This window comes from Ictalurus punctatus, chromosome 26 (genome assembly GCF_001660625.3).
Source record: "Ictalurus punctatus breed USDA103 chromosome 26, Coco_2.0, whole genome shotgun sequence".
Classification (NCBI taxonomy): Eukaryota; Metazoa; Chordata; class Actinopteri; order Siluriformes; family Ictaluridae; genus Ictalurus; species Ictalurus punctatus.
Window position 1 is genome coordinate 19051466 of NC_030441.2, and position 143409 is coordinate 19194874.

The 143409-nt window shown below is 38.8% G+C and overlaps 9 protein-coding genes across 17 annotated transcripts in view; 2 read left to right on the forward strand and 7 right to left on the reverse strand.

Moving 5' to 3' along the window:
• b3gntl1 (UDP-GlcNAc:betaGal beta-1,3-N-acetylglucosaminyltransferase-like 1) overlaps window positions 1–7470 on the forward strand; it is a 19291-nt gene extending 11821 nt beyond the window's left edge. For 2 of the 5 annotated variants that reach the window (XM_047151418.2, XM_017457562.3), the window contains 6 exons: window positions 906–1001; window positions 1787–1911; window positions 4792–4927; window positions 5552–5620; window positions 5844–5918; window positions 6425–7470. In XM_047151418.2, the coding sequence (XP_047007374.1) occupies window positions 906–1001; window positions 1787–1911; window positions 4792–4927; window positions 5552–5620; window positions 5844–5918; window positions 6425–6505 (582 nt within the window). In that variant the 3' untranslated portion in view covers window positions 6506–7470. The remainder of the gene's footprint in view (window positions 1–905; window positions 1002–1786; window positions 1912–4791; window positions 4928–5551; window positions 5621–5843; window positions 5919–6424) is intronic. The other 3 variants (XM_017457563.3, XM_053676055.1, XM_053676056.1) reach the window with 3 other exon arrangements.
• Window positions 7471–9078: 1608 nt separating this feature from the next.
• On the forward strand, window positions 9079–19738 carry metrnlb (meteorin like, glial cell differentiation regulator b). The gene is made up of 4 exons (XM_017457564.3): window positions 9079–9374; window positions 12802–13202; window positions 17200–17259; window positions 17791–19738. Exons 1-4 carry the CDS (start codon window positions 9271–9273, stop codon window positions 18141–18143), a joined length of 918 nt encoding a protein of 305 aa, XP_017313053.1. The 5' UTR covers window positions 9079–9270; the 3' UTR covers window positions 18144–19738.
• A 16503-nt stretch (window positions 19739–36241) lies between these two features.
• Window positions 36242–56253, reverse strand: LOC108258758 (uncharacterized). The gene is made up of 28 exons (XM_053676354.1): window positions 56063–56253; window positions 55270–55320; window positions 54495–54526; window positions 54181–54255; window positions 53891–54074; window positions 53620–53733; window positions 52308–52489; window positions 52043–52195; window positions 50945–51028; window positions 50681–50846; window positions 50375–50485; window positions 47973–48148; window positions 47736–47894; window positions 45629–45706; window positions 45367–45535; window positions 45085–45174; window positions 43458–43642; window positions 43215–43373; window positions 41236–41304; window positions 40936–41116; window positions 40520–40636; window positions 38504–38667; window positions 38237–38395; window positions 37860–38087; window positions 37540–37772; window positions 37326–37386; window positions 36773–37045; window positions 36242–36535 (listed from the first exon to the last, which is right to left on the reverse strand). Exons 1-28 carry the CDS (start codon window positions 56079–56081, stop codon window positions 36437–36439), a joined length of 3771 nt encoding a protein of 1256 aa, XP_053532329.1. The 5' UTR covers window positions 56082–56253; the 3' UTR covers window positions 36242–36436.
• Window positions 56254–57116: 863 nt separating this feature from the next.
• On the reverse strand, window positions 57117–61379 carry LOC128629172 (uncharacterized). The gene is made up of 3 exons (XM_053675949.1): window positions 61343–61379; window positions 60364–60969; window positions 57117–59504 (listed from the first exon to the last, which is right to left on the reverse strand). Exons 1-3 carry the CDS (start codon window positions 61377–61379, stop codon window positions 59428–59430), a joined length of 720 nt encoding a protein of 239 aa, XP_053531924.1. The 3' UTR covers window positions 57117–59427.
• A 457-nt stretch (window positions 61380–61836) lies between these two features.
• LOC124626338 (B-cell receptor CD22-like) lies at window positions 61837–65937 on the reverse strand. The gene is made up of 4 exons (XM_053675950.1): window positions 65847–65937; window positions 62887–63271; window positions 62419–62750; window positions 61837–62326 (listed from the first exon to the last, which is right to left on the reverse strand). Exons 1-4 carry the CDS (start codon window positions 65902–65904, stop codon window positions 62052–62054), a joined length of 1050 nt encoding a protein of 349 aa, XP_053531925.1. The 5' UTR covers window positions 65905–65937; the 3' UTR covers window positions 61837–62051.
• Window positions 65938–74973: 9036 nt separating this feature from the next.
• On the reverse strand, window positions 74974–93573 carry LOC108258733 (adhesion G-protein coupled receptor G2). Of its 4 annotated transcripts, none has more exons than XM_017457590.3 (23): window positions 93473–93573; window positions 92328–92381; window positions 89548–89591; window positions 89313–89390; window positions 89014–89191; window positions 88772–88879; window positions 87824–88014; window positions 87581–87733; window positions 87324–87401; window positions 87023–87194; window positions 86742–86855; window positions 84317–84495; window positions 83265–83423; window positions 82051–82128; window positions 81749–81932; window positions 81517–81633; window positions 80804–80985; window positions 80547–80705; window positions 79139–79339; window positions 77583–77815; window positions 76631–76697; window positions 76229–76504; window positions 74974–75912 (listed from the first exon to the last, which is right to left on the reverse strand). In XM_017457590.3, the coding sequence occupies exons 1-23, from the start codon at window positions 93489–93491 to the stop codon at window positions 75805–75807; spliced, it is 3132 nt and encodes a 1043-aa protein (XP_017313079.1). In that variant the 5' UTR covers window positions 93492–93573; the 3' UTR covers window positions 74974–75804. The 4 variants fall into 4 exon arrangements, 3 of the variants coding, with proteins under 3 accessions (XP_017313079.1, XP_017313081.1, XP_017313077.1); XM_017457592.3 differs by having other exon boundaries at window positions 77583–77716; window positions 87824–88020; XM_017457588.3 differs by having other exon boundaries at window positions 87824–88020.
• A 2503-nt stretch (window positions 93574–96076) lies between these two features.
• On the reverse strand, window positions 96077–130325 carry LOC108258732 (uncharacterized). Its single transcript, XM_053675954.1, has 29 exons — window positions 130208–130325; window positions 117676–117822; window positions 116885–116935; window positions 116154–116185; window positions 115842–115916; window positions 115552–115735; window positions 115281–115394; window positions 113999–114180; window positions 113743–113895; window positions 112144–112227; window positions 111874–112045; window positions 111597–111689; window positions 108480–108655; window positions 108245–108403; window positions 105728–105805; window positions 105466–105634; window positions 105184–105273; window positions 103555–103739; window positions 103312–103470; window positions 101306–101374; window positions 101006–101186; window positions 100584–100700; window positions 98340–98503; window positions 98074–98232; window positions 97697–97924; window positions 97376–97608; window positions 97163–97223; window positions 96610–96882; window positions 96077–96372 (listed from the first exon to the last, which is right to left on the reverse strand). The coding sequence occupies exons 2-29, from the start codon at window positions 117692–117694 to the stop codon at window positions 96274–96276; spliced, it is 3759 nt and encodes a 1252-aa protein (XP_053531929.1). The 5' UTR covers window positions 117695–117822; window positions 130208–130325; the 3' UTR covers window positions 96077–96273.
• On the reverse strand, window positions 118999–129872 carry LOC108258770 (B-cell receptor CD22). 2 transcript variants are annotated; one of them, XM_017457668.3, is made up of 10 exons: window positions 129263–129872; window positions 123481–123551; window positions 122362–122706; window positions 121803–122051; window positions 121025–121273; window positions 120854–120938; window positions 120709–120756; window positions 120513–120599; window positions 120250–120303; window positions 118999–119995 (listed from the first exon to the last, which is right to left on the reverse strand). In XM_017457668.3, the coding sequence occupies exons 1-10, from the start codon at window positions 129280–129282 to the stop codon at window positions 119953–119955; spliced, it is 1251 nt and encodes a 416-aa protein (XP_017313157.1). In that variant the 5' UTR covers window positions 129283–129872; the 3' UTR covers window positions 118999–119952. The 2 variants fall into 2 exon arrangements, with proteins under 2 accessions (XP_017313157.1, XP_017313159.1); XM_017457670.3 differs by having other exon boundaries at window positions 120709–120751; window positions 129263–129871.
• A 2277-nt stretch (window positions 130326–132602) lies between the features above and the next one.
• The window catches only part of LOC108258743 (titin), a 32588-nt gene continuing 21781 nt past the window's right edge, over window positions 132603–143409 (reverse strand). Inside the window, exons 15-31 of the mRNA XM_017457613.3 lie at window positions 143132–143380; window positions 142929–143010; window positions 142802–142844; window positions 142606–142692; window positions 138349–138473; window positions 137500–137570; window positions 136582–136926; window positions 136023–136271; window positions 135259–135516; window positions 134905–135162; window positions 134557–134814; window positions 134224–134472; window positions 134053–134137; window positions 133908–133950; window positions 133712–133798; window positions 133447–133500; window positions 132603–133192 (exon numbers count right to left, since the gene is read on the reverse strand). Of these exons, the coding sequence (XP_017313102.2) occupies window positions 133178–133192; window positions 133447–133500; window positions 133712–133798; window positions 133908–133950; window positions 134053–134137; window positions 134224–134472; window positions 134557–134814; window positions 134905–135162; window positions 135259–135516; window positions 136023–136271; window positions 136582–136926; window positions 137500–137570; window positions 138349–138473; window positions 142606–142692; window positions 142802–142844; window positions 142929–143010; window positions 143132–143380 (2558 nt within the window). The 3' untranslated portion in view covers window positions 132603–133177. The remainder of the gene's footprint in view (window positions 133193–133446; window positions 133501–133711; window positions 133799–133907; window positions 133951–134052; window positions 134138–134223; window positions 134473–134556; window positions 134815–134904; window positions 135163–135258; window positions 135517–136022; window positions 136272–136581; window positions 136927–137499; window positions 137571–138348; window positions 138474–142605; window positions 142693–142801; window positions 142845–142928; window positions 143011–143131; window positions 143381–143409) is intronic.

Below are 143409 nucleotides of genomic sequence, written 5' to 3' on the forward strand. Positions count from 1 at the left end.
AAACCCAAACCATCTCTGGATATTGTCCAGGTGTCTGGTTTCCTCCAGATGTATGCTTTAGCATTCGTTCCAGAGAGTTCAGTTTTGGTTTCCACAGACCATTAAATCTGAGGAATTAGCCACTCTGACTCTTTCGGCAGGTTCTCCGTCTCCGTCGTAGTCACGTTCCTGATGAAATCCCCTGTCCCGTGCTCAGCTCGGCTGGACTCCAGCTCTATGCAGCATCTCAGAGGGTCTCAGATGGACATGGATATATTTATGTTTGTCCGGTGACAGCATTTGAACTCTGTCTCTTTCTGATTGAAAACAGGGCCGGATTTCAATAGGCCGTGTTTGCACATTCCACCAAACACACACACACGCAGGGCTTACAGAGGTCACCAGCTTTCACCCATCAGCAGTTTCAAAACTGTTCTACGTTAATAAAACCACAACCGCAGCCACCACATTCTTTCGACTTTCCCATTTTTTTCAGAGCTCCACTTCGACTCCTTCAATAACACGACGCTGAAACTTCTGGTGCACCTCTGTGTCGTACTGCGCTGGAAACATCACGCACATCTGCATGTTTTATTAAAGTTTATTTTATTTCTTCTTAAATTAAATCCTGGGGAAATAGGGAAATTTGGTTTTAGCCAAAAAAAAAAGGGCTAAAACCTGCACACACACACACACACACACACACACACAGAGGAAGAAATATGATACACCATATGCCTATAATAAGCCGAATTGCACAGTGGTCAGCGTTCATCTGCAAAATATTAGCTATGGATATTTTATGACTTGGAGTTTTAGTCATCGGCCTGTACCTTACACAAGCTGCGTGTATCTGAAGGGGATTTCACTTTGTGTGTGTATGTGTATAATTATATGACTATATGCAGGGTCGTGTCACATTTCAGGTCTACACCTCTCACGGGCCAACGGTCGTCATGCCAACGTGGTTCTGCTCGCGCTGCTGGTTCCACAAAGTCGGCCCTTTTGACGAAGGAGGCAAGGTGAGTCTGATTCGACCTAATCCTCGAGTTCTGACCCATCGCTTCTGGATTTGTTGAGATTGGGCCTTAACGTTGCACACCGAAGCACGCCATCCAGACAGCAAAAACACTACATGCAAACGATGTAGGCCTTCACGAGACGCGCCAGTTTCTGGCACCGTGATGGCGAGCTCGATGCGAGTAACAGCCGAACTAGAAGCAACTTGCATCCCTACCTCAGTGGGGTCAATGCAGCGCAGACAATCGTGAGAGCAAAACAGAATTCCAGTTATGACCGGGTGGTGGCCGGTCACTCTGTCGAACAGGCGTTTTGGTGGCTTTTACCCATTGTAAAGTGGAGAAATGACAAGTTTGAACCTGGTCTCGAGCGCAGAATTGGCGTGTTTTTAACCTGCGTTTCACCAGCACTGAAAACTCGCCTGACATCCACTTCACTCTGGATAAATACACCTTCCCATACAGCAGCCTGGTGAAGGAACGTGTTTTACTTCATTTAACTTCAATATAAATCATGTTACGCGATGCTCCAGACCCCCCCTCGCCGCCTGCCCCACCACAAGCAACTAATCACTTTCATCCACAGTGCAGTCATGCCTGAGATCAGTGAAAGCAAAAACCGCAGACTGTTGATTTTCACGATCGGCCTTGAGTCCAGAAACAGCTTCACCCTTGACCAACCGTATCGAAGTCTTCACGCAAATGCCCTCAAGAGCGACACCGTGTCAACCAATCGGAGCTTATTTTCCTTGCTCAAGCACCTCCCACTTTCTCTGTCATTCCCTCAGGGGGTTCCGGAGGACTTGTTGTGGTTCTACCAGAGTCTTCGCCGGGGAGGGGGAGTGATCCGAGTGGACGAGTGTATTCTGATTTATCGCTACCATGAGCATGCAGCAACACACTCTGTGCTAGAGTAAGTGCACACACACACACACACACACACACACACACACACACACACACACACACACACACACACACACACACACACACACACGGAGCTAAATGCAGCTTGACACCAAGACTAAATGCCATCACAAGGAGACATTTAAACCCTTAACCATGACCTCGACTGAAAAAAGGTTCATGGTCAAGAGGTTTCTATTTTTCTGTCCTCCTCGGGGAATGTCTGACACTCGCCAGCTGGAAGGTTGTGAATTCAAGTCCCAGGACAGCCAGGCAGCCGTAGTGTGCCCCTCAGGCAAGGCCTAAAACCCTCCACTGCTTGGCTCTGTGCTACAATTGCGTTGTGAATGTAAGTAGTCCATTTAACAACGCTGTTTTCAATTAAAGCACATCACCTGAACTTTCCAACCCCTGACTTGGAAACACAAAAGTTCCTTGGACTTCCTCCTCGGAACGATCCCCTCAACCGCGAGTTTAGATTATGACGTCATATCGGCGGTAAATACAACACCACTTCTCTATTTTTTACATGAGCTTGTAGGAGTATTTCATGTAGAGCAGGTTGTGTAAGCCTTTACCACTTAACACAACGTTATCACTCATATCACTAACACTAGCACTTACAGCTTTACCCCTGACTGTTAGAAAGCACTGACACTGGAGACTCCTTCCAGAAACATAACATAAACATGGAACGTTAAATATCCTTATAGATGATCGTCTCTGAAACGGAGCATCGACCATCTGCCATTTCCATTCGTTTGTTTTATAGCATCGCATTACTCCTCTTCTCGTCTTCTGCATGAGTACTCTATCTCTCACTTTCTTTAACTGCCAGCCCCTCTTTCTTTCTCTCTTTCTCTCTCTCTCTCTCTCTCTGTCTCACTTTCTCTCTGTCTCTCTCTCGCTCTCTCTCTGTCTGTCTGTCCATATCTCTCTCTCTCTCTCTCTCTCTCTCTCTCTCTCTCTCTCTCTCTCTCTCTCTTTCTTTCTGTCTCTCTGTCTCTCTCTGTCTCACTCTATCTCTGACTCTGTCTGTCACACTCTGTCTCTCTCTCGCTCTCTCTGTCTGTCTCTCTGTCTCGCTCTCTCTGTCTCTCTACCTCTCTCACTGTATCTCTGTCTCTTTCTCTCTCGCTCTCTGTCTTTCTCTCTCTCTGTCTCTTTCTCTCTCTCCCTTTCTGTCTCCCTCTCTCTGTCTCTCTCCCTGTCTCTCTCTCTCTCGTGTTGGGAAAACGCTGATTATCAGTTAGCCACAGTAAATCTGACCTACGGAATTTGAAACACTATCCCTGTACCCGTGTGTGTGTGTGTGTGTGTGTAAGAGAGAGACTGACCGAAGGGAAAGTATACCTCTGGTTCTCTGTGATGACTCACTGATGCTGGACAGAAATGAACACTTTCACAGTCAGTTATATTATTCTCTCTCTCTCTCTCTCTCTCTCTCTCTCTCTCTGTGTGTGTGTGTGTGTGTGTGTGTGTGGTGCCAAATAGAGTATGAATCATCTGTATCTCTGCAGATGATTAGCTCCAACTGATACCATATACTTACTTTCATGTTCTTGCAGCAAACTAATTAAAAATAAGTTAGTAAGAATATAATAATAATAATAATAATAATAATAATAATAATAATAATAATAATAATGATAAAACACGAGGAAACCAGTGATCAGGCTTCGGTTCAGCTTGTGTGTAGAGATTGTCCTTGGTTCCTTTTTGGTGTCACATTCCAGCTCAAATGGACCAAGTGTCCAGGATCCATGATCCAATCGTAGTACACGCTCCAGCTGAATAACTTCTTACTCACATTTTAATAAATAATAATAAAATATCAGGATTGTACAGAAGTGGATGATTGAAAAATTTTAGTGGTCCAAATTCTGATTTCCGCTTTAAAAAAAAAAAAAAATATATATATATATATATTCTTCTTTGTCTATCATAAAAAATTAGCTAAAAAAAAAATCCAGATTTAAAATGATCATTTCAGTTGTCAATATTCAATATTTTCCGCCAGCAGCTACATTTAGCCATTTGCAACCAAACGTTTTGCTAACTAAACATTCTAAAGCTCTTTGCTCATTTTCTTCACCTCTACCTACAAACGGCAACAAAAAAAACCTCTCTGTGCTCAAAGTTGTTTTGACATGCTAACTTTCCTAACGCGCCTCAGAAGTAACTATCTAGATTAGATAGGTTGGTGGATAGATAGATAGATAGATAGATAGATAGATGGATAGGTTGATTGATGGATGTATAGATAGATAGGTTGATTGATAGATGGATAGATAGGTAGATAGGGTCCATTGCAGGGCACTGTCGCACACACACTTGCCCACTATGGACAGTTTAGAGATGTCAGACAGCCCACAGCGCATGTCCTTGGACTGGGGGAGGAAACCGGAGGACCCGGAGAAAAGCCCAGAAGCACGGTTGGAACATGCAAACTCCACGCACACAGGGCAGGGTGGAGGTGGGATTCAAACCCCCAACCCCAGAGGCAAGAACGTGCGAACCACTACTCCACCGTGTCACCTAGTGAGGAATCTGAACAACGTTAATCCTTTCGGAATACCAGGAATCTCCTCGGCATGACTGGCATCTTCACTCCTGCATGCTGAATCTCTGGCATTTGGAGGTCAGGTATTAAAAATGTCCTCCCATAACGTGTGTGTGTGGTCTTTCTGCACTCTGTTCCAAGGTCGAAAGACTTGCATAAAGGAAGTTTCTTTAAATATCCCGAAAGAGTGGTCCTCCTCTTCCTCCTCTCCTTCATTTCCTTTTCTCCTCCTTCCTCAAAACAAATTTAATTGCTCATTCAAACTGTAAGGAAGAGTTAGCTATGTGTAAGAGGACTCTGAGTCTAGCTCTGGTGGATGTGCAGGGAAACCATCTGGAAACTCCGAGTGGACTTCCTGGAGGAGAGAGTGCTGGGACAATGGGATTCATTCACCGTGTGGAATGCTGGGAAACAGGGACGGAAACTGTACCGCAGCCTGGCATCCACCAATCAGAAGAAGGTACGAGTCAGTAGCTGTGAAAGAGCGCAGCTGTGAATCACAGGTTTATTATTTTTTTTATTATGAATTGTTTCAATGCGTTATCATTGTTTCTACAGTAACGGCTCGTTCACAGGGACGTGTACGTAAACGGATTAAAAAAAGAAAACGTGTGTTATGATTGAAGTGGTGAAGTTTTCTGTAAGGAAGTGTTGAATTAACGTTGATGGAAGGAGTTTCCAGTGTCGGTGCTTTGTGACAGTCAGAGGTCAAGCTCTAACTTACATTTGTCCAACATCTTCAGGACGGGGTTTATAAATTCTGTTATTTTGCAATATGAAAGTTGCAGGGTTTTTAAAAATTTGCGTGTTCTTCCCGTGCTTCGGGGGTTTCCTCCGGATACGCCAGTTTCCTCCCCAAGGCCAAAGACATGCGCTGTAGGCTGATGGGCATGTCCAAATAGTTCATAGTGTCTGTGTGTGTGTTTGTGTGTGTGAGAGTTTGTGAGGTCCTTATATTTATTGAAATACCTGAGGGGTGTGTGTGTATGTGAGTTTTAATTTGTGGTGTCCTTATTAGTAAACCTGACAAGTGTGTGTGTGTGTGTGTGTGTGTGTGTGTGTGTGTGCGCGCGCACGCACGCAGGTGAAAGCATTCTGCGATGTAGATGAGAACAAAATTAAAAAGGGCTTCTACACATACGAGGACTCAAAGGTAACATCACACACCCACGTAATTCTATACGTTCTGTGTATTGTTATTGTATTACTGTAGCTTACAACCCAAAAGGAAATGAAAACAAACTATGTCTGTATAAAAAAAAAAAAGAAAAAATGTCCCTTTATATGTTTCTTCATCTTCCTGACGTTATGGGGACTTCATTATTTGGTCTTCAGAAGAGCCTTACAACATGTCCGTGTTTTTCTTTTTCTTACAGGAACGTCCGAAACCCAGAATCCCTGTGCTGCACTACAGAGACTCATCACCTCCATTTATAGTGTGTGTTAAACTGGTGAGTACTCTGTGTGTGTGTGTGTGTGTGTGTGTGTGTGTGTGTGTGTGTGTGTGTGTGTGTGTCTGTCTGTCTGTCTGTCTGTCTGTGTGCACGCGAGCGTGTGTCACTTGTCAGGTGTTCTGATCATTGTGAGGACCTAACAGAACAATTTAAATATTCCTTCTCTCTCTAGCTCCCACACACATACACACGTAACATAATCTATTCATTATGAGGATTTTAGAAAATGATTGAAACACACACACACTTCTCAGGTAATCTATTAATTATGAGGACCGTACACACACAGTGTTGTTTCTGAGTTTCTGTAAATGATGCTTGTTTTTTTCCCTTATCCTAATGAGGCTCCTGTGTGACCAATTTCTAACCCACATACACACACACTCACTCACACACAGTCTCTCTCTCTCTCTCTCTCTTTCTCTCTCTCTCTCTGTCTCTCTCTCCCTCTGTCTGTCTCTCTCTCTCTCTCTCCCTCTCTTTGTCTCTCTTTCTCTCTGTAGGATATGACGGGCGGTGTGTTAGAGGAGACCCTGCTCTCTCTCGGTTTAAAGGAGGGAGTGGATTATTATCACTTCAACTGACTGATGAACAGATAATGGAGAGAAAGCATAATTCAAGGTGTGACTGATGAAGATTGAATGACTGACAAAAGGAAAAGAGATGGAGAGAAGGGAGAGGGATATGGGATGTGTGTGTGTGTGTGAGCTCAGTGTTACTGTATGTAGCTGATAAGTGCAGCGATTAGAGAGCAATTCTCTGTGCTTTTATTGTTTACTTTTCTCTAAACCTCAAAACACTCATTCATCCTATTGTGTGTGTGTGTGTGTGTGTGTGTGTGTGTGTGTGTGTTACAGAGTGTTGAAAGACAGGAGTGTGGCCTTCGTGGGTAGGACACAGACAGAGGAATGCGTATGTTGTGTTAAGACATTATCTGAGGTCAGCAGCCACGTTCCTCACTGTGTGTGTGTGTGTGTGTGTTCACCATGTGGAGAACTTAGGAAGCTGTTTGCTCTTTGCAGTGTTGATTCAACTGCAATATTATTAAATCAAATATTTATTGAATATTTATTGTGTGGTGTGTGAGCGCGTGTGGTGTGTGTGTGTGTTGTGTTTGCTCTTTGCAGCATTTCACTAAATTGTGTCATGTGGTGGAATGTGGTGACTCGGTTACGTCGCTGCTCCTTGCGCCATTTTCTCACGGGAAAAATTCAGCACCACCTGCTCCCGAGCTTTCGCACACATACACACACTCCGAGAGACAGAGTGCTCAGGCGAGTGTGTGTCGGGTTATCAAATTAAAACATGGAAACAGCCCAAATCCTCTCTCCAGTAGCTGTGATGATGTTTAGACCCAGAAGTGGTCCTCGAGTCCTGCTGAGTTTCAGCCTGATGTCTTTCATCACGTATACAACAACTTCTTCTTTCTCCACGTACACAAGTGTATTTATTTATTTACTTTTGCTGGTTTATGTTTATAAGGTACTTGTTAATTAAGTAATGTAAAGCTTGATCTTTTATAAGAGCCAATAAATATACAGTATTAACTGATTTACTCGTAATTCGTTATTATTTATTCATGATATTTCTATTCGTATTATTCATTGTTTACTTTGTAATATAGTAATAAATGCTATATTTTTAATAAACATACAGCAGGGGAAATAAGTATTGAACGTGTCAACATTTTTTGCAGTAAATATACTTCCAATGAAGCTATTCACATGACATTTTCACCGGACTTCAGTATTAACTCAAGAAATCGGGAAATATAAAGAATTCACAACATTAAAGTCCATAATTAAAGTTATGTGTAATAAAGTGGAATGATACTGGGAAAAAAGTATTGAACACGCTAAGAAAACGCAGTTCTCCAAGGCAAGGTAAGGCAAGGAACCAGCTGAAATCCGTAAGTAATTACACCCCCTATCTGTGCAAATTAATATCAGCTGGGTTAGTAAATTTATGGTCTATAAAAAAGGCTTTTCGTTACCAAGGTGTCACACAAGGAACATCTCATGATGGGTAAAAGCAAAGAGCTCTCCCAAAACCTTCACAACCTTATTTTTGTGAAACATATTGATGGAATCAGATACAGACTTATTTCAAAACTTCTGAATCCTACAGTAAGCAGCATTGGGGCCGTTATCCACAAGTGGAAGCAACATCACTCCGTCATCAACCGGCCACGCACAGGAGCTCCTCGCAAGATTACTGAACAGGGGGTCAGAAGAGTCGCCCTAGAGCCAAGGACCACTCGGAAAGAGCTCCAGAAACACTTGGAGGCAGCAGGTGCCATCGTCACAGAGAAAACTATAGGCAATGCAGAAGAAATGGCACTGCACATCAACCTAAAAACACTACACTAACAGTGAAGTCTAGAGGTGGAAGCATCATGGTGTGAGGCTGTTTTTCATCACATGGTACTGGCAGACTTCATATAACTGAAGGAACGATGAATGGAGCCCTTTACTGGGAGATTCTTGAGAAGAATCTGCTGCCATCCACCAGGATGATGCTGATGAGACGTGGGTGGAGCTTCCAGCAGGAAAACGATCCAAAGCATACAGCAAAGGAAACTCTCAATTGGTTTCAGAGAAATAAATCAAAGTGTTAGAATGGCCCAGCCAATCACCTGACTCGAATCCAACTGAACAAGATTTAAGGACAATATGTTTAGAAGAACGGAACAAAATCACACATGAATACTGCGGAACATTAATCTCTTCATACAGGAAGCGTCTTGAAGCTTCATTACAAACAGTTCAGTTGAATCTCTTCCTTTTAATACAGATATTTACACATGTTCAGAAATTTGCTGGAAATAAAAGCAGTCCAGTGTAAGAGGACGTTTCTTTTTTTGGCTGAGTTTATTTGTAGCCTACATTTTTAAAGGAGATTATGGAGCGTGTTATGTGATTATAGTGGTGTGTGTTATGTTTAACTCAAGTTAAATATGATACGCCTGTTCATGGAGTCGTATCACAGCTTCAGAACACACACACACACACACACACACAGCTGCGCTTTATTTTAGGGCACTAATGAGAGTAGAAAAGCTGTTTGGGACTGAAACCGAAGGGAGGCGTGGTGTGGGCGTGGTTTCACAGAAGGTGGGAGGTTATACACACACCCACACCCACCAACCCATCCATAAACACACACACACACACACACACTCAGTAGCGCGCTCGTGCAGTGTCCGGAGTGTAACGGTTCCTGGCTCGCGCGCGTTGGGAACGAGATGAACTTTTCCGAGAGTTTGGAGTTTTGGTCGCTGAGAGCGGAAGAGTAAAACTTTGATTTGATCTTAGTTCTTTTTACGGAGAGGTTTTAAACGTGCACCACGATGATGAGGATGAGGAAGAGGATGATTTGCGCGCTCCTGGTTGCGTGTTTATGCGCGAGCGCAGTTGCGCAGTACTCCAGTGACCAGTGCAGCTGGAGAGGGAGGTACTGTACCGTAAACAGCTGTTTTACTCACATCTCACCGCCATTCTGCACACAGGGACGATGCTGGTGCTCTGTTTATAATGTAACAATACACCTTGTAGTGTTTTACTGCCCAGCTGGGGTTAAACCTTTAGAACCTCTAGAAACTTCACATGTGTTTGATTTCTTTCCCTCTGGGAGAACCTGTGGCAACTCTATGTGCTGGGAGAGCTGCAAGCAGGAAAACCCCTTAACACTAAGTTATTATCATAATCCAGACAAAATTTATCCTTTTCATCATATCTTACTAAAAAAAATGCATGGATGGCATCATAGATTGAGGGCGGGGCTTATTTGATTGAGTAATTGTGAAAGACAACCACAAAAGTCACTTACTGTTTTAAGGAGAATGTAATGGTGGGATGTTTATTGGCATAAATAAGAAAATTTGATGCATTTGACAAGATGGGATCTTTTCAGATCCTGGCAGTGAAAGGAATTGTGGCTTCAAACGTAATTTGTTGCAGAACTGCTCAATATACAGCAGTGGGATTAAAAAAAATTGAAGTGTTGTTGTTGTTGTTGTTGTTTGGTTTTCAATGTTTTCCCACACACAAGTGTGATTTAAATGATATGGATCCGACTTTCTAAAGTCCTACACTCTCACGTCCTTGTTGGTGGTGTGTTACCCCAGGGGTACATCTACTAGACCTTTACTATGTTGTTTTTCACCTGGAAAACTTTTGTAAAAAATAATAATAATAATTTTAAGGTAGGCTATGTAAACAAACCTAAATAAGGTAAATGTACAGTTTTGGAAAGAGAACCCATCAGTTACAGGGTCCTGCATGTAACCCCAATTACTGGGTTCTGTGTATGACCTTTAAGGTCGCACACCACAGTGCCACATCATGACATCATATCTCACTCCTTTTATAAAATAAAGAAATACGAAGAGACCCGTCTAACTGGACCAGCTGCAAGTTTTCGTGCTTCCTGCTTTCTTCACACTTGGTTCCAGCCATCAGGTCATTAGCACATGTTTTATGAGGCTGTAAACGGTGTGAGTGTGTGAGGGTGTTGAAGCTTTGTTTCCTGCTCTTAACGCCTCACGTTTATCCTCCTGAAGAACTCGTCTGTGTTGTCATTTGAAGAGTAAAAAGACAGAATTTAAAAGAAAATCTTTGGCCAAAAACGACGAAACACAATGCTATGGCTATAGACTTCCATTACTGATCAATATTCACTTCCTAACTCCAGTGTAGAACTATAGAAGGTGCTAGAAATGTGTAATTACCGCCATTTGGTTTGAGAGGAAAATAGCTACTTTTTTATTTTTAGCTGAACTTCTTACTTTTGCTAGAAGTTCTTCCCGTCTCTCTCTCTCTCTCTCTCTCTCTCTCTCTCTCTCTCTCTCTGATCTTACCCCACCAATCTGGGCTCCATTAGGCCGCTCTGGAATCAATTGGTTTAATTGGGGCGAGAGAAATTATTTAATGAGCGTGATTAGAAGCGAAAGCAAAGCTCTAATGAGGAGATTCCGGACGCGGGTGCAAGCATGGGTATTCAATTACTTATACGTTTTTTTCCCTGATGGAAGATGGATTACAGCACAGAGGTAGACTGATAATCAGGTAAATTCCCATGCAGCATGCTTACGATAATATAACGGTGTTTAATATGAGTAATACTGTAATATCGGTTTTAATAGAGGTTTAATGTTTTGCCCAATTATAAAATAGGGACAAGTAAACCTGTAGAAAACGTACCAACGATAAATATAAAAAATACCAAAATAATATACCAATATCAGAATTTACAACACGAGGTTAAACATCAAGTTCTGAAATGGAAACTGAAAAAAAATGTACACCTCTAAAGTATAATGTTAAAAATATATATATATACTTTGATTTGGGTTCTGATTATATTTACATAGCTGGTATGCTTTTAATATTAAAACTGAAAAAACAGATTCGCTTTTAATTCATTTTTCAAAAATTGGCTTTTCTTCCAGAAACACTAAAACCAATTCTTTAAAAAATGTCATATACAGATAGTTCTAGATAGATAACGTATCTAGTGTATAATGGGATGGACGTGTGTGTGTGTGTGTGTGTGTGTGTGTGTGTGTGTGTGTGTGTGTTGGCATCAGAGGCGAGACTTTGAGCTTCCTGGTTAATATTTCATCTCTGATTTCCATAAATTCTGCGTGCCGACCCTCCTTCACCCCGGGCTCAATTACGCTGAAATATAAATCAGACCCGGCGCGCAGGCTTTGATCTCTGTTTTATGGCCCGGAAACAACAGAACAAAGAAACACTCGTGAGTCACGGAGGATTTGAAAGCCAGCTAATAAAACAACGTTATCTGAAAGATTAGTAGTGTATTTGACAGTTTTTAGGAAGGCCAGGATTTAACGTTCCAGAAATAACGTTCCTGCAACGTTTGAAAGCTTGGAAATGTTCTTAGTTTGGCAAAAGAAACTACATCGCTGTAACATCGTCACACGATTTATTCAGTTTACTTTCAAACGTTCGACAGCGAGGACATTTGCAGCGTTGAAGTTTCTACTGGGAACTGAACGTTGTTAGAACTATAAACGTTCTCCTGACCCAGCACACGACGTTCTGTTAGACCAAAACTAATGTTTTAATGAAATGTCCATCAGTGTTCCTACAACTAAAAAGGGGTTTAAGTACATTTCAACATTCATAAACTTTATTTAACAACTTTCTCAGCACCAAGAAAATTTGCCACATTGAAGTTTCTAGTAGGAACCTTTCTCTGTCTCTCTTATCTCTCTCATCTCTCTCTCTCTCTCTCTGTCTCTCTTGCTCTCTCATGTCTCTCTCTCGTGCTCACACTCTCTCACACTCTCTCATCTCTTTCTCACTCTTTATCAGGATCTCTCTCTCACACCCACTCTCTCATCTCTCTCTCTCTCTCGTTTTCAGTTCAGCTTATCACTTTTTTGTAATTAATGATTTATTTATCGGCTCGTCTGACTGCATTTGTAACACTTTAACAGAAGCCAAGGTCAGAGTAATGAGTGTTTCACATTCCTGATTAATGAAATGTGCTTCCTGGAAAACTGTGTTGTTTTTTTTTAGTGTGTGCGTGAGCACTTTAGTTACTGGATCGTGATTGGTCAGATGCTGTTGATTTAATTTTCTATGACAGCGGCTCCGACAGTAGCGCAGGGTTATGTTGTTCTAATACGTTGTTATAGTTTCTATAGCAAAAGCTGATTATCAGGGAGACGCTCCACATAAACATAAATGGGGGGGGGGTCTTTGATTATGGTGTAGTTTTCTGTAGTTTAACATTGTTTTGCCGAGAAACACGTTGTGTGTGCTGTTATCGGAAAATTGTGACTTCACACAGTTACACAACACTACACACAGCGTCTCATCCCTAAACACTCTGTTTCTGTCCGTCTCTGCAGTGGTCTGACTCATGAGGCTCACGCCCGGGATGTAGAGCAGGTGTACCTGCGTTGCTCGGAAGGTTCTCTCGAGTGGCTTTACCCCACCGGTGCCATCATCGTGAACCTCAGGCCCAACACGTTTCCCGAAGCGGGTGCTGAAACGCGACTGAGCGCCTGCGTGAAGCCCCGGGCCGATACTCGCGGAGCCAGCATGTACGTGGAGCGAGCGGGAGTGATGCGAATGCTGCTGAGCGAGGAAGAGCAGGCGGCCGGCCGAGTCCGCTGCTTTAGCCTCAACGAGGGCGCGCTGTTTGTTCAGGCTTCGACACACACAGACATCAGCAAGAGGGTCACCGCCTTTCAGTACGAACTGATCAGAGGAGAGCGAGCGACAGCAGGAGAGACGCTTTCAACTACAGGTACACTCTTTTTTTTTTAAAGTTATATTTTGTACATTTGGTTATTGTTATCGCTGGCTTATTATTAGTCTAGATCAGTGGACCTAAAACGGGGGGGGGGGGGGGGGGGGGGGGGTGTTACTAGACGGCGCAAGGAGGGGGGTTGCATAGAAATTCTAGAACATTAATTTTTTGAAAATAAATGTGACCTGTATGTAAGTCGGGATTGTCGACCTTTGAACTATGAAGTACATACAAATGAGAAATATTAATAAATCACTAAATTAATTAATTAAATCCGTTCTACACCACACAGTAAGACACACGGCAAATAGAGACATCCGATGATATGATAATTTAAAAATTGTTTAAAACCCAAGATTATTTCTAATGGAGAAGTTTTTAGATAGAGGACAGTTCATACAGAAGAGCCGAGCGTGAAACTTTGACGACTCTAGTGGGCCACAAAGGGATGCGCCCTACACAAGGGAGGATTCATCGTCAGTCGTCAAACCCGACAAGTCCTCTAGTCGGATAGGAATTTCTACTTGAGGGCGTGTTTTCTTTGGTTCTTCCCGGCTGGAGGTTGTGAATTTACAAGGGTTACAGCCTCACCAAATGCAGCATAAATATAAATACAAGGTTTGTTTTGTTATTTTTAAGGAGCTCGCAGACTTTCTGTCTTTGATGTGTGTTTGCGAGCTGATTGCTGTGCGTCTGTGTCCCTGTGTTTTGTCTCATGGCGAACGGCCTGATAACGACTCCGGTCACGCTGATTAACTCCACACCCAGCTGATGTGAGAGGTGAAAGATTTGGCGGGGGGGAGTGCTAGAAATGATCAAAGAGAGATGGGGGCGGGGTTGGAAAGAAAGAAGGAGCCGTGGACTAGACAGAGCACTGAAAAACGACCCCCACATACACACACCCCTCCCACTTTCATGTTCTTAGTGACATAAAAAAATAAACAGTGTAATCAGAAGGTCGAGCTCGGGTCAGGTCGGCCTCTCTCGCTGCCAATCACGGCGTCATGTTACACGTGAGCGCCCGCTTTGCTTTATTAAACGTGATTGGTTAAACGGCATGTCTGATTGCTTTTGATTGGTCGGCTTGTTACAGATGTAATGAAAGACAGCTTTGTATGGAGCCAGCGTGGTTAAAATGTCGTGTTTACTCCAAATCCGGAATTAAAACAGTGAGACAAAAGTGGTCTCTTGTGCTTTAAAAAAAAAAAACATGCTGTATAACCTGCGTCTGCTGTATAAGTCTGTTACTATAGAAACGATAACGTATTAGATCGAGTGTATTAATATAAACCTGTGATGTGCAGCTGCACTACTGTCAGATCCGCTGTTATTGTAAACTAATCAACACCTTCTGACCAATCACAATCCAGAATTCAGCAGCGCTGTGTAAGTCAAGTAAGTAAATTTGGTTAGAAAAGTTTATTTAGCTTGCTACCCTGAAATGTTTACACACACACACACACACACACAGGATGTGGGATTTATATATTAAATAAACTGAAGTATGGGGTTCCTCCTGGGGCTTCACCTATTAGCTTTACTCAGAGAGAGAGAGAGAGAGAGAGAGAGAGAGAGAGAGAGTGTGTGTGTGTGTGTGTGTGTGTGTGTGGACACAGAAGAGTATGTAAAATTGTAGGTATTTAAAATTCAAACTGAATCAGACCCTAATGCACTGTGTATTATGTGAAAGGTAACACACACACACACGCACACATGCACACACACTCTGAACCCTGTAACCAAGGGTTAGTAAAAGAAGTGGGGGTTGCAAAGGGGGAGTCTCTGAAGTGTAACTCTATCTGTGTGTGTTGTGTGTGTGTGTGTGTGTGTGTGTGTGTGTGTGTGTGTGTGTGTGTGTGTGTGCTGACTTGTATTAATCTTGGTACTTCACACCCTTCCAGAGTCCCTGTTCCCTATTCTGACTAAATGCTTAGACACACACGTACACACACACACAAACACACACACACACACACACACACAGAGGGAGTGAGAAAAACACTACTCTGTATGGGGTTAAAAAAGCAGTACACCCCTTTCCAAACCCGCTTCCTGTAAACACCCCAGGATTGGGATATCTCACACACACATGCACACACACACACACACACACACACACACGCACACACAAACAGCAGGGTTGGGGTAGGGTGTTGAAAACAGGGGGAAAGGAAGGATGGAGGGAGTAGAAGTGCAGGAAGAATGAGGGAGCAGTGTGGAATGAGGTGTGTGTGTGTGAAGGATGAATGAGTGGAAAGATCAGAAGTGAGACAGGAAACAGACTTTGCAGGAAATCACCGCCACGTGGCGTCTCCCAACTCATGCCAAAAAAGATCAAAAGCTAAATGTATAAGAGGAATATAAATGAAAATACACGTCTCGTCTTCAACCAGCCCAAGAGAACCCACGTCACACCCCTCTTCATCTCCCTCCACTGGCTTCCTGTAGCCGCCCGCATCAAATTCAAGGCCTTGATGCTCACCTACAAGACCTTGTCCGGAACAGCACTCTCCTACCTCAACTCTCTCCTGAAGGCTTATGTTCCCTCACGCAATCTGCGATCAATCAACGACCGACACTTAGTAGTAAATACTCAGCGTGGCTCAAGGTCCCTTTCCAGAACATTCTAATACTAACTGTCCCTCAGTGGTGGAATGAACTTCCAACCTCAATCCGGATCACAGAATCTCTCACCATCTTCAAAAAAAGCTAAAGACCCACCTCTTCTGCCAACACCTAACCAAAAAAAAAAATTACTCTGGCGCTTACACCTCTACTCTGCGCACTTTGCTTCTTCTGGAACTCAATTAATGGATCGTGTACGGTTGCACTACTTGTATTGTTCTCCGCTTGATATACCGCTTTGCTTGTATTTTCTCATTTGTAAGTCGCTTTGGATAAAAGCATCTGCTAAATGAATAAATGTAAATGTAAATGAAAAGGTTTTAAACAGATTAAATATAATAAAACCCAAATATACTTCCGTTCGGTTTCAGGTGATCGACGCCAGTTGTCAAAAAAAGTCTACAACTCTGTTCTTACAGCTAGTATCTTGCACAGCAGTGTAACGTTTATAATAATTGTTCCCGTGTAGTCGTGATAGGGTTTAAGGTCACGCAGAATACCCATCATCCCCCTGTGCCTAAACTCAGTCTGAGGAAATAGATGGAAGGCGGTCGAGTTGAAATCATTTATACTCTGAAGCTCATTTACACAGCAGTAAAACCCATTCCAAACCGAATCCGTCAATTACCACAAATAAAACTAGCCGTTCAATTTGGACAAAAAGTAATGGCACCCTATAAACGGCTGTGTCCCCCACAATACTGAAGATGCAACCAAACAAATCACGCCTTCGATATTGCAAGGTCAATATTATATTCTTAATTCTGAATTAAGAATGAATCGGAAATAGAACCTTATAAAGGCAAGGTTACGAAATCTATAACATGATAGCGAGAGATAGAGAGAGGGAGACAGAGGGAGAGAGAGAGAGAGAGATTGAGGTTAACATTAGCATGTGTAGAATATAGTGCTTATGTTAGCTGAACTATCATTAGCGGTCATGTGATCACTCCTGATTTTACATTAGAGTCTTGATGGTACTGTGTGTGGGCAGGTGGAGACCAAATGTCCTTAAATAGGACAAGAATATCGGAAAGTTTTGACCTTGTGGGCTCTGGTCCCCACTACGTAAACAGCCACTGTTATTTATGAACACTAAAAAGAGCCCAAAGGTTTCCTTTTGGTTTTCTTCGGCGTTTCCAAAAGTCTGCGTATTTGATGGTCGGAGTAGTGTTGACGACAGGCGTAACCATAGCAACAGTTATGCGTTTTAAAACGAAAACACACTAATGTAAACAGGGCCTGAGGTTAAGGTTAGGGTTCGTTAGATGTAGCACAGCATTAATTAGACGCATCTTTAAGTCAACAGAAAGTCCTCACAAGCATCTTAAGACAAACACGTGTGTGTGTGTGTGTGTGTGTGTTGCAGATCCGTGTACACCCTGCACTGACGATGAGATTCTCATGGCTGTCTGCACCAGTGACTTCGGTATGATATCGTTTCTTCACTCCCATCTATTTTCTCTCTTTTTTCCAGAGTTTCTCTCGTATGTAACGTATAGGGTTTTTCTTCTTCTTCTTTTGCTCAGTCAGGCCTCAGTGTTGACCTCTTGTGGTTCCTGACCTCATTGACACACAGATCAGTTTAATATTAAAGCTACAGCGTTGTTATGGCAGCAGGTGATGACTGTAGCCATTGTCAAAGAAAAAAAAGAAAAAAAAAGGATACTTTAGTTAATAACAGTTCGAAACAAAACAAAACTCTTAAGAGAATTACACTCACTATGCTTTTTGTTGTTGAAATGATAAGGATTTTGATTTTGTTGGCACTAAAACCATTGTGCTGGTATGTTACTGCTAGCCACACCCCCAAAACAACATCGGTTCATGTTGGTTCCACTCTGCATCAGATATTTAAAAACTGTCCAACTGGAACCTGCCAAGAGTGTATGGACGAGGGTCTTATGTGTACCTGCACATATAAACCCTAACTCTCTGTTGTTTTCTCTCTTTATCTCAGTGGTGAGAGGCAGCATTGAGTCAGTCGTGGAAGATGGTGATGACGAGCAGCAGGCCTCAGTGTTGGTGTCAGTGAGTCGGCTGTATCGGCAAAAGCGACGTGTTTTTGAGGGACGAGGGCGCAGCCGGTGGTCAGGACGCGTACGGGTCCCACGGCGTTGTGCGATCCAGGTGGAGCAGAGATCGGATTCAGGGGTGGGACAGTGGGCGGGACTGGAGGAGTTTCTGTTCACGGGAGCTGTGAGGTTTGGCGAGGCGCGTCTCGGCTGCGCTCTTCAATATCGAGACTTTTTACTTATGTACCAGGCTGCCGTGGAATCAGGACGCAACCCCTGCCATATGGACGTGAACTGAGAACACAGACGGGATCACGTGTACAATCAATTTTGTTGTCAATGAAAGACCCGCTCCAAATTTATGATCTTTGGTTCCTACAAAGATGAAGCTGGGGGGGGGGTTGTAATGAACGGCACGCTGTGTGTTGTTTCTGGCTGTTCAGAGACGATATGAAGGATCAAAAGACTCAAAACCTGAGACTGTGTGTGTATTATCAGAGCTTTTCCGCCGAACATTGCGTAACGTCACAGCTCGATACCATAAAAACATATATTGTATTGCAATATTCATTTTCAGTTTCTCATCAAGGTACAAAATATCCTCTGTTTTCACTAAAATTTAGGTATTGACCCCGGCTGTCATCATGATCAATACTTCAGCCTGTGAGGTGAAATGGACGATAGCGCGACAGAATTTTCAGAATGTTTCAAAAAGAATTAATTTATGAATTTTTATGCAGTATTAACTAATCATGTTGGCATTTATTCAAACATTATTCAAACATTTTTAGTGGCCCCTTTTTATTAACTGCAGCTCTAGTAGAGTCTGGATCAGCAAATATAACAACTTCCATCTTAACTTTATTCAAATGTAGGAAAGTCCGTCATTTAATAGCCCAGAGACAATCAAGGGGAAGTTGCAAAGAGAGATTTTCAGGAGTATGAAATAAGTCAAAATTCAACTGTATAGGACCCACAATGGAGCCCTGAGGTACACCGCTCTTTTTTTGGTTCCAAAACTTGTAAAATTTGCTTAGTAATTTACTAATCGTGCTAACCGTTAGTCATCACAACCAAGGCGTGATATGACATGGATAGTCCTCGGTTAGAGCCGTACCGTGCCACACTGTTCAGAGGAAAAGCGTGTGTGTGTGTGTGTGTTGGTGTGTGTGAGACCTCTTATACATGTGTATACCTGGGCTGTCATAACAACACATCCTGTACGATTCCAGCTAGGTCTGAGTGCGCTATGGAAAGGTTTTAATTAGATCAGTAATGAAAAATACATGCAATTCTGAAATGTTTCATTTCTTCCAGAAACAGTGTGCCCTTATTGGCCACGACTGCAAGATTGAATTGATCTCAGATTTAAACAATATATCCTAGACAAAGATCAATCTGAGAACCGATCGAGTAAACGGTTTCTGAGAGTCGGCTGAACCCGAGAGTCATGTATGACCTTGCGTTTAAGACCAGATGATGGGAAACAGTGCCGGTGGTTGAGGATGTTGTGTGTCTCACGGTGTCGTGTCGGTCCTGTTGTACAGTGAGAGGACTTCTGTTGCTGCTTTTGTTAGAAAGCTTTCTGTATAGTTCAGTCGATTCTTCTGACTGAGTTTTAAGTTCTTTATTGTTCGTGCATATAGGTGTTTGTGTGTGTGTGCGTGTGCGTGTGAGTGTTTGTACAGGTTTTTTTCCTCTCAGGCAGTATGAATAAAACACTTTCCGAAACTAAAAGTGTCAAATTCGTATCTGTGTGGAAGCTGTATTATTCTCTCTCTCGTGGGGCAAAACTGTTGGCACCCACAGAGAAAGTGCATTGTTTTGTATATATGCGTATTGGGACTGTAATGTTGCTGTCCGTATGGGGGTATTAAAGTACAGCTCATTGTGTGTGTGTGTGTGTGTATATGTGTGAGAGAGAGACAGAGTACACAAGTGAAATTCCCACACATTGACCTCAAAAGGAGTTTTTGTTTTTATCCATGCGCTAATGAGACCTGAACAAAAGGAAGCAGGAATGCGCATGTGAGTGAGTGAGTGAGTGAGTGACTCTGTGTGTGTGTGTGTGTGTGTGTGTGTGTGTGTGTGTGTGTGTGTGTGTGTGTGTGTGTGTGTGTGTGTGTGTGTGTGTGTGGATGTGTCTGTGTGGATGTGTTTTTTCAAAAGAATTCAATGTCATGCTTAGTCATGTGTTTTGTGTATTAAGGCTATCATTTAAGTTTAAACAGAGAGCCCCCAGAGTTTTCGCATGCTGGGATAGGTATAGGACGTTACACAACATACAGACACTAAACACAATTGACACACATCATAAACATCGTTACGATGTCTTTGATCCTTTTAGATGGCAGGGAAGAAGAAGACATAAGCCTCCGTAAGGACGGCTGTGTGCTAAACTTTTTATATTTTGGGGATTAGTGGTAGTCCTACTGACAAGCCTTATGTATTGTTGTTGTGTTGTTCATAGCATGAATGTGTAAAAATAACTGAAGGATATATTTTTTTAATTATTGGAAACTACTTCATACATGTATACCTACACGTATGTTTTTTTGTTTTTTTCTTCCCCTCAAAATTACATTCGTATCCTCATTCGTGACCACTCTCTCAGAACTAGCCTGCACTGACTGAATTTAAAATAAATTTACAATACTTTCTCTTGTGAGAAAGTCTTGGACATGCCAATTTTTAATAAATTATAATACTCTTGAAAGCTTTGCATTTCTAAATTAATGTCGAGTGAATGAAACATTTACTCATAGTATCTAAACACAATAATAAAAAAAGACACTCACTGACTCCACCTACTGGTGTAATGATGTAACTTACGGCAAGGGTCAGTGAACGAATCAGTGAATGAATCTTTTTGGCAGCATAAGAATGTTCAGTTCGGGACAGAACTGTATGCGTGTTTGAGGCTTTTTCTCAGCATCTGCCACGCCTAACAATTAATGCAGTTTTCACATTTAAACAGATGTTATAACAAACGCATACTGCTATTTTGATCATCACAAGAAGATTTTATTGAACAGTTAAACGACTGATAATGGGATAATCAACAACTTTGGTACTTTTGGAGGTAAAATGTCAAGGAGTCGTTTGGAATTCGAAAGAGTCGACTCTTGAGCCAAGTGATTTGACTCACTTAAAGAAAAAAGCCCATCGCTAATACAAACTAGAACAAATCAGAATCGTTTCACTGTTCAAGCTCGTGGGTGTGGGTGTGTGTGTCCTGCTTGGTCTCTAGTCTCAAGATGCCTTGTGAGTCGTTTGCGAGCCGAAAGAGTCGACTCTTATACGGTTTTGCGCCCTTACTTTTTATTCGATTAAAAATGTTGATACATGTATGACCACGAGTTTAACCGAGCATTATGGTTCATGTAATTTTATAAACATCACCTAAAACAAACAAACAAGCAAAATCCGCCTGAGAAAAGGAGAGTATAGTGAACCTGACTGGCTCTTATGCAAGTGGGATTTGATTCTGCACGTCTCGCGCGCAAACACACAACACGTGGTTTCGGCGCATGAACCAAAATGGCGGACCGGAAGTATAAACGTTTGCTTAAATTTGTGTGTACCCTTTTCCTTGACTTGTAATTAAAAAAATAATTATAATTTTTTAATGTGAATAAAAAAACTATATATTCAGTATCTTGCACTTTGATGCAAAATTAAGATAACTAGCTGCCAAATCGATAACTAGCTAGCTAGATAGCTAGTCTCTCTTAGCTAGATAGCTAGCTAAGAGAGACACACAACTAGCTCAAGGATAATTACCTCAGTGCACACTTTGTTCGTTCCCCTGCTCGAACACATCATGTTTAGTTTTCTTTTAAGATAATTAATAAATGTAAGCCATCTATAATCTAGCAGTTATTAGTCATTAATATTCTAGCTCAGTGAAGTTACCTCAGTGAGTGCTGATTAGCATTAGTGTTAGCATCACAGGAATTCCTGTTCAGGTGTACTCCATTTTAACTCAAAGGATGAGTTAGGAACACAAGCAGAAAGAAAGATCTGACAATGACAGAACACTCATCCAGTTTGGTTGAAGAACCAGTTTAACTCATAAACTGAAAAGTAGTACCCACATCTCTCTCTCTCTCTCTCTCTCTCTCTCTCTCTCTCTCTCTCTCTCTCTCTCTCTCTCTTAGTCTTCAGTCTTATTTCCTTTACTCTAGGAGAAGCATTAAGGAGAATTGATTATACCATTTGAGCCACAATGCTAAACTATAAACATTTATTTAAATACTACTCTGAGGAAAATAGGCAATTTTGTTAATCTCAACACTGTTTCTACTTGAATAGGATGTAGATTTACTTTCTTTCTACACCTTTTGAGTTTTTTCCATTCAGTCCACACCGTTATACTCAAAATGTTGTGTTGTGGTAAATGTAAGTTTTGTAGAGGAAATTTTCTGTGAACACAGAACAGATAAACGGTAGTGAGGTGATAAACAGTAATGACCAGAATGACACAAATGAAACTAAACTGATGGAAAATATGTGTAAAGACTACCCAAAGACATGAAAGCCTGGTCAATGGGGCCCTCCAGTCAACCGAAATTATAAAACTGATACACAGAGAGAGATAATGAGGCAGTTGAGGGAAGAGTGTCATGCTTTTGCTTTTAATGAGGACGATATTGGCTGTATTCCCTTTTTAATCCTACACATTACACTCGAAACCACACCTATAAAGAAAACATATATGCTAGTTGCAAAACCATTGCATCAGGAAGTGAAAGAGTACCTACAGGATTTGCTAAAATACGGGTGGATAATTAAATCTAGAGCACTATATGCATTACCTGTTTGTGTGAGAAAGAAGAATGGGACAGTAAGACTTTGCTGCGATTACAGAGAATGGACAGAAAATCAGTACCTGACTGAAATCCATCAATCCATCCATCCATCTTCTATACCGCTTTATACTTTTCAGGGTCACGGGGAAACCTGGAGCCTATCCCAGGGAGCACTGGGCACAAGGCGGGGTACACCCTGGACAGGGTGCCAATCCATCTCAGGGCACAATCACATACACACTCACACACCCATTCATACACTATGGACACTTTGGACATGCCCATCAGCCTACCATGCATGTCTTTGGACTAGGGGAGGAAACCGGAGTACCCAGAGGAAACCCCTGCAGCACGGGGAGAACATGCAAACTCCGCACACACAGGGCCACAGTGGAAATCGAGCCCCCAACCCTGGAGGTGTGAGGCGAACGTGCTAACTAAGCCACAGTGCGCCCCTGACTGAAATCCAATTCCATGAATCCAAGAAATGCTTGACTCTGTTATAGGCAGTTCCTGGTTTTCAGTGTTGGACCAGGGAAACACATATCATCAAGGGCTTTGAGATGAGGAAAGAAGACCCCTGACTACCTTCATAACACCCTGGGGATTTTATTATTGGATTAGGATTCTTTTGGTCTTTGCCCTGCTGAATTTCAGTGTCATATGAATAAGTTTCTGGTAGGCCCTAGAGATGTAGTATGCCAATGCTAATCACATCAGAGCTGTCTTGGAGAGATACCAGCAGCATGATTTGAAGCTCAGCCCATGTAAATGCGACATCTTTAAGAGAGAGGTGAGATTCTGGATGCCTGGTGTCAGGTGATAGATACACCATGGACCCTGCTGATGTGGCTCCAGTACAAACCTTAAACGAAAGAGTTCTCACTACTGTAGGTAATTTGATGAAAATGCTGAGATTTCTCTCATATTATCATGCATACACACCTGACCTTTAACCCAAAGTCATCCAAAGTCAAAGCAACAGAAGAGGATGAACCTAAATACTTACCCATGGAGTGCACGACATCCTTCAAAGATGCTGACTTATGGATCTTAGGGTGAAGCATCCAGGATTGAAGTTGGTGTAGATAAATTACCTGTGAGTATGGTTCCTGCTGTCCAGAGACTGTGGCACCATGGACAATGCTAAGTATGGAGGTAACTTGTTAAAATTGCATTTCACTAAGACAACTGATGACGATTTACATTTAAAACAGATGTTTTAATGGACAGTGAAATTGATACTAAGAGCGAGTTTGAAATTTTTTTTAAACATATGAGAGAAGAAGAACATTGTTGACAAAATTGAGAGTCTGTTACAATAGTGTTTATTTGTGAGATAAATGTTGTTGTTTTTTTTAAACATAATGTTGCTAAAAACGTGAGATATAACTGTGTGAAAATGTAAAAAATACAAGTAAATGGTATTCTGACCTAATGTGGAGACATTGTGGACTTCAACTACTTTGAAATATGAGTCATCGGTAATATCCTTCAGATTGAGGACAGTCGTTGATTGTAAGATGATGTTTAGTAAACATTTCCAATTTGAGTGGGAGAATGTAATGTAATAAGTGTGTAACAAAGTATAGAATGTTGCTTAAAATATTTACAGTTTATATATATATATATATATATATATATATATATATATATATATATATATATATATAATCTACAAAAATAATATTGTTTATATGTACTTCTCTTCAGCTCAACCTGACACACACTGTTTATTTTTTATATTCTTTAAGCTCATGATTGCAATTTTCACAACTACACTGGAGTCCTTTGAGTGAGGATATAGGTTTGCTCATCTTACCGCTTAATTTGCATGAAATCCAAATCTACTCTTTTAAATTTCATGCAAATTGAAGCTCTAGACAAGCTACTATGCTACTGAGGAACAACCAAAGTCATCCAAAGTCAAAGCATCAGAAGAGGTAAAGGATATTATGACCTTCAGCTTCTGACCTTCAGAGACAACTACTTTGAAATACGAGTCATCAGTAATATCCTTAAGATTAAGGACAGTCGTTGGTTATAAGATGAGACCCATGAGGTGGTCTCATCTGCAGAGGTTCAACATGAAACCCACGAGGTGGTCTCATCCCCAGAGTTCCAGCCTGAGACCCAAAAGGTTGGCTCATCTCCAGAACTCCAGCATAAAGTTATGTTCCTGCTAGAGGTCAACGAGGTGACCTCCCAAGCCACGTTCCTGTCCGATGTCAAAGAGACAGCCTCTCAAGCCAAGTTCCTGTCCATGGTCAAAGAGACGACCTCTCAAGCCAAGATCCTGTCTGAGGTCAAAGAGATGACCTCTTACGCCAAGTTCTTCTCTGAGGTCCAAGAAACGGCCTCCCAAGCCACGTTCACATACGAGGTTAAAGAGGCGGCCTCCCAAGCCAAATTCCTGTCCGAAGTTGAAGAGACGACCTCCCAAGACAAGTTTCTGTCCGAGGTCGAAGAGATGGCCTCCCAAGTCAAGTTTCTGTCCGAGGTCGAAGAGACAGCCTCCCAAGCCAAGTTTCTGACCTGCCGTAAAAAATTTTGTTTGTGCTGCTACGGTTCTGAAGAAATTAAAAGAATATTTATAGGTCATTCTGGGGTCACTCAGCCACCCCACACACTCCAAATTCACCCCAAATACTCTCAATCGTTTGTGCTTCGTTTGTGCTGGTTTGTGCTGATAGAAGTTTCGTTTGTGCTGCTTCGGTTTTTTAAAATATTATATATTGAATTATGGTGCGGTGACATCACCAGCCCCCCACATGCTCCATGTTCACTTCGAATAGGCTCGTTTTTTGTACTTGGTTTGTGCTGGTTTGTGGCGATAAATGCTTCATTTGTGCTGCTTCGGATTTGGAGTATTAAAAGAATATTTATAGGTAATTCTGGGGTCACTCAGCCCCCCCCATATGCTCCAAATTCACCCCAAATAGTCTCAGTCGTTTGTGCTGGTTTTTGCCGATAAAAGTTTCTTTTTTGCTGCTTCCGTTTATAAAATATTAGACATTGACTTATAGGTGCAAATCTCCTCGGTGTGAGCACCCTTTTAGAGTCGAATTGTTGAAGACTTTTTCAAGACAAATCATATCATCGTTTGTTCAATAAACAATTATCTTTATGTGGCAGGGTAAGTGATTTGGCTATCCTATTGGCTCTGCTTGGGATATGGTTTCGGCAGACCAATTGTATGAAAGCTACCTGATTATTTAAGGACCCTTATTTTGGTAAGCAGATAGGTGTTTTGGTGATTCAGAGTCCCTCGCGCCCCTGGCATTTCCGGTTCCCACTTCCGTTCAGTCTTACAGCGGCGCTGGTGGCGCGTGCATTGAGGCAAATTGGCGCCGGAGATTGCGTAAAGTGATCACAACATTTAGCTGAGTGATGTGTATGTATGTCTAGCCGTGGTATCTGTGAGTAATCATACAAGTTCGCGTCTGGTGTTTGTTCAAACCAATGGTGAGAGTGGGGAGTTGAGCTAAGCCTTCTCTATTATAAACCCCTAGCCGAAGACGCTACATGTGACGCCAGCGCTGTTTTGCTTCAACAATTGTTTTGCTTTCACTTGATTGTTTTGATTTAGTGCTTCAACAACCGTTTTGCTTCAACAATTGTTTTGCTTTTACTTACTGTTTTGTTTCACTCGATTGTTTTCGTTTTGTACTATTCTGCTTCGTGGTTTTATGTATTTTGTTTTTCTTTAATTTTGGATGTATGTCTGGTTTGTTTTGTAACCACATATAATAAGAGAGAGTAATCTGAGAGTGATAAAATTAGTGTTAACCTCAAACCTGTTTCAATTTTGTCGTTCCACCTAACCACTTTACTATTGAGAGGGTGTATGTTGAGCCTTACTGTCTCCATGCTATAGTGGCCATATTCTTTGGTTGTTTAGTGTCTGTGTAACCTTGGGTTAATCAGTGTCTCCTTTCTCTCCAGGAGTCTTTGTGGGACAGGGGAGGCTAGCTGAATTTATTTGGTGGTATGTGCTTCACAGCATGCTCAGTGTACCAACACAACAACTTCCTTATGGTGTAGGTAGTGTTTTATGATTTTGTTGTGACTTTTAGTGGGTTTGGATGACCTCCCGAGTTGTAGCTGGCCTGCCTTGTCCCTGCCAAGCCTGGGCTTGGAGAAGTTCTTAGTTTTAAAATACTTACTGTGCTTCATGGGAAACCTAATTTATATTTTCAGGTCAAGTTTTAAATGATGCTCAAGTGTCCTAATAAAATATAAATTTATATTCGCACTCATGTCTCACTCTCATGTTCCTTGCCCCGATTGGTGAAACTTATCGGTGTGTCTTTATTTGCGAGTATTTCCCTGGTTCTCCCCCAGGGTGGTGTAGTTGGATTTACTGAATTTGGGATAGACGTCTCCCTCCACTATGGGAATATTGCCGCATTTCTGGCGTAGTTGGCAGGATAAATGTCTCCCTCCACTTGGGAAATGCCACATTTACTTCATTCACTGGTCTCTCATGATTGAACATTTCATTTATTCACAAGGAGTATCATCTGCTACACTTCACTGCCACCACTAGGAGCTACGTTACCTGCTGACACGAACAACCAAGTTCTAATCACGCCTGAGTCTCTTGACACGGACAACCAAGTTCTGATCATGCCTTAGTCTGCTGACACGGACAACCAGGTTCTGCTCACACCCAAGTCTGCTGACACGAACAAGCAAGTTCTGATCACGCCCGAGTCTGCTGACACGGACAACCAAGTTCTGATCACGCCCAAGTCTGCTGACACAGCCAACCAAGTTCAGCCAGTCGATGGAGGACGATGCTCTGCCTTCCTGCTCTGCTGAGAATGCTGCTCAGTCTCCCGGTTCAGCTGAAGACATTTTGCCCAAAGGGCCAGAACCCCCAGGGGAGAGGAGTTTGTTCTTGAGGGGTGGGGGGTGGGGAGGTTCTGTCATTATTTCCCCTCAAGCTAGTGCTTTAGAATGCAGCGTGCTCAGAGACCCTAAAAGCGAACTCAATGCACAAGCTCGAAGTGCGAGCCCATGCGCGAGCTCTTAGCGAACGCACGGTTTTGGGTCTTCAGTGAAATTGACTTTGTTTACTTTCTACACGTGCTTTTGTTATGGTTTTTGTCCTTTCTCCACCCCTTTATTGTCATTGGTTGGTTCCAAAGGTGTCTTGTGTTTCACCCTTGATTACGTTAGTCATTTAAACCCCTTGTGTCTCTTTGCACTTTGCGAAGTATTGAGTGTTATCACCGTAAAAGCGATTATACCCTGTTCGTCGTTTTGATTCATGTTCCTTGATATTGTTCTCGTTTCACGTTCTCGATTCTAGCCTTGCCCAGTTTATGCCTGTTAACCAATCACCTGAGCCTTTGCCTGTTTCTTGACCTCGCTATTGTCTCATGTTTTGTATATGTCTGCCTGTTTCGCTCACAATGAACTCTTATCTGCATTTGCGTCCGTCCTAACCTTCATTATGTGGTTGACATCTTATATATATCAAGACTCAAGACTGACTAAAATGGAGATAGTAATAAAACACAGTACACATACGCGCGCGGCATGAAGCTCATGGATTTTAGCTTTGTTTTTTGTTGCTGATCCTTACATTAATGCACCACTAGATGGCACTCAAGTTTCCTACTGTAGTTCAGCAATGAATAAGAGAAGAAATGTTTACCTGTGCATGTTGCAATGCTAGCTCCGAGCACTCGGAACTAGCATTTTAAATTCTTAAAAACGTTGATTCTTCTGTGTTCCCTGTTTACTTAATTTACGACAGTTAGAGTCAGCTCATGACCAGCAGTTTTTTACTCCTACAGTGTGCCTTAAATAATCACCACAAACCCCTCACAGCTTGGTTTTGGTAACTATTATCATGAACAACTTCCCGTATTCCTCAGAGCTGCATGGCTCTGAACACTGGTGTGTGCTGGTATAGTAAAATACTGAATGACAGCGTGGTCTGATGAAGTACAGTGGTAACAGCAGGCCCACAAGAGTCTTATACATCTTATACCACAGCAGTTTGTCATTGATTACTATGTTGTATTGTAATTTTTTTTATTATTATTTATTTAATTTTTTGTGAATGAAAATCCCAACAGTTTCTGAAATACATCAAACCACTCCACCTCTGCACCACCCACCATGCCACGGTCAGAGTCCCTGAAATCACATTTTTCCACATTCTGGTGTTTGACATAAACGTTAACTGAAGCTCTTGACCTGTATCTGCACGGGTGTGCGAATTGCTCAGCTGCCGCATGATCGTACAGTCTTATGAACGAACAGGCGTAGGCCTACAGCTGTTCCTAATAAAGTGGCCAGCCAGTGTTTGAACACAGACAGATTTGATTCGGTGCTTCTTTTAGTAAAGTGGATAAAGCAGCAACTTAATTATCGGCGTGAACACTGTGTCACAGCTGAAACGATACTCTAAACCGAATCTTTATTTCTACAGCCGGGCCACGATGCTAAACTATAATGATATATATATATATATATATATATATATATATATATATATATATATATATATATATGTGTTTAAACTACTCTGAGGGAAATAAGCGATCTCTTCCATTGCAGTTACTTTTACTTTGTATGTTTTCACAAGTAACACTATTTCTACTTGGGCAGTAAGCGGATGGACTGTTTTTATCAGCACGCACTGTTGTGTTAAATGTAAATTTTCTCATTTACAAAATGGAGTGCGTTCAAACGAGTGTAGCTGGACACAGGGCGCTGTTTGTGTGCGTTTATCTGTAAATCTAAGGTATTTGCATTTAAAACCATGGTATATTTATTTTTAAAGGAACTAAGCAGCTTCCACTGAATTTTCCACTGAAGTTTCCACTGAAGTTTCAAATGAAGTTTCAAATGAAGTTTCAAATTAAGTTTCCACTGAAGTTTCCATTGAAGTTTCAAATGAAGTTTCAAATGAAGTTTCGAATGAAGTTTCCACTGAATTTTCAAATGAAGTTTCAAATGAAGTTTCAATTGAAGTTTCCACTGAAGTTTGAAATGAAGTTTCCACTGAAGTCTGTTCGCAAGCAAACAATTCAACAGGAAGTACATCCAAATGCAACAGTTATTATGGATGTAAAATATTAATATCTTCCTTAATATATTAATTCGATTAACCAAAGACTTCGTTATTTTCTCCACAGAGAGTGGATATGAAGGACTAAATCATACCTGGCAATATTCAGGCAATGTCCAGCAGTCTGAAACAAAATCCTCTACACAAGAATTATAATCCTGTAAACCTTCTCTAAAGATATCTAAAAAGTCAAGCTTTATGTGTTTGTTTATTTATTTATTTATTTTCAGTCATACTGCTGGTTTTCAGAATAGACCAGTCAAATCCTTCATTGAGACAAGGAACACATGAGAATCATCTGTTCATCGCTATCAACTGGAATCCTACCCCGAGTACACAGGGTGGTGTGGTGATGAGGAGTTACTGTTACCACAACAGCTGGACTTACGTACAGACTGACCTGGGCCTTTGGTGAAAGGGCCCCAAATTATTCAAAACCTATGAATAAATATTTAGGCTTTCAGTCCAGTCACTGGAATATTTTCAAAGAAATACTGTTGCTGGCTCATCCAATACTTTGCCGAAATATGTGTTTTGATCTGGTTAGTTGTTCAGAAACTGCTGATCTCCTGAGATTTCACACACAACATTCTCTTTACTAAGAATGGTGCAAAAAAATACAACCAGTAAGCGGCAGAAATGACTTGTTGATGAGAGACGTTACCAACATCAAGAGTTCATGTGTGATTTTTTATGTATTTGAATAAATATCCTATTGGGTTAAAGATGACCCAACTTTTGAGATGCCTTGTGTGTTATTATTATTATTATTATTATTATTATTATTATTATTATTATTATTATTATTATTATTATGGGGCCAAGCCGAAGGACCACAGGCACACTATTATTCTATGTTTCTTCTTCTTCTTCTTCTTCTTCTTCTTCTTCAGTCCACCCTGACATCAATTTCTGCCCTATCTGGATTTTCCACCATCTTGGGTTTTGTCAAAAACTGTTTTTTCACTACTCCTCCTATAAATTTTGTCAAATCATCACCAAATTTGGCATACATCATCCGCAGAGTAATTCTCAAAAAAGTTATCAAAATAATTTTGAATATTCCAAACAATTTGCCTGTAATGGGCCAGGGAATCTGACCGTAAAGTTGCCAAACAGGAAGTGAGGCTATCCCAGTTGTGTCTTTGCACACCAACACAAAACTTGATACCAGGACCATGACCTGAGGCTATGCAACAAATTTCATGCCAGCACCACCTACTGGTCAAAAGTAAAAAGTAACATGCTGAAAAAGGTTTACATCTAACTGCAGTGTTTGCTACTCTTCCTCCAAATATTGTCCAATATTCACCAAATTTGGCTCACATCATTTTGAGATCTGTCCAAATAAAAGTTATCAAAGGAATATTGATATTCAAACCTTCCTCCTGTAACACACTGGCAAATGCAGAAAACTGGAAGTGAAACTGTATCTCAGCAACAACCTGGCACACTGACACAAATTTTGTGACAGTGACACCTACTGGTAAAAAGTTACTATAACATGCTAACAATGTATCCATCTGTGCACCATTTTTTGCCTCTCCAAATTTTGTCCAAATCTTCACCACATTTGGCTCATATCATCTTGAGAACTTTCTAAACAAAATTTATCAAAGGAACTCTGATATTCAAAACTGTTCTCCCATAACATACTGGCAAATGTGTGAAAGTACAAATCATTCTTTAATCCCTTTGCCATGTAGTAATGTAGCTTTCCTGTGATTGCTTATGCAACAATTGTAGCGTGTCTGTGAATGTGCGGCTCACTGGGGCTGGGTGTTTGGCCCCAAAAAATGCAGCTTTCATTATTATTATTATTATTATTATTATTATTATTATTATTATTATTATTATTATTATTATTTGTTTATTTATTTATTATTTTTGCTGCAATTTTAGGAGTGCAGCAGTATATTTACAAACCATCACAAATTTATCTAGAAGTTTAATTATTAGCTTATATGCACTCATTATCTCCACAGAATGTAGCTAGTCTAACATTACCAAGTGCTCTATATCATAACATCATGTCTAAACAGTGATTAGTAGCAAATTACAGATGTTATTCATGAAAACATACAGTAACAGAGCAATAAGCTAACAAAAACAACATTTGATATAACCTCATGTGTGAATCTTGGCTCAACAAAGATGTCCTTAAACAATTTGATTCCAAATTCAGTCCAATTTTTTGTTTATTTGAAACTTTTAAACATTCAAAATTTATCTTTGCATGCCCAACACCAAATATGAAATATGAATGAGATTCTGTTTATTTAGAAGAGATACACAATATTGCCAAAAGTTTGTGTACCCTTGACCATCACACCCATATGTTCTTGTTGAACGTCCTATTCCAGATTTATTAACCCTTTGCTGTTATAATGTGCTTCACTCTTCTGAGAAGTATTTCCACTAGATTTTGGGGAGTGGCTGTGGGGATTTGTGTTCATTCAGTTACAAGGGCATTAGTGAGGTTGAGGCCAGGTTAGGGCTAGGGTTAGGAGGCTTCAGTTCCAGTTCAACCCAAACCCAATGGTGTTCAGTGGGGTTGTGGTCAATGCTTTGTGCATGACACTCGAGTTCTTCCACCTTCTTCCAACCTTCACACACATTGTCCTCATGGTGAACAGGTTTGGGCCGCTTAATTCCTGTGAAGGGAAACTCTAATGCTACAGCGTACAAAGATGTTCCATACAGTGTTGTGGTTAGATTTTGTGATGGTCACGTGTCCACATACTTTTGGCCATATATGCATCTTTTTGACTTAATCCACAGTTTGTGCTTTTAGTTTTTAGAATATAGTTTATAGTTTGGTTTACTTACGGAAAGATGAAGTAGCACACATTGTAATTGTTGTTACTAACAGAAGAGTAGCTTCTGGAGGAGAGACACATGAATGAATTGTATTAGTATCTGTTACACACATCATGCTGTTACCTTCCATTGTCCACTAAATGAGTATTTCGTAATTTAGGAAGATATATAATACATAGAATTATTCAAATAGACTAAATGTAATTATAAAATGAGGGGGCAAAAAAAATCATAATCCATTGGGACACTACTTCTTGTTCTTTAACTACTTATTATTCATTAAACATAAAAAAAACCCTTTTATAAATATCACTGATGACAACAACAAAAACAACAACAACAACAACAATAATGTCCATAAATTGATGTCTATTATTATTATTATTATTATTATTATTATTATTAATCCATCCATCTTCTATACAGGGTTGTGGGGAACCTGGAGCCTATCTCAGGGAGCATCGGGCACAGGATGGGGTACACCCTGGATGGGGTGGCAATCTATCACAGGGTGCAATTACACACCCATTCATACATTTGGACACTTTGGACATGTCAATCAGTCTACAGTGCATGTCTTTGGACTGGGGGAGGAAACCCCCACAGCACGGGGAGAACATGCAAACTCCACACACACAGGGCCTCGGTGGGAATTAAACCCCTGACCCTGGAGGTGTGAGGCGAACATGCTAACCACTAAGCCACCATGAATTATTATTATTATTATTATTATTATTATTATTATTATTATTAAAGGGAAAAATATATGGGGGTAGGAGCAACTTATTTTTCAAAATGAACTATTATTAGATTTTAAATAGGTTCCCGATTTTCATCGTATTATAATACTAAACATACTCTTAAGAGGCATAACATATAATTGAAATGAAATTGGAAATATTGATATGAAATATTAATTAGAATATGTAAACTTCACTGCTTAAATCCAACCAAGTTTTAAAGCGTAACATACTTCACGTTAAGAAAAAAACCCACACATAACAATTCACATATCATTACATACACATACATAACAATACACAAATCAGTCATCTTTTCTATGCAAGCAGACACTGACCCATTCCTAACACCCCACACTGTTATGTCTAAAAGTAAAATACTCACTTTTTAATAGCAGAATCATTTTTCTATTTATTTTAGGTGAAGTGTCCTGGAAAGTCCATGAAAAAATTCTTGTTGACAGAGAACGTAAATATGAGTGTGGTCATTCAACTGGAGCTGGATATGAAAATTCCTCTTCGTATGTGTACATATCTGCAAACCATAATCATTTGCATTTGGCATTTAAAATGTGAGCATCATTGTTAATGTTGCACTAACACCGTTAAAGCATTTGCCTATACAGTACATTTACATCAGAGCTGCACGATATGGATTAAAAAAAAGTTACATGAGATAAACCTTTAGTACATTGTACACATCGGATGTTGTGCTGAATTATGGTTCGCTGGCAGAATCCGACTCCGCTTCACATGTATGCGCGTTACTAATGCTGATGTTCACCTCAAAATCATTCATTTCATCGAACCCGGGTTATAAAGCATTTTGTTCCCATCAGGGCTGGATTTAGCCTGTCTTGATTAAGTGTGCAGTCAAAATGTCCAGTTGGGGCTCCTTCACAAATCATGCTTTCTGATCAAATATAATATTTGTATCATAGTGAATTTTTGGCCATACGACTCAAATATCAAACTCAAATTCTGTCTGGGCCACGTCACCATTTTTGTGAGACCCTGAAGGGCCCTGAAGCTAACATACATTTTTTAAAACTTTCACTTTTAAAACATTCTAGTGATTAACACCAATTAAAGGCTCTGCAATTATAGCAGCATGTTTCTAGGAAAAAGAAGAGATAACTGAAAGCATTTAACCCTCCTGTTATGTTATCAGTCAATTTGACCCATTTCCACATTGGAGATGTCTGAAATACTGGTTCATCTCTCGGTCTTTCTTTTACATTTTTTGACTTTCCTCATTTAGGGTCATGAGTATGCAAATCTTAAAATGCATATCTTCTCGCTTGTCTCAGACTTTTTCATTTTCTTGAATGGTTACTCATGCTGCATATGGAAAGGTGTGCATTGCAAAGCGATAACTCAACAAACAAACAAAAAAAATCACTTTACTAACTGAAGCTGTTACTATTACACTAGCAGTTGTATGTTTTTAGTTTTTAATATCACAGTAATATAGAATTCTGTATTCTAATAGGTCAAGGTGTGACATATTCTTACCAAACTTTGTCCCGTACATTACTGAAGGGTCTCCAAGAAGTTTTGTCTAAATTCACCTTTAAGGAGGCAGTATAATTTACATATTTGTCAAACTGCTCGTGACTTTTGAACCACTCAAGATCAAATCAAGATTCTTCTTGTTCTTGATTTCCTGGAACATTTCTTGCCGAGAATTCTTGATGTAATGAATTTATAATTTCTCATACAGAAAATTGGCCATTTTCAATTTGAACAAAGACATTCACTTCTCCTCTGACAAATTTTGTTGAATAAGGATGATATTTGGAAGAGAGCATCGAGAAACCTACTGGATCAAAAAGAGTTTTTGGTATGATGGATGTTCCGTCCTGAATTCCATCACCATGTGGACTTTGCAATGAGAGGGACGAAAACACTGGATCTTGTTTACACAAACATCCCCGGCGTGTACTGGGCTGAGCCCCGCCCCCACTTCAGCTACTCAGACCACATCTCTGTTATGTGAAAAACCTAGCCAGCAGGAGCCATCTCTGCTCTTCAAGAATGTTATGAGCGCATTGAGTGGCACATATTCAGGGCTGCAACCGACAGCGACTCCACCAACTTTGAGGAATACACGCCATCAGTGACCAGCAACCTCAACAAGAAGTACATTTATGACATCTCATGAGCGCATATCTCAGCTAGGGTGTGATGGATTTTGACCAAACTTTGAGTAAAATAGATGAGTAAAGGACGTTGTCCTAAGAGACTCCAGGAAGTTTTGTCTAAATAGAACTGCTTAACATGCAATCATGATTCCTTGGAAGGTGCGAGAGTTTGACATGTAAGAATTCAGAGACAGAGACAGAGTTTGACAGAGAGTTTGACATGTAAGAATTCATAATCTCCCATACAGAAATGTATTTTTTTTATTTAGTCCAAACACCACAGAATTTGAATCACAGCTTCATGAGTTCAGTAAACAACAAAAAACAACAACAAAAAACACAGTTCCTCAGATTTTTTCTTTTTATGTGTGATATCCATAACCTGCAAAAAAATTGCTTTAATTTTGCTTTCAAATTTAGTATCTTCTTTGGAAGAAGTGCTGATGGTCCCAGTGCCTTTGGTCAACCTCTGTAATTAAGGGGTGGGGACAGAAAGTGCTAGGCCCCCTTAATTACTGCTTGCAGTTATATATTTTGTGTTATTGTTTCTATAGTAATGACTCATTGACAGGGAATTTTTGTTGTGGATGATGCAGGTAAGGTCATAACTTTTAGTTTTGAGACTAATCTTCAGGACAGAGGAATTGATGGTTTCTCAGTAACAACACAAGCTGCTTTTTTGTCTTATTAACTTCAGAGAGAGAGAGAGAGAGAGAGAGAGAGAGAGAGAGAGAGAGAGAGAGAGAGAGAGGCTGTAGAGGGAATGATGTCCATGACTGCTATAGCACAAGTGATAGGAACTAGTTTATTTCAAGGATGTTCCACAACATTAAATGTGACTAGGAATATGCAAATAGTAAAAACATACAAAAGTATAATGCGTCTTTAAGTAAATAAGAAGTAATCATTGGCTATTTGATGTTGTATATGAGGAAGAAAACAGATGGAGACATGCTGTTTATTTTGTAAATTCTGTTATTGTGAATTCAGTGCTGAGTCTCGTGAGTCTGTTCGACTTCTGTAGTGGTTCCAAGGGTTTTAAAGCAGCAGATATCACACAGAAACTTCCTGTACTTCTGCCTGACCTGGAAGAGGATAAAGAAATCATATTGATCAGAATAGGCTCACAAATTTCAATAGAAAGTCTGTACTTCTTGTCTATTACAAAATGCAATTCTTCAGTTCTAATAAAGTTTTCATTAAGCCTCCTAAATGCTCAAAATCCTTCAATGAAACAAATTAGTTTACTAATATTGTGTAAATCCACCGTAGAAGAGTAGGTGAAATAGTTGAAAAGTCTTTAAGAGAGACAGGTAAATGACCTCTTGGTTGAGGAGACAGTGGACGATGAAGATGAAGGTGCCCTGCTGGGAGTTGAGGAACAGGAAGACATTATATAAAGCCACATTATCACTGGGGATATATTGGAGTATCCAGTAGCAACCAAGGATGATAAACTGGGCCAGGCTTTTAAATATCACACGCATCATGAGATCTGTGTCATTGGTGTTACTCCTCTGTATATCCTGATTTCTCAGCTGTTTCAAGGTGAAGATCATCATCGTAATGATGATGATGAAGAGAAGCACATTTGACTGCACACAACAGTAAGATAAATCTGATCAATTCAGCTGCTCTGTTAGATGTAATTTATCATAAATGGTATGAGTGCTATGTAACCTCTAAGAGAGAGTTTAAACTTTTATCAAACCAGATTAAGTTTCATTATTGCTACTAGCGCAGACCAGACACACGTATGCGGTTTAACATTTTTGGCTTGCAACAATATTATTAAACTATATTGTATTGTTTCACTGACTAAGCCATGTTTCATGGTTCATTAGGTTTACTAAAAAAGATGTCTATAGTACTCACTGCAACAATGAAAAGTACAGGAATGTCAAAGATCATGTTTATATCCTTAGATCCCCAGCATCTACAGAGAGAAAAAGACATATAGTTCATATTCTATTTAAAACAGACACTGTTACAAAAATATAAAGAAAAAAAAAACATATTTTCAATAAAAGTTTTTTTTAAAGCATTAAGATGAAAATGAGCTAAACTTCTACCCACTTTCCACACTTACTCTTCGTTAATAGATTGTTGCGGATGGACTACAGCACACACAATCACCACTACTGGGGGAATGAGGTATCCAATCATATTTAACCATTTCCACCTAATCCCCTGTCCCAGGTTTGATCTGATCTGGGATGCATTCTTCAAGAATAGGAAGAGCAGCACAGTCTCGATGAACATCCACACAAATGCAGAGATGAAGAAAAACCACCGGATACCATTCACAATTGCACATGCTTGCTGGAAAGAATTTGGGAAATGGTTAGGAAATATCCAAATATTGATTTTGTCCTGCTGAAGGTATATACAGGTGGTACCAACACTCACCGGGGGCCGTAGATGGGGTTGGAAAAGAGGTTTGAGCAGGTTGAGAAGGTGAAACATCAGGAGGTTTAAACACAAGTTTATTATGGCTGTGTTGGTTTTATTTGGGTTCTGACAACAAAAATCAAATGTCAGTAGACACAAGGACAGGAAGAAAACTCCCACTCCCTGAGCAATGGACATGTCCAGCAGAGGGTTACAGTGCAGAGACAATGTGGCTCCAAATAGTTTCTAAGAAAACAGAGAGAGGAACAAACACAACCGCGTTTAAATGGTCAGATATGCTGTAGGCATAAGCTGTAGTCTTCATTAGCTGATTTTTAATTAGTTGACTAGCCTGATCATTTTTGATCAACTATACAAACATCCTGGTCTCTTACCTTACATGGAACAACCTCCATGATGAGAGCAAACACTGACAGGTGATTACAGGAACACATAGTGTGAGTGCTATTACTTTCTAGAACAGCACAGCCAATTTCAACCCATTCTTTCTCCACCCAGTACACACAGTAGAGTCTACCTTCAGGGTCTAACTCCTAACCAATAGAGAAGATGTGAAAGTGATGATTGAAAAGGTTTCCAAGACTTACTTATTATAAAAGAAAAATGGCAGCTGCCAGTGCTGCAGAAGTCATCTAACTTACTTTGGTGTGTTTAAAGGTGATGTTGACTGGTTGGGTGAACCATGTGTTCGGGGTTTTAGGAAGTGTTGCTGACACCACAGTGGAAATCATGATTTTCTCTGTGTTGCTAGGTTTCAGGATTTCTGCCATGCCAGCGTAGTTCATGAAGGCCACAGCAGCTGGTCCTGAAATTACAGTAAAGCTGAAAGATTGCTGTCGTTTTAAGCTACACTGATACTTTAATTCCATCACTGCTTTATGATTTAAGCACCATGCTGCTTTAGATTAATCTGGAATTCAATTCAATTCAATTTTATTTGTACAGCGCTTTTTACAATAGACATTGTCTAAAAGCAGCTTTACAGAAATATCAACATGGTATACAGATATTAAAGGTGTGAATTTATCCCAACTGAGCAAGCCACTGAGTGGCGACGGTGGCAAGGAAAAACTCCCTAAGATGTTTTAAGAGGAAGAAACCTTGAGAGGAACCCGACTCAGAAGGGAACCCATCCTCATCTGGGAATCTGGATTAAGGAATGATGTGAAGCATACATGCACCAGTAGTGTTGGTGGTTATGTAATAGCCTGATTGGATTAAGTGTTTCCTTTACATTCACTATGTAAAACCTTCACAATCGACTAGAAATCATCTCAGACCTTGAACAAACTACATGTGTACTAATTAATATCAGTATTCTCCAGTTAAACCGTTAAAGCAGAAAGCTGATATACAGTCAGGTCCACTTTTGAGAACCGGAAGGCACCAATACTTTTGACAGCCAGACGCGAAAGGTGAGAATACTTTTGAGACTTGGCTGCGCAGGGCGCCAATACTTTTGAGAGCCGGAGGTGAAGGGTGCCAATACTTTCGACAGCTGGCCAGATAGGGCTTTAATACTTTTTAGACAGGTCGGGCAGCAATAAATTGCAGAGCCGAATCTGTACGGAGGCAATACTTTTAGAGCTGGCCGCGCGGGGTGCCAATACTTGTAGAGCAGACCGCATAGGATGCCAATACTTTCAAGAGCCGGACACACAGGGTGCCAATAGTTTTTAGAGGTGGACAGAGTGGGGCGGCAATACATTTTAGAGCCAAATGTGCACGGAGGCATTAATTTTAGAACCGGTTGGGTGGGGTGTCAATACTTTTGAGAGGCAGCCTGTCCGGCTCTCAAAAGTATTGGCATCCTTCGCCTACGGCTCTCAAAAGTATTGGCGCCCTGCGCGTCCGGCTCTCAGAAGTATCGGCGCCCTATGCTGTCAGCTCTCAAATATATTGGTGCCCTACGCTGCTGGCTCTCAAAAGTATTGCACCCTACGCTGCCGGCGCTTAAAAGTATTGGCACCCTATGCTGTCGACTCTCAAAAATATTGGCACCCCGTTCTGGTTTCGCCACCACAAGCACCACTCACATTTTCTTCAGGAAATGTACCAGTCTAGTTGTTGTTATTATTATTATTATTATTATTATTATTATTATTATTATTATTATAAAACCCCTTTGGAAACCAGAACTGCAAGGGGAGATTTCCAGAAGCATTTTGGGATGGTGAGAGAGTCTTGAGAGGTTCCATAAATCTTCTATTTGTGCTAAACATGGTGTGATGCAGGTCAGTCCCTCTAATATCTATAATAATTCTGATTAGATGTTACTGTGCTCCAGCTGTCTTGCCCTTCTCTGTGCTTATACTGAACAGTAATATTTAGATAATTAACAGGTTATTGTAGGGAAACTTATTGAGCCAAATGTCATGACCACCTTCTTTGATGTCATGTGGAGGTCCTGAATGTATTATGAAACTCAAAATAATTAGATGCCTAATGAGTGGTTCCTTTGGAGGCTTCATAAAGTCTTGGTCCACTTTATTGTCCAAGATCTATCTTTGTTGTGAATGTATTTTGCCTCTACTTTAAAAATTCTCCAAAAGCACTATTATAAAACAAGTATTGAAATTCACTTTCTGCACCTTTAAAGAGGGATAGTTAGTTTAGACAATATTACTCATGTAAATGTTACTACTATACTACTATACCTTTATTATTCCTTGAAATCCCAATGAGATCGATATCCATGAACGCGTTGCTTGTTTTGAGTTGGGAAATGTTGTTTACAGTGTCAACAGTTGCCTCCACCATGGATACTACAACCTCTGAAAAGATATAAATGAAGGGTCAGCTACTAACTCTAATTTTGTAGGGTACATGGGAAATGATGCAACAAAAAAAAATGCCCACCTAAGAAAAGCTGAAACATATTTATGAAAATGATATTTATTTTAGTACCAATTCAAATACGTAATACAAAGATGTGAAAGTGAAAGATCACGGAATTAAGGTACACGTTAAATTCTCTTCATTAAGAGAAGTCAAAAGTGATGTGTCTTTGTGAATGTACAATGCTAGAAAGCTAGCTCTGGTGTTATATATAATTTATAACCAGGTTCCATACCTAAATGTTGGAGAGTGATGCTGATGTTGTTGGTGTGTGATTTTCTCACGAGTGTAGACACCAATTTCTCATTTACAACCAATACAGCATTTCCATAGTATGTGAGTATGTTTTTGTCAGTAGCTTGTTTTATTACACGAGTCACAAGATTAATTGTGATGTTCAAATAACGTTCCACCACCTAACCGACAGCGAGAGAGATACACAATGATTACATTTTCAAACAAAATGACCATCCTGTCCAACAAAGGCCCACTTCACATTAAAAATAAAGAAATAACAGCGCCACATGGGTCTCACCTTCTGTGGTAATTCTTGAGCTGAGATTTCATTCAAGAAATTCTTAATGCATAATTCTGTCAAATTAACCTAGGTAAAAAGAATATTATTCCCGTGAATATATTATATATATATTGTATATATATACGTATATTGTGGTAATCTAGATTTCAGAATCAGAAATAGAAAGATAATCAGGGTTAGGGTTAGGCCTCTACACTTCCCACACACGCATGTGCTCATGTTCCCCAGAGTTCTAATCCCACACACCTGCACCTAATCACACACACATTCACTCACAGCATAAAAGGAACTTTGGGAACACTCAGACGCGAAGTAAATGTTCAGTAGGCTTGTTCTCTGCCGTTCTCCAAGCCTTTTGATCATGTTTTTGACAAGTGACTTTGACCATTGTTTCTGCTCTCGACCCTGATTTATGCCTTGCCTTGTTTTGTTTGTTTGCCTGATCACCTGACCCCTGCCTGTTTCACAACCACGAACTTTGCCTTTCCCCTTTGGATTATATTGCTTTGATCTGCATACCTGCAACTGCTTCTGTCTCCGGAAGCAACGAAGCATGACAGTTTTATTGGTTAAATATTGCTTACATACAGTGATGCCCACAGTGCATACTTTCAGACTTAACTAAATACAACACTGTGCTTACAAAAATCAGTGGACATACTTGGACATTGGACATAAGTGGACACACACAATATTGCCAAATATATGTGGACATCTGACTAATCAAACCCATATTTGCTTGTTGAACATTATAGATTTAATTTCTCCGCTCTGAGGATGAGGTCAGGTACTGATGTTGAGGAGTGAGGGGTGCAGTTGGTGTTTCAGTTCATCCCAAAGGTGATCAGTGAGGTTGAGGTCAGGGCTCTGTGTAGGACACTTGAGTTCTTCGACCTTCTTCCAAACTTAACACACCATGTCTTCATGGAGCTTGCTTTGTGTACAGGGGAACTGTCTTGTTGGAACGGTGTTTGGGCCTCTTAGTTCCAGTGGAGGGAAATTGTAATGCTATTCCCAAAAACAAAAAGTAAGTGGAACCAGATGCACACCCCAACTTTATCTGGCTATACCAGATCCTTCTTTATGGCTTCCATGGGCCCACATCCTACTTATGTCTCAAGAAGACCAGCCACAGATGCTGGGTTGCTGCCATAAAGAGCTTACCTATCACCAAGCCTCAGATTATTAGGTTACTGGGATACAACCAGAGACTCATACCTAAAAACCTCTATTCCATTACTTCATACTATTACACCGTATGTGCCAGAGTTCCTTATATCATGAAGCTTTTCTTTGTCACATACGGTCACTCCATAAGTATTTGGACAGCGACATGATTTTTGTAATTTTGCCTCTGTACACCACCACAAAGGATTTGAAATGAAGCAATCAAGATGTGACTGAAGTGCAGACTTTCAGCTTTAATTCAAGAGCTTTTAAAAAAAAAAGAACTGTTCAAGAATTACAGCTATTTTCTTGCATAGTCCCTCCATTGTCACAGGCTCTAAAACTTAATTGGACAAGCTTACATAATCATAAATCTTAGGATTATTTTAAATACTTAGATGCAAATCCTTTGTAGTCAATGACTGCCTGACATCTGGAAATGGAAATCCACTGTGGTGTACAGAGGCAAAATTATGAAAATAGTGTCGCAGTCCAAATACTTGACTGTATACAGATTGTTTACATGTCCCAGCTTGTTATGATCCATGATATGGCACCCGTATAGCATAGAGGATTAAAGGCCTTTCTCAAGGGCCCAATAGTGACAGCGTAGTGCTGTTGGGGCTTGAACCCCTACCCTTCTGATCAGTTACCCTGACCCTTAACCACTGAGCCATCACTGCCCAGCTACAATTATAGTTACTATATGGAGAACGAATGAAAAGGCAGTTGTATTGTTTGTGACGCTTACTGTGCCTACTATATATCACATATACCAATGTACTATGTACAGTACACCGGTGTCTTACCCTGCATGGGTCAGTCTCCATTATGAGAGCAAACGTATTCAGGCGATTACATGAGCACACTGTGTGACTGCTGTTAGTCTGTATGATCTCACAGCCATCTTCAAGCCATTCTTTTTCCTTCCAGTACACACAGGAGAGACTGAATTCAGGTTCTAACCTCTAGAAAGTGAAGAATGGAGATACATAAAAGGGATTATTAAAATTGTCATTAAAATGTGCTCAATAAAAATGCAAATAACTTACACTGGTGTGCATGAAGGTGAGGTTGATTGATTTGGTGAGTTGTGTCGTTTTTGTGGTTTGGGGTAGTAAAACTGATACCACAGGGGACATCAGCATTTTGTTTGTGTTGATAATTGTTTTGAGGAATGCAGGTTTGAAGATGTCTGACATGTTAGAGTAGCTCACAAAGGCCACAGAACCTGGGACTGAATGAAAAATTAAAGTTCAATAAGCAAATACAATATACATTTTAAGAACTTTATTTTAACTCTGTAGTTTTTAAGATATCATTAAGCCCAAGTCAAAATTTTTTGTACATTTCATACCTTATTGTCAAATTAACCCCAGACATGGCATCCCAAGTTGTTTTATGAACCAGACTTACTCTATTCTATTTAGCCTCTGCACCCTATTCACTAGTCCAGAGGGCTGTACCAGGAAGCAAGCTTTATTTAAAAAAAAAAGAAAAGTAAAAGCTTCACGTAACACCATAAGTCCTATAGGTGTTCACTTTAAAGAAGTTGAATCTCACACTGCCGTAAATGATTGCTGGTAAAGCTGGAGACGGACTTGATTAAGGGTGTATATTTTACAGTAGAAAAAATGATAATTAATTTCTTTAAACAACTCAAATGTATAATTATGACAAAAAGCAATACAGTTGTTGCTGCTGTTAATGGGCATCGCCAAACATCGCTGACCATGTAGATGCACAAGTTAGAATTCACATGATTGACATACTAATAAGTTACTTAAAGTAACTGTAATTGCAAGATACAGCGGAGGACATGAGTATTGGACGCATCAAACATTTTCTTCAGTAAATATATTTCCAATGAGGTTATTTATATGAAATTTTCATCAGACATCAGAATTAACTCAAGAAATCTGGAAATATAAATAATTCACAACATTAAAGTCCATAAATAAGGAAGTTGTGTAAGAACTGTAATAAGCTGTGTTTTTCTTTTTTGTTCTATAAGACTGCGAGAGCCTAGTAGCACTAAACATGAGGTGACTATTGTTTGTGCACAAGTGCGTTTAGTGTTTTCAATACATTGCATGTAGGCAATAATTAACATAATATAGGTTCTCCAAACTGATGAAGCCAAAGATGATCATTTTTATACCATGTCTGTGTGCTCTGAGACGTCTTTGTGGCTAAATTCATCTGCTGCTTTCACAGTGTTCAATGTGTTCAAATCTGTCTACTAGAAATATTATATATTTCATACTTTTTCTTTTGCATTATTAAATATGCTATGCATGCTTGATTGTTTTCATTTTAGAAAATAAATTGTTTACATTTTGTTGGGCAGTTCACTTCATTAAAATTTGTTTGAAAACGTACTTTGGGTTAAGTGGACTCTTGTCATTCTTTTTCTTTGAGGTTATGTTTCCTCAGAGAGCTACTTTTTCACCAAAAGGGAAATCAGATATTATTTTAAATACCATGGAATAATCCTGATCATATTGTGGATGATGAGCCACAAAAAATCACAACATGATCATTTAGGCAGATCTAAATAGTCCAATTTGAACATGCCAAAATATTACAAAAAGTTATTTGATTTAACATTCATTCAAACCTTTAAAGGGGCAACATTTAGCCAGACACAACATTTAACATGTAATGTTACTTCTGCACCTTGGTTATTCTCTGAAAACCTAGTGATATCCAGAGATGCATGGCTTGTGAAGAACGTGACATTAGGTCCACCTACAATCACTTGAACATCTGGAAAGATAGAAATAAAGAGTCAGCTGTGATCTACCCATATTCTTTAGGGTATATAGTCTATCATGTGTTTTAAATCCTATATGGCAAAATGTTTAAAACTGAAACTAAGAACTATAGGAAGACAAAACTCTTAATTAAAAGGAGTAGATTGTATGAAGTATCATTAACATTAACAAGCAGGTTCCATACCTAAATTTTGTAGAGAGATGTTGTCTGTTTTCTCCATCAGGGTAAACACCAGTTTTTCAGTGACTTCCAATACTTTATTTGCAAAGGATATTAGATCATTCTCTTCCGAAGCAACATTTTTCACATGACTCATGAGATTAACTGTCATGTTGAAATAAAGTGTCACAAGCTGTCCAACAGCCAGAGAAATTCCAATGAGTACATATCAAAAGGCATTGAACAAAAATAAAATGAACACCTCATACTGACAAGACAGGCTTACCTTCTGCGGTAAGTGTTCAGCTGTATTGTACCTAATTTGATCCAGGAATCTAATTGCACACTGTACTGTCACATTATCCTAGATAAACATACATCATAGGCAGTTATTATTGTGAACACAAATATATCATTAGCATCCAGAAAAGAGTCTTAAATGTTTTGTTTGGATGCATCAAAACCATGTTTAATCAAAGTGAAATCTCTGGCTGAGAATTTTCCCCCCTATTTTTCAATTAGCTAGATAGCTACCCAAATGAGACCTAGCCCAGCTGTGATGTTAATGTATTAGCTAGCCGATGTTGGGTGGATGGATAGCTGATTGTGAGAATTTTGTTCTCCACTCTAAGTTTTAGCTAGGTCAAAAACTTTAGCTTGTTTGTTTATGCTTCTTTGAGGCTGAGAAATTTGTTCTGCTCTGGTTCCTCTCTGATTCTGCTTTGTCGCTCAGGTGTGCTTGAGTGGAGGTTTATTGCAGGAGGAAGCATAGATCTGGTTTTATAAGGTAAGCTCTAAGTTTCCACCTATTAGTGTGTTACTTTAATCATTTAAGTGGAACTGTCAAAAGGTGTTTTATTCCACATACCTATTAATGTTATTAATATGAAACAAAATGAGCTGATGGCGCATCGTGTTAGATGAAACAAAGTCTAAATACTCTCCTTCACTACTAGTGGTGTGTGTTATCCGGCCAAACTGCACAAGCATTGCATTTAATTGTAGAGTGCAATCTTATTCATCATATCCCCCACCCCATCACCACCGAAATTAATTCCTGAATACACCACTTATCCATCTTGCTTGTGCATAACGAAGGCTTTAACCATATATAACTGCACCAATAGAAGGATAAATGTTACTGTGCACTTAAATGCAGAAGTTATAGCTTTCTTAACTTTCAGCGTGATTTTCCTAATCCAACTCATAGGTAACTATGCAGAAACAAATAAGTAGTTCTTCATTAACACTTATCTTAACAAAGCCTTACCTTCCTCCTAAAAATCTATTACCTTAATTTACGCTATATATAACAGTATGTGGTCACCATATCACCATATCAATCACACCCATATCTGCTCATTCCAGATTTATTCCCCTTTGCTCTTACAATTGTGCTCCACTCTTTTGGGAAGGCTTTCCTTGCGTGGTTCTGGGGATTTGTGTTCATTCAGACGCATTCAAGAGCATAAGTGAGGTTCAGGCACTGGTGTCGGGCGAGGTACATGAGTAGTAAGATGTGCTAGCAAAGAGGAAGTTAATTCGAGACTGATGCTTTAGTTAAAATTATGTTGATTAAATGTTGTTTAAAGCAGAGTAATACTGTCCAAAATACACCTAAAGTGTAAACAATGAAATTTGTCCTTATCACATCTAGTACTTTCTATACTCTACAGACAAGCTCGTGGTCTGAAAGTGTACTCTGTTAAAAACCTTAAAAGAGCTTGCAAAAGAAATTGATTTACTAAACAGATTCGTCAGTATTTTGTGAGGTGTTACTGTGATGTTACTCAGTAGTTAATAATGCTGTGGAACAATATTACATAAGCCAATTCGGTACATATATTTATTATTTACAAAAAAAAAAAAAGTAAAGTAGGTTAATGAATAATATTTGTTGCTTATTGTAATATGACAGTCTTATACTTTTGGAGGTTATTGTTTTCCATTTCTCTCTTTAGACCTTGACTGGCTAAGTAAAATCCCACTCAGACCCTATGCTCCTTTGAGGATATGTTAATGGTAATTAACGATGATGGGATCAGTAAATAATCAGTAGTTTGCATAAAACAGCCATAGTTATCTAGTAGCTCTGCAGGAGAAATGTGGGACTCAGTAATTACTGCATAGTTAATAGTGAACTCCAACTAACATACTTACTGATTAACTACCTAGTAGTTCTCACTAATTAATAGAAATAAGTGTTAATGGAGAACCACTCATATATTCCTGCTTTTTTAGTTCCTGCAAAGTAACATATGAGTTACTGTACAGTACTGTAAAATGTTATGTCCTAAATGAGTTTTTATCCTTACTCAGGGCCACCCAGTATTTTTATCCCAGTCAACTAGGCTGATACTTAGGCTTGATGGTATGTAGTGAGGATCTCTTACCCGGCATGGGATAGTCAGCACGAATAGGGCCAGGGGTATCAGCCGATTACAAGAACACACAGTGTGAGTGCTGTTGGTCTGTGTGACGGTACAGTAACCTGTATCCCACATGTACCAATACCTGTGTACGCAGGAGAGAATGCCCTCGGGGACTGACTCCTAGCCAATGACAAATGAGAAAAAGTAATTATTAAATCCTTAAAAAAAAAAAAAAAATTGAAAGGTCAAATAGCTTACAATGACATGTTTTAGGGTGTAGTTGAGGGTGAAGCCCTTGAGCAAGTTGAAGGTTGTTGTTGTTTTCACCACAGTAGATATAATGGTTTTAATTGAGTCATCAAGTTTGTCAGAGAAGTCAGGTTCTAGGATGCCTCCCAAGGTCGTGTAGCTCATGAAGGCCACATAAGTTGATCCTGAAATTGAAATAGAAATTCAAATGACACTTTTGACCTCAGATCTGAGATATTTTTGGATTTGTGGATTTGCAAAACAAAACAAACAAAAAGAGTGATTTGAAAATTCAGTTCACCCTGTACTTTATTGAAATCACATTATTAACACACTATTTGATGTTTTACTTTGTGAATTTTATTTATTTGTGGAAATATACACTCATTTCAAATCTGATGACTGCAACACACTCCAAAAAAGTTGGGACAGTCGACTGTTTACCACTGTATAACATCACCTTTTCTTTTAATAACACGTTTTAAGCGTTTGAGCGCTGAGTGAAGACAACAGTTGGTTAAGTTGTAAGGTGCTGTTTTTTTTTTGTGAGCGCTGAGCATGAGACGCAGAGTGCTGCTCGAGGAAGCGTGCATATGCAGCACGTGCTTCCACATTGGCATGTCTCGGGATATGTTACCATGTGTGTTCTTGGTTTGGTTTTTGTCCTGTCTCCACTCCTGTAATGTTAATGGTTGTATCCTTCACATGTCAAGATCATCTCACTTGTTCCATGTTAAGTCCATGGTCCTGAAGAAACGACATTTGATTCCAATGTATACAAGATATATAGAGGAATGACGATAAAAACGCTCTTGACTTCTGCTTCCTGTGTAAAGAGGGACCCCTCTGTGCTGTCAAAGCAGTCTTGGAGGATTTCAGTGGTTTCATTGGTCCATACTTATACAATCTTTACAGTCTGCTTTGCTCTGCAGATTACTGGTTTCTAGGACGGGCTCAGGAGTACGAACTTGTGGTCTGACAGTCCTAGGTGTGGGATGGTGAGGGTTTGTAGGCTTCTGGAATGTTGGTGTAGACCTGGTCCAAGATGTTACCTTCTCTCATAGGGCAGTGAACATACATGTAGAATTTTGCCAGTAGAATTGACTTTCGTTTCATGTGATTATAGTCTCCTGTTACCACAACCATTCCATCTGGGTATGCAGTAATCTGACTTAATGGCATCATGTTGCTTGAAAAGGGCTATCTTAGCATTAGTCTGTGGTGGTACATATACAGCCATAGCAATGATGATTGCAAAGTCCCTCGGGGAAAAAAGGGTCTGTACTTCACCATGAGGTATTCTATGTTGAGAGAGCAGTGTTTTTCAATGATGTGTGTAGCTGTGCACCATCCGTTATTGATTTAAATGCGCAATCCTCCTCCCTTTGTGTAGCCTGCTAGCTCTATAGCAGTGTCAGAGATATTTCCATCCAGCCAAGTCTCCATTATTATCAAAATATGACTGTGCATGTTTTGTGAGGTGATCTTCATCCTGATTTCATCCATTTTGTTGGTTAGTGAGCAGGAGTTGACATGAAAGACAGAAAGTAGAGCTTGGTTGTACTGGTTAGCTTGTAGCCTAGCACATATCCCAGTCTTCTTGCCACACCTTCCTTTTCTCTCCCTTGCTGCCTGTGTCACTTCGCTGAGTAGATGGTAGTTCCACTGGGATTAACTCCAGTGGAATAGATTAAATAGATGGAATAGATGGATGAACACCAGTTTCTGGGATCAGTAGACATAACACACATAAAACAACAAATCTGCTACTTAGTGGAGCGCACCGAGCTGCTCAGTCTACAAACGCCACCAGCTTGAAAGCCTCAAACTTGCTTGTTATATTCTACTTATTATTCCTACAATGAAACATGGAACTCACATTGTTTTCGACCCTCCTAATGCTGTAATTTAGTGCATGAAAGCAAATGTGAGTAAACTATATGTAATAAGTTCTCTTAAATCTGACTGACCACATATTCCCTTTTGTTCTGAAATTATAATATTAATTCCTTCAAATGAATATAAAGCATTTTAATTTATTTGAGGAAAAAAATGTCTATCTGCTTAAGAGTCTGCCATTTTGGTATAACCAGCATTTTTGAAATCCATGATCAAAACAATACAGCTTCTCCATTCAGTGTTCATTCCAAAGCCATGCTCCCAAAACACATGGAAAAAAATTGTCCAGGCTGACGACCCTCCACGATTATCCAGAAACAAGATACTACTATACCAGAGTTGTGCTTTCTAATCCCAATAAGATCGCTGTCCATATGATATTTTTACTAGATCGCCTACTCCTATTTGAAGCTGCTGAAATATTACAAAATGTTATTTGATTTAAAATTCATTGACTCAAGCCTTTAAAAGGGAAACACACAATATTCAACATGTAACTGCTACTTATGTACTTTGGTTGTCTGAAATCCCAGTGAGATCGATGTCCAGAGATGCATTGCTTGTGATGAGTGTGGGGATTTTGCTCAAGGTGACATTACGTCCAACCACAAAAACTTCAACCTCTGGAAAGATAGAAATCAAGATTCAGCCCAGTTCTAGTTCAATGTTTTCTTAATGGCACCTTAAAATTTTTAAATGTTCAAAGGTTTGAACAGAAACAAAACATAGGCCACTGAACTAAGAAGTGTGAAGTAAAGAAATATTGTAAATGTAAATATAAGATGTAGTTTTATATTATTTACTAGCAGGTTCCATACCTAAAGTTTGAAGCAAGATGCGGATGGTATCTGTTTGCTTCTCCAGTTTATTCATCAGCATCTCATTTACAATCATGAACATATGTCCAAAGTATAGTAATGACGCAGATTGTTTTTCACCATGTGTAATAAGGTTCAATGTTGTGTTCAAATAATGTTTCACAGTCTTCACAACAAGCAGAGATATGTCCATAAATACATATTAAAAACAAAAGACCATCCTTTTTACTAAGACTTGAACAATAACAGAATCACCAGTCTTACCTCCTGTGGTAATTGTTCTATGGAATATATGTAGTCTAACATACGATACAGGAAATCCACTTCACAGTATTCAGTTGAATTAACCTAGATAAAATAACAAAAATCAACAGATTTGATTTTAAATAAATTCTGATGTCGGAGATCAAAATGAATGTAATGCCTTTCTCATTTAAAAACATAAATGTTGACTCCATAGGTTTAGATTTTCATCCAAAAGAAAAAAAAAAACAGGCTTTAAAGGATTAAACAGGCCTACAACAAAGTGTCAGATCTAACATCTCACAAATAATGTTAATGGTGATGAAGAATAGAAGTCCCTGTGAATGAGCTGTTACTATAGAAATGATAATGTATTAGAACAAGTGCATTAATATAAACCTGTGATTTGCAGATGTGCTACTGTCAGAGCTGCTGTTATAGAAAATTAATCAACACCTTCTGATCAAACAGATTTAGTCACTAGTTCACTAGCATTAGCTGCTTATTTGCATCTGTGGTATGATCCATCAGTTCATGACCATTCTGGCACCTCAGTGCCAAACACCTCCTTGTTTCTGAGGAGACTCAGATCATGTCAACTTCTATCAATGTACCATTGAAAGCACTGTTACAAACTGTATCAACTGCACAGTGTGTGACCAGAAGGCACTACGGAAAATTATGGATTTAATTTTAAGTGTTGCTTGAGGAGAGCAAGAGGTATTATCAAGGACACTTCCATGCCAATAATGCAAGCGTGTTGAGATAACTTCGATAGGTATTAAATAAACACAGAGTGTTGCCAGCCATTAGGTTAGCGTGACATATTGCTTAATAGGTTCATTTCATTTAACTTATTTACTATTGACACTACTGGTTGGATGCTAACTGCATTTCATTGTCTCTGTACTCATACTCTGTCAATGACAATAAAGTTGAATCCCACTTAACCTAACCTTCGTTGATTCCCTTTTTTATGTATTTTTTGTGTATTTACAGCCAAGTCATAACCTTCTAGTGGCTTCTATTCATGTTATATATTAATTTATTTCATTTTCATGAAGGTTGCCAATAATTCTGGAGTTAACTGTATTTTATAAGTGCATACAGGTGTCTTACCATGCATGGGTCAGTCTCACTGATGAGAGCAAATGTAGTCCCATAAGGACAAGAGCACACAGAGTGAGTTCTGTTGGTCTGTGAGATGGAACAGGTAGGCCATCCCCTTTTCTTCCAGTTCAAACAAGACAGAATGGCCCTTGGGTCTAACTCCTAGCCAGTTGTGATAGGAGAAAAATAAACAATATAAATGTATTACAATTAATATTTACTGTATTGGGAATTAAAAAAAAAAAAAAAAAAAAAAAAAAAAAGACTAACGTACTTTGATGTGACTAACAGTGAAGTCAATTGTCTCAGAGATCCATGTGTTTTTGGTTTGAGGAAGTGAGAATGAGATCACAGCTGACATTAAACTTTTTTTTGAGGTGATATTTGTGTCAAAGAGACTAGGTTTAAAGATGTCTGTCATGTTTGTGTAACTCATGAAGACCACAGCAGCTGATCCTGAGGAAAGAAAAATACTGATTAAAAGCTACCAAGTGCATATATATGAAGGTATTGGAACAACCGATTCTTTTTCTTTCTTTCTTTCATACACTGATGACATTTGGGACCTCAAATGAAACGATAGATCGGCTTTCATTTTGTGATATTTACACCTAGATGTTTTGAACAATGTAGAACATTTAGTTTGAACCCACCAATTCTTCAAGTGATCAAAAATATCAAAACACAAGTGACTAACAGGGGTTTCTTGCTGCCCTGTTAGAGTGATAGTTTAAACATTTAAGAGCAAACCAGTCATCAGCAGTAAGAATCAGAAAGCCAGATTGGAATTCACAAAGAAATACAGAGATGAGCCACAAAAGTTCTGGAACCAAGATGAACCTCTACCAAAGTGATGGAAAGTCTTCCATCACTAGACCTTCACCCAACTGAGCAGCATTTCACCTCCTGAAGAGGAGACTGAAGGGAGAACTTTACAGTAAGATTATCCGTTTCTCTAATTTTGCTCACCTAAAAATGGTGTGGTCTGCCTTAACACATCTAGATGTAACTATCAGGAAATGAAATCTGAAATTCTGATCTAGCTCCTTATATTTATATTATATCTATCTCCTCATATTTTGATCTCAAACCCAAATATACAAATATACCTTCAGTGTAGAGCAAAAACAAAACAATTTGCTCTGTTGTTCCAATACTTTCAGAGGAGACGGTATAATTAGAAATTTGGCTGAATATTTGAAACATTTTTAAGGGATTTTGAAAGGGGACTGTAGCCCATAAACTTTAGAGTTTTGGTGAACTTTGAAACATGAAGAAAGGAAGCTTTCAATGGGTAAAAATTGATGGGTAACATGGTGGTACACATTATTTTTACTCAATTTTCATGTATTCTTCATACAGAGACTGGGACAGATTTTATTTTGTCCACTCATCAGATATTTTATTTGAACAGCCAAAATATGAGGAGAATTTCAACAAGTATTACAACATATGCTTTGGATCATGACAAGCTGGATTTGTTTTTAAGAAATTATGATCCAAACATATACAGCCCCTCTGTGTTAATTCCTTATGCCTACAACTCAATTATCAAGGAATTAGCTGGAAACAAATGACTACTTTACCATCTGTTTCCTCTGAAATCCCGATGAGATCGATATACAAAGACGCATAGCTTGTGATGAGTGTGGGGATTTCCTTCAAGGTGACATTAGGTCCAATCATGAAAACTTGGACTTCTGGAAAGATAATAATCAAAACCAAGTGATTTTCTTTAGTGCCAACCTTACTCTATAGGGTACACAGTTGCTCACTGGTTTCCCAAATCAAACAGGAAATCGTTCTGTATATGTACTGTAGCCATAGTGTTCTACAAATGACAAGCAGATTTCTTACCTAAATTTTGGACAGAGAAGCTGATGTTGCTGTAGGTGTCTGTTTCCTCCACCAATTTAGACACCAGGTTTTCATTTACCTGCAATAACTTATTTCCCAAGGATCTTAGAGTAGTTTGGTCAGGAGCATCAGTTATTTCACAAGTTGTGAGATTCATGATTAAACTCAAATAACTTTCCACTTCCTACACAACAGGTAGAGAGACACCGATGTTTACACATTCAAATGTAATAGTAATCCTGCCAATTAATACATTTATATTCACAATAAAGAAAACAAATGCATCTCACCTCCTGAGATAAGTCTGATCTCTGCTCTGTAACGTTATGGATTTGGTCCAAGAAGTCCAGTCTTTCCGAATCATTCTAAAGCAAAAAACGATTTATATTTGTATAAAAACTCTCATTGTCTTATGTTTTTTAAAGATGCCTTAATATGAATTTTTTTTTTCAGAAGTGTATTCATTTTATACCTAAAGATGTGTCGTAAGAAATTGATTGAAACGTGAAGGAATGATCAAATACTAAGAAGAAAATGCAATAGCAAATGCACAAAGGACAATAATTGCTTAAAGGTTGCCAGTTATTTCTCCAGTTAAACATACCTGGCATTTTTCAAGCAATTCCAACGTGACACCTGAAAAAAAAACAAACAAACAAGTGCACTATTACAGAATTATAATCTAGCTATCATCCATCCATCCATCCTCTTATCCTCTTTCCTTCCTTCTTTCTTTCTTTCTTTCTTTCTTTCTTTCTTTTTCGTTCTTTCATGAATACAGACATTTATCAATACAGGCATGCAATATTTCAAAAGGGTTTTGTTTTTTTTGGCAGTTTTTTGTTTTTTGTGAATATTTAGGCAGTTGAGATACATTGACTCAGCATAAAGTCTCATTTTAACCACATTATACAAGTGTAAATGCAACAACAACAACAAAAAAAAACAACAACAGGTAATCGATTAAAATTAAAAACAGCACAACAAGCATGAATGTGTGAAGCAACAATGTAACAATCATGTTATTCATAAAACAACCGAAAACAAAGAGCAACACAAGAGAATAGTCTTTCAATGCAATGAGCTGGTTTACGTATTAATGCCTGATGCTTTCAGATTTTAGTCTGGTTAATCAGTGATGCTTTTGGCTACAAGTGTGAATGCAAGTGCTTATAAAAAGTGTTATCAGGATACAATTCAGATACAAGATGCATAAAAATGGGCAATCTTAAACCATATCGTTTCCAATCAAGTCCAGTTTATCGTAAACATATTTAACTATGATTTTTATTTCTTTTTGTACATTAAACAAGCAATATGAAATAAAAAATAAATAAAGTGAATTCACAGTTCCTTTGGTTCTTTTATGGTTTACTTACTGTCAAGTGAAGTATCACATGCTGTAAATGTTAGTAACAGAACAGTGACTCCTGGAGGGGAGACACAGGAATTAATTTATTTCTGTTATCCATTACACGCCTCATCTGCAAATCTGTTATAATTATAATATAAAGTGTAAGAAATGATTTCCTGTGTTAGTGGGATGAGCTATATATACATTTAATAAAAAAAAGAATCACTGAAAACTAAACAAAACAATGACAACAACAACAACAACAACAAGAAGTATTATTATTATTATTATTATTATTATTATTATCATCATCAGTAGTAGTAGTAGTAATATCAATATTGACACTACAATATTGATTCTGTTGACAATGATCTGGACCAAATGAATGTATATTATGAAATTAAAATATTAAATTGTATTTAAATCCTGCCAGTATGATAACACAATTTTAAAATGATTTTAAATATGTTTCAAAATATGTTTGAACTTATTTTATTAAATACAAATTTAAATATTCAATAAAATGAAACTAACTAGTTTAGCTTTTCTTTTTAACAGATGATCCTGGTCCCCATACAGTATGTAATCATAAAAAGGACACAAAACAAAATAAGGCAAAAACAAACACCTATTTTGCTCCTATTTTTAAATACTTTCCGTCCTGTTACTGTATGATAATAGAAAATGTGTAGAGAAAAGCATTGATGATAAATTGCTTTATGCTTTTAAAATAATTTAATTAAGTCCCCCGTATTAACGATGGGTATAAGGAAGAAAGAGAAACACCCAGCCCGTCAGTCTGTCAGTGAAATACTCACCTCTCAGTAGAAGAGTCATGTCGTTCGGTATTTTGGTTAAATCTTCTCTTGTTTACAGAGAGGGTAAGCGAAGTGTGATCTAAATTAAGCTGGAAAATTCTTTTTGTCTCCATATCAGTAAATCTGTAGATCATTTGCATTTGGCATCTGAAATGTGATACACCATTGTTAGAGAGGCAGTGGAGCAGATTTTGCATATACAAAGTTCCAGAGAAGTAGAATCACAGAATTATGATGAAAAAGAAACAAGAGTGCAAACCGTGTCTTTAATGAAATGCCTTGGAGAGTGTAAAGAGGGGGAAACTCCTGGGCCAGTTCATACTGTATGCATATTTTTTGTGCGTAAGCCAGGCATAGAGTCAGATTTTTAATGTGCGTATCAAGAAGCCGATAAACTATACCATCTGCTGAAAATCCATATATTTGTCACAGATGGTCATCAGGAAAAGCCAGCGCAAACACTAAAGGATTAACTTTGATGTGTCAGATTTCTCTCACTTTGCTCACAGCTGATTGGTCCAAGTTTTGTTTGAGTTCTCTTACCCAGAATTTATAGGCCTGTGGTGATCAGGTGTCAGTTAAGCGCATTGCGTGATATAAAAATGGCACCTGTGAACCTCGCCATCAGCCTCTACTATCTGAAGCGAAGACGCAATTCATAGGCACACCTCAGTATGACAAAGCTATGCAACGTCTCGTTCCCTCTCAGGGAACAGGGTTACATGCGCACCCCATGGGGAACTCAATGTTACGTGAGGTTCACTCTGTGGGAACGAGTATACCCGTTCCCCGTCATACTGAGGGCACGACCTGTTCAAAAAGTCAGAGTCTGAGGGTCATTGCAAGACACTCAAGCCTAGGTTGGAACATATACCCACGTTGTAATATCGAATGAATGTGTGCAGCATAGACCACCCCCCACCTCCTCCACCTTCGGCATAGCTGTATAACCGTGCCGTTCATTCCCCATGATGGCCGAATGATCCGAAATCGCAAGATTATGAATACGACTTAGTGAAAGACAGAAACTGGGTGGTGTGATTAAACAGAGTTAATGATGGCACTGCAAAGTTGATTATTTTCCTATAAAAGCACATCCCCAAGTGTTTTATTCCTGTCAAAACCCTGCACTTCGACATTCGAGTTTATTTATTTATTTATTAGTCTTAGTATTTTATTAATTTTTAAAAATCATTTATCATTAGATGTAATGTTCTGGAACAAACAGTTGTTATTACTTTATGAACAGGCTTATGGGTGTTCCTAATTAAGTGGCCAGTGTGTGCACACACAAACATTCCATTGCAGAAAATACAAAATGGATAAAGCAGCAATTTAATTTTCAACATGAACACTGTGTCACAGATAAAATGCTCACTGCTGTGTCACAGTTACAATAAACAGATAATAAACTTCTTTATTTTTAAGATAATACAGATCAACATTTTAAGCTCAATATAAAATACATTAAACATACGTTAATACACTTCTGGATTGTTCTTACTCTGTCTTGCTTGTGTATGTGAGATTGCGTAAGCTGAATAATGATTAATAGCTCTACTGCGATATATACAAGAGCTTTATCCTGGTCAGAGTCACAGTGAATCAGGAGTCTATTCCAGGATCACTGGCTGACAATCAGGACCTCATGCTGTGTTTGAATAAAGCTCTTAACTCATAAAGCAACAAAAAAAAAATGGCCCCTCAACTCAGAATTCCTACTCAGAAAGTCAGGAAGGTCTCCTCAACCCTGAGTTCAGTACATGACATCAGACCAACATGGCCATTATTCAGTTACAATATTCACAATAAAGAAGCGATAACTAATGAATGAAAACTCTACAGCTGACTCCTAACCTGCTGGCAGTAGCAAAAAGTACTTCACACACTGCTATAAAATGATTAAAGCTGCTTTAAATGGCTGTAAGATGCTGATGTCACTGGTGTAAAGGAGCGATTCAGTTTCTCCACTTCAGTGAGGAGCTCTCTCTATTCATCAGCTGTTTCAGGACTCATTTAATTAAATTTACATTTATTCACTTAGCAGACGCTTTTATCCAAAGCGACTTACAAATGAGAAAGATACAAGCAAAGCGATATCAAGCAGAGAACAATACAAGAAGTGCTACCATACAAGATCTATTAATTGAATTCCAGAAGAAGCAATGTGCAGAGTAAAGGTGTAAGTGCATTTTTTTCTATTATGAGTTGGTTAGGTGTTCATAGAAGAGGTGGGTCTTTAGCTGTTTTTTGAAGATGGTGAGAGATTCTGCGGTCCAGATTGAGATTGGAAGTGCATTCCACCACTGAGGAACAGTTAGTGTGAAGGTTCTGGAAAGGGACCTTGCGCCACGCTGAGTTGGAACTATTAAACGTCGGTCGCTAATCGATCGCAGATTGCAAGAGGGAACGTATGCCTTCAGGAGAGAGTTGAGGTAGGAGGGTGCTGTTCCTGACAAGGTCTTGTAGGTGAGCATCAAGGCCTTGAACTTGATGTGGGCAGCTACAGGAAGCCAGTGGAGATAGCTGAAGAAGGGTGTGACATGGGTTCTCTTGGACTGGTTGAAGACGAGGCGCGCTGCAGCATTCTGAATCATCTCAAGGGGTTTGATGGAGCTGGCTGGGAGGCCTGAAAGCAGTGAGTTGCAGTAGTCCAGTTTAGAGATAACAAGAGCCTGGACTAGAATCTGTGTAGCCTGTTTGGTGATGTAGGTTCGGATTTTCTTGATGTTGTAAAGGATGAACCTACAGGACCTTGCAGTTGCTGAGATATGGTCTGTAAAGGTCAAGCCGTCATCAAGAATCACCCCAAGGTTCCTGGCCGTTCTGGTTGGCATGAGTGTGAGTGAGCCGAGCTGTACAGTGAGGTTGTGGTTGATTGAGGGACAGGCTGGGATGACGAGAAGCTCAGATTTTGCCAGGTTAAGTTTAAGATTTTTTTTTCCTTCATCCAGACCGAGATGTCCAAAAGGCAAGCAGAGATGCATACAGAGACGGATGGATCATCAGGCTGGAAGGACAAATGGAGCTGGGTGTCATCAGCATAGCAATGATATGAGAAGCCATGAGACTCAATCACCTGCCATAGAGATGTAGTGTAGATAGAAAAGAGGAGTGGACCCAGAACTGACCCCTGTGGAACGCCAGTTGTGAGTTGCTGAGTTTCAGAAATACCTCCCCTCCATGACACTTTGAAGGATCTGTCAGAGAGATAGGATTCCACCCAGCGCAGAACCGTTCCAGTGATGTCCAGGCTGGAGAGAGTTGAAAGGAGGATCTGATGGTTCACAGTGTCGAAAGCAGCAGAGAGGTCAAGTAGGATGAGGACAGATGATCTAGAGGTTGCTCTTGCTAGTCGTAAGGCTTCAGTGACGGAAAGCAGAGCAGTCTCCGTGGAGTGGTTGCTCTTGAAGCCAGACTGCTTGGTGTCCAGGAGGTTGTTCTTTGTGAGAAAATTTGAGAGTTGATTAAAAACGGCTCTTTCAAGAGTTTTCGAAAAAAAAAAGGGCGTAGGGAAACAGGTCTGTAGTTGTCAACTATACCAGTGATGGTTTTTTAAGCAGTGGGGTAACCCGGGCTTGCTTAAATGAGGTAGGGTATGTGCCAGTAGAGAGCGATGTGTTAAAGATGTGTGTGAGTGCAGGTAATAGTGTGGGAGAGATGGACTGAAGAAGGTGAGAAGGGATAGGGTCAAGAGGACAGGTTGTGGGATGGCTAGAGAGGAGGAGAAGGGGGATGAGGGGGACAGAGTAGAAAGGAAAAGGTTTTGAAAAGAATGCGGGTGTTGGGAGAACTAAGAATCTTCTCTTGGTAGAATGTGGCTTTAGCAATGGAGATGCTATTGGAAAAAGAAGAGAGAAGTGTCTGGTAATTGGTTAGGTCAATTGGGTTGTTTGATTTGTGCCATTTCCTTTCAGATGCTCTTAGTTTGGTCCGGTTGCTACGCAGAGCTTCTGAGAGTCAAGGACTAGAGGGTGATGTGCGAGCAGGTCTGGAGGTTAGGGGGCATATGCTGTCAAGAGAAGATGTTAGAGTGGAACATAGCATGTCGGTTGCGGTGTTTAAGTCAAGTGAGGAAAGGTGGCTTTCGGGGGGAAGTAAGGTTGTGACAACTGAGGAGAAATGTGAGGGGGAAAGGGAGCGAAGATTGCGACGAAAAGAGATAGAGGGAGGAGACACTGATGGTGGTGAGGGGAGAGAAATAGAGAACTGGATAAAGAAATGGTCAGATGTGTGGAGACGAGTAATGAGAAGATTATGTGAGGTGCAATTACGTGTGAGGATGAGGTCAAGCTGTTTACCGGCTTTGTGGGTTGCTGGTGTGGTGAACTGCTTGAGGTCGAATGTGGGAAGGAGAGCAAGAAAGTCAGCTGCATGTGGCTTGTCTAGATGAATGTTGATGTCACCAAGGACCAGAAGAGGAGTTCCATCATCTGGGATGGTGGACAGTAGCGTGTCAAATTCATCGATGAACTTCCCCAGTTGACCTGGAGGACGGTAAACAACAAGAAAGTGCATTTTGGCAGGGTCAGTGACTGTAACAGCATGAAATTCAAAGGACGTGTATGAGCAAGAGGGAGAAAGGCAGGTAAATTTCCATGTTTTGGAGAGAAGCAAACCTGTACCACCCCCTCGTCTGTTGGGGCGTGAGGTATGGGAGAAGTTGAAGTCGGAGGCCAGGGCAGCGGGTGTGGCAATGTTCTTAGCATGGATCCAGGTCTCAGTCAGAGCCAGCACGCTGAGATTGGAGTGGGTTGCAAATGCAGAAATGAAATCTGCCTTGTTGACAGCAGATTGGTATAGAATGCCACGGTCTGGGCCTGTGGCAAATAACAGGGATGAACTGATGACACATGTTAGTTTGTGGAAACAGGTGACAGTAAGAGGAATAAAGGGAGAAAAGTATACTTAGCAGCACGTGTGGTGTCTTGTCGGTGTACTTGCTCGGTGGACTCGCGCGGGTAGACTCACAGGTCTTTACACGAGCTCGGTCTTCACACGACAAGGGCTGACGCTTCCGCCTCAGTGTTTCTTAATTAATAAATACCGATGTGTTTCAGCTGAGCACGCCTCTTTAATTAGCAAAACAAAGAGTAGTCGCGTGAACGAGCGACTCCCAACCAAAACCGAAACTGAATACCAGAATTTGTTGTAATCTAGCAATAAGAGTACAGCTCGTAGCAACAAGGAAGCACAGTTACAGCTTCTATCTAACAATCGGTGCTAAAACTAGTTTCAACTAAAAAATCCAGAAAGAAACACTTACCAGTTACTGTTCGCCTGGGTCAATAATCGCTTCTGCGATTTCATTTATCATGTTCCTCAAAGAAACAACACACAGAAACATCAGAACTGTGTGTTAAAGCAGAACACGTTACTAACATATATTTACATCAGTCATCATCACACACTCTCTGATTTACGTTTATTAATATTACTGATTAGGAAATAAATCTAAAATTGCTGTTGGAGTTACAGCTGTGTATTGTAGCTCTCACATCTTCAGATTAAAAGAATAATATTATCACATTACTCGAATCGAATGGTGGTTTGGGGTTTAAAAGATAAAATTCACTGCTCTTTAGTCAGAGGAAATGGGCGTGTCAGCAGGAGGACTGGGATGAGAAATCTGTGAAGAAAGAAAGAGGCCACGCCTTGTTGAATTTGACCAATCAGGTGTGTGACTCCAAAGTAAAATCAAAAAGTGAAAACAGCTCTCACTGCTCTCACAGTCTCCTGCTTTTGCTCACACAAAGTCAAATATTTATCCATCGTGAGCTTCTTCAGAGGAATTAGTGATGGATTTATCAGCACAAAGAAATACAAATTCTTGTATTTTCTTACCTTATAAACAGGAAGGTGATGATGAGACAAACACACACAAACACAACAGCCCCAACACCTGCGTACACACCTAAGCTCTGAACCCCTGTGTGCACGATGATGTGATAATGAATCAGTGTTAAATATTTATCAGTGTGATTCTGATTTATAGATTTACATCATCACTCTTACTGTTTAAAGTGATGGACACTGCAGCTGATCTCTCAGAGCCGTGTTTATTCTGAGCCTCGCAGTAGTACTGTCCACTCTGTAGTGCTCCGTAACTCTGTCCAGATCCTACAGGTGATGATTCTTTCTCCTTAAACCAGGTGTAGTTCTCCACAGGTGGGTTAGCATCACTGCTGCAGGTCAGAGTCACTGAACTGCCCTCCACTATTTCACCAGAGGAGCTGATGGACACTGAGACGTTCTTTGGTGGATCTAAAATGGGTAGGAACGTGAAACTTGATTCTATGATAGTTTTTTTTTTTTATATCTTATTAACTGTGAGGAGATCTTCAGCTTTAAATTACACAGAACATTCAGAGCTACACTTATGGAGTCCTGATGTCTGACTTCATTACTGCACTTGCACTTGTACTCTCCACTGTCCTCAGAGCTGATCTTGGAGATGTTGTAAGTATTTCCTTTTCCTACTGATGTTGTCCCCTTAAACCAGGTGTAGTTCTCCACAGGTGGGTTAGCATCACTGCTGCAGGTCAGAGTCACTGAACTGCCCTCCACTATTTCACCAGAGGAGCTGATGGACACTGAGACGTTCTTTGGAGGATCTAGAGAGTTCCACGATAAGAATGATGAAAGCAGTTCATGGCCATAAGCAGTGTGGATTTTTCTTTCATCAGTTCTTGAATATAATTTTCAGCTCATCTCAGTGCTTTTATTTAACATTATGTCTGGCTCCTAATGAATATAAAACCCACTTCACTGCACAACAGAGTCATAAATCTGAGAATCTTTTTATACTGTAATAATTCTGGAACACCTTCTTGTTATCATGCCTGTATGTGCTCGTATTTTCATTTAAATCGTCTAATCGTGTAACTCCAGAATGACCCTGGTATCTTTCTCTTTCTTCATTTGTTATGATTCTGAAGTAGTACTTGTGTTCATCTGTTTTCTTCACGTTACTCAGTCTGAGGGAGTGTTTCTGTTCATCTCCTAAATACTCCACTCTGTCTGAGTAACCTGATTCATTACGCAGATCAGTCAGCTCTTTACCATGAACTGGGTCTATTAACCAAAACCTGTTCTCCACTGTAAGATGTGTTGGGTGTGTGTACATGATGTTCATAAAGACTGTTGATCCTTTTAAAGCACAGAGATTTGGTTCGCTGTATGTCACACTCCATTTATTCCCAAGAGCTCCTGAAACATGACACATGAAAGAGGTGATTATCCTGAGCCCCATAAAACACTGAGTTATCTTACAGCTTCATTTCTCTCCTCTGGAACTCTGGGTTGGAGAAATAAAAACAATTCTTTACCACTGGAATAAACAGTGTGCAGGATCTGGACATAGTGGTGTGTTCTGAATTCAGGACTTGTAATGTGGAATTAATATTCAAACATTAAATCATGATCCACTATTCACACTATTTTATATTTTAAGTCCAGTGTCACTGACAGACACCGTTTAGTAACCACAATATTTCTGTATCCTGGAATTAAAGTTTTCGCAGGCATATAAAATACCTTTTGTCTATTTCACAAATTTAGGTCCTTTATAAATGTAAAAATTACAGAAGTTACTTGAGATTCTTACCTTGAACTTACGTAGCACCACTGTCTGACAGTGTATTATAACCACAATATATCATGCTGAAATGTATGCTTTAGCTTTAAATACACTCAAACACACTACGGAATGCCATTCAGGGCCAATATAAAATACATAAATATAACACTATTAATTAATTAAGAATATAATACTTTTTTACATCCACCAAAAGTTTTATTTTTATTTTCTCAGAGGACCTTAGAGGATATCTTAGTCAAGTGCTACAGTATTTTATGTGTTGCTGAATAATGAGTGTGGCATAATGTAAATATTAACAAAGTTTGCATTGATTTATGTGATAATAAAAACTAGGACTATTCTTGCAGCAATATTGGCAATATACTAGACTCTTATGAGTTTTATTTTAATGCCATTTTCTCATTATTTATGATTGTATTAGTGTTTTTTTTCTCTCTCTCTTACTTTAATGTGATATCATATATTTGACAGCAAAGATAACATTCTTTCTCCTTCTTTGGTTAGAATTTTGTATCACTGGTTATTTTAAGGTTTATAAGTGAGTGTCAGTTTTTAAAGTTGTGGTCTACACACTACTGAACATGTGAAATTGAAGGAGCCCAGAAAATTTATTTAAGCAGCTGCTTAACCCAAATACATGAAACTTTTCCCTGTGTGAATATTGAAATAACATTTAGATTTAAGTCATCAAATCTGAATACAGCAGTAAGTGAGATTTTAATAAAGAAACAAGAAAATTAAAAAAAAAAATCAAAACTGCAGTCTACTGTAGTTTTTGTAGTTACTGTATTTTCCCGGGAATTCCGTATCCCAGGTTTTAGTCTTCTACCTGGTACTCTGTCATACAACTGATAGAGCTTGTAGAACTACTTCCTCTTACCTTCTCAGGAGGTGGAGTCTTCGTACCGCTGGGATCGAGAACCCTTGAATTCCTTTCTTTTTCACTGGAGAAGTTGGTAACAAAGGAATTTACTCTTGAAGTAAGGTATATGAATCGTCCTTTATATGGACTTCGGTTTATTAAAGAACAAAAAGGATTGCAATTATCTTAACTCAAAATATAAATAAAATAAAATGATAAAAAAATAAAAAACACTACACAGAGTCTAATAATGGTTTTCTTTTAAGGAGAAAAATAAAGAACAACTGTAGACCACACAGGGTCTGATAATTGTTTTTCTTTCACAAGAAATTAACACGACCAAGTCTTCACCCAAGGAAATGACAACTATACACTCGCCTTTCCTCAGTATACATACAGTTTTTTGATTGCGGTTTCGGGCGCTAGGGTCTAAGCTATTGCTCAAAATCGCAATGCTTTCTCAAAGGTCCCCGGATGCGGTTACGAGCGCTAGCTCTGAAGCTACATGTAGAAAAACAGGAAGCATGCCATCCAGGGCCAATATTAAATACAAAAAAAAATAACACTATTAATTAATTAATAATATAATACTTTTTTAAGTCCACCAAAAGTTTTATTTTTATTTTCTCAGACCTCGGAGGATATCTTAGTCAAATGCTACAGTATTTTATGTGTTGCTGAATAATGAGTGTGGAGCATAATGTAAATATTAACAAAGTTTGCATTGATTTATGTGATAATTACAACTAGGACTATTCACACAACAATATTGGCAATATACTAGACTCTTATTAGTTTTATGTCAGTGCTGTTTTCTCATTATTATTCGATTGTGTTAGTGTTTTTTTTTTTAATGTATTTTCATTTTAAAATTCTCTCCTGCTTTAATGTGATATCATATATTTGACAGCAAAGACAAAATTCTATCCTTCTTTGGTTAGTATTTTCTATCACTGATTATTTTAAGGTTTAAAAGTGTGTTTAAAGTCGTGGTCTACACACTACTGAACATGTGAAATTGAATAGGGAGCCCTGACAATCCATTTAACCAGCTGCGTCACCCAAATACATGGAACTTTTCCCTGTGTAAATACTGACATAACGTTTAGACTTAAGTCATCAAATCTGAATACAGCAGTAAGTGAGTTTTCAATATAGAAACAAGAAAATAAAATTTAAAAAAAAAAAAAAAAAAAAAAAAAACGATGTCCACTGATTGGACTTTTGAGAAATTGTTCAGACATTGTTCAAATATTGGTGGTTAAATGTGCTTTTATTGTGTCCAGTGTGTGCGACTGTGATAGAGTAAACGTTTGACTCACCCGTGATCATGAGGAGAAAGATCAGACAAAGCAGAGAAGTCGTTTTAAAAGGCATCATTCTCCAGTAAAGATTCTAGATGCAAATAAAATCATAAAATAACATTACACCAAGTAACAAAATCACAATAGAAGCTACTAAATGGTTAAACTGACTTTCTTTAGACAAAATGATACATGAGGAGAGGTTTATTTATGGGAGGAGTCGCCAGGGTCAGCGCTTCGTAACTTTCAGAGGTAAAGCTTTAACTTTAAGTTTTCCAACATCTTCATGACAGAGGAGTTTACACTTTCCAGTTTATCTGTAATACTACAAGCATGAAAACCTGTGCATGAATTCACTGATGAATTCACTAACTGTTGTGCACTAATTTGCATATTAAGTGAATTGTCATAATTTACATATCAGAATCTGATATTTCAAGGAGAGATTTTCCAAACACGCGTTAAATAGAATACAGCAGTCATGCATATTGTACAAATCGGGGGTCTTTAAACTATCATCATTTTAAACCTTGCATGTGTACGTTATTCTTGTGCATGAGGATGTCTGTACAGTACATTTCGAACCACTCCTTACCAGAAACCCCTAGTGGTAGGAAAGTGTAATTACTCTAAACTGATTATGACGAGCTCCATCGCACGTAATCACATCAGCATAACGACCAGAGGAACTACTGACTTTGGTGGACACGATGCAGGTGACAGATGAAATGTAAAGTAAAACCATACAGAAGGTGCATCATAAGAGTGATTTAGATGCATAGCTGCACAGCTTGTGCAGGAATCTCAGCAACTCACCCTACTTTTAGAGAGGCCAACAAAACACATGTATTCATATCAGTCACGCTGCAGTGCTTTACTTTTCCAAACATTGTAGCGGAAAAATCAACAATAATGAAGGATTTCAACACCATATTGTAGTGTATTATTATTAAGTAAATAAGTGTTAACAGCAATATTGGCAGCCAATTGTCTCATAAATAAAAAGTGTCTGATGCATCAGTGGCAGCTATTAGATGGCAGGGCTAAAATCTACCAATAATTCAACAGTTAAACTATTAGGGTTGACCACTATATTATATAGGCTACTGATGTCTCTTGATAATAAATAAATAAATAAATAAATAAATAAATAAATAAATAAATAATAACAATCATAATAATGATGATGATCATCATCATCATCATCATCTGTAAATTGCTCTGGGTTTCTGTAAAACACTGTAAATGTAATGCCAATAGAGTAAATAATGCCAATAGAGTAAATAATCCACTTTGTTCACATTCATTACTCCTGAGACTGAATCTAGACACGTCACTGAAACTAAAATACACTATCTCTAATAAAGCTCACATGTAATGGGCGCAGGCCCGGATTGGCTAATAGGGAGCACCGGGAGAATTCCCGGTGGGCCGGTCTGTATTTTGGGCCGCGAGGGCCGGTGTTGTCATGGCACTGGTTTGAAATATGGATAATTTCAAACCAGTGCCTGCGCTATTTTGCTGCAGCCCCACTCTTTTTATTGATTATTTTCCCGCAGCCCCACTCTTTTTATTGATTATTTTCCCGCAGCCCCACTCTTTTTATTGATTATTTTCCCGCAGCCCCACTCTTTTTATTGATTATGTTCCCGCAGCCCCACTCTTTTTACTGATTATTTTCCGGCAGCCCCACTCTTTTTATTGATTATTTTCCGGCAGCCCCACTCTTTTTATTGATTATTTTCCCGCAGCCCCACTCTTTTTATTGATTATTTTCCCGCAGCCCCACTCTTTTTATTGATTATGTTCCCGCAGCCCCACTCTTTTTATTGATTATGTTCCCGCAGCCCCACTCTTTTTATTGATTATTTTCCGGCAGCCCCACTCTTTTTATTGATTATTTTCCCGCAGCCCCACTCTTTTTATTGATTATTTTCCGGCAGCCCCACTCTTTTTATTGATTATTTTCCGGCAGCCCCACTCTTTTTATTGATTATTTTCCGGCAGCCCCACTCTTTTTATTGATTATTTTCCCGCAGCCCCACTCTTTTTATTGATTATTTTCCCGCAGCCCCACTCTTTTTATTGATTATTTTCCGGCAGCCCCACTCTTTTTATTGATTATGTTCCCGCAGCCCCACTCTTTTTATTGATTATTTTCCCGCAGCCCCACTCTTTTTATTGATTATGTTCCCGCAGCCCCACTCTTTTTATTGATTATTTTCCGGCAGCCCCACTCTTTTTATTGATTATTTTCCCGCAGCCCCACTCTTTTTATTGATTATGTTCCCGCAGCCCCACTCTTTTTACTGATTATTTTCCCGCAGCCCCACTCTTTTTATTGATTATTTTCCCGCAGCCCCACTCTTTTTATTGATTATTTTCCCGCAGCCCCACTCTTTTTATTGATTATGTTCCCGCAGCCCCACTCTTTTTACTGATTATGTTCCCGCAGCCCCACTCTTTTTATTGATTATTTTCCGGCAGCCCCACTCTTTTTATTGATTATTTTCCGGCAGCCCCACTCTTTTTATTGATTATTTTCCCGCAGCCCCACTCTTTTTATTGATTATTTTCCCGCAGCCCCACTCTTTTTACTGATTATTTTCCCGCAGCCCCACTCTTTTTATTGATTATTTTCCCGCAGCCCCACTCTTTTTATTGATTATTTTCCCGCAGCCCCACTCTTTTTATTGATTATGTTCCCGCAGCCCCACTCTTTTTATTGATTATTTTCCCGCAGCCCCACTCTTTTTATTGATTATTTTCCCGCAGCCCCACTCTTTTTATTGATTATTTTCCGGCAGCCCCACTCTTTTTATTGATTATTTTCCCGCAGCCCCACTCTTTTTATTGATTATTTTCCCGCAGCCCCACTCTTTTTATTGATTATGTTCCCGCAGCCCCACTCTTTTTATTGATTATTTTCCCGCAGCCCCACTCTTTTTACTGATTATTTTCCCGCAGCCCCACTCTTTTTATTGATTATTTTCCCGCAGCCCCACTCTTTTTATTGATTATTTTGCCGCAGTCCGCTTGATGTAATTATCTTTTGACTCCAACAACAGCGGCACCTTGATAAATGGATATAGGCTAAAACGGATAATAGAAAGCGCAAAGGCGGCGCTGAAAAGGCAAGATTAAAAAAAAGAAAGATCTTCAAACTGACGCGCCAAATGTACAAAACTGAGCAGCTTTTCCACCAGCACACCAAATGAGGACGATGAGACGACCGGTAAACTAAAGTTAAGCTAGTTAGGAGCAGTGCAAGAAGCTAGAAGCCGTGCAAAACAACGTTGTCTGCTAACCACCGTTCATGTTTTCGTATCAAACTTTTTCTTGTAGCTCTTCAGCAGCAGAAGCCTCTATTGCTCATTGGGTGAATATAAGAATGAGAAGAATTAATATTAATGAAGAGTATGGTGTAGGCTACACCTGCTCAATAAAACATGCCCTGAGATAATGAATGATACCAGATGATTCAGCACTAAATTAGTGAAACTGATTTGACTTGAGAAAGCTTTGTAAAATGGGGGATCATTTGTGGTGAGAAATATTACAATTAGTGAAAGTTGATTTAGTGTCAGAAGCAGAGCCAGGACCCAGTTGTAATCCTATGCAGGAGATTGACGCTCTCACTGTGTAAGACACAGGTAAGCGGTTGTACCACAGTATGTGAATTAGCAAACATGACCACATTAGTTACATTAGGCCTATAACAATTTTCTATGTCCAAGTGTTAGTGACCAATTGTGTCTTTTATCAAAAGATAGTAGCCTAAATATACAAAGCCCATGATTGAATGGGAATAGGATAAAAGTCATATGAAATAAGCCTGCATATTTTGCCATTTGGATATTTTAGTAGTTTAAATTAAATGTGCTTTCCATGTCAAATATGTTAAAGCTTACAGAATGCTTTTTATTGTGATTAAGGTGCACTCGAGTCTAGGGATACAGAAGGACGTGTGAAAGGGAGCAGCAGAGTCTACTCGAGACTGATAACAGAGATAACAATTCAGCAGCACAACCCAGAACCACAACCTAGGAACAAGGCAGATGAAGATGATTCTGTTGATATTTTTGATCACTTTGCTCAACCTCAGTCACACGATATACATACATTTATTTCTTATCATCCTCAACAAACCCCAAAGGTTTTCAATAGCCAAGATGGCACAAACTGCAAGTGGCTGACTTACTGTGAAAAAACAAACAAACAAAAAAACAAAACAAAAACAATCTCTGTACTGTTCTGTTTGTTTGGCATTTGAACCTTTGGTAAGTGATGGCCCTTTCATAAAGGGAGGCATGAAAGATTGGAAACACATTCACCAAAGGATTGAAATTCTTATGTCTTTGGACAATGACACTGTGATAAACAAAATTGCAGAGACCAGTGCATTGTTCAGGCGTTTATTAATGTTTTAGGGTTGGCCATGTGTCCTTGAAGCTACACTTCTGCAGAGGAAAAAGAGATGAAATCGTCATTAGAAAGTTATTCTGTGAAAAGAATTCTCGCAGAGAACAGTGCAACACTTGTTTTATTCTTTATTTGTGTTTAAGGATTGGATATCTGTGAACAATTTTGCACAGAATATATATTCAGATATTGCAGAAAAGGACATTGTGATGTTTTAAAGAATAGTGTTGGAGATATACCCTTTAACTAATGTTCTCATATTTGTGTTGAAGTTGTAAAGCAGCCGTTTTCTTAAATTATGCAAAGGAAAAATAGACGATGGTGTCATTAGAAAGTGAAATGCATTTTATTTTCTTCTTTATTATTTATTTTTTTATTTTATATTTGTATTTATTTTATATTTTTTCATTTCAAGGTTTAGATATTTATTAACACTATATTTTATTATCATTATTTATTATTATTATTATTTATTATTATTATTATTACTATAATAACAATAATAATAATAATAATAATAATAATAATAATAATAATAATAATTATTATTATTATTATTATTATTTACAGAAAATAGATTCTGATACTGTTAAACATTGCATTGTGTTGTAAAAAATACTGTTGTTAAATAAATCTTCACTGTGAAGAAACACTTAGGCTACTGTATTTGCACTGAATTGGAAATGATGATATTTCTGAAAAATACAATGAATTACAAGGCTGTGGAGAACAGTGCACTATTGCAGACTTGTATACTGAGGTTTTAATGTTATTATTTTATTATAGTCAGTCGTGAACTAAAGTGGCCCGGTCTGAGGCATGAAACTCCAGGGCTGAAAATGAGTCCCACTCCGGCCCTGTCTGTGTGTATTAAATAATCTTAAGACTGACTAAAATGGAGATAGTTATAAAACACACACACACACACACACACACACACACACACACACACACTCCGCGCGCGCGCGGCATGAGGCTCATGGCTTTTAGCTTTGTTTTTTGTTACTGATCCTTACATTAATGCACCACTAGATGGCAGTCAAGTTTCCTGCTGTAGTTCAGCAATGAATGTTTACCTGTGCATGTTGCAATGCTAGTTCCGAGCACTCATTAAAATTCTTAAAAACGTTGATTCTTATATGTTTCCTGTTTACTTAATTTACGACAGTTAGAGTCAGCTCACGACCAGAAGTTTTTCACTCCTACAGTGAGCCTTAAATAATCATCACGAACCCATCACAGCTTGGTTTTGGTAACTATTATCATGAACAACTTCCTGTATTCCTCAGAGCTGCATGGATCTGAACACTGGTGTGTGCTGGTATAGTAAAATACTGAGTGACAGCGTGGTCTGATGAAGTACAGTGGTAACAGCAGGCCCACAAGAGTCTTATACATCTTATACCACAGCAGTTTGTCATTGTATTTTTATTTATTTTTTTTTAAATAATTTTTTGTTGTGAATGAAAATCGCAGCAGTTTCTGAAATACCTCAACCCACTCCACCTCTGCACCACCCACCATGTCATGGTCAAAGTAACTGAAATCATATTTTTCCACATTCTGGTGTTTGACATAAACGTTAACTGAAGCTCTTGACCTGTATCTGCACGGGTGTGCGAATTGCTCAGCTGCCGCATGATCGTACAGTCTTGTGAACGAACAGGCGGCGGATCTACAGCTGTTCCTAATAAAGTGACCAGCGAGTATATGAAAACAGATTTGTTTCGGTGCTTCTTTTAGTAAAGTGGATAAAGCAGCAACTTAATTATCGGCGTGAACACTGTGTCACAGCTGAAACGATACTCTAAACCGATTCTTTATTTCTACAGCCGGGCCACGATGCTAAACTATAAACATTTAAACAACTACTCTGAGGGAAATAAGCGATCTCTTCCATTGCAGTTACTTTTACTTTGTATGTTTTCACAAGTAACACTATTTCTACTTGGGCAGTAAGTGGAGGACAATTTTTATCAACACGCACTGTTGTGTTAAATGTAAATTTTCTCATTTACAAAATGGAGTGTGTTCGCAGCTAGACACAGGGCACTGTTTGTGTGCGTTTATCTGTAAATCTAAGGCATTTGCATTTAAAACCATGGTATATTTATTTTTAAAGGAACTAAGCAGCTTCCACTGAAGTTTCCACTGAAGTTTCCACTGAAGTTTCAAATGAAGTTTCCACTGAAGTTTCCACTGAAGTTTCCACTGAAGTTTCAAATGAAGTTTCCACTGAAGTCTGTTCGCAAGCAAACAAATCAACAGGAAGGACATCCAAATGCAACAGTTATTATGGATGTAAAATATTAATATCTTCCTTAATATAGTAAGTATGTAGTGCATGTAAACACAACTATTATGAATGTTTAATGTTTTTTTTATTTGTTTGTTTTTCTTATACCCTAGTCTAACATTTGTAGGCTGTAAGTCAGTGTATGTATGCACAAATAAAAAAAAAAATTACTGGTCTAGTACTAGTGCAATGAAAATGGGACGTTGTCACGAGTTCCCCTTTAAGCAGCGCGCTGTGGAGCATGTGAGCGAGCGCACGTGCACGAGCGGGTGCGTGAGCACCTGCTTTTCCCTTGTGGACAATCGTGACATTTTGACCACGTTCCGTTCATGTCCAAGCCTGCTGACCCGGCCGACTAAGTTCCGTTCATGTCCAAGCCTGCTGACCCAGCCGACCAAGTTCCGTTCATGTCCAAGCCTGCTGACCCGGCCGACCAAGTTCCGTTCATGTCCAAGCCTGCTTACCCAGTTGACCAAGTTCCGCTCATGTACAAGCTTGCTGACCCACCCGACCAAGTCCCGTTCATATCTACGCCTGCCGACCCGGCCGACCAAGTTCCGCTCACGTCCAAGTCTACCGACACGGCTGACCAAGCTCAGCTCAAGCCCAAGTCTACCGACACAGCCGACCAAGATCCGCTAAAGCCTGAGGTTAACCTGGTGACTTCAGTGCCCCCCGTATGAGGTCATCTCCCACCCTCCCTCCCCTGTAATGGATCTCGTTCAGCCTGCCCACTCTGCTGGGGACGCTGCTCGGCACTCCTGTTCAGCCGAGAGCGTCGCTCAGCACTCCTGCACCACTGGGTATGGCGCTCTGTTTCCCTGCTCGGCTGAGGTCATCACTCTGCCTTCCTGCTCGGCTGAGGTCATCGCTCTGCCTTCCTGCTCAGCTGAGGTCGTCACTCTCCCTTCCTGCTCGGCTGAGGTTGTATCTATGCCATCCTGCTTCGCGGAGGACGTCGCTCTGCCTCTATGTTTTGCTGAAGATGTCGGTCCTCTTCGCTGCTGCGCGCCGTTTTTCACTCCTCCCTCCTGCTTCACGGAGAGCTTCGTTCCTCCCTTTGGCCTCACAGAGACCCTCGCTCCTCTCCCTGACCTCGCGGAGACCCTTGGTCCTCTCCCTGGCCTCATGGAGACCCTCGCTCCTCTCCCTGGCCTCGCAGGGGAGGTCGCTTCGCTTTCCTGCACTGCTGAGTACAGCGCTCTGTTTCCCTGCTCCGCCGAGGACTTCGCTCAGCCTGCCTGCTCGGCTGTGGTCGTCGTTCTGCCTTCCTGCTCCGCCGAGGATGTCGCTCCGCTTCCCTGCTCTGCCGTGTACGTCGCTCTGCCTTCCTGTTCCGTCGGGGACGTTGCTCTGCCTTCCTGTTCCGCCGGGGACGTCATGGTGCTTTCCTGCTTCGCCGTGAACGTCACTCTGCTTTTTTCTTTTGCCAAGAATGCCGTGCGGTCTCCTGGCTTTGCTTGGGACATTCTGCCCAGGGGGCCGGGGCCACCAATGAAGATGGATGTTTGGGGGGGGTGTTCTGTCACGAGTTCCCCTTTAAGCAGCGCGCTGTGGAGCATGTGAGCGAGCGTGCGAGTACGAGCAGGTGCGCGAGCACCTGCTTTACCCTTGTGGACAATCGTGACATTTTGACACGTGCATTTTTTTATGTTTCTGTTATGCCTCCTCCCCATCCTGTCATTGGTAGTTGAATCGAACCCCCGACCCTGGAGGTGTGAGGCGAATGTGCTAACCACTAATAGTGTACCTTATATAATATAAATACATTGTATTTGCTTAAAGGTTGCAGATACAAAGCTTTTATTTATTAATTTTTACCACATTTTCCACACAAATTCTTAACATGATTTATTGACATACAGTATGGTTTTGCTTTATTGTACTTTTACTTTTATGTCTTATTGTTATGCCCTCGCCGGCAGATGACACTGCGGCGCGGCTTCTGAGTGCACGCGTGCACCAGATTTTTGTGTATGGACATGTGCCGTTGGTTGTTTTGATTCTCTCCTTGTTTAAGCAATGGTTCATGTTTGGGATGTGTCTTAATTTATTCCTGGTGTCTGTATTTTAGTTTGAGTATGTTGTTTATTTAAACCCGTCGTGTTGCTGTGCACTTTGCGCAGTATTATTTGTAGATGGTTACGTCATGTTAACTGAGTGTTTGCCAGTGAACGCGTTACGTTCGCGAAACGGTCTTATTTCCATGTCCTGTTCTCGTGCAATGCCTAGACTTTAGCCTTACGTTTGATCTAGTTAATCTTGTTCGGTATAGACCGCGCTCCCTGTGTTTTGTCTGCTTGTGTTGTTAATAAAGACATTGCTCCTACAGTTACTTCCTGCATATAACCCTTTGTTGTTACACTTATATTTGCATAATGAAAATCCACAAGTTAACTTTTTTGTTTTTTAATAGTTTTCCATTTTTATGAAGTATAATTCTTCAAACATTAAACATCTTCAAATGGATGGGTTGTGTGACATTTTTATAATCCCCTATTTACATTCTTAAAATAAATACAGTATACTTATACAGTATATGACTATATGACAAGAATATGACTTATGTCTAGATGGTATAGGCCTTTTACTACAAAAAGGATCAAATAAACTCTTTAAAAAGGTAAACCAAGAAGTACAAAATTCCCTTTATGTAAAATACCCAAGAGAAATAATACAAATGCAGTAAGAAAATAAATAAATAACATAAAATAAAATAAAATACACTCTTCATTCTATAAGTGGCTTTCAGCTCTTTTATTTTTTTTCTGCATCTAATTTTGGAGAAAACTTACTTCCAAAAATATGTATAATGTTGATATTTCTACTATAAGAAAACAAACAAATTGAATCATAATGACAAAGAAATGTTTATTTTTTACTTTTTTTTTTTTTTTTACTTGTTATTCCTTTATATAGCTTGTATACATTGGAACAAAAACGCTGTTTAAGAAAATTCATGATATCTATTATTCATGGCCATTTGCCCAAAAGGTTAAGGACCCTGATCTAACTTGTTTTGAGGAGGTTCTTCAACATTAAATGTTGAAGAACCTTATAGCTATAAGTGGAAGAGAAAAAAAAGTGTAACGTCTCGCAATACAATTACTGGTCGAAATTGTCTGGGGCACGCTGTTATAGAAAAATACAACTATTTCATTCTTTAATTAAGATTCATGTATAATAAAATATCCCATTTACTAACAAGATAAGTGTAGCATCATTCCTCACAAGATATATTATTAACGTAACATTTTATCAGTTGTTCTGTGAAGCTTCAGGTTGTCCCCTGACACTCCGGGAGGTTGTTACTGGATTGTTGGTGAGACAGAAAGCACACAGAACCTTTCTGTACTTCTGCCTGATCTGGAGATAGAGAAACAGAGGCCAAAATAGTTAATTATAAGTTTAGAAGTTTAGATTCCTACAACATGGGGCACCAAATGTAAAAAAAGACCTTTTCTTGAACATTTCAGGCTGTTCACATTATGTTTAGAGAGTGATTCGAAGGTTTCCTGTGAAATCTGAATATAAATCGAAATGTAAATGGTAGAAATAAATCTAAATGTTGAATGTAAATATGGAATGTTTAATACAATACATATGTTCTAATGCCATTGTATCAGAGTAGGCGAGACGTTAAGTGAGAAGACAGGTAAGTGTCTCTCAGGTGAGTGCTAACCTCTTGGTTGAGAAGGCAGTGGACGAGGAAGATGAGCGTGCCCTGCTGGGAGTTGAGCAACTGGAAGGCGTGGTATAAAACCCCGTCCTTGCTGGGGATGTACAGGAGTATCCAGTAGCACACGAGAACGATAAACTGGGTCAGGCTTCTAAACATCAGACACATTAAGAGATTCCTATAAGAGGTGTTACTCATTTGTAAGACTTCGTCCTTCAGGTGTTTAACAGTGAAGATCACGATGATGATGATGATGAGAAGGTAAGCGATCAGGTTTACCTGCACAGGGAAAATGAAAATAAAATACACACCTGGTAGTTAACTTGGGAGAGAGATTAACCACTCTGGATTTCACACCTGCTACTAGCTTCAATCAGATATGCGGTTTTAAAAAAAACGACTTACTGTAACAGTGAAAAGAACAGGACCTGCAAAAATAAAGATCACACTTTTGTCCTCATTTTCCCAGCATCTACAAAGAGAAAAATATATAGTGCATGTTCATAAATAATGCTGTAAGAAACACTGTATGGTGCTGTTATAGTAAAATACTGAGTCACGGGTTGGTGTGATGATGCAGAGTTACTGTTACCACCCTGACGTTAATTCATTCCCTATATGAATATGTCTTATATTTCTATTATGCACTGGAGACTGCTTCCATGAATGTTAAATGAACATCTCCTTACAGAAAACGTGATTACACACATTGTTTTTTTTTTTATCATTGTACAAGTGTACAAGTGACTGCCATACAAATCCATGTGAATGAGCTGTTACTAGAGATGTGATAACATTAGAACAAGTGCATTAATACGCTATATGCCCAAAAGTATGTGGATATCTGACCATGGCAACCAGATGTGCTTGCTGAACATTTCTTTCCAAAACCATGGGCATTACTATGGATTTGGTCCCCAGTTTTTGGCTTGAACAGCCTCCACTTTTTGGGGAAGGTTTTCCACTAGGTTTGGAGTGTGGCTGTGGGGATTTGTCTTCATTCAGCCACAACAGCATTAGTGAGGTTAGGCAGTGAAGTCAGGGCTCTATGCAGGACACTCGAGTTCTTCCACTCCAACTCTGGCAAACCGTGTCTTCATGGAGCTTGCTCTGTGCACACAGCCATTCTCATGCTGGGATATGTCTGGGCCCCTTAGTTCCAACGAAGAGACATCTTAATGCTACAGCGCACAAAGACATTCTATACAATCGTGCGATTCCGACTTTACGACAGCCATTTGGGAAAGAAACACACGTATATGAATGTGATGGTCAGGTGTCCACATACTTTTGGCCAGGCAGTATATAAACCTGTGATTTGCAGCGGCACTACTGTCAGAGCTGAAGGCACACTCACTCTTCATCGATGTAACCCTCAGGAAAGCTTACACTAGACATGCCCAGAACTCCCAGAGGAACAAGGTATCCAATCACAGTTAGCCATCTCCAGCTAAACACCTCCTCCGGGTTTGATCTGATATCTGACAGGTTCTTCACAAAGATGTAGAGCAGCACAGCTTCAATGAACATCCATACAAAAACAGACATTAAAAAGAACCACTGGACACCAGCCAGAGCTGCACGCAGTGGCTAGAGAGAGGGAGAGAGAGAGAGAGAGAGAGAGAGAGAGAGAGAGAGAGAGAGAGAGAGAGAGAAAACCTTAGGGAACAGATAGATCATAATTCTCATCAGCTAACAGTGTATGTAAGAAACAAAACACTTGTGGTGTGCCATTACAGTTATATCAACAATACTGGTGTGAAAAAGTGAAGTCACTGTTACTATAGCAACTTATCTCCGAGTGTTTTTTTTCCCCTTAAACCACAGGAATTTGCATACTATTCCATTTCCTTCTTAATTAAAGAACGAAACATCACACTTTATACATTTACAGTCCCATTTTATGTTGGGAATCACTTGTGAACCAAGTTATAGCAGCTATACTACAGGGACAAAAGGACCATCACACCCATATGCAGGTCTTCCCCAAATTGGTGCTACAATTGGAAGTATATATTTGTCTTGAAATGCTTTGTATGCTGTAGAACTGCAAGTTCCCTTCACTTGAACTAAAATGTTCAAACCTGTTCTAGCATGACAATGCCCTTGTGCACAAAGTGAGGTCCAAAAGTTTTGTTTTGCCAAGGTCGAGGCCTGCAACCCAGAGCCCAGACCTCAATCCCACTGAACACCTTGTCTTCTTCTTCTCGCCCCAACATGAGTGTCCAACCTCACTACTGCTCTTGTGGCAGAATTCCCATGGCCATTGAATACCCACTTTCTGAAACGCCTTCCCAGAAGAGTGGAGTCTGTTATAGCAGGACCAATTCTATATTTATATACATCGTTTTGGAATGAGATTTTCACCAAACACATATGGGTGTGATGGTCATACTTTCAGCCATACTGTTATAATCAGTCGTTCCCTCACCATCCTCTAATATTTTCTCTTGTATGAAAACAAATGCAAGCGTAATCTCCTCTGCTCTGAAGATGGAGAAATGTTATTATATCTATCTATCTATCTATCTATCTATCTATCTATCTATATATATATATATATATATATATATATATATATATATATATATATATATATATATATATATATATATAAATATTTAAATACCTCTGTCTGTTATAAAGTGCTAAAACTGGAGATCCCTTATATAAATGTTAAACATCTCCTTACTATATAAACTGTATCAACAACAACTTACATTTTGAATCCTCATCTGTGAATGAGCTTTTACTCTAGAAATAATAAAGTATTAGAACAGGTGCATGAATATGAACCTGATTTGCAGCTACATTACTGTCAGAGCTGTCGTTATAGGCAAGTAATCAACACATTCTGATCAGTCAGAATACAGAGTTCAACAGTGTGGGGAATAACGATGTGATAAAACTCACCAGGGCATGTATTTGGGCCAGGAAAAGAGTTTTGATCAGACTGAGAAGGTGAAACAGCAGAAGGTTTATGCACAGGTTTATCAGAGCTGCGTTGGTCACTGGGTTCCGAGAATAAAAGCTGAATGTCAGTATGGACAAGCTGAGGAATACGAGTCCCACTATTATAGCCACTGCTATGAGCATGTTCATGAGACGGTCACTCTGCAGAGAAGCAGGGCAGCGACAATTAAGTACTGGTGCTGAGGTAGAGGTATGCATAGACAGAGAACATTAAACATGGAGGAACATTATTTCCACATGATTTGTTAATAAATATTCCACAAAAATCATAAAAATAAAAAATAAACAGGAATTGAATGAAAGGCACGTTCTTGATCTAGCAAACTGTTCATCAGGAAATTAATTATTCTGTCATCCACCACAGTTGTTTTATGTGCTCTTCTTGAGCCTTTTGGTGTTCCTGAACTCACCAACTAACTCTTTCTGGCCACATGTTCTGCCTAATTATGGCTTGCTTCACTGGCATTGGCAGCTCTTTCAACTTAACTATTGAGCGTAAACAGCAACAGATTCCAAATCCAAATTCCACACCTGAAATAGTCTCTAGAGCTTTTTATCTGATTGCCTGTAAGTGAAATAATGATGGAACAACACACATCCTGCAGAGGAACATCTGAGCAGCCCATTTACCTGCCTTAAAAAGTAGGGTCCATAAAAAGTCCAGTAATTTTTACACCATTAACATAAATGGTTCACTGTCCACCGTTCATTCCTACACCACCCAGACACTCCCCACAGCCACGCCCCAAAATCTACATTATATGGATTGATCAGCTAATGTGTCTAGATAACATTTATTAACTAGCTAACACTGGTTATAGACAATCTGGTTGGTGACACTGACTGACTCACTTAAACATCTTAGTAAAAAAACATCAGGTTCATTTCATCCTGCATTCTAGAGACGATACTCCAATAGTTGAATGAAAAAGAGTTGGATTTTCCAACTGGATCATTTAGGTGAGAGGAGAGACATTGTCCCTGGTAGATAGATGAGATTAATTATCCATCTTCTTCACAAGTAATGGGAAAGGATTGTGACATCAAGCTGGAAGCTGGTGTTATAGCTGCTATAGCGGTCTATGGCAGTGACTTCATTTTTAAAAGCTAAGATAATCAAAAAACTATGACCACTTGAGTTATGAAAACTCTGAACATGCAAATGCATTGCTTAAAAGAAGTTCACCATTTTCTCATGCGACTTCAAATATCTCAAAAATATAAAGCTGCAATCTTTAAATACATCCCACCTGATTTATTCACGAGTATTTTTATACCACTTCAACCCATACCGTTTCTACAGTACGATATATGTACCACTGCGTATGTGTAAATACTGATCTCTTACCCTGCACGGGTCAGTCTGCATGATGAGAGCAAAGGTAGCCAGGCGATCACAAGAGCACACGGTGTGAGAACTGTTAGTCTGTATAATTCTACAACCTTCTACAAGCCATGCTTCATTCTTCCAGCACACACAGGAGAGAATGCCTTCAGGGTCTAAGTCCTAGCCAGTGGGAAAATGAGAAAAGTAAACACAAAAGGTGATTATTAAGCATATTTTAAAAGGAAATTCTGTTCAGTTGTTCAAGACAATGAACTTACACTGATGTGTTTGAAGGTAAAGTTGACTGGCTTGTTGAGGCTTGTGTTGGTGGTTTTGGGAAGCAAAGCTGATACCACAGTGGACATCATGGTTTTACTTGTGTTTGTATTTGTCTTAAAGAGGGTAGGTTTGAGGATGTTTGTCATGTTGGTGTAACTCATGAAGGCCACTGCAGTTGATCCTGAAGTCACAATAAAGTTGAAATTAATAAAAAGAAAACGAAGATAAAAATGAAAATTTATGAGGATTCTTTAGCTTTTAAACCAAGGTGGTTTTACAGTAAATGGTCTGCTCTTATATAGCGCTTTGTTAACCTTAGCCATTCTACAAAGTGCTTTACACTGTGCTTTACATTCACCCATTCACACACACACACACACACACACTCTCACCAATGGTAGCAGAGCTGCCATGCAAGGCACTAACTTGCCATCGGGAGAAACTTGGGGTTCAGTGTCTTACCCAAGGACACTTCGGCATGTGGAGTCACGTGGGCCGGGAATCGAACCACCAACCCTACGATTAGTGGACAACCCACTCTACCACCTGAGCATTATGAACATAGTTGCCTGTCTATCATGTAAAAGTTTATTTGGGACATGGACACTCGAGACTTCCGAGAGTTTGTTTCGGACTCTTAAGCCAGACGTTAAAAATCATGTTAAGATTTAGCCAGACACAATGTTAAAATGAGGTAAGATTACTACCGTACCATTGTTGTTCTTTGAAATTCCGACAAGATCAATATCCATAGAAGTGTTTCTAATACTAAATTGAGGAATTTCACTCGAGGAGACATTGAGTCCAAACACCATAAATACTTGAACATCTAGAAAGATATAAAATTTGTGAAGTTCAAGTTCTCTTCAGTCAGGAATTTAATTTCTTATCGGCATCATCAATGTTTAAAAACATAGCTACAAATTGCAAGCAGCTTTTCCTACCAAAATTTTGGAGAGACATGCTGATGTTGCTGTAGGTGTCTCTTTTCCTCACCAGCGTAGACACCAGTTGCGCGGTTATATTCAATAGATAATCTCCATAGGACATTAGATATTTTTGGTCAGGAACACTGACTAACACACGAGTCGTAAGATTCATCATGATGCTCAAATAGTTTTTCACAATCTATCCAACAGTCAGAGAGAGATTCAGAATTCAAATGAAATGGACAGGCTGGTTCCTGCCTAAAAAAACCCCACTTGACAACAATGATTAGGACATAACAGAACCACATATGTCTCACCTTTTCTGGTAATTCTTCAGGTATGTTGGCAGGAATTTGAAGCAGGAAGTTCTTTGCGCATAGTCCTGTCAAAGAACCCTAGATAAAAATCGTTATTTCTGTGAGAACTAATACACCATTAGAAGAAATTTACACAGGTTTTACCTTTACCTTTAACGTTGAAAACTTTAGTTTCAATTCTGCCCCAATTTTTTACGTGTCATGTAAGCAATTAAATGAAAACGCATTGACAAAATGTTTGTGAACTTTCCCGCCAGCATCTACTTTTCATTATACAGTATGTTATTATACGTGCTTTATGTAAGGGCAATTACTTCCTGAAGCAGCATGCTGTTAGAGATGTTATTAAATAAAAAAATAAAGTACTTTCTGGAGTTTACACAGGGTCTTGTTGGTGTATAGTATCGTTTTGATATAGTGTATTGTATTATTTGTTTCACTTCATGTCATAGAAGCAGTATTTTATGAGGACGAGCCTACATTTTTATGCAGCCTGTTGAATGTATTGTTTGGTATGCAGATGTTTCGAACTGAGAGCCTCACATCGGACATAATTATGTGTTTTTGTTTGTCTTGAGTTGGGAAAGGACAAAGGGGATTTAGAAAAGCATGCTGCTTTTGGCATACTAGCATACTCGCTTGAGAAATCCAACACCAGCAATGGCTTTCATCAACAAGCAGAAGCTATAAAATTCCCCCCAAAATTTAAGGTCTGGGGTTTGGGAGCACTTCAGGTTCTTGGCAAGGTACATCACTGACAGCCAGTGAAAGGTGGACCAAAACATTGCAGTGTGTCAAATCTGACAAATACAATATGTGTACAATACATTGGTGCTAATACTGCATAATTATTGCTAAAACACGCACACACACAAACATATGCATCAATTCAATCCAGGATAAAGATCTACTCATGGCAAATATGAAGTTCATATTCAATTCAAAGATAGTTAGCATTACAGAGAGCTAAGTAACTCTGACTGTGCAGCTAGGTAATAGAAGAAATAGTAAAATGAGTCACACCAGTGAAAGCTTAGCCATGTTTAACTTCTAGTGTTAAATTCTAATGCACAGCTTTTGCTTCATCATATGCTTCTACAACTCATCATAAACACTTTCATTAGGTTTCACTTATTGTACATGTTGAATATTTTAATTAATTGTAAATATTTATACATATATATTTATGTACAGTAGGTATGGACGTGTCTTACAATGCATGGATCAGTCTGCATGATGAGCATGATGGTACCCAGGCGACTGCATGAGCATACAGTATGACTGCTGTTGGTCTCTATGACATTACAGTCATTTGCTTTCCATGTGTTTTCATGCCAGTTCATACAGGTGAGAATGTTTTCAGGAGCTAACTCCTAGCCAACAGAAAAAGAAGAAAGAATAAGCAGTCTGCAAAGTTATTAATTCACTCATTCATCTTCACCAGAACTTTATAATGGCGGGGGTCTCGAAGTGAAACACGGGGTGCTAGACAGGAATACACCCTGTTCATCATATAATTATATACACCTAGGGGCAATTCACCTGCTGGTATGTTTTTCTGAAGTACCTGTAACCAAATGTACATGGGGCGAACATGGAAAACTCTCCACAGCCAGTAAAAAGCTCAGGATTGAATCCTGGACCCTGAAGCTGCAAGGCACCAACACTACCTGGGCCACCATAGCACCCTAAACCAAACACGATTATATATAAAATAATATTCTGAAACATACAGTGGGGTCCAAATGTCTGAGCCCAACATTGAAAATGTGGGATTTAAATTATTATTATTTTTCAAATTGGAAATAAATAAAAGTATTTATAACAAAGAAAGTAAATGTTCAATAAACTGAATATTTAATATTCTGCACTATCTCTAGATTCCTATTTATATGTAAGCATATTTGTGCTATTGGCCATGCTAACTGCTTTGTACAAAAGATCAGATTTTCTGCAGGTCGAATCTCTTCTATTGAAGCATGTGTTCGGATGACATGCCAATGGATTTGATTTAAAACAGATCATAAAGTTTTACACAAACTTGTGGAGTCTGTGCAGCTCGAGTGCACACTGTCGTTAAAGCACAAAGGGGACGAACGTGATACTAAGAAACTCTGAAATTCATGGAAATATTTGAAAGTTTTCACGTAAGTTGTTGTAAATAATATCATTTGTAATGAAAATCGTTGTATTCGACTAGAAAAAGAATGCCAAGTAGAAGAATTCGCACTGTACGTAACAACATTTTAAAGAACCAGTCACTTACTTTGATGTGTTTCAAAGTGAAGTTGACGGGTTCAGTGAGCTCCGTGTTGGTGGTTTTGGGAAGTGTTGCAGACACAACCATGGACATCACAGTTTTATTTGTGTTTGTAAATGTGTTGAATTTAGGTCCTAGGATGTCTGCCATATTGGTGTAGCTCATGAAGGCCACAGCAGCTGACCCTGAAATACATTAAGTTTGATGTTTGTTACAACCCGCTATCTTTGGGATGGGAAGTTTTTTTTGTGTGCTGTGCCATATTTTGTGTGCAGGTCCGAACTCCCTCCCAGGAGTTTCCAGCCTGCCCCAGAGTTTCCAGCCTGCCCTAGCCTGCCTTGCTCCCATCTCCCCAGATAACATCACTAAATGGAGGTGATATTTAAAGAGGAAGAGGAGTGAGAGTGGTGTGGAATGTTGGAGATGGTTATGTGTGATTTGTTGTTAGGAGATTGTTTGGTTTGTGTTACATGCCCTTGTGACTATCAAATTCTGTATTCTGACTGCTGTTCTGGTTTTGACTCTTGCCTGGTTTTTGACTTTGAGTTTGGTTGTCCCTGTTTCTGTTTATGTGCATTTTATTCACCATTGTATATATGTTCACTTGGTTCACTGGCAGTAGGGGTGTGGCTGCCATTTCTTTTGGAAGAGGGTCCTTTTGTCTCTGTTTTTGGCTTAGGTAGTTAGGGAAGTATTTGTATTTTCTTTTTGTTTTCCTTTTAGATAAGCTAGCTACCTAACAAAAGAATTCTTTTGTTTATTATTTTGAAGTTACACTTGGTTATGCCTGGTTTGGTTCATTTGTACAGTTATATGTATATAATCATGTGTTACAATATACCCCAACTTTTTTGAACAACCCTGTTTATGTTGTTATTCCTGGCCTCCCTTATTTAAAGGTCAAATTCCACTGAATCCCGAGCTGGTTACTCTGTGAGGCCTAACCTAGACTGGGCCGTAACATGTTTAATTTACAAGAGAAAATCTATATAAATACAATATAATTACTTTTTTTAAAAAAAAATCCTTACGGTGAAGGAGGAACTCTTGTTAGGCTTCAGAAAATTATGAATAATGCACTTATGGGATTATAAACCTGTAGCAGGATCTCTGTGTTTATATCCTGTGAGTGTGGTGTGCACTGATGAATGCTTGAGTCTATCTTAAGAATATTCTGATCTGGGGATCTCAAAGATATTGAGGTAGTCTACCGTTCAAGAAGCAATGGGACTGGTGTATCAGCAGCGGTAAAATGTTTAGGATGTGCAAGAATGGAAGAATGGAAGGATCTTTCAGAGTGTAAAGGAAAGGTGAGGAGGAGTTTGGATGATGAGTGAAAAGGCTGTGAATGAAGGGCAGAGTAAAAGCGGGATGATGGGTAGAATTCTGCAGTCATCTAAAAACGAAAATGAGTGGCTTATAAGGACCGCAGAAAAGGATCCTGGGATGCAGGGGAAGGACCGCATCAGACTGTATTAAAATAAGCGTAATGAAAAAAAAACCCAGGGCAATTGTAACAGCTTTGTTTTCTTTAAATGCATGCATGTAACTATGACTTCATCACTGGAAGAAATTGTTAAAAAAAAAAAAGAAGACCATAATTTGTTCCAGGGAAGAAAAAATAAATAAATAGGAAACTAGAGATATTTCTCTGATGTTATTTTTCCTGACATTTTTTAAAACAAGTAGGACTTTGGGATTCCTCTGCAGACAACATGTCTAATCCTTCTTGGTACTAGGGGAAGTGGTACCTCAGGTGTTAAGACATTGGCCTTCTGATCAAAAGGTCGTGAATTCAAATCCCAGCACTACCAGACAGCCACTGCTGGGCCCTTGAGCAAGGCCCTTATTTCTACATTAATCGTTAGCATAGCTTTCAGAGTTTGTGCATGCTAATTCTGTCTGCAGGATTGAGAGAACGCACGGGTGTGACCTGTATGGCTGAATAATTTTAACACCTGTAAATATAAAATGCATTTTGCCTTAGAGGTGTTTCATACTGTTAAGAGCAGCACAGGGACCAGGAAAAAACAACAACAACAACAAAAAAAAAAAACGTTACCCACTACCACTCACGTAAAGCTGGATTGCAGCTGATGCAGAGATCATAAAGTTATTATTGTTTATGTTCCTCCACCTATAGGTGGGGAGAGGGGCAATTCACGACCTGTTCAAGGCCACATGCACGTTTTTGAGGCTAGAAGCCTAAAAGCTTGTGCTTTCAGAATCAACAGGTAACATGATTGGCATGGCTTTGCACTAAATGGTTGGACAGAGGTGATCTACATCTTCATTTAATTATTTTCTACTATGTAAAGAAGCATGGGAACACAGCGATGAAGAAAGACTGTGAAGAAATCACTGATGGCACCTTAAAATGGAGGACTTTTATCCAGACGCAATATTAAAGATATAAAGTTTGCTACTATACCTTCGTTTTTCTTTGAAATCTCAGTGAGATTGATATCCATAGTGGCACTGCTGGTGATAAGTGTAGGGGTTTTGGTCAAGCTGACACGGGGTCCGACCATGAAAACTCGAACCTCTGGGGAGAAATAAATCAGGAGTGTTTGTCTGTGTTCAAAAATAAATAAGCATAAACACAATAGCCAAGAAGATGACATAAGAAGGATATGGTTTGTATAAAGATAGATAAATATGAGCATATAAAATGCACAATATAGGTGTAGTATTTACTAGCAGGTTCCAGACCTAAATTATGGAGAGTGATGTTTGTGGAATCGTAGTTATCTGTTTTCTTCACCAGTGCAGACACAAGTTTCTCAGTGACATCCATCAAAACATTTCCGTAAGAGTTTTGCTCGTATTTGTTCATAACACCAGCTGTTAGATTCATTATTGTGTTCAGATATCTTTCCACAGTCTAGCAGACATACAGAAAGACAGACAGACAGAGAGAGATTCCCGTGAGTACATGCCATGAAATGACCACACTGTCCATAAAAGCATTTATGTTCACAATTAGAAAATAACAGCATCAGACTCTTCTCACCTCCTGTGGTAAGTCTTGAGCTATGTTATACTGCCTTTGGTTCAGGAAGGCCATTGCACACTGCACTGTCAAATTAAACTGGAGGAAAACACTAGTTAGTTTTGCTAGCATGCTTTTGAGAAGTGGGAACAAATTGGCGAACCAAGATGAAACCCACATGAACACTGTTAGAACATGTGAAACTCCACACCGCTCAGCACCACTGCACCACCAGTTATCTGTATATGCATGTATATAAGTTTATAGAGTTATCTTACCCTGCATGGGTCAGTCTGACTGATGAGGGCTAATGTAGTCAGGCGATTACAAGAGCACACAGTCATTGTACTATTGGTATGTGTGAGGGAACACGTGTCCCATGTGTTCGTCTCCCAGTCCATACAGGAGAGAAAGGCCTCAGGGTCTAATGGCTAGAAAGACACAAGATAGAAAATGATAGAAATTGCAACAATAATAATAATAATAATAATAATAATAATAATAATAATGATAATAATAACTGTGATGTGTGTGAGTGTGAAGTCGACTGGTATGGTGAGGCCTTTATTGGTGGTTATGGGAAGTACTGCTGACACAACGGCGGACATAATGGTGGTATTCGTTGCGCTGGTAACTGTGTTGAAGAAGCTGGGTTTAAGGAGGTCTGTCACGTTGGTGTAGCTCATGAGGGCCACCGCAACTGATCTTGAAACTGAAACTAAATTGAAGAGAAAATTTGGTTTATTTAATTCACATGCAATGTTACGCTATCACGTTCCATGAAAAAAAAAAAAAAAAAAAAAAAAAACTACACATAGTGCATGCGTATAATATATATGTACTGTACATTCACATATATGTACATATTAGAGAATTAAACCTACCTTTTACAGGGGAAGAAAATTAATAACACTTTTTTTCTGATATAGTTGGATTTCATTCAAATGAACTTATAATTACAACAAAAAAATTTACACTTTTATAACTTTTATAACTTTTGAACCTGGAAAAACTCTTCTCTTCTCTTTTCTTATGCTGAGCAACATGGATACTGCTCTTTTCTTGCCATTGATCCAAAATGGAAATGATATATTATACATGACCAACTATAGTTTTTATTTTGTGGTGTAAGTTTTTCCTGTAGATTATTATTATTATTATTATTATTATTATTATTATTATTATTATTATTATTATTGGTTTGAGTGTTAAGCATTCAATAAAGTAATTATGTCTGCACAAAAGATTCAGGGAGGTGGGCAAAACATCAAGAGGGTAGTAAGGTGGTAACAGTCTATTTCCATAACCTGGGGTTACCACAGAGACCACCGTGTGTCCTTTGAACATCTTTTTATCAAGTTCATCAAGCTTTGACGTACTACAAAAAGTGCTCTGGATAGAAATGATCTGGCTACATTTTTAGAGAAGAAAAAATGATAAAGGGACAATTGCAAAGGTTACTACTGTACCGGCGTTCATCTGCGGAAGCTGTGTGAGGTTGACATCTGCAGATACATAATTGAGTTTGGGGCTATAATACACGTTTGATTTAGATCCAATCATAAACACTTGAACCTCTGGAAAGATATAAATCAATATCAGTGTTCAGTATCAGTGTTCAAAACCTATATCGATGAAGCATTTTCACATCTCCCATCTCCACCCCTGGATATTGTAGAAATGTAGGTGCAGTGTTACACAGTCTGCATACCTAAATTCTGGGCAATGATTTTGATGTTGTTGTCTGTTTTCATCAGGTCTACGGACACGAGTTGTTTATTTACATCCAACACAGCTTTTCCAAAGGAGTTTAGATTATTGTGGTCAGCAGTGCCCTTCGTCACATTTGTTGCAAGAGACATTATTGTGTTTAGATAACGTTCCAAGTCCTGCCCAACCAGAGCCAAAGAGACACCAATGACTACATATTCAAATGTAACTCAAATCATGGCAATTTATATTTGTATTTATATTCACAGTAAAGATATAATAGCACCAAATATCCCTCACTGCCTTAGATAATTCTTTTTGTATGCAGTTCTTAACATTATCAAGGTAGTCTGTTGCACACTCTGCTGTGAGATTAGCCTAGAAGAAGAAGGAGAAAAAAAATCAGCAAACAATGAAGGAATGAATGAATTAATCAATTGTTTATTTTATATTATTATTCATTTTCATTAATTCGATTAACCAAAGACTTCATTATTTTCTCCACAGAGAGTGGATATGAAGGACTAAATCATACCTGGCAATATTCAGGCAATGTCCAGCAGTCTGAAACAAAATCCTCTACACAAGAATTATAATCCTGTAAACCTTCTCTAAAGATATCTAAAAAGTCAAGCTTTATGTGTTTGTTTATTTATTTATTTATTTTCAGTCATACTGCTGGTTTTCAGAATAGACCAGACAAATCCTTCATTGAGACAAGGAACACATGAGAATCATCTGTTCATCGCTATCAACTGGAATCCTACCCCGAGTACACAGGGTGGTGTGGTGATGAGGAGTTACTGTTACCACAACAGCTGGACTTACGTACAGACTGACCTGGGCCTTTGGTGAAAGGCCAAATTATTCAAAACCTATGAATAAATATTTAGGCTTTCAGTCCAGTCACTGGAATATTTTCAAAGAAATACTGTTGCTGGCTCATCCAATACTTTGCCGAAATATGTGTTTTGATCTGGTTAGTTGTTCAGAAACTGCTGATCTCCTGAGATTTCACACACAACATTCTCTTTACTAAGAATGGTGCAAAAAAAATACAACCAGTAAGCGGCAGTTCTGTGCACAGAAATGACTTGTTGATGAGAGACGTTACCAACATCAAGAGTTCATGTGTGATTTTTTATGTATTTGAATAAATATCCTATTGGGTTAAAGATGACCCAACTTTTGAGATGCCTTGTGTGTTATTATTATTATTATTATTATTATTATTATTATTATTATTATCATTAGGAGGCCAAGCCGAAGAACCACAGGCACACTATTGTTATTTTATGTTTCTTCTTCTTCTTCTGCTTCTTCTTTTTCTTCTCTTCCTCTTCTTCTTCTTCTTCTTCAGTCCACCATGACATCAATTTCTGTCTGATTGGATTTTCCACCATCTTGGGTTTTGTCAAAAACTGTTTTTTCACTACTCCTCCTATAAATTTTGTCAAATCATCACCAAATTTGGCATACATCATCCGCAGAGTAATTCTCAAAAAAATTATCAATATAATTTTGAATATTCCAAACAATTTGCCCGTAATGGGCCAATGAATCTGACAGTAAAGTTGCCAAACAGGAAGTGAGGCTATCCCAGTTGTGTCTTTGCACACCAACACAAAACTTGATACCAGGACCATGACCTGAGGCTATGCAACAAATTTCATGCCAGCACCACCTACTGGTCAAAAGTAAAAAGTAACATGCTGAAAAAGGTTTACATCTAACTGCAGTGTTTGCTACTCTTCCTCCAAATATTGTCCAATATTCACCAAATTTGGCTCACATCATTTTGAGATCTGTCCAAATAAAAGTTATCAAAGGAATATTGATATTCAAACTTTCCTCCTGTAACACACTGGCAAATGCAGAAAACTGGAAGTGAAACTGTATCTCAGCAACAACCTGGCACACTGACACAAATTTTGTGACAGTGACACCTACTGGTAAAAAGTTACAATAACATGCTAACAATGTATCCATCTGTGCACCATTTTTTGCCTCTCCAAATTTTGTCCAAATCTTCACCACATTTGGCTCATATCATCTTGAGAACTTTCTAAACAAAATTTATCAAAGGAACTCTGATATTCAAAACTGTTCTCCCATAACATACTGGCAAATGTGTGAAAGTACAAATCATTCTTTAATCCCTTTGCCATGTAGTAATGTAGCTTTCCTGTGATTGCTTATGCAACAATTGTAGCTTGTCTGTGAATGTGCGGCTCACTGGGGCTGGGTGTTTGGCCCCAAAAATGCAGCTTTCATTATTATTATTATTATTATTATTATTATTATTATTATTATTATTATTATTATTATTATTATTGTTATTGTTATTATTATTTGTTTATTTATTTATTATTTTTGCTGCAATTTTAGGAGTGCAGCAGTATATTTACAAACCATCACAAATTTATCTAGAAGTTTAATTATTAGCTTATATGCACTCATTATCTCCACAGAATGTAGCTAGCCTAACATTACCAAGTGCTCTATATCATAACATCATGTCTAAACAGTGATTAATAGCAAATTACAGATGTTATTCATGAAAACATACAGTAACAGAGCAATAAGCTAACAAAAACAACATTTGATATAACCTCATGTGTGAATCTTGGCTCAACAAAGATGTCCTTAAACAATTTGATTCCAGATTCAGTCCAATTTTTTGTTTATTTGAAACTTTTAAACATTCAAAATTTATCTTTGCATGCCCAACACCAAATATGAAATATGAATGAGATTCTGTTTCTTTAGAAGAGATACACAATATTGCCAAAAGTTTGTGTACCCTTGACCATCACACCCATGTGTTCTTGTTGAACGTCCTATTCCAGATTTATTAACCCTTTGCTGTTATAATGTGCTTCACTCTTCTGAGAAGTATTTCCACTAGATTTTGGGGAGTGGCTGTGGGGATTTGTGTTCATTCAGTTACAAGAGCATTAGTGAGGTTGAGGCCAGGTTAGGGCTAGGGTTAGGAGGCTTCAGTTCCAGTTCAACCCAAACCCAATGGTGTTCAGTGGGGTTGTGGTCAATGCTTTGTGCATGACACTCGAGTTCTTCCACCTTCTTCCAACCTTCACACACATTGTCCTCATGGTGAACAGGTTTGGGCCGCTTAATTCCTGTGAAGGGAAACTCTAATGCTACAGCGTACAAAGATGTTCTATACAGTGTTGTGGTTAGATTATGTGATGGTCACGTGTCCGCATACTTTTGGCCATATATTCATGTTTTTGACTTAATCCACAGTTTGTGCTTTTAGTTTTTAGAATATAGTTTATAGTTTGGTTTACTTACGGAAAGATGAAGTAGCACACATTGTAATTGTTGTTACTAACAGAAGAGTAGCTTCTGGAGGAGAGACACATGAATGAATTGTATTAGTATCTGTTACACACATCATGCTGTTACCTTCCATTGTCCACTAAATGAGTATTTCGTAATTTAGGAAGATATATAATACATAGAATTATTCAAATAGACTAAATGTAATTATAAAATGGGGGGGGGGCAAAAAAAATCATAATCCATTGGGATACTTCTTGTTCTTTAACTACTTATTATTCATTAAACAAAAAAAAAAACCCTTTTTATAAATATCACTGATGACAACAACAAAAACAACAACAACAACAACAACAATAATGTCCATAAATTGATGTCTATTATTATTATTATTATTATTATTATTATTATTATTAATCCATCCATCCATCTTCTATACTGCTTATCCTACAGGGTTGTGGGGAACCTGGAGCCTATCTCAGGGAGCATCGGGCACAGGACGGGGTGCCAATCTATCACAGGGCGCAATTACACACCCATTCATACATTTGGACACGCCAATCAGTCTACAGTGCATGTCTTTGGACTGGGGGAGGAAACTAGAGTACTTGGAGGAAACCCCCACAGCACGGGGAGAACATGCAAACTCCACAAACACGGGACCACGGTGGGAATCAAAACTCCAACCCTGGAGCTGTGAGGCGAACATGCTAACCACTAAGCCACCGTGCATTATTATTATTATTATTATTATTATTATTATTATTATTAAAGGGAAAACTGTATGGGGGTAGGAGCAACATATTTTTAAAAATAAGTTTAAAAAATATATATATTATTAGATTTTAAATAGGTTCCCGATTTTCATCGTATTATAATACTAAACATACTCTTAAGAGGCATAACATATAATTGAAATTAAATTGGAAATATTGATATGAAATATTAATTAGAATATGTAAACTTCACTGCTTAAATCCAACCAAGTTTTAAAGCGTAACATACTTCACGTTAAGAAAAAAACCGACACATAACAATTCACATATTATTACATACACATACATAACAATACACAAATCAGTCATCTTTTCTATGCAAGCAGACACCGACCCATTCCTAACACCCCACACTGTTATGTCTAAAAGTAAAATACTCACTTTTTAATAGCAGAATCATTTTTCTATTTATTTTAGGTGAAGTGTCCTGGATAGTCCATGAAAAAATTCTTGTTGACAGAGAACGTAAATGATTGTGGTCATTCAACTGGAGCTGGATATGAAAATTCCTCTTCGTATGTGTACATATCTGCAAACCATAATCATTTGCATTTGGCATATAAAATGTGTGTGCATCATTGTTAGTGTTGCACTAACACCGTTAAAGCATTTGCCTATACAGTACATTCACATTAGAGCTGCACGATATGAATTAAAAAAAGTTACATGAGATAAACCTTTAGTATGTTGTGCACATCGGATGTTGTGCTGAATTCTGGTTCGCTGGCAGAATCCGACTCCGCTTCACATGTATGCGCGTTACTAATGCTGATGTTCACCTCAAAATCATTAATTTAATCGAACCCGGGTTCTGAAGTATGTCCCATTTTGTTCCCATCAGGGCTGGATTTAGCCTGTCTTGATTAAGTGTGCAGTCAAAATGTCCAGTTGGGGCTCCTTCACAAATCATGCTTTCTGGTAAAATATAATATTTGTATCATAGTGAATTTTTGAACTCAAATTCTGCCTGGGCCATGTCACCATTTTTGTGAGACCCTGAAGGGCCCTGAAGCTAACATACATTTTTTAAAACTTTCACTTTTAAAACATTCTAGTGATTAACACCAATTAAAGGCTCTGAAATTATAGCAGCATGTTTCTAGGAAAAAGAAGAGATAACTGAAAGCATTTAACCCTCCTGTTATGTTATCAGTCAATTTGACCCATTTCCACATTGGAGATGTCTGAAATACTGGTTAATCTCTCTGTCTTTCTTTTACATTTTTTGACTTTCCTCATTTAGGGTCATGAGTATGCAAATCTTAAAATGCATATCTTCTCGCTTGTCCCAGACTTTTTCATTTTCTTGAATGGTTACTCATGCTGCATATGGAAAGGTGTGCATTGCAAAGCGATAACTCAACAAACAAACAAAAAAAAATCACTTTACTAACTGAAGCTGTTACTATTACACTAGCAGTTGTATGTTTTTAGTTTTTAATATCACAGTAATATAGAATTCTGTATTCTAATAGGTCAAGGTGTGACATATTCTTACCAAACTTTGTCCCGTACATTACTGAAGGGTCTCCAAGAAGTTTTGTCTAAATTCACCTTTAAGGAGGCAGTATAATTTACATATTTGTCAAAGTGCTCATGACTTTTGAACCACTCAAGATCAAATCAAGATTCTTCTTGTTCTTTATTTCCTGGAACATTTCTTGCCGAGAATTCTTGATGTAATGAATTTATTATTTCTCATACAGAAAATTGGCCATTTTCAATTTGAACAAAGACTTTCACTTGACAAATTTTGTTGAATAAGGATGATATTTGGAAGAGAGCATCGAGAAACCTACTGGATCAAAAAGAGTTTTTGGTATGATGGATGTTCCGTCCTGAATTCCATCACCATGTGGACTTTGCAATGAGAGGGACGAAAACACTGGATCTTGTTTACACAAACATCCCCGGCGTGTACTGGGCTGAGCCCTGCCCCCACTTCAGCTACTCAGACCACATCTCTGTTATGCTAATCCCAACATACAGACCGCTCATCAGATGTTCCAAACCGATTTTGAAGCAGGTGAAAAACCTAGCCAGCTCGAGCCATCTCTGCTCTTCAAGAATGTTATGAGCGCACTGAGTGGCACATATTCAGGGCTGCAACCGACAGCGACTCCACCAACTTGGAGGAATACACGCCATCAGTGACCAGCAACGTCAACAAGAAGTACATTTATGACATCTCATGAGCGCATATATATATATATATATATATATATATATATATATATATATATATATATATATATATATATATATATATATATATGGATTTTGAAAAAACTTTGAGTAAAATAGATGAGTAAAGGATGTTGTCCTAAGAGACTCCAGGAAGTTTTGTCTAAATAGAACTGCTTAACATGCAATCATGATTCCTTGGAAGGTGCAGAGAGTTTGACATGTAAGAATTCATAATCTCCCATACAGAAATGTATTTTTTTTTATTTAGTCACCACAGAAACACCACAGAATTTGAATCACAGCTTCATGAGTTCAGTAAACAACAAAAAACAACAACAAAAAACACAGTTCCTCAGATTTTTTTTTTATGTGTGATATCCATAACCTGCAAAAAAAATTGCTTTCATTTTGCTTTCAAATTTAGTATCTTCTTTGGAAGAAGTGCTGATGGTCCCAGTGCCTTTGGTCAACCTCTGTAATTAAGGGGTGGGGACAGAAAGTGCTAGGCCCCCTTAATTACTGCTTGCAGTTATATATTTTGTGTCATTGTTTCTATAGTAATGACTCATTGACAGGGAATTTTTGTTGTGGATGATGCAGGTAAGGTCATAACTTTTAGTTTTGAGACTAATCTTCAGGACAGAGGAATTGATGGTTTCTCAGTAACATCACAAGCTGCTTTTTTGTCTTATTAACTTCAGAGAGAGAGAGAGAGAGAGAGAGAGAGAGAGAGAGAGAGAGAGAGAGAGAGAGAGAGAGAGGGGCTGTAGAGGGAATGATGTCCATGACTGCTATAACACAGGTGATAGGAACTTTATTTCAAGGATGTTCCACAACATTAAATGTGACTAGGAATATGCAAATAGTAAAAACATACAAAAGTATAATGCGTCTTTAAGTAAATAAGAAGTAATCATTGGCTATTTGATGTTGTATATGAGGAAGAAAACAGATGGAGACATGCTGTTTATTTTGTAAATTCTGTTATTGTGAATTCAGTGCTGAGTCTCGTGAGTCTGTTCGACTTCTGTAGTGGTTCCAAGGGTTTTAAAGCAGCAGATATCACACAGAAACTTCCTGTACTTCTGCCTGACCTGGAAGAGGATAAAGAAATCATATTGATCAGAATAGGCTCACAAATTTCAATAGAAAGTCTGTACTTCTTGTCTATTACAAAATGCAATTCTTCAGTTCTAATAAAGTTTTCATTAAGCCTCCTAAATGCTCAAAATCCTTCAATGAAACAAATTAGTTTACTAATATTGTGTAAATCCACCGTAGAAGAGTAGGTGAAATAGTTGAAAAGTCTTTAAGAGAGACAGGTAAATGACCTCTTGGTTGAGGAGACAGTGGACGATGAAGATGAAGGTGCCCTGCTGGGAGTTGAGGAACAGGAAGACATTATATAAAGCCACATTATCACTGGGGATATATTGGAGTATCCAGTAGCAACCAAGGATGATAAACTGGGCCAGGCTTTTAAACATCACACGAATCATGAGATCTGTGTCATTTCTGTTGCGCCTCCGTATGTTCTGATTTCTCAGCTGTTTCAAGGTGAAGATCATCATCGTAATGATGATGATGAAGAGAAGCACATTTGACTGCACACAACAGTAAGATAAATCTGATCAATTCAGCTGCTCTGTTAGATGCAATTTATCATAAATGGTATGAGTGCTATGTAACCTCTAAGAGAGAGTTTAGATTTTTATTAAACCAGATTAAGTTTCATTATTGCTACTAGCGCAGACCAGACACACGTATGCGGTTTAACATTTTTGGCTTGCAACAATATTATTAAACTATATTGTATTGTTTCACTGAATAAGCCATGTTTCATGGTTCATTAGGTTTACTAAAAAAGATGTCTATTGTACTCACTGCAACAATGAAAAGTACAGGAATGTCAAAGATCATGTTTATATCCTTAGATCCCCAGCATCTACAGAGAGAAAAAGACATATAGTTCATATTCTATTTAAAATAGACACTGTTACAAAAATATAAAGAAAAAAAAAACACATTTTCAATAAAAGTTTTTTTAAAGCTTTGATATGAAAATGAGCTAAACTTCTACCCACTTTGCACACTTACTCTTCGTTAATAGATTGTTGTGGTTGGACTACAGCACACACAATCACCACTACTGGGGGAATGAGGTATCCAATCATATTTAACCATTTCCACCTAATCCCCTGTCCCAGGTTTGATCTGATCTGGGATTTATTCTTCAAGAATAGGAAGAGCAGCACAGTCTCGATGAACATCCACACAAATGCAGAGATGAAGAAAAACCACCGGATACCATTCACAATTGCACATGCTTGCTGGAAAGAGATGTGGGAAATGGTTAGGAAATATCCAAATATTGATTTTGTCCTGCTAAAGGTGTATACAGGTGGTACCAACACTCACCGGGGGCCGTAGATGGGGTTGGAAAAGAGGTTTGAGCAGGTTGAGAAGGTGAAACATCAGGAGGTTTAAACACAAGTTTATTATGGCTGTGTTGGTTTTATTTGGGTCCTGACAACAAAAATCAAATGTCAGTAGACACAAGGACAGGAAGAAAACTCCCACTCCCTGAGCAATGGACATGTCCAGCAGAGGGTTACAGTGCAGAGACAATGTGGCTCCAAATAGTTTCTAAGAAAACAGAGAGAGGAACAAACACAACCATGTTTAAATGGTCAGATATGCTGTAGGCATAAGCTGTAGTCTTCATTAGCTGATTTTTAATTAGTTGACTAGCCTGATCATTTTTGATCAAATATACATACATCCTGGTCTCTTACCTTACATGGAACAACCTCCATGATGAGAGCAAACACTGACAGGTGATTACAGGAACACATAGTGTGAGTGCTATTAATTTGTAGAACAGCACAGCCAATTTCAACCCATTCTTTATCCATCCAGTACACACAGTAGAGTCTACCTTCAGGGTCTAACTCCTAACCAATAGAGAAGATGTGAAAAGTGATGATTGAAATGGATTGCAAGACTTACTTATTATAAAAAAAATGGCAGCTGCCAGTGCTGCAGAAGTCATCTAACTTACTTTGGTATGTTTAAAGGTGATGTTGACTGGTTGGGTGAACCATGTGTTCGGGGTTTTAGGAAGTGTTGCTGACACCACAGTGGAAATCATGATTTTCTCTGTGTTGCTAGGTTTCAGGATTTCTGCCATGCCAGCGTAGTTCATGAAGGCCACAGCAGCTGATCCTGAAATTACAGTAAAGCTGAAAGATTGCTGTCGTTTTAAGCTACACTGATACTTTAATTCCATCACTGCTTTATGATTTAAGCACCATGCTGCTTTAGATTAATCTGGAATTCAATTCAATTCAATTTTATTTGTATAGCGCTTTTTACAATAGACATTGTCTAAAAGCAGCTTTACAGAAATATCAACATGGTATACAGATATTAAAGGTGCGAATTTATCACAACTGAGCAAGCTACTGAGTGGTGACGGTGGCAAGGAAAAACTCCCTAAGATGTTTTAAGAGGAAGAAACCTTGAGAGGAACCCGACTCAGAAGGGAACCCATCCTCATCTGGGAATCTGGATTAAGGAATGATGTGAAGCATACATGCACCAGTAGTGTTGGTGGTTATGTAATAGCCTGATTGGATTAAGTGTTTCCTTTACATTCACTATGTAAAACCTTCACAATCGACTAGAAATCATCTCAGACCTTGAACAAACTACATGTGTACTAATTAATATCAGTATTCTCCAGTTAAACCGTTAAAGCAGAAAGCTGATATACAGTCAGGTCCACTTTTGAGAACCGGAAGGCACCAATACTTTTGACAGCCAGACGCGAAAGGTGAGAATACTTTTGAGACTTGGCTGCGCAGGGCGCCAATACTTTTGAGAGCCGGAGGTGAAGGGTGCCAATACTTTCGACAGCTGGCCAGATAGGGCTTTAATACTTTTTAGACAGATTGGGGCAGCAATACATTTTAGAGCCAAATGTGCACGGAGGCAATACTTTTAGAACCGGCCGTGTGGGGTGCCAAAACTTTTGAGAGGCAGCCTGTCCAGCTCTCAAAAGTATTGGCACCCTAAGCATCCAGCTCTCAAAAATATTGGCGCCTTCATGGCTGGCTCTCAAAAGTATTGGCGCCCTTCGCCTCCGGCTCTCAAAAGCATTGGCGCCCTGCGCGTCTGGCTCTCAAAAGTATTGGCACCCTGCACGTCTGGCTCCCAAAAGTATTGGCGCCCTACGCATCTGGCTCTCAAAAGAATTTGCACCTTACTCGTCCGGCTCTCAAAGGTATTGGTGCCCTGCATGACCAAGTCTCAACAGTTTTGCTGCCCTTCGTGTCCGGCTCTCAAAAGTATTCGCGCCCTATGCCTCCGGCTCTTAAAAGTATTGGCGCCCTTTGCGTCCAGCTCTCGAAAGTATTGGCACTCTGTGCGTCCGGCTCTCAAGAATATTGGCATCCTTCGCCTACGGCTCTCAAAAGGATTGGTGCCCTTCGTGTCCAGCTCTCAAAGGTATTGGCGCCCTATACTGTCAGCTCTCAAAAATATTGGTGCACTACGCTGCAGGCTCTCAAAAGTATTGTGCCCTACGCTGCCGGCTCTTAAAAGTATTGGCACCCTACGCTGTCGACTCTCAGAAATATTGGCACCCCATCCTGGTTTCGCCACCACAAGCACCACTCACATTTTATTCAGGAAATGTACCAGTCTAGTTATTATTATTATTATTATTATTATTATTATTATTATTATTATTATTATTATTATAAAACCCCTTTGGAAACCAGAACTGCAAGGGGAGATTTCCAGAAGCATTTTGGGATGGTGAGAGAGTCTTGAGAGGTTCCATAAATCTTCTATTTGCGCTAAACATGGTGTGATGAAAGTCAGTCCCTCTAATATCTATAATAATTCTGATTAGATGTTACTATGCTCCAGCTGTCTTGCCCTTCTCTGTGCTTATACTGAACAGTAATATTTATATAATTAACAGGTTATTGTAGGGAAACTTATTGAGCCAAATGTCACGATCACCTTCTTTGATGTCATGTGTAGGTCCTGAATGTGTTATGAAACTCAAAATAATGAGATGCCTAATGAGTGGTTCCTTTGGAGACTTCATAAAGTCTTGGTCCACTTTATTGTACAAGATCTATCTTTGTTGTGAATGTATTTTGCCTCTACTTTAAAAGTTCTCCAAAAGCACTATTATAAAACAAGTATTAAAATTCACTTTCTGCACCTTTAAAGAGGTATAGTTAGTTTAGACAATATTACTCATGTAAATGTTACTACTATACTACTATACCTTTATTATTCCTTGAAATCCCAATGAGATCGATATCCATGAACGCGTTGCTTGTTTTGAGTTGGGAAATGTTGTTTACAGTGTCAACAGTTGCCTCCACCATGGATACTACAACCTCTGAAAAGATATAAATGAAGGGTCAGCTACTAACTCTAATTTTGTAGGGTACATGGGAAATGATGCAACAAAAAAAATGCCCACCTAAGAAAAGCTGAAACATATTTATGAAAATGATATTTATGTTAGTACCAATTCAAATACGTAATACAAAAATGTGAAAGTGAAAGATTATGGAATTAAGGTACACGTTAAATTCTCTTCATTTAAAGAAGTCAAAAGTAATGCATGTTTGTGAATGTACAATGCTAGAAAGCTAGCTCTGGTGTTATATAATTTATATAATTTATAACCAGGTTCCATACCTAAATGTTGGAGAGTGATGCTGATGTTGTTGGTGTGTGATTTTCTCACGAGTGTAGACACCAATTTCTCATTTGCAACCAATACAGCATTTCCATAGTATGTGAGTATGTTTTTGTCAGTAGCTTGTTTTATTACACGAGTCACAAGATTAATTGTGATGTTCAAATAACGTTCCACAACCTAACCGACAGCGAGAGAGATACACAATGATTACATTTTCAAACAAAATGACCATCCTGTCCAAAAAAGCCCCACTTCACATTAAAAATAAAGAAATAACAGCGCCACATGGGTCTCACCTTCTGTGGTAATTCTTGAGCTGAGATTTGATTCAAGAAATTGTTGATGCATGATTCTGTCAAATTAACCTAAGTAAAAAGAATATTATTCCCGTGAATAATAGTATATCGTGGTAATCTAGATTTCAGAATCAGAAATAGAAATATAATCAGTTTTTGTCATATCACAGCCAAACCATGACTCAGTTTCCCAGGAGGCACCGCGAACTACAAACATCCCTTCTACACTTCCCACACATGCATGTGCTCACGTTCCCCAGAGTTCTAACCTCACACACCTGCACCTAATCACACACACATTCATTCACAGCATAAAAGGAACTTTGGGAACACTCACATGACGCGAAGTAAACATTCAGTAGGCTTGTTCTCTGCCGTTCTCCAAGCCTTTTGATCATGTTTTTGACAAGTGACTTTGACCATTGTTTCTGCTCTCGACCCTGATTTATGCCTTGCCTTGTTTTGTTTGTTTGCCTGATCACCTGACCCCTGCCTGTTTCACAACCACGAACTTTGCCTTTCCCCTTTGGATTATATTGCTTTGATCTGCATACCTGCAACTGCTTCCATCTCCGCCTACGAAGCATGACAGTTTTATTGGTTAAATATTGCTTACATACAGTGATGCCCACAGTGCATACTTTCAGACTTAACTAAATACAACACTGTGCTTCCAAAAATCAGTGGACATACTTGGGCATTGGACATAAGTGGACACACACAATATTGCCAAATATATGTGGACATCTGACCAATCAAACCCATATTTGCTTGTTGAACATTATAGATTTAATTTCTCCACTCTGAGGATGAGGTCAGGTACTGATGTTGAGGAGTGAGGGGTGCAGTTGGTGTTTCAGTTCATCCCAAAGGTGATCAGTGAGGTTGAGGTCAGGGCTCTGTGTAGGACACTTGAGTTCTTCGACCTTCTTCCAAACTTAACACACCATGTCTTCATGGAGCTTGCTTTGTGTACAGGGGAACTGTCTTGGAACGGTGTTTGGGCCTCTTAGTTCCAGTGGAGGGAAATTGTAATGCTATTCCCAAAAGCAAAAAGTAAGTGGAACCAGATGCACACCCCAACTTTATCTGGCTATACCAGATGCTTCTTTATGGCTTCCATGGGCCCACATCCTACTTATGTCTCAAGAAGACCAGCCACAGATGCTGGGTTGCTGCCATAAAGAGCTTACCTATCACCAAGCCTCAGATTATTAGGTTACTGGGATACAACCAGAGACTCATACCTAAAACCTCTATTCCATTACTTCATACTATTACACCGTATGTGCCAGAGTTCCTTATATCATGAAGCCTTTTTTGTCACATACGGTCACTCCATATGTATTTGGACAGCGACATGATTTTTGTAATTTTGCCTCTGTACACCACCACAAAGGATTTGAAATGAAGCAATCAAGATGTGACTGAAGTGCAGACTTTCAGCTTTAATTCAAGAGCTTTTAAAAAAAAAAGAACTGTTCAAGAATTACAGCTATTTTCTTGCATAGTCCCTCCATTGTCACAGGCTCTAAAACACAATTGGACAAGCTTACATAATCATAAATCTTAGGATTATTTTAAATACTTAGATGCAAATCCTTTGTAGTCAATGACTGCCTGACGTCTGGAACTGGAAATCCATTGTGGTGGTGTACAGAGGCAAAATTATGAAAATAGTGTCGCAGTCCAAATACTTGACTGTATACACATTGTTTACATGTCCCAGCTAGTTATGATCCATGATATGGCACCCGTACAGCATAGAGGGTTAAAGGCCTTTCTCAAGGGCCCAATAGTGGCAGCGTAGTGCTGTTGGGGCTTGAACCCCTACCCTTCTGATCAGTTACCCTGACCCTTAACCACTGAGCCATCACTGCCCAGCTACAATTATAGTTACGATATGGAGAACGAATGAAAAGGCAGTTGTATTGTTTGTGACGCTTACTGTGCCTACTATATATCACATATACCAATGTACTATGTACAGTACACCGGTGTCTTACCCTGCATGGGTCAGTCTCCATTATGAGAGCAAACGTATTCAGGCGATTACATGAGCACACTGTGTGACTGCTGTTAGTCTGTATGATCTCACAGCCATCTTCAAGCCATTCTTTTTCCTTCCAGTACACACAGGAGAGACTGAAATCAGGTTCTAACACCTAGAAAGTGAAGAATGGAGATACATAAAAGGGATTATTAAAATTGTCATTAAAATGTGCTCAATAAAAATGTAAATAACTTACACTGGTGTGCATGAAGGTGAGGTTGATTGATTTGGTGAGTTGTGTCGTTTTTGTGGTTTGGGGTAGTAAAACTGATACCACAGGGGACATCAGCGTTTTGTTTGTGTTGATAATTGTTTTGAAGAATGCAGGTTTGAAGATGTCTGACATGTTAGTGAAGCTCACAAAGGCCACAGAACCTGGGACTGAATGAAAAATTAAAGTTCAATATGCAAATACAATATACATTTTAAGAACTTTATTTTAACTCTGTAGTTTTTAAGACATCATTAAGCCCAAGTCAAAATTTTTGTACATTTCATACCTTATTGTCAAATTAACCCCAGACATGGCATCCCAAGTTGTTTTATGAACCAGACTTACTCTATTCTATTTAGCCTATGCACCCTATTCACTAGTCCAGAGGGCTGTGCCAGGAAGCAAACTTTATTTTAAAAAAAAGAAAAGAAAAAGTAAAAGCTTCACGTAACACCATAAGTCCTATGGGTGTTCACTTTAAACAAGGTGAATCTCACACTGGCGTAAATGATTGCTGGTAAAGCTGGAGACGGACTTGATTAAGGGTGTATATTTTACAGTAGAAAAAATGATAATTAATTTCTTTAAACAACTCAAATGTATAATTATGACAAACATCAATACAGTTGTTGCTGCTGTTAATGGGCATCGGCAAACATCGCTGACCATGTAGATGCACAAGTTAGAATTCACATGATTGACATACTAATAAGTTACTTAAAGTAACTGTAATTGCAAGATACAGCGGAGGAAATGAGTATTGGACGCATCAAGATTTTCTTCAGTAAATATATTTCCAATGAGGTTATTTATATGAAATTTTCATCAGACATCAGAATTAACTCAAGAAATCTGTAAATATAAATAATTCACAACATTAAAGTCCATAAATAAGTAAGTTGTGTAAGAACTGTAATAAGCTGTGTTTTTCTTTTTTGTTCTATAAGCCTGAGAGAGCCTAGTAGCACTAAACATGAGGTGACTATTGTTTGTGCACAAGTGCGTTTAGTGTTTTCAATACATTGCATGTAGGCAATAATTAACATAATATAGGTTCTCCAAACTGATGAAGCCAAAGATGATCATTTTTATACCATGTCTGTGTGCTCTGAGACGTCTTTGTGGCTAAATTCAGCTGCTGCTTTCACAGTGTTCAATGTGTTCAAATCTGTCTACTAGAAATATTATATATTTCATACTTTTACTTTTGCATTATTAAATATGCTATGCATGCTTGATTGTTTTCATTTTAGAAAAAAAAATGTTTACATTTTGTCGGGCAGTTCACTTCATTAAAATTTGTTTGAAAACGTACTTTGGGTTAAGTGGACTCTTGTCATTCTTTTTCTTTGAGGTTATGTTTCCTCAGAGAGCTACTTTTTCACCAAAAGGGAAATCAGATATTATTTTAAATACCATGGAATAATCCTGATCATATTGTGGATGATGAGCCACAAAAAATCGCAACATCATCATTTAGGCAGATCACCTAGTCCAATTTGAAAATGCCAAAATATTACAAAAAGTTATTTGATTTAACATTCATTCAAACCTTTAAAGGGGCAACATTTAGCCAGACACAACATTTAACATGTAATGTTACTTCTGCACCTTGGTTATTCTCTGAAAACCTAGTGATATCCAGAGATGCATGGCTTGTGAAGAACGTGACATTAGGTCCAGCTACAATCACTTGAACATCTGGAAAGATAGAAATAAAGAGTCAGCTGTGATCTACCCATTTTCTTTAGGGTGTATAGTCTATCATGTGTTTTAAATCCTATATGGCAAAATGTTTAAAACTGAAACTAAGAACTATAGGAAGACAAAACTCTTAACTAAAAGGAGTAGATTGTATGAAGTAGCATTAACATTAACAAGCAGGTCCCATACCTAAATTTTGTAGAGAGATGTTGTCTGTTTTCTCCATCAGGGTAAACACCAGTTTTTCATAGACTTCCAATACTTTATTTGCAAAGGATATTAGATCATTCTCTTCCGAAGCAACATCTTTCACATGACTCATGAGATTAACTGTCATGTTGAAATAAAGTGTCACAAGCTGTCCAACAGCCAGAGAAATTCCAATGAGTACATATCAAAAGGCATTGAACAAAAATAAAATGAACACCTCATACTGACAAGACAGGCTTACCTTCTGCGGTAATTGTTCAGCTGTATTGTACCTAATTTGATCCAGGAAACTCATTGCACACTGTACTGTCACATTATCCTAGATAAACAAATATCATAGGCAGTTATTATTGTGAACACAAATATATCATTAGCATCCAGAAAAGAGTCTTAAATGTTTTGTTTGGATGCATCAAAACCATGTTTAATCAAAGTGAAATCTCTGGCTGAGACATTTTTTCCCCTATTTTTCAATAAGCTAGATAGCTACCCAAATGAGACCTAGCCCAGCTGTGATGTTAATGTATTAGCTAGCCGATGTTGGGTGGATGGATAGCTGGCAGTGTGAATTTTGTTCTCTACTCTAAGTTTTAGCTAGGTCAAAAACTTTAGCTTGTTTGTTTATGCTTCTTTGAGGCTGAGATATTTGTTCTGCTCTGGTTCCTCTCTGATTCTGCTTTGATACTCAGGTGTGCTTGAGTGGAGGTTTATTGCAGGAGGAAGCATAGATCTGGTTTTATAAGGTAAGCTCTAAGTTTCCACCTATTAGTGTGCTACTTTAATCATTTAAGTGGAACTGTCATAAAGGTGTTTTATTCCACATACCTATTAATGTTATTAATATGGAACAAAATGATTTGATGGCGCATTGTGTTAGATGAAACAAATTCTAAAATACTCTCTACTTCTAGTGGTGTGTGTTATCCGGCCAAACTGCACAAGCATTGCATTTAATTGTAGAGTGCAATCTTATTTATCATATCCCCCACCCCATCACCACCGAAATTAATTCCTGAATACACCACTTATCCATCTTGCTTGTGCATAACGAAGGCTTTAACCATATATAATTGCACCAATAGAAGGATAAATGTTACTGTGCACTTAAGTGAAGAAGTGGTGAGTGCTAGCTTTCTGAACTTTTAGCTTGATTTTCCTAATGGTTTACAATATTGTTCAACAACTCATAGGTCAGTATGCAGAAACAAACCTTCCTCCTCAAGATCTCTTACCTTAATGTATGCTATATTTAACAGTATGTGGTCACCTAACCAATCACACCCATGTCGGCCCATTCCAGATTTATTCCCCCTTTGCTCTTATAATAAGCTCCATTCATCTGGGAAAGCTTCCCAATAGATTTTGGAGCGTGGCTCTGGGGATTTGTGTTCAATCAGACGCATTCAAGAGCATTAGTGAGGTTCACGCACTGGTGTCGGGCGAGGTAAATGAGTAGTGAGAAGCGCTAGTAGAGAGGAAGTTAATTCGAGACTGATGGTGGGGATTGTGGGGCTTTGTAGAAATTCAAGTAGGCTGGCCGATTAATAATTCTACTTTAACGCTTATATGTATTTTTTGTGTGTCACAATGCATAGAGGCAGATCATGGGTAAATGTAGCATACGGAGACACAGACTCATGCTAGCTTGCAGTCTTCCCATGAGCTGACTACATGTTGTGCATCTTTTCAGTGCGTCGGTTAACACTGATTGGTTGGCGGAGCAGTTATGTACACGGAGCGGTTATGTACACGGAAACCTGTGTGACATTGGGACGTTTTTACCGAAGGGTAATATTGTTAAATTGTTCAATTAATCAACATTAAAATAATGTTGATTAAATGTTGTTTAAAGCAGAGTAATACTGTCCAAAATACATCTAAAGTGTAAACAATGAAATTTGTCCTTATCACATCTAGTACTTTCTATACTCTACAGACAAGCTCGTGGTCTGAAAGTGCACTCTGTTAAAAACCTTAAAAGAGCTTGCAAAAGAAATTGATTTACTAAACAGATTCATCAGTAATTTGTGCAGTGTTACTGTGACGTTACTCAGTAGTTAATAATGATGTAGAATAATATTACATACAGTAATTCCTTCATTATTTTTGTTATTTAAAAGAAAATTATTTACAAAAAAAAATTAAAGTAGGTTAATGAAATATATTTGTTGCTTATTGCTATATTACAGTCTTGTACTTTTGGAGGTTATTGTTATCCATTTCTCTCTTTAGACCTTGACTGGCTAAATAAAATCCCACTCAGACCCTATGCTCCTTTGAGCAGACCTATTATAACTCATATAGATATTTACATTTTGGACATTGAAGTATTGAAATAGGTTGAGGTATATTAGACAGTAGCTCTCCGGGAGGATTGTACGGATATGTTAATGGCAATTAATGATGAAGGGATCAGTAAATAATCAGTAGTTTGAATAAAACAGCCATAGTTATCTAGTAGCTCTGCAGGAGAAATGTGGGACTCAGTAATTACTGCATAGTTAATAGTGAACTCCAAATAACATACTTACTGATTAACTACCTAGTAGTTCTCACTAATTAATAGGAATAAGATAAGTGTTAATGGAGAACCACTCATATATTCCTGCTTTTTTAGTTCCTGCAAAGTAACATATGAGTTACTGAACAGTACTGTAAAATGTTATGTCCTAAATGAGTTTTTATCCTTACTCAGGGCCACCCAGTATTTTTATCCCAGTCAACTTAGGCTTGATGGTATGCAGTGAGGATCTCTTACCCGGCATGGGATAGTCAGCACGAATAGGGCCAGGGGTATCAGCTGATTACAAGAACACACAGTGTGAGTGCTGTTGGTCTGTGTGACGGTACAGTAACCTGTATCCCACATGTACCAATCCCTGTGTACGCAGGAGAGAATGCCCTCAGGGACTGACTCCTGGCCAATGACATATGAGAAAAGGTGATTATTAAATCCTTAAAAAAATTATAAATTGAAAGGTCAAATAGCTTACAATGACATGTTTGAGGGTGTAGTTGAGGGTGAAGCCCTTGAGCAAGTTGAAGGTTGTTGTTGTTTTCACCACAGTAGATATAATGGTTTTAATTGAGTCATCAAATTTGTCAGAGAAGTAAGGTTCTAGGATGCCTCCCAAGGTCGTGTAGCTCATGAAGGCCACATAAGTTGATCCTGAAATTGAAATAGAAATTCAAATAACACTTTTGACCTCAGATCTGAGATATTTTATTATTATTATTATTTGGTAGGACATGTGAAGTTTGTGGATTTGCAAAACAAAACAAACAAAAAGAGTGATTTGAAAATTCAGTTCACCTGTACTTTATTGAAATCACATTATTAACACACTATTTGATGTTTTACTTTGTGAATTTTATTTATTTGTGGAAATATACACTCATTTCAAATCTGATGACTGTAACACACTCCAAAAAAGTTGTGACAGTCGACTGTTTACCGCTGTGTGACATCACCTTTTCTTTTAATAACACATGTTAAGTGTTTGAGCGCTGAGTGAAGACAACAGTTGGTTAAGTTGTAAGTCGTTGTTTTTGAAGTAGTTATCTAAACATCTGTCTGGGATTTCACCCGAGCACTGAGTGTGAGACGCAGAGTGCTGCTTGAGGAATCGTGCAGTGCAGCACGTGCTTCCATATTGGCATGTCTCTGTATATGTTACCATGTGTGTTCTTGCTTTGGTTTTTGTCCTGTCTCCACCCCTGTACTGTCATTGGTTGCATCCTTCACATGTCATGATCAATCTCACCTGTTCCATGTTAAGTCCTGAATGCTTATATATTTAACCCCCACCCACCGTGTGTCTTCATGCTTGGCACAGTATTGTTTCAGTGTCTCACCACTTGAGCATTACAGAGATGGCTCAACGACAGCATTCTGGATGCAGCCATTCAGCTAGCCAGGCTAACCGTACATCGTGCCAACAGAATAGCAGCACTGTCCAATGAGACTCGTGGCGGTGGCCTGTGTGTTTACATAAACAATGAATGGTGCAGGAATGCCATTATGGTTTCAAGCTAATGTTTGTCACTGGTGGAGTTTATGACTGTGAAATGTCGACCATATTACCTGCCCAGTGTGTTTATCACCATGCTCATTGTTGCGGTCTACATTCCACCCGGCGCTAATGCTAATGTAGCACTAAGTGAACTCTATGGGCTATCAGTAACTTACAGACAGTGCACCCCGATGGATTTTTCATTGTTGCCAGAGATTTTAACAACGTGAACTGTGTATTTACTGTCCTGTGTATTTATTGTTTTGTCCTGTGCATTTATTGTTTTGCACTCATCTCACACTGTTGTGTATTTGCACTTTATGCAGTCTTGTGAACTGTTCTATGTTGCACCATGGTCCTGAAGAAACATCATTTCATTCCAATGTATACAAGCTATATAGAAGAATGACAATAAAAGCCCACTTGACTTCTGCTTCCTGTGTAAAGAGGGACCCCTCTGTGCTGTCAAAGCAGTCTTGCAAGATTTCAGTGGTTTCATTGGTCCATACTTGTACAATCTTTACAGTCTGTTTTGCTGTGCAGATTACTGGTTTCTAGGACAGGGTCAGGAGTACAAACTTGTGGTCTGACAGTCCTAGATCTGGGATGGTATGGGTTTGTAGGCTTCTGGAATGTTGGTGTAGGCCTGGTCCAAGATGTTACCTTCTCTCATAGGGACATACATGTAGACATACATATATGTAAAAGTTATACTGAAATTTGTTTCATGTGATTATAGTCTCCTGTCACCACAACCACTCCATCTGGGTATGCAGTAATCTGACTTAATGGCATACTGTAGCTTGTAAAGGGCTATCTTAGCATTAGACTGTGGTGGTACATATACAGCCATAACGATGATGATTGCAAAGTCCCTCGGGAAGGAGGGGGGGGGGGGGGGGGTCTGCACTTCACCATGGGGTATTCTATGTTGAGAGAGCAGTGTTTTTCAATGATGTCTGTAGCCGTGTACCATCCGTTATTGATATAAATGCGCAATCCTTCTCCCTTTGCATAACCTGCTAGCTCTATAGCAGCGTCAGAGATATTTCCATCCAGCCAGGTCTCCATAATTATCAAAATATGACTGTGCATGTTTTGTGAGGTGATCTTCATTCTGATTTCATCCATTTTGTTGGTTAGTGAGCAGGAGTTGACAAGAAAGATAGAAAGTAGAGCTGGTTTGTACTGGTTAGCTTGGAGCCTAGCGCATATCCCAGCCCTCTTGCCGCACTTTCCTTTCGCTGCCAGTGTCACCTCACTGAGCAGATGGTAGTTCCACTGGGATGAACTCCGGGTGGAATAGAGTATGTTTTGTTTGCTGTATATCCCAAACAAGTTTCCTTGATGTGGATTATTCTGATTGACTGCATGATTTGAACACGCCAGTTTCTGGGATCAGTAGACATAACACACATAAAACAACAAATCTGCTACTTAGTGGAGCGCACCGAGCTGCTCAGTCTACAATTGCCACCAGCTTGAAAGCCACAAACCCGCTTGTTATCTTCTATTTATTATTCCTACAGTGAAACATTGAACTCACATTGTTTTCAACCCTCCTAATGCTGTAATTTAGTGCATGAAAGCAAATGTGAGTAAACTATATGTAATAAGTTCTCTTAAATCTGACTGACCACATATTCCCTATTGTTCTGAAATTATATTATTAATTCCTTCAAATGAATATAAAGCATTTTAATTTATCTGAGGAAAAAAAAAATGTCTATCTGCTTAAGAGTCTGCCATTTTGGTATAACCAGCATTTTATAAATCCATGATCCAAACAATACAGCTTCTCCATTCAGTGTTCATTCCAAAGCCATGCTCCCAAAACACATGGACAAATTGTCCAGGCTGACAACCCTCCACGATTATCCAGAAACAAGTTACCACTATAACATAGTTGTACTTTCTAATCTCAATAAGATCAATGTCCATATGATATTTTTACTAGATCGCCCACTCCTATTTGAAGCTGCTGAAATATTACAAAATCTTATTTGATTTAAAATTCATCGACTCAAGCCTTTAAAAGGGAAACACACAATATTCAACATGTAACTGCTACTTATGTACTTTGGTTGTCTGAAATACCAGTGAAATCGATGTCCAGAGATGCATTGCTTGTGATGAGTGTGGGGATTTTGCTCAAGGTGACATTAGGTCCAACCACAAAAACTTGAACCTCTGGAAAGATAGAATCAAGATTCAGCCCAGTTCTAGTTCAATGTTTTCTTAATGGCACCTTAAAATTTTTACATGTTCAAAGGTTTGCACAGAAACAAAACATAGGCCACTGAACTAAGAAGTGTGAAGTAAAGAAATATTGTAAATGTAAATATAAGGTATAATTTACTAGCAGGTTCCATACCTAAAGTTTGGAGAGAGATGCTGATGGAATTGTAGGTATCTGTTTGCTTCTCCAGTATATACAGCAGCATCTCATTTACCTCCAGTAATATATCTCCAAAGTATTCTGACGCAGATTGTTTTTCACCATGTGTAATAAGGTTCAATGTTGTGTTCAAATAATGTTCCACAGTCTTCACAACAAGCAGAGATATTTCCATAAATACATATTAAAATCAAAAGACCATCCTTTTTACTAAGTCTTGAACAATAACAGAATCACCAGTCTTACCTCCTGTGGTAATTGTTCTATGGAATATATGTAGTCTAACATACGAATCAGGAAATCCTCTTCACAGTATTCAGTTGAATTAACCTAGATAAAATAACAAAAATCAACAGATTTGATTTTAAATAAATTCTGATGTCGGAGATCAAAATGAATGTAATGCCTTTCTCATTTAAAAACATAAATGTTGACTCCATAGGTTTAGATTTTCGTCCAAAAGATAATAAAAAGGCTTTAAAGGATTAAACAGGCCTACAACAAAGTGTCAGATCTAACATATTGCAAATAATGTTAATGGTGATGACGAATAGGAGTCCTTGTGAATGTTGTGTTACTATGGAAACAATAATGTATTAGAACAAGTGCATTAATATAAACCTGTGATTTTCAGCTGCACTACTGTCAGAGTTGCTGTTATAGAAAATTAGAACCCATATCACACCCCTCTTCATCTCCCTCCACTGGCTACCTGTAGCTGTCCGTATCAGTTTTAAGGCCTTGATGCTCACGTAAAGGACCTTGTCTAGAACAGCACCCCCCTACCTCAACTCTCTCCTTAAGGTAATGTTCCCTCACGCAATCTGTGATTGGTTAACAACCGATGCTTTGTAGTGCCTACTCAGTGTGGCTCAAGTTCCTTTCCAGAACCTTCACACTAACTGTTCCTCAGTGGTGGAATGAACTTCCAACCTCAATCTGGACTGCTTCAAAAATCTTCAAAAAACACCCACCTCTTCACTGAACACTTAACCAACCCCTATAATGCCAACCCCACATAATTTTAATAAATATATTTTTACTCTTACACCTCTACTCTGTGCACTTTGCTTCTCTAGAACTCAATTAAAGATCTTGTACAGTAGCACTGCTTGTATTGTTCTCCGCTTGATATATCGCTTTGCTTGCATTTCCTCATTTGTAAGTCACTTTGGATAAAAGTGTCTGCTAAATGAATAAATGTAAATGTATATTAATCAACACCTTCTGACCACTCAGATTATGGCTAGTTGTGGGTTACTAGACACACTTTAAAAAGCAGATTATGCCAATTTATCGATAGGATAAAAAATTGAGCTGAATCTGCTTACTGTATGACATGGGGCACTGACTTACTCAAGGATGGCTGAAATAAGTGAATGATTTTAAAATGATGTTGTGTTGACATGTTCCCTAAGGAAAATTATGGATTTTTTTTAAGCGTTGCTTGAGGAGCACAAGAGATATAAAGGACACTTCCATGCCAAAAAGCAAAGCGTGTTGAGATGATAGGTGTTAAATAAACGCAGAGTGTTGCCTGCGTTATGTTAGCATCGCTTAATAGGTTCATTTCATTTAACTTATTTACTATTGGCACTACTGGTTGGATGCTAACTGCATTTCATTGTCTCTGTACTCATACTCTGTCAATGACAATAAAGTTAAACCCCACCCAACCTAACCTTCATTGTTTCCCTTTTTATGTATTTTTTTGTGTATTTACAGCCAAGTCATAACCTCCTAGCGGCTTATATTCATGTTATATATTAATTTATCTCATTTTCATGAAGGTTGCCAATAATTCTGGAGTTAACTGTATTTTATAAGTGCATACAGGTGTCTTACCATGCATGGGTCAGTCTCACTGATGAGAGCAAATGTAGTCCCGTAATAACAAGAGCACACAGAGTGAGTTCTGTTGGTCTGTGAGATGAAACAGCTAGGCCAATCGTTTATCTCCCAGTTCAAACAAGACAGAATGGCCCTTGGGTCTATCTCCTAGCCAGTTGTGAAAAGAGAAAAATAAACACTATAAATGTATTCCAATTAATATTTACTGTATTGGGAATAATTAAAAAAAAAAAAAAAAAAACTAACATACTTTGATGTGACTAACAGTGAAGTCGATTGTCTCAAGGATCCATGTGTTGAAGGTTTGAGGAAGTGAGAATGAGATCACAGCTGACATTAAACTTTTATTTGAGATGATATCTGTGTCAAAGAGACTAGGTTTAAAGATGTCTGTCATGTTTGTGTAACTCATGAAGACCACAGCAGCTGATCCTGAGTAAAGAAAAATACTGATTAAAAGCTACCAAGTGCATATATACAAAGGTATCGGAACAGCCGATTCTTTTGGAGGTAGAGGTAGTGTCATGGCTTTGGCTTGCACGGCTGCTTCTGGAACAGACTCACTAATCTTTACTGATGATGGAGCTCATGATGATTACAGCAGAATGAACTCAGAAGTTTACAGAAACATTTTGTCTGCAGATTTATAGAGAAATGCTTCCAAATTAATCAGGAGGAACTTCATCATGTCGCAAGACAACAATCCACAACACACATCCACCTCAACACAGGACTTCATCGGGGGGGAAAGTGGAAGGTTTTAGACTGGCCAAGTCAGTCACTAGACCTTCACCCAACTGAGCAGTATTTAACCTCCTGAAGAGGAGATTGAAGGGAGAACTTTACAGTAAGACTATCTGTTTCTCTAATTTTGCTCACCTAAAAATGGTGTGGTCTGCCTTAACACATCTAGATGTAACTATCAGGAAATGAACTCTGAAATTCTGATCTAGCTCCTTATATTATATCTATCTCCTCATATCTCAAACCCAAATATACAAATATACCTTCAGTGTATAGCAAAAACAAAACAATTTGCCCTGTTGTTCCAATACTTTCAGAGGAGACGGTATAATTAGAAATTGGGTTGAATATTTGAAACATTTTTAAGGGATTTTGAAAGAGGACTGTAGCCCATGTACTTAATAATTTTGGTGAACTTTGAAACATGAAGAAAGGAAGCTTTCAATGGGTAAAAATTGATGGGTAAAATGATTTACAGGCAAGCAGACACGCCGCCTTGTTCTGATTGGTTGGATGCTGGTGGTACACATTATTTTTACTCAATTTTCATGTATTCTTCATACAGAGACTGGGACAGATTTTATTTTGTCCACTCATCAGATATTTTATTAGAACAGCCAAAATATGAGGAGAATTTCGACAAGTATTACAACATATGCTTTGGAGCATGACAAGCTGGATTTGTTTTTAAGAATTATGATCCAAACATTTACAGCCCCTCTGTGTTAATTCCTTATGCCTACGACTCAGTTATCAAGAAATTAGCTGGAAACAAATGACTACTTTACCATCTGTTTCCTCTGAAATCCCGATGAGATCGATATACAAAGACGCATAGCTTGTGATGAGTGTGGGGATTTCCTTCAAGGTGACATTAGGTCCAATCATGAAAACTTGGACTTCTGAAAAGATAATAATCAAAACCAAGTGATTTTCTTTAGTGCCAAGCTAACTCTATAGGGTACACAGTTGCTCACTGGTTTCCCAAATCAAACAGGAAATCGTTCTGTATATGTACTGTAGCCGTAGTGCTCTACAAATTACAAGCAGATTTCTTACCTAAATTTTGGACAGAGAAGCTGATGTTGCTGTAGGTGTCTGTTTCCTCCACCAATTTAGACACCAGGTTTTCATTTACCTGCAATAACTTATTTCCCAAGGATCTTAGAGTAGTTTGGTCAGGAGCATCAGTTATTTCACAAGTTGTGAGATACATGATTAAACTCAAACAACTTTCCACTTCCTACACAACAGGTAGAGAGACACCAATGTTTACACATTCAAATGTAATAGTAATCCTGCCAATTAATACATTTATATTCACAATAAAGAAACCAAATGCATCTCACCTCCTGAGATAAGTCTGATCTCTGCTCTGTAACGTTACAGATTTGGTCCAAGAAGTCCAGTGTTTCCGGATCATCCTAAAGCAAAAAACTATTTATATTTGTATAAAAACTCTCATTTTCTTATGTTTTTTAAGATGCCTTAATATGAATATTTTTTTCAGAAGTGTATTCATTTTATACCTAAAGATGTGTCGTAAGAAATTAATTGAAACGTGAAGGAATGATCAAATACTAAGAAGAAAATGCAATAGCAAATGCACAAATGACAATAATTGCTTAAAGGTTGCCAGTTATTTCTCCAGTTAAACATACCTGGCATTTTTCAAGCAATTCCAAAGTGACACCTGAAAAAAAACAAACAAACAAGTGCACTATTACAGAATTATAATCTAGCTATCATCCATCCTCTAATCCTCTTTCCTTCTTTCTTTCTTTCTTTCTTTCTTTCTTTCTTTCTTTCTTTATTTATTTCTTTCGTTCTTTCATGAATACAGACATGCAATATTTCAAAAGGATTATGTTTTTTTTGCCGTTTTTTTGTTTTTTGTGAATATTTAGGCAGTTGAGAAACATTGATTCAGCATAAAGTCTCATTTTGACCACATTATACAAGTGTAAATGCAACAACAACAACAACAACAACAACAAACAGGTAATCGAGATTAAAAACAGCACAACAAGCATGAATGTGTGAAGCAACAATGTAACAATCATCTTATTCATAAAACAACCGAAAACAAAGAGCAACACAAGAGAATAGTCTTTCAATGCAATGAGCTGGTTTACGTATTAATGCCTGATGCTTTCAGATTTTAGTCTGGTTAATCAGTGATGCTTTTGGCTACAAGTGTGAATGCAAGTGCTTATAAAAAGTCAAGTCCAGTTTATCGTAAACATCCAATCAAGTCCAATCAAGTCCAGTTTATCGTAAACATATTTAACTATGATTTTTTTTTTCTTTTTGTACATTAAACAAGCAATATGAAATAAAAAATAAATAAAGTGAATTCACAGTTCCTTTGGTTCTTCTATGGTTTACTTACTGTCAAGTGAAGTATCACATGCTGTAAATGTTAGTAACAGAACAGTGACTCCTGGAGGGGAGACACAGGAATTAATTTATTTCTGTTATCCATTACACGCCTCATCTGCAAATCTGTTATAATTATAATATAAAGTGTAAGAAATGATTTCCTGTGTTAGTGGGATGAGCTATATATACACATTTAATTAAAAAAAAAAATCACTGGAAAACTAAACAAAACAATGACAACAACAACAAGTATTATTATTATTATTATTATTATTATTATTATTAGTAGTAGTAGTAGCAGTAGTAGTAGTAATATCAATATTGACACTACAATATTGATTCTGTTGACAATGATCTGGACCAAATGAATGTATATTATGAAATTAAAATATTAAATTGTATTTAAATCCTGCCAGTATGATAACACAATTTTTAAATGACTTTAAATATGTTTCAAAATATGTTTGACCTTATTTTATTAAATACAAATTTAAATATTCAATAAAATGAAACTAACTAGTTTAGCTTTTCTTTTTAACAGATGATCCTGGTCCCCATACAGTATGTAATCATAAAAAGGACACAAAACAAAATAAGGCAAAAACAAACACCTATTTTGCTCCTATTTTTAAATACTTTCCATCCTGTTACTGTATGATAATAGAAAATGTGTAGAGAAAAGCATTGATGATAAATTGCTTTATGCTTTTAAAATAATTTCATTAAGTCCCCCGTATTAACGATGGGTATAAGGAAGAAAGAGAAACACCCAGCCCGTCAGTCTGTCAGTGAAGTACTCACCTCTCAGTAGAAGAGTCATGTCGTTCGGTATTTTGGTTAAATTTTCTCTTGTTTACAGAGAGGGTAAGCGAAGTGTGATCCAAATTAAGCTGGAAAATTCTTTTTGTCTCCATATCAGTAAATCTGTAGATCATTTGCATTTGGCATCTGAAATGTGATACACCATTGTTAGAGAGGCAGTGGAGCAGATTTTGCATATACAAAGTTCCAGAGAAGTAGAATCACAGAATTATGATGAAAAAGAAACAAGAGTGCAAACCGTGTCTTTAATGAAATGCCTTGGAGAGTGTAAAGAGGGGGAAACTCCTGGGCCGGTTCATACTGTATGCATATTTTTTGTGCGTAAGCCAGGCATAGAGTCAGATTTTTAATGTGCGTATCAAGAAGCCGATAAACTATACCATCTGCTGAAAATCCATATATTTGTCACAGATGGTCATCAGGAAAAGCCAGCGCAAACACTAAAGGATTAACTTTGATGTGTCAGATTTCTCTCACTTTGCTCACAGCTGATTGGTCCAAGTTTTGTTTGAGTTCTCTTACCCAGAATTTATAGGCCTGTGGTGATCAGGTGTCAGTTAAGCGCATTGCGTGATATAAAAATGGCACCTGTGAACCTCGCCATCAGCCTCTACTATCTGAAGCGAAGACGCAATTCATAGGCACACCTCAGTATGACAAAGCTATGCAACGTCTCGTTCCCTCTCAGGGAACAGGGTTACATGCGCACCCCATTAGGAACTCAATGTTGTGTGAGGTTCACGCTGTGGGAACGAGTATACCCATTCCCCGTCATACTGAGGGCACGACCTGTTCAAAAAGTCAGAGCCTGAGGGTCATTGCAAGACACTCAAGCCTAGGTTGGAACATATACCCACGTTGTAATATCGAATGAATGTGTGCAGCATAGACCACCCCGCACCTCCTCCACCTTCGGCATAGCTGTATAACCGTGCCGTTCATTCCCCATGATGGCCGAATGATCCGAAATCGCAAGATTATGAATACGACTTAGTGAAAGACAGAAACTGGGTGGTGTGATTAAACAGAGTTAATGATGGCACTGCAAAGTTGATTATTTTCCTATAAAAGCACATCCCCAAGTGTTTTATTCCTGTCAAAACCCTGCACTTCGACATTCGAGTTTATTTATTTATTTATTTATTAGTCTTAGTATTTTATTAATTTTTAAAAATCATTTATCATTAGATGTAATGTTCTGGAACAAACAGTTGTTATTACTTTATGAACAGGCTTATGGGTGTTCCTAATTAAGTGGCCAGTGTGTGCACACACAAACATTCCATTGCAGAAAATACAAAATGGATAAAGCAGCAATTTAATTTTCAACATGAACACTGTGTCACAGATAAAATGCTCACTGCTGTGTCACAGTTACAATAAACAGATAATAAACTTCTTTAATTTTAAGATAATACAGTTCAACATTTTAAGCTTAATATAAAATACATTAAACATACGTTAATACACTTCTGGATTGTTCTTACTCTGTCTTGCTTGTGTATGTGAGATTGCGTAAGCTGAATAATGATTAATAGCTCTACTGCAATATATACAAGAGCTTTATCCTGGTCAGAGTCACAGTGAATCAGGAGTCTATTCCAGGATCACTGGCTGACAATCAGGACCTTATGCTGTGTTTGAATGAAGCTCATACCTCACAAAAACAAAACAAAAAAACAAAACAACAAAAACAAACAAGCAAAAAAAAAAAACAAAAAAAAAAAAACAAGAAAACGGCCCCTCAACTCAGAAAGTCAGGAAGGTCTCCTCAACCCCGAGTTCAGTACATGACATCAGACCAACATGGCCACTCACACCGTCAACAGTAAATAAAACATCACTTCACTACTTTAAATGAGTTTATAGCAGTAATTACTTTAGATCAATCAGCACTGACACATTAGCTGCTTAAATCTATAACACTGACCTACAGCGTACAGTTCTGAGAAAGTTAATACATCATAATTAGTTTTATTTCTCACTAAATACACATTCTCTGCTAAATATATTTCCATTCTGGACTTCAGTTGAGCTTCAATCCCTTAATTCAGTTACAATATTCACAATAAAGAAGCGATAACTAATGAGTGAAAACTCTACAGCTGACTGGAACAGTCCTAACCTGCTGGCAGTAGAAAAAGTACTTCACACACTGCTATAAAATGATTAAAGCTGCTTTAAATGGCTGTAAGATGCTGATGTCGCTGGTGTAAAGGAGCGATTCAGTTTATCCACTTCAGTGAGGAGCTCTCTCTATTCATCAGCTGTTTCAGGACTCATTTCATTCATCATGTTCCTCAAAGAAACAACACACAGAAACATCAGAACTGTGTGTTAAAGCAGAACACGTTATTAACATTTATGTACATCAGTCATCATCACACACTCTCTGATTTACGTTTATTAATATTACTGATTAGGAAATAAATCTAAAATTACTGTTGGAGTTACAGCTGTGTATTGTAGCTCTCACATCTTCAGAGTAAAAGAATAATATTATCACATTACTCGAATCTAATGGTGGTTTGGGGTTTAAAAGATAAAACTCACTGCTCTTTAGTCAGAGGAAGTGGGCGTGTCAGCAGGAGGACTGGGATGAGAATTCTGTGAAAAAAGAAAGAGGCCACGCCTTGTTGAATTTGACCAATCAGGTGTGTGACTCCAAAGTAAAATCAAAAAGTGAAAACAGCTCTCACTGCATAAATCTGCATTTAATAGAACACAGATTTCCAACAATAAAATACATCATCATTCGGTTAGACCATCATCAACAAACATACTACAAGGAACTGTGTTTTTCAGTAAACACTTACTGCAAGTGTGTGATACACATCATCAGATGTCCGGCCCGCGAGGTCGAGAGCTGCGTACGTGTCGTCTTTAGCGCTCGGCCCGATGTTCTGCGGAGAGGAGGGTGGAGAACGTGAGCAGGTTCTGCTGAAGATCTTTACAGTGAGAGTTTATTATGTACAAAGCAGCCACCTGATGGACATTTCTGTAATAACTCACCTGATAGTCACCTTCATCTGCCTTTTTCTTCTGTCTCCTGCTTCTGCTCTTACAAAGTCAAATATTTATCCATCGTGAGCTTCTTCAGAGGAATTAGTGATGAATCTATCAGCACAAAGAAATACTAATTCTTGTATTTTCTTACCTTATAAACAGGAAGGTGATGATGAGACAAACACACACAAACACAACAGCCCCTACACCTGCGTACACACCTAAGCTCTGAACCCCTGTGTGGACGATGATGTGATAATGAATCAGTGTTAAATATTTATCAGTGTGATTCTGATTTATAGATTTACATCATCGCTCTTACTGTTTAAAGTGACGGACACTGCAGCTGATCTCTCAGAGCCGTGTTGATTCTGAGCCTCGCAGTAGTACTGTCCACTCTGTAGTGCTCCGTAACTCTGTCCAGATCCTACAGGTGACGATTCATTCACCCTAAACCAGGTGTAGTTCTCCACAGGTGGGTTAGCATCACTGCTGCAGGTCAGAGTCACTGAACTGCCCTCCACTATTTCACCAGAGGAGCTGATGGACACTGAGACTCTCTTTGGAGGATCTAGAGAGTTCCATGATGAGAATGATGAAAGCAGTTCAAGGCCATAAGCAGTGTAAATTTTTCTTTCATCAGTTCTTGAATATAATTTTCAGCTCATCTCAGTGCTTTTATTTAACATTATGTCTGGCTCCTAATGAATATAAAACCCACTTCACTGCACAATAGAGTCATAAATCTGAGAATCTTTTTATACTGTAATAATTCTGGAACACCTTCTTGTTATCATGCCTGTATGTGCTCGTATTTTCCCTTCACATGGTCAACATCCAATTCTGTATAGATTTATTATTCCTAAATGCTTAAAGTTATTAGCACCTGTGTGTGTGTGTCTGTGTGTGTGTGTGTGTGTGTGTGTGTGTTTCTTTTTTAATTATATGCTAATATAATAAACATTTTTATGTCCTACAATGACAGTGAAGGCACTTCAAGGTCATTACGTTTTCAGTACATTTTCCTTCATTTCTGTAAATATGAAGTGATTTATGATCTATTGAGTTATAAAATATATAAGAAGGTAAATAAAGCTCACATCTGACTCTGAGGGTTTGATCAGGAGAGGGGAGATGTTCATATCCTCTTACAGCACAGCTATAACTGCCTGCATCCTCACTGCTGACCGGCTGCAGGTGGAGTTCATTGCTCTTGGGGGTGTTTGTGGTTAAATCACGTCTGTTTTTGTACCAGATGAATGTTGGATCAGTCAGACTGCAGGTGGTTTTACAGATCAGAACGACTGATTGTCCCTCTGTCACTTCTGCAGGAGCGATCACCTGAAGATCTTACACACCGAGAGAAACATTCAATCAGGAAAGCTGTCCTGAAGACAGTAAAGTGTCTACTTTTAAACTCTGCTCTCTCAAAGTGTTTTTCTATCTAATGATAATCATTTCAGTTTTATATTCAGTGTTAATAACCTTCTCAACTCTGGAGACTAGTCGATTTTACCACAAGCACCTATTGTTCAATTTAATTTATAAAGAACATGTTAGAGATCTTCATTAATCCGGTACAAAACTCTGAGTCTCCTGTATCTAAAGAGAGATTATGTTCAGAGTGATAGATGTAGAAAATAAGATGATTTTATTTACCTGTAACAGTGAGTGTAACTCCAGGTTCACCCTGGTATCTTTCTTTTGCTTCATTTGTTATGATTCTGAACCAGTACTTCTGTTCATCTGATTTCTTCACGTCACTCAGTCTGAGGGGGAAGTGTTTCTGTTCATCTCCTAAATACTCCACTCTGTCTGAGTAACCTGATTCATTACGCAGATCAGTCGGTTCTTTACCCTGAAATGAGTTTATTAACCAAAACCTGTTCGTCACTGTAAGACGTGTTGGGTGTGTGTACGTGACGTTCATAAACACTGTAGATCCATTTAAAGCACAGAGTTTTGTTTCGCTGTATGTCACACTCCATTCATTCCCAAGAGCCCCTGAAACATGACACATGAAAGAGGTGATTAGAGGTCATTATCCTGAGCCCCATAAAACACTGGGTTATCTTACAGCTTCACTTCTCTCCTCTGGAACTCCGGGTTGCAGAAATAAAAACAATTCTTTACCGTCACGGGGTTCGGCCCGGTACAAGATGGAAAACCAGTACCGAGCACTGCCCGCTATTTAAATGCAGAGAAATGTGGAAATAATAATACATCTAGTGCATGGAAAACAATATATAAAATGATATAATCTAATGTAATATAATATAATGTAAGATAATATTTGTTCTAAACAACCGGACAGAAAATCCAGAGCGCTACTGGCCAAGACTCATTATATATTATTATATATTAAACACTGTTCATTGGTTCACCTGCAGATCAGCACCTTCTAGAGGCGAACCATCAATACTTCGTAACGTTTCGAAACAGTAATGACGTAATGAAGCCTCATTTGCTGAAATCACGTGACTTGGATGGTTCGATATGCGTTCGATATGCGTTCAGAACCAATGATTCGAAACAGAAGATTCATCAAGGTTTCAAAGCTTCAGGAAGCCCACTAATATTTAAATCGCTCTTTCACCAAGGATTCGAACCCTATCACTATCAGACCATGATTCGTACAATATCAGCTCAAGTGAGGAGCAGTGTTATATTATATTTATAATGTTGAAATTATAACAAAAATCTAAATATACTGGTGGTTCTACTTGTATTTATTGTCTCTGCGGTGTGTAGTCGTGATGATGTTAATGTGTGACTCACCTGAGATCATGAACAGAAAGACCAGATGAAGTGGAGAAGCCATTTTGAGGAACATCATTACTGGAAAGATTCTATAGAAACAAAATATATCAAATTTATTTATAATAAGTCACAACAACATACAATCTACTGAGCTGTTAAACCTCCTTTTCTTTAGAGAAATTATTATGTGATGGAATACAATTATCACAGCATCCATCACAAGTCTTTCATTATCTGAAAGATAATATTTATTTTTATACCACAGCGCTGCTGAATTCTGGATTGTGATTGGTCAGAAGGTGTTGATTAATTTTCTATAACAGCGGCTCTGACAGTAGTGCAGCTGCACATCACAGGTTTATATTAATACACTCGTTCTAATACGTTATCGTTTCTATAGTAACAGCTCATTCACAGGGACTCGTACAGTGGACGCTCCTCATGAACAGATTAAGGAATGTGAGTAATTGTTGATGCGGTGAAGTTTTCTGTAAGGAGATGTTTATTTAACGTTTATGGAAGGAGTCTCCAGTGTCAACGCTTTGTAACAGTTAGAGGTAAAGCTGTAAGTTTAAGTGTCCTGATATCTTCAGGACAGAGGAGTTTATACTTTACATTACACACAGCATTAAATGTAACAATAAACAAATCAAAACTATGACATCATTCTTTAAAGAAAAACAATATTGGCAGATTGTTGTGGTATAAAAGGAATAAACAGTGGGGACGTGCTGTTATAAGAAAATAATCAACTTCAGGGTGATAACAGTAACTCATATTAATCACATCAGTATTTCACACACACACACACACACACACACACACACACACACACACACACAGTGTTTCATTTCTTACAAAATAATCATATTACATTCTCTGAATATGACAATCGCTCTTTTTAATCATTTTTTAAATTAGATATTTTAATTATTCACAATAATCAAACATTCACAAGCCACAAATGAAAACCTGTACATGAAGTCACTGTTAACAAATCTACTCAGAGAAGCTAACACATGCATAAAACATTGCTTCATGATCATGCACTAATTTACATATTCATAGAAGTGTCATTATTTGCATTGCAGAATCTGATACTGAAAGAGAGATTTTCTGGAAAGATTTCTAAAGTTAAATAAAATACAAAAATCATGCGTATTTTACAAACCAGGATGTTTTAATACAGAAAGATGCAGTGCTGTCATTTAAGGTAAAGAATCGGGTAAAAACAGGATAATTATGTAGATTTATTACTTGTGCATGTAGCTAAGCAATTACAGTGGAGGAAATAAGTATTGGACGCATCAACATTTTTTCCAGTAAATATATTTCCAATGAGGACATTCACATGAAAATTTCACCAGACTTTGGTATTAACTCAAGAAATCTGCACATATAAAGAAATCGTCTGGGTCACGCATATAACCTTGTTCCCTGAGAAGGGAATGAGACATTAGGTTAGCTGAACGCTGAAATGCCCACACGCATAACCAGTATCTGAAGCTTGTGTAAAATCATGCCTATTTATAGGCCTGCCGTGATCAGGTCACTTGGAAATTAAGCATAGCGCGTGATATATAAATGACACCTGTGAACTGTACCATCAGCCTCTATTATCTGAAGCGAAGATGCAATTCACAGGCATGCTCCAGTATGGGAAAGCTACGCAACGTCTTGTTCCCTCATTAGGGAAAAGGGTTAAATGCGTAACCCAGACGTTCCCTTTCAAAGGTAACTCCATGTTGCGTGAGCTCAACGCTGTGGGAACGAGAATACCCACTGTGTCATACCGAGGGTAAGGCCTGTTCAAAAATATCCGAGCCCGAGGGTCACTGCAAGACACTCAAGCCCGATCCAGAATGTATATCCAGGATGTAAAATCAAATGAATATGTGCGGGGTAGACCACCCTGCCACAGCATACACATCCTGTAAGGATACCCCTTTAGACAAAGCCTTCGAGGAGGTGACCGCCCTAGCCCTTATGCCCAGAGGTGTCGCGAGACCACGCCTCATAAGCGATAGAGATTGCTTCCACTATCCAATTAGAGATGCGCTGCTTCGACACAGCATCACCTCTACTGTTGCTGACCAGCAACTGCTCTGATTTACACCACTGGCTGCAACAGACAGCTTGTAGATCTCCTATTTGCTTGAGAGATGTCAGGGCCAGCAAAAGAGCTACCTTTAGAGTCAGAAGCTTTTCAGAGGCTGACCCCAAGGGCTCAAATGCGGCACCTGACAGACCTTCCAGGACCACAGAAAGGTCCCAGGAAGGTATGCATGGTCTGCAGATGGGCCTCAGCCGCCTGACACCACACATACACCTCGAAGTTAGTGGACGTTGCCCCACAGACGCTCCGTCATTAGGGGCATGGCTGGCCGAAATGGTGGATATGTGGACCCTGATTGTAGGAGGAGCCAACCCCGCTGAGAAACGTCCTTGTAAGAACTCCAGGACTGTAGCTATTGCGCAGTTTGCTGGGTCTAGCTGATGTACCTCACACCATGAGACAAAAAGATGGCACTTTTTGTCTTACAATCTCGTTGTGGATGGCGTTCTAGCATTCAACATTCAACCTCAATTGTGAGACTACAATCTATAAGCTGGTGCCCCTCAGGGGCCAGACCCACAGTTTCCATAGTTCCGGCCGAGGATGATAAATCAGCCCTCCGTCTTGAGATATTAGATTCCTGAGGATGGGAATCTCTGAAGCAGTGCCGTCTAGCAGGGATATTAGCATTGAGAACCATATTCGAGCTGGCCAATATGGTGCTACTAGCAGCAGACCTAGACAGTGGGAGCAGAGCCATCGGGGGAAAAGCAAATAGATGTGACCTCAGCCACATATGCACCATGGCGTCCAACCCCAAGGTGCGGTAGGATTGAGGGCGAACCATAGCGGGCAGTGTGTTGTCTCCTTGGAAGCGAACACGTCCACTTCCGCTTGGCCAAACCTCCACCATATGGACGCCACAACTTGTGGATGGAGGCACAAATCTCTGGGCTTCAGCCCCTGCCTCGACAGGATGTCTCCCCCCACATTCCAGTTGCCCAGAATGTACATTGCACCCACTGACAAAACCTTTCCCACTGCCCAGAGAAGTTTAGTTGTGCCTGCGTTTTTTTGGCTCTCCATAGTGGAGGGAGGAGTCGCGATGCGAGCTCCAAAATCCAGATGAGAGCCGGACCCGGAAGAAAGAGCAAGAGAAAGAGTAGCGCTCATCGCCGGCTCTTCTTCCAGGTCTATACGAGATCCTCAGGACCTGAGATCCGCGAGGCTCTGACACCCAACTTGCTTCGGCCAAGAAGAAAGCGAGTTCACAAGACGTTCAAAACGCGCACAGTCAGACCTCTCTAGGGCTGCCGTGGCATGCTCCATCCCTAGACACTTCACCCAGAAATTGTGTCATGACCACCCTCCCGATGAAAAGGGAGCAAGGCATAACACACTTCCTGAATTCTCTCATTCATACTTTTCCTCCTTTTTTTTTAAAGAAACAGAAAAGAAAAGTGATTTTTCTTTCTTTTTTTTGGAAATGATAGAAGCGTCTTTTTGTTTTCATTACACACACGACTGAGATGCACTCTTGCTGAAGATAACAAGGCTGATGGTGCAGTTCACAGGTGCTGTTTATATATCACATGACGTGTTTAATTGCCACGTCACCTAATCACGGCAGGCCTATAAATAGGCATGATGTTACACAAGCTTCATATACCAGTCACACGCTTCCCACAGTGTTCAGCTAATGCAATGTCTCGTTCCCTTTGAAAGGGAACCAAAGATTAAAGTCCATAAATGAACTTGTGTAATAAAGTGGAATGACACTGGAAAAAAGTTTTGAACATGCTAAATGAAATGTATTTAATACTTAGTGGAGAAGCCTTTGTTTGTCATGACAGCTTCAAGACGCTTCCTGTATGAAGAAATTAATGAGCCGCAGTCTTCCAAACATATTGTCTTTAAATCTTGTTCAGGTGGATTCGAGTCAGGTGGTTGGCTGGGCCATTCTTCATCTTGATTTTATTTCTTTGAAACCAATTGAGAGTTTCCTTTCCTGTATGCTTGGATCGTTGTCCTGCTGGAAGGTCCACCCACGTCTCGTCTTCATCATCCTGGTGAATGTTTTTAGGGTGATGTGCCGTGCCATTTCTTCTCCAAACATGGTGTGTAGTATGGCCGCCAAAAAGTTAAATTTTTCTCTTGTCTGACCAGACTACACTCTCCCAGTATTTCATAGGCTTATCCAAATGAGTTGTAGCAAACTTTAAACAAGCTTCGACATGCCTTTTCTTTAGCAATGGAGTGTTGCGGGGTGAGCGTGAGCAGTGGAGTGCATTGCCTATAGTTTTCTCTGTGACGATGGCACCTGCTGCCTCCAAGTGTTTCTGGAGCTCTTTCCAAGTGGTCCTTGGCTCTTGGGCTACTCTTCTGACTATTCTTCTGACTCCCTGGTCAGAAATCTTGTGAGGAGCTCCTGTGCATGGCCGGTAGATGATGGAGTGATGTTGCTTCCACTTGCGGATAATGACCCCAATGGTGCTTACTGGAAGATTGAGAAGTTTTGAAATAAGTCTGTATCCGATTCCATCAATATGTTTCACAAAAATAAGGTTGTGAAGGTCTTGGGAGAGCTCTTTGCTTTTACCCATCATGACATGTTTCTTGTGTGATACCTTGGATACCTCAGCTGGTTCCTTGCCTTACCTTGCCTTGGAGAACTGCTTTTTCTTCGCGTGTTCAATACTTTTTTCCCAGTATCATTCCACTTTATAACACAAAACTTTATTTATGGACTTTAATGTTGTGAATTATTTATATTTCCAGATTTCTTGAGGTAATTCTGATGTCTGGTGAAAATTTCATGTGAATAGCCTCATTGAAATATATTTACTGAAAAAAAAATGTTGATGCGTCCGATATTTATTTCCCCCACTGTATTTCAAATTTCAATAGAGCATGCACTAGTGGAACAAACAGCAGTGGTTACTGATTATTGGTCTTGCTGGTTCATAAGTTTGCCACATGACCAAAATATCAAATCACTTCAGACTATACTTGAAGACATTTTCAGGGTACGCATTATGTATCATTAAATAATGACTTGCTACGAAACTGTCAGAAAAATAGCAAAAAACAAACAAACACTGAAAATGCTCCTACATATACTACGGCCTGTCAGTCAGTCTGTGTGTTACCATGGCAACATGCTGCCTAGGCTTCTATCGGAACTATTTCCATTGACGGAGCAAAAACAGCCAAAATATTTGTCCATATTGTGTCTGAGGTCAGTTACTTGATATGAATTTATTATTAATAGAATTGTAACACTAGTGATCGTGCTGTTTATCTGTCGCCTCGTGTCTGCTGCCGAATCACAGCCATGCCGAAAATCAGTATAACAATGTTCTTTCTCATGTGATATTGCTTAATTAACTTTGAAAATAATTATTGATCATTGAAAATGAGGACACAAACATTTTTATAAAAAAAAATTAACACAAATATTTTAATGTTCCAAGTTTGAAATTGTTATATTAAAAAAATACACAAAAGCCACAATTATCTCAGATATAATTTATCTTGAAACAAGTATTATACTGTATACCCATAATTCCCAGTACAGATAAGCAATCGGTAAAAACTGCTAAATGTCACGTAGTTCCCAATTTAACACCACAAAGTACAACCGCACTGAAAAACCCAACACTGAGCGTCTCTATGTTCAGGAAATGTACATATAATGAGGAAATTTTGTAAGTAAACAATATTAAATTTTTAATGTTTTCTTACTGTGCTTTCTCAACCCTCATGTCCAGCAACCAAACTATGACTAAATAAAAGCGTGAGAGACAAAGAGACTGTGGTTAAAACGAGCTGATGATGCAAGTGTGATGATGTGCTGACGCTGTACTGTATGTGTGAACACATTTTGTTTCCTCTTTATTCCTAAAATTGTCCCTCCTTCTGAACTGGAGAAAAAAACACAGACAAAGAAAGATAAAAAAAATACACACTTTAATGAATCTAAAAGAAAATACTCGACATGCTCCCTAAATATAATAAACCCTAAGAGACTAGCACTGAAGCAGAGAGTTTTCACCTCGAGTATGATAAAGTCATTTTTGTGTAATGTGTTGCGTGTTTGTGCATTTATTACCTCAGGTGTTTTATACAAAAACAAATTAATTATACCAAACTATTTTTTGTATTATTAATTAAGGCTAAAAATAATTACTTTCATTTTCCAACGTGTTAATGTATCATGAAGACTGTGTTTGCACCAGAGTAAAAAGTGTGCATGCACTGTGTACAGGACATTTTAACAAATCAGTCCAATGTGTGAACAAATGAAGCCACTGCCTTTCCACCTCAGGAAGTGAAACAACAACCCAGACACACAGACAGAGACACAGACAGACAGACAGACAGACAGACACACACACACACACACACACACACACAGTGTCTTAGAACGGTCTGCCTTACTTTAAAATAAGTAATTAATAGGTTTTATGGGTATTTATGTAATTGTGTGTTATATTTTATCTTATTATACTTTCTCTCCTCCCCAATGCGATACAAGCATTGGGTATTTTTATCATTTATATCTAAATTACAAAGTAAGCCAATGTCCTTCATAAATAAACAGACTAGCTCATTAATTGAAAATGTTCCCAGGGTTGGAGTCAGCTCAGGGAGTAAAATAATCATTAAATGTTGAACCAAACTACTTACCGTTAAGAGTGGCGACTAATGCAGCCTTAACAGGAAGGGACGAGCTAAAGTTGTTGCCAAACTTCTCGTGCGTCTCCGCCCAAATTCACCCCCCTCAGTCATTCACTCAGCAAAGAGATCAGAGAGATCACAGAGCACCGGGTTGCCAGATTGGGATATTACTTCCATCCAACGCGCCCGTTTCTCTCTCTCTTTTTTTCTTTTTAAATATAATTACCTTGAGGTTACCGGTGATCCTTGCGATAAATATTATTCTAGGAATTACGTTTTAGCATAGCTGAGCTAAATCGTAGGCGCTAACGAATGCAATCTGGCAACCCTCTTGCAGTGTATGTTTATTTTACAGCTATTTTCTCGCAGCTAACAGCTGTTAACAGATGTCGCCTGTGTTATAGCATGAAGCCGAAGATCCGACATGTTTACCCTACATTTCTATTGTTGAAGACTTTTTGCGGTTGCAATAAAAGATAATATACATAATATACAAGCGCCCAGTTGAATTGTCCTGTAGTTGTGTCAGTACAACACAAAACACAAAATAGTCATAACAGATATGTGATATTTGCAATAAAATATACATATTACTACTGTATATTTAATAAACAATAATGGTAAATTATCATAAATATTTTTCAAAATATAATTGTAAATCAGCAATAAGAATTATCATCATATAACATGTACCAGGTAACTGTTGTCGCTATTCTGTCATGCTGGTGGCTTTTCCAAACCAGAAGAAATTTAATGAGATTGGCAGAGTAGCAGTGCAAACCCAATCAACTCTGTATCTGATTCAGCCTTGTCCAATCAGGATGAAGTTCTGTATGCCAGCATTGTACACTGGAGAGCCGTTGACCCGGGAACACTGAGAGTTCTGCTGTGAAAGCTTCTGCCTCTGAGGACGAGGAGGTTCAGTACTCTAGTGTCAGATTCACTCGCAGCGGTGCTGACTACAGGTGAGAGGAGCAGGTCTGTTTCCTCCACTCTAACAGAGCTGGAAATGATCTTCTGCTGGATCTTACTGTGATCATTTACTCTCTTTCTGTAGACCTTCCAATGCTGAGGATCCCACTGTGATCTACAGCAGAGTGAAATAAACAACATTCACCCATTTATTCAACATCACCACAACTACAACTTCCACCTGGTCATAGTGGAACGCTTCTAGAAACTCTCCAGATGGACATCATCACATGATTTACCTAGGATTTGAACTAATTTGGAAAAAAAAAAAAAAAAAAAAAAGCAGGTTTTAGACTATGTGATTTTTAGAGGGTCTTTTAAAATTATTACTTGTCACATTTTACAAGCATATTAGTGTAAATAATTATCAGACAGATATAATCTTTTATCTGTCTTTCACAAGTCGGGTAAATAAATATGACTCTTTATAAACTCCAGATCCTAGCTCAAATACAGTTTAAAGACCAATAAAATTCCAGACAGGATCTTTAATCCAAAGAGATTTCTTCTAAGGCATCAGATTGCAGACTGAAGATCAGAGCTGTAAAATCAGCCCTCTGCTGGACATCATGTGTAACTGCGTTTTAAACATTTCAACTGTTTAGGTGCAAAAACGAATTTATTCCTGGAGCACAACAGCAGTGTAACACACATGATTCAGATTTGTAATTACTTACTCAAGCCTTCATTTGTGTGTGTTCCAGCCACTGTAACATGGAGTTTCTATGACTGAGCACTATAAACATGCAGCAGATCACACAGAGATTATTTATGTTTATTGCTTATTTTAGGTATGAAATTTTATTCTTTATAAAATTAGTAGGAGGAGCAGCAGGAGTATTTTTACTCTACTCAGAGTAGATTATTTTGGGAAGTAACAGTACTGTTATATTTCAGTACTGTTCACACTTAGAAGACGCCAAAGTCGCCTGCAGTAGGATGCAGTACAATAACAGATGTGATTCACCTTTTTGACCAGCAGGTGTCACTATCACACACTCCGATGAAAAGCTTTGAGTAATGAACTCTTTATCGACACAGTTGGAGCAAAAGCTTCATTCTGCCATCACTAGTAAGTGAAATTTCAAGCATTTTCAGCGCTTTAATACAGATCAACATTTAAGCTCAATATAAAATAAATTAAACCTACGTTAATACACTTCTGGATTGTCCTTATCATCTTTCTTGTGTATGTGAGATTGTGTAAACTGAATAATGATTAATATAACTGATTAATATAACTGATTAACGCTGATCAGTTCTCTGAGGTCTGGCAGCAAAAGTTTTTTTCATTTATCTATAATAACTGTCCTGTGATTACAGAAATCACTCACAGACCAAAATATTCTTTTTTAAAAAAAAGTTGCTGACACCAAATTTATGTCTGTTTGCTTCAGATCCCGATAGTGACATGAACAGTTCGCATACAAAGTGGAATAATATGTTTTATCTGTTTATTTGGAGTGAGACAAAATGAAACAAGGATGTATCTGAACAACCCTGAGTTCAGTACATGACATCAGACCAACATGGCCACTCACACCGTCAACAGTAAATAAAACATCACTTCACTACTTTAAATGAGTTTATAGCAGTAATTACTTTAGATCAATCAGCACTGACACATTAGCTGCTTAAATCTATAACACTGACCTACAGCGTACAGTTCTGAGAAAGTTAATACATCATAATTAGTTTTATTTCTCACTAAATACACATTCTCTGCTAAATATATTTCCATTCTGGACTTCAGTTGAGCTTCAATCCCTTAATTCAGTTACAATATTCACAATAAAGAAGCGATAACTAATGAGTGAAAACTCTACAGCTGACTGGAGCAGTCCTAAACTGCTGGCAGGAGAAAAAGTACTTCACACACTGCTATAAAATGATTAAAGCTGCTTTAAATGGCTGTAAGATGCTGATGTCGCTGGTGTAAAGGAGCGATTCAGTTTCTCCACTTCAGTGAGGAGCTCTCTCTATCCATCAGCTGTTTCAGGACTCATTTCATTCATCATGTTCCTCAAAGAAACAACACACAGAAACATCAGAACTGTGTGTTAAAGCAGAACACGTCACTAACATTTATGTACATCAGTCATCATCACACACTCTCTGATTTACGTTTATTAATATTACTGATTAGGAAATAAATCTAAAATTGCTGTTGGAGTTACAGCTGTGTATTGTAGCTCTCACATCTTCAGAGTAAAAGAATAATATTATCACATTACTCGAATCTAATGGTGGTTTGGGGTTTAAAAGATAAAACTCACTGTCCAGTAGGCATAGGAAGTGGGTGTGTCAGCAGGAGGACTGGGATGAGTAATCTGTGAAAAAAGAAAGAGGTCACGCCTTGTTGAATTTGACCAATCAGGTGTGTGACTCCAAAGTAGAATAAAAAAATGAGAAAACAGCTCTCACTGCATAAATCTGGATTTAACAGAATACAGATTTCCAACAATAAAATACATCATCATTCGGTTAGACCATCATCATCAAACATACTACAAGGAACTGTGTTTTTCAGTAAACACTTACTGCAAGTGTGTGATACACATCATCAGATATCCGGCCCGTGAGGTCGAGAGCTGCGTACGTGTCGTCTTTAGCGCTCAGCCCGATGTTCTGCGGAGAGGAGGGTGGAGAACGTGAGCAGGTTCTGCTGAAGATCTTTACAGTGAGAGTTTATTATGAACAAAGCAGCCACCTGATGGACATTTCTGTAATAACTCACCTGAGAGTCACCTTCATCTGCCTTTTTCTTCTGTCTCCTGCTTCTGCTCGCACAAAGTCAAATATTTATCCATCGTGAGCTTCTTCAGAGGAATCAGTGATGAATTTATCAGCACAAAGAAATACAAATTCTTGTATTTTCTTACCTTATAAACAGGAAGGTGATGATGAGACAAACACACACAAACACAACAGCCCCAACACCTGCGTACACACCTAAGCTCTGAACCCCTGTGTGGACGATGATGTGATAATGAATCAGTGTTAAATATTTATCAGCGTGATTCTGATTTATAGATTTACATCATCGCTCTTACTGTTTAAAGTGACGGACACTGCAGCTGATCTCTCAGAGCCGTGTTGATTTGGAGCCTCGCAGTAGTACTGTCCACTCTGTAGTGCTCCATAACTCTGTCCAGATCCTACAGGTGACGATTCATTCTCCTTAAACCAGGTGTAGTTCTCCACAGGTGGGTTAGCATCACTGCTGCAGGTCAGAGTCACTGAACTGCCCTCCACTATTTCACCAGAGGAGCTGAGGGACACTGAGACGTTCTTTGGAGGATCTAATATGGGTAGGAAAGTGAGACTTGTTTCTATGATAGTTTTTTAAAATCTTATTAACTGTGAGATCTTCAGCTTTAACTTACACAGAACATTCAGAGTTACACTGATGGAGTCCTGATGTCCGACTTCATTACTGCAGTTGCACATGTACTCCCCACTGTCCTCAGATCTGATCTTGGAGATGTTGTAGGTATTTCCTTTTCCTACTGATGTTGTTTCCTTAAACCAGGTGTAGTTCTTCACAGGTGGGTTAGCATCACTGCTGCAGGTCAGAGTCACTGAACTGCCCTCCACTATTTCACCAGAGGAGCTGATGGACACTGAGACGTTCTTTGGAGGATCTACAATAAGTAGGAAAGTGAGACTTTAAAGTAAATCTATGAGAGTTTTATCTCTTATAGGCTGTGAGGAGATCTTCAGCTTTAACTTACACAGAACATTCAGAGTTACACTGATGGAGTCCTGATGTCCGACTTCATTACTGCACTTGCACTTGTACTCTCCACTGTCCTCAGATCTGACCTTGGAGATGTTGTAGGTATTTCCTTTTCCTACTGATGTTGTCCCCTTAAACCAGGTGTAGTTCTTCACAGGTGGGTTAGCATCACTGCTGCAGGTCAGAGTCACTGAACTGCCCTCCACTATTTCACCAGAGGAGCTGATGGACACTGAGACGTTCTTTGGAGGATCTAAAATGGGTAGGAAAGTGAAACTTGTTTCTATGATAGTTTAAAAAAAAAAAATTAAAAAAAAAAAATTATATATATATATACGCTTTAACTTACACAGAACATTCAGAGTTACACTGATGGAGTCCTGATGTCCGAGTTCATTACTGCACTTGCACTTGTACTCTCCACTGTCCTCAGAGCTGATCTTGGAGATGTTGTAGGTCTTTTCTTTTCCTACTGATGTCGTACCCTTAAACCAGGTGTAGTTCTCCACAGATGGGTTAGCATCACTGCTGCAGGTCAGAGTCACTGAACTGCCCTCCACTACTTCACCAGAGGAGCTGATGGACACTGAGACGTTCTTTGGAGGATCTAGAGAGTTCCATGATGAGAATGATGAAAGCAGTTCAAGGCTATAAGCAGTGTAAATTTATCTTTCCTCAGTTCTTGAATATAATTTTCAGCTCATCTCAGTGCTTTTATTTAACATTATGTCTGGCTCCTAATGAATATAAAACCCACTTCACTGCACAATAGAGTCATAAATCTGAGAATCTTTTTATACTGTAATAATTCTGGGACACCTTCTTGTTATCATGCCTGTGTGTGCTCGTATTTTCATTTAAATGGTCTATAGAGATGGGATTCTGTATGCATTTGTTATGCCTAAATGCTTAAAGTTATTAATACTTGTGTTTGGATTTTTTAATTATGTGTTAAAATAATAAAAAATAAAATATTTCCTACGATAAGGTCGTTGTCAGGCATCTTTTGCTTTTTCTTACTTAAACCATTAAACTTGCCTTAATTTCTGTAAATATGAAGTGATGTATGATCTATTGAGTTATAAAATATATAAGAAGGTAAATAAAGCTCACATCTGACTCTGACAGTTTGAGCAGGAGAGGGGAGATGTTCATATCCTCTTACAGCACAGCTATAACTGCCTGCATCCTCACTGCTGACCGGCTGCAGGTGGAGTTCATTGCTCTTGGGGGTGTTTGTGGTTAAATCACGTCTGTTTTTGTACCAGATGAATGTTGGATCAGTCAGACTGCAGGTGGTTTTACAGATCAGAACGACTGATTGTCCCTCTGTCACTTCTGCAGGAGCGATCACCTGAAGATCTTACACACCGAGAGAAACATTCAATCAGGAAAGCTGTCCTGAAGACAGTAAAGTGTCTACTTTTAAACTCTGCTCTCTCAAAGTGTTTTTCTATCTAATGATAATCATTTCAGTTTTATATTCAGTGTTAATAACCTTCTCAACTCAGGAGACTAGTCGCTTTTACCACAAGCACCTATTGTTCAATTTAATTTATAAAGAACATGTTAGAGATCTTCATTAATCCGGTACAAAACTCTGACTCACCTGTATCTAAAGAGAGATTATGTTCAGAGTGATAGATGTAGAAAATTTGATGATTTTATTTACCTGTAACAGTGAGTCTAACTCCAGGATAACTCAGGAATCTTTCTCTGTCTACATTTGTTATGATTCTGAAGCAGTACCTGTGTTCATCTGATTTCTTCACGTCACTCAGTCTGAGGGAGAAGTGTCTCTGTTCATCTCCTAAATACTCCACTCTGTCTGAGTAACCTGATTCATTACGCAGATCAGTCGGTTCTTTATCCTTAACTGGGTTTATTAACCAAAACCTGTTCGTCACTGTAAGACGTGTTGGGTGTGTGTACGTGACGTTCATAAACACTGTAGATCCTTTTAAAGCACAGAGATTTGTTTCGCTGTATGTCACACTCCATTCATTCCCAAGAGCTCCTGAAACATGACACATGAAAGAGGTGATTAGAGGTCATTATCCTGAGCCCCATAAAACACTGAGTTATCTCACAGCTTCACTTCTCTCCTCTGTAACTCCGGGTTGCAGAAATAAAAACAATTCTTTACCACTGGAGGAAAATTGTGTGCAGGATCTGGACATAGTGGTGTGTTCTGAACTCAGGACTTGTAATGTGGAATTAAAATTTAACAGCATCCACTACTATTCAGTGTTCTCTTACATCTGTTTTACACTTCTTTATATCCGGTGTCACCGATTCTCATACACACACACACACACAAAATATTCAGACCTCAGATTTAACTACAGATTTAAAAACTATTCACACGTTATGTGAGAGTTATGAACGGGGGCAGAGTTTTTCAGAAACAGAGGCATGTCCTTGAACTTAAGTCCATTTTACTCACACAATATCAGCTCAAGTGAGGAGCAGTGTTATATTATATTTAATAATGTTGCAATTATAACAAAAATCTAAATATACTGGTGGTTCTACTTGTATTTATTGTCTCTGGGGTGTGTAGTCGTGATGATGTTAATGTGTGACTCACCTGAGATCATGAACAGAAAGACCAGATGAAGTGGAGAAGCCATTTTGAGGGACATCATTACTGGTAAGATTCTATAGAAACAAAATATATAAAATTTATTTATAATAAGTCACAAGAACAACATACAATCTACTGAGCTGTTAAACTGTTGTGGTATAAAATGAATAAACAGTGGGGATGTGCTGTTAGATATTATATTGTAATATTATATTGTTGCATTGTCATGCAGTAATTTGCATATTCATAGAAGTGTCATCATTTGCATAGCAGAATCTGATACTTGAGAGATTTTCTGGAAAGATGTCTCAAGTTAAATAAAATTTAAAAATCATGTATATTTTACAAACCAGGATGTTTTAATACAGAAAGGTGCAGTGCTGTCAGTTAGGGTAAAGAATCGGGTAAAAACAGAATAATTATGTAGATTTATTATTGTGCATGAAGCTAATTAAATATTTCAAGTGTAAATAGAGCGTGCACTAGTGGGACAAACAGCAGTGATAACCGATTCTCTGTCTCGCTGGTTCATAAGTTTCAATATGTCACCAATAAACTCAATTAAACAGCAGAAGATTTCATCAGAAACTAAGAAAGGAAAGACCAGGTATATAGAAGACAAACTGAACTGAAACTCTAGCTGTATGAAACACATCTGATAAACAAATAGAGCTACATGTATTGGCCCCGATGGCCTTCCACACTCCATCACCACAGTACCACCAACAGCCGCAGCTACATAATCAGTCTTTCTCCTCTCTGCTCCTGGAGTACTCCTGCTCTACTAATGTCAGTGTTTTCCCTTTTCCCAACACACCTGATTCACCTCAGCAGATAATTAATAAAGCAGACCTGAGTGTGTTAAAGCAGAATCCTTTGCTCCCGAATTGTTGCGCACTTCCTGCTGGTCTCCGGGTCCCCGGTTCGACTTTTTCTTCTTTCACAAGTTGTATGTTATGTTTATAACCGAATCCTGGTCACGGGTGGGAGATTTAAGTCCCTTCTCTAAACTGATCGAAATGAGACTGGAATAAAGTTGGTTTGACGTTGGACGTTCGATATTCACTGGAATAAAGTTGGCTGGACGTTCGATATTCGCGGACATTAAGGGACCGTCTCTAAAGTTACATACTACATTCTTAAACACGTTTCTAACTTCAATAGCATTTGAAGGGAATAATTTACAGTCATATAACCCACAGTAAAGTGTTCGTCCAGGTGTCAGGTATGAGAAACAACTTTTAGATTTTTGGTATTTATTAAAATAAACTATTAAATCACATTTAAATTAGACATGAATTTCACTGAAGCATAGGCCCATACACAAAATATACTATTATTTAAAGCTCATTTCCATTTGAAGGGAATGATGTACAGTCACAAAACCAACTGTAAAGTGTTCATCTAGGTGTCAGGTATGAAGCACACCTTTTAGATTTTTTATATTTACAGACCTTTCCCCCCTTTGGAGTGGCAGATTACTTGGGGACCTGAGCAGACTCTCCAGAGAGAATGGTAAAGAAATAGAAAGAAGGGAAACAAATTGCACTGCAAATTGCAAATTGAAACATTTCCGCGAATATCGAACATCAAATCAACTTTATTCCAGTTCTGACACGATGTTCTCGGACCACCCACCGATTTTATTCTCTGTGTCTCTCCACAAACTATCTTTCTCATCTGTTGAAGCTCAAATCCTGTCTCGGCATTGTTCATCTCAGTTTCATTTGACTTTTAATCTGCAATTTAATAACTTAGTTCACAACTATAGCTGGATTTGCTGTTTCCTGATCTAGATGTCGACCAGCATATGGAGTTGCTAAACGCCGCACCGCTGGACATTTTAAATGTGAACTGCCCCTTTAAAAGTGTTAAACAGAGAGTTCGCAAACTTCTGACACTTGCTTGATCAGACAAACCTGTAGTAGTGATGTTAGGTACAACACTGAAGCTTCGAGGCATGTATCGAGGAGGCAACGCCATCTCCAGTGAAAACCAGTACCGGGGAGTGTACTGGTTTCACAGAATCACGTGATAGACGACAAACGAAACCTCACTTTCTGTCCAATCACGTGCTCGATTCTCTTTGCCTGTCAGAACCCCAGATCTTTTGGATCAGTCTGGTTGGTTTGGGATGTGTGGAGTACTGTACTCTGAAAGTTGGATAATCAATATACTACATTTAAATAATCACTAATTATTTGTCACAAATTATTTCTTGTTTTTGTTTACGTTTTTTTTCTTGGTGAATTTTTGCACTTTTGGTTTAGTTTTGGTCATTTATACACTTTGGCATTGCAGTTCCTTTGTACACCAGCCTCCTCTGTACCATGTGAAAGAGCGTTCTCTAAGGCAGGGGAAGTTCTGACAAAGAGGAGAAATAGAATCAACACTGTCAAACAGCTCTTATTTCTTAATAAAAACCATTAAACACTACCTTGTCACCTTTCTGTCATTCCCCGAGTTACACACGCACTATTACTGCCAGGTCTCAGAAGCACATTTAACGATTTAGTGATGATCCTATCACACAGTGTCCTTATGCACATTTTACTCCCTCACTTTATATGAATGGATCGTTCTGTCCATGTCAAAATGAATAATTTTCACGCAAACTTATTTAATTACCTTTTGAAATAACCTGTTACACAAGTAATATGAAGAATACAATAATTTCATGCATTTACTAGTGCCATATGCAACTCTGCACCTAATTAAAAAGACATTTCCTTTCTTTCCTTTTAAATGAATAAATAAATAAATAAATAAATAACCTGATAGTATTCCCATTTGTTACAAAATGTACCTGTAATCTGATTACTTTGTTTAATGACCTAACTGTAATGGATTAAATTTACCTTTTTTTTTATTCTGATCTGTCAGTCCCCAGGCCTGCTTGTCATACTTTACAAGCATATTAGTGCTAATAATTATCAGAACTAATCTTTTATCTGTCATTCACAGGTCGGATAAATAAATATGACTCTTTATAAACTTCAGGTTTTAGCTCCAATCCAGTTTAAAGACCTGCAGCAGGATGAAATACAATAACAGAAGTGATTCACCTTTTTGTCCACCAGGTGTCACTATCACACACTGCGATCTTCCTCTTTTCGTGGAACCATCGTGGTGGAAGGATCAGCCGCTCAGCAGTACAATACTACGTTAATAACGTGGCCCAGGTTGCGCCAGGGAGGCTCCTTCCGTGCAAAGAAATGCACACACCCATTGATACACTACGGACACTTTGGACATGCCAATCAGCCTACCATGCATGTCTTTGGACTGGGGGAGGAAACCTGCAACACGGGGAGAACATACAAACTCCACACACACAGGGCCACGGTGGGAATCAAATCCCTGACCCTGGATGTGTGAAACGAACGTGCTTACCACTCATCCACCGTGTGCCCCACACACTGCGATGAAAAGCTTTGAGTAATGAACTCTTTATCGGTACAGTTGGAGCAAAAGCTTCATTCTGCCATCACTAGTAAGTGAAATTTCAAGCATTTTCAGCACTTTAAGGCAGATCAACATTTAAGCTCAATATATAATAAATTAAACCTACACTAAATACACTTCTGGATTGTTTATTATGTAAGCTGAATAATGATTAATATAACTGATTAAATTTCAAACACTTCTGTGAGGTCTGGCAGCACAAGTTTTTCCTTTATCTATAATAACTGTCCTGTGATTACAGAAATCACTCACAGACCAAAATATACTTCTTTTAAAAAAAAGTTGCTGACACCAAATTTATGTCTGTTTGCTTCAGATCCTGATAGTGACATGAACAGTTCACATAAAAAGTGGAATAATATGTTTTATCTATTTATTTGGCGTGAGACAAAATGAAACAAGGATGTATATGAACAGCTTTGGCTAGTTAAAGTAGCTCTACTGCGATATATACAAGAGCTTTATCCTGGTCAGAGTCACAGTGAATCAGGAGTCTATTCCAGGATCACTGGCTGAAAATCAGGACCTCATGCTGTGTTTGAATAAAGAAAATGGCCCCTCAACTCAGAATTCCTACTCAGAAAGTCAGGAAGGTCTCCTCAACCCCAAGTTCAGTACATGACATCAGACCAACATGGCCGCTCACACCGTCAACAGTAAATAAAACATCACTTCACTACTTTAAATGAGTTTATAGCAGTAATTACTTTAGATCAATCAGCACTGACACATTAGCTGCTTAAATCTATAACACTGACCTACAGCGTACAGTTCTGAGAAAGTTAATACATCATAATTAGTTTTATTTCTCACTAAATACACATTCTCTGCTAAATATATTTCCATTCTGGACTTCAGTTGAGCTTCAATCCCTTTATTCAGTTACAATATTCACAATAAAGAAGCGATAACTAATGAGTGAAAACTCTACAGCTGACTGGAACAGTCCTAAACTGCTGGCAGGAGAAAAAGTACTTCACACACTGCTATAAAATGATTAAAGCTGCTTTAAATGGCTGTAAGATGCTGATGTCGCTGGTGTAAAGGAGCGATTCAGTTTCTCCACTTCAGTGAGGAGCTCTCTCTATCCATCAGCTGTTTCAGGACTCATTTCATTCATCATGTTCCTCAAAGAAACAACACACAGAAACATCAGAACTGTGTGTTAAAGCAGAACACGTTACTAACATTTATGTACATCAGTCATCATCACACACACTCTGATTTACGTTTATTAACATTACTGATTAGGAAATAAATCTAAAATTGCTGTTGGAGTTACAGCTGTGTATTGTAGCTCTCACATCTTCAGAGTAAAAGATTAATATTATCACATTACTCGAATCTAATGGTGGTTTGGGGTTTAAAAGATAAAACTCACTGCTCTTTAGTCAGAGGAAGTGGGCGTGTCAGCAGGAGGACTGGGATGAGAAATCTGTGAAAAAAGAAAGAGGCCACGCCTTGTTGAATTTGACCAATCAGGTGTGTGACTCCAAAGTAAAATCAAAAAGTGAAAACAGCTCTCACTGCATAAATCTGGATTTAATAGAACACAGATTTCCAACAATAAAATACATCATCATTCGGTTAGACCATCATCATCAAACATACTACAAGGAACTGTGTTTTTCAGTAAACACTTACTGCAAGTGTGTGATACACATCATCAGATGTCCGGCCCGCGAGGTCGAGAGCTGCGTACGTGTCGTCTTTAGCGCTCGGCCCGATGTTCTGCGGAGAGGAGGGTGGAGAACGTGAGCAGGTTCTGCTGAAGATCTTTACAGTGAGAGTTTATTATGAACAAAGCAGCCACCTGATGGACATTTCTGTAATAACTCACCTGATAGTCACCTTCATCTGCCTTTTTCTTCTGTCTCCTGCTTCTGCTCGCACAAAGTCAAATATTTATTCATCATGAGCTTCTTCAGAGGAATTAGTGATGAATTTATCAGCACAAATATTCTCACCTCAGCCAGAAGTGTACAGAGAGAAGAGCTACAAGGCCAAAAAGTCCAACTCCAATTGTCACGTACATAATTACAAAGCCACCTGATAGTACACACACGCACAAACACACACACAGGGCAAGTGAAAAAACGTCCGTTAAAAGTTCATCCATAGAGGACAACAGAGCAGTGATCAAACAGGAATGAATATTCATCGCTCTTACCGTTTAAAGTGACGGACACTGCAGCTGATCTCTCAGAGCCGTGTTGATTCTGAGCCTCGCAGTAGTACTGTCCACTCTGTAGTGCTCCGTAACTCTGTCCAGATCCTACAGGTGACGATTCATTCACCCTAAACCAGGTGTAGTTCTCCACAGGTGGGTTAGCATCACTGCTGCAGGTCAGAGTCACTGAACTGCCCTCCACTATTTCACCAGAGGAGCTGATGGACACTGAGACGTTCTTTGGAGGATCTAAAATGGGTAGGAAAGTGAAACTTGTT

Coding starts and splice junctions, on each gene's coding strand:
- LOC108258770 (XM_017457668.3), bottom strand. CDS start 129,282: ATGAGGGTTGAGAAAGCACA. Junction 122,052..122,361: donor AGTTACACTCACTGTTACAG/GTAAATAAAATC, acceptor TCGGTGTGTAAG/ATCTTCAGGTGATCGCTCCT. Junction 121,274..121,802: donor TCAAACCCTCAGAGTCAGAT/GTGAGCTTTATT, acceptor GGAACTCTCTAG/ATCCTCCAAAGAGAGTCTCA.
- LOC108258758 (XM_053676354.1), bottom strand. Junction 52,490..53,619: donor GATTTCAGAGGAAACAGATG/GTAAAGTAGTCA, acceptor TTCTTTCCTCAG/GATCAGCTGCTGTGGTCTTC. Junction 36,536..36,772: donor ACTGTCTCCTCAACCAAGAG/GTCATTTACCTG, acceptor ATCCTCTTCCAG/GTCAGGCAGAAGTACAGGAA.
- LOC108258733 (XM_017457588.3), bottom strand. Junction 89,192..89,312: donor AAAAAGAATTATCTAAGGCA/GTGAGGGATATT, acceptor CTGGTTGGGCAG/GACTTGGAACGTTATCTAAA. Junction 81,933..82,050: donor CTGAAGAATTACCAGAAAAG/GTGAGACATATG, acceptor ACTGTTGGATAG/ATTGTGAAAAACTATTTGAG.
- LOC108258732 (XM_053675954.1), bottom strand. Junction 113,896..113,998: donor TCACTGTTAGTCACATCAAA/GTATGTTAGTTT, acceptor ACAACTGGCTAG/GAGATAGACCCAAGGGCCAT. Junction 100,701..101,005: donor CATCACTCTCCAACATTTAG/GTATGGAACCTG, acceptor ATATCTTTTCAG/AGGTTGTAGTATCCATGGTG.
- metrnlb (XM_017457564.3), top strand. CDS start 9,271: ATGATGAGGATGAGGAAGAGGATGATTTGCGCGCTCCTGGTTGCGTGT. Junction 9,375..12,801: donor CAGTGCAGCTGGAGAGGGAG/GTACTGTACCGT, acceptor CCGTCTCTGCAG/TGGTCTGACTCATGAGGCTC. Junction 17,260..17,790: donor TGTCTGCACCAGTGACTTCG/GTATGATATCGT, acceptor TCTTTATCTCAG/TGGTGAGAGGCAGCATTGAG.
- LOC124626338 (XM_053675950.1), bottom strand. CDS start 65,904: ATGATGCCTTTTAAAACGACTTCTCTGCTTTGTCTGATCTTTCTCCTC. Junction 62,751..62,886: donor AGGCATGATAACAAGAAGGT/GTTCCAGAATTA, acceptor ATTATATTCAAG/AACTGATGAAAGAAAAATCC. Junction 62,327..62,418: donor TGTAGCTCTGAATGTTCTGT/GTAATTTAAAGC, acceptor TACCCATTTTAG/ATCCACCAAAGAACGTCTCA.
- LOC128629172 (XM_053675949.1), bottom strand. CDS start 61,379: ATGATAAATGAAATCGCAGAAGCGATTATTGACCCAG. Junction 60,970..61,342: donor AGAAGCGATTATTGACCCAG/GCGAACAGTAAC, acceptor CGTGCTGCTAAG/TATACTTTTCTCCCTTTATT. Junction 59,505..60,363: donor ACCAGCAACCCACAAAGCCG/GTAAACAGCTTG, acceptor TTTCTCACAAAG/AACAACCTCCTGGACACCAA.